At 38.1% G+C, this 140,184-nt stretch overlaps 1 protein-coding gene across 2 annotated transcripts; it reads left to right on the top strand.

Annotated features, from left to right (window-relative positions):
• The first annotated feature begins 21,594 nt into the window (after positions 1 to 21,594).
• On the top strand, positions 21,595 to 100,745 carry SLAIN2 (SLAIN motif family member 2). 2 transcript variants are annotated; one of them, XM_060148218.1, is made up of 9 exons: positions 21,595 to 22,259; positions 56,167 to 56,315; positions 61,778 to 61,942; positions 63,689 to 63,850; positions 66,630 to 66,989; positions 68,733 to 68,870; positions 76,559 to 76,636; positions 98,539 to 98,857; positions 100,230 to 100,745. In XM_060148218.1, the coding sequence occupies exons 1-9, from the start codon at positions 21,871 to 21,873 to the stop codon at positions 100,294 to 100,296; spliced, it is 1,827 nt and encodes a 608-aa protein (XP_060004201.1). In that variant the 5' UTR covers positions 21,595 to 21,870; the 3' UTR covers positions 100,297 to 100,745. The 2 variants fall into 2 exon arrangements, with proteins under 2 accessions (XP_060004201.1, XP_060004202.1); XM_060148219.1 differs by lacking the exon at positions 61,778 to 61,942.
• The last annotated feature ends 39,439 nt before the right edge of the window (positions 100,746 to 140,184 follow it).

Below are 140,184 nucleotides of genomic sequence, written 5' to 3'. Positions count from 1 at the left end.
CTCACAGCTAGAGAATAGGCATGTGACCTAAGGTCAGCCATTTGGAAGCTCTGGACTCAGGACTTTGAGTCTTAATACAAAGAAGCAAGAACAGTATATTATAGTATCATTTATGTTGCTAGTGGCAGCTGCCAGTGTCCAGTGGAGTGACAGCAGTGAGAGTGCAGTCAGGGGTGTAACAGTGAGTGTCCAGTAGTGACAAGATAAGCAGACTGTTCCGGTGGTGTGATCTAGCTGTCTTTCAGACTGCCAAGTCCTCTCATTCCTGCTCATTTTCTGAGCCTGCTTTTCTAGTTTTCCTACCAATTCTTTGATGTACCTAATACCCTTCCAATCAATCCGTTTTCTCCTTAAATTATCCAGAGTTGCTTTTGGTTGTCTGCAATCAAGAAACTTATTCTTGGGCTTCCCTGGTGGCGCAGTGGTTAAGAGTCCGCCTGCCGATGCAGAGGACACGGGTTCGTGCCCCGGTCCGGGAAGATCCCACATGCCGCAGAGCGGCTGGGCCCGTGAGCCATGGCCCCTGAGCCTGCGCGTCTGGAGCCTGCGCGTCTGGAGCGTGTGCTACGCAATGGGAGAGGCCACAACAGTGAGAGGCCCGCGTACACAAAAAAAAAAGAAAAAAAAGAAACTTATTCTTACCAATTCCCAGGGCTCGAAGTGACCTGGTCTCCACATGGAGTCACATTTTCTTTTTCTTTTTTATTAATTTTTGGGTTTTTTTCTTTCTTTTCTGTCTCTTTTTTGAGTCACATTTTAATAGCCCAATCCCGCATCCAAAAAGAACTGTAAAAAGAGTTCCAATCCCTGTCTAATTTCTCTGAAGAACATTAAAAGGGATCTCTTTTATGACCCATATTTACTGATATTCATGCTCTTTCCTCACCCACCTCCACCCTGAGAAATTTCTCACTCAGAGCTCCTCTAGAGCATCACACTCACAAACTTCCCACCTCTCCACACCTGGACTGACCAGCCCTGGGACCTCTTTTCCTCTTACCCTCTCTCTCTGCCTGCTCTTTGTTATCTAGATCCTCTTACCTCATCCAGTTAGGTCCTTATGTATTTTATTTCACCTCCCAGACCTTGGTTCTCTCTACTCATTTTTTCAATTCTGCAAAAGGTCTGGGAATCAAGCTGGCCAAGAGAAAATTCTCCTTAAAGTAGAGGTGGCAAAACGGCAGCCCACAACTTAGTTTAAGTTGTAGAGTGTTGCTGTTGTCTTTATTGAGTTAGTTTCCAACATTTAACAGTGGGTGAATTTCACCTAAAAATCTGGATTTCCAGATCTTCTGGAAAATTAAAAGACCTGGCAACACTGGGATCCCATTTTCTCCATGGTAAGAATCGACGGGAGCTTGATAGCAGCCGTCTCCGTTGGTGGGGCATCACTCCAGTTCTCCATGATCCCTCCCCACTTTTCCTCATTCAGGTTGCTTTTCTACCTCCTGTGGGCATTTGAATTTGCTACCCCTGCTCTGTAAGGCACACCAGGAAGGACAGGAAGCATCTGTGAGATGAAAGAGCATGTCTTCTTTAGGGATGGGGCATCAAGTGAAAGAAAGCATACAGGAGGGTAGCACTTGCATATTGTAAATCCTGTCCTGCCACAATAGGACAAAGGAGGAGAGACTAGTGAAAGAGGAGCATAGAAGAAAGTGAGGCAGTTTCAGAGAGCATGGTGGGTAGGGGGACAAGACAAATGGATTAAGGTGCCTAGCTGGCCTGAAGGATAAAAGTGCAGTGTTTACAATCTTCCATGAGCTTGTGTTTTGGAGGCTTTCTCTCTCTCCTCCCGCCCTGCACTCCTGCTAATCCTCCCCCCTTCTCTATACCTGAAAGGCATCATCCTTGATGTCCCTCCAAGCTGCAGAGGAAGCAGTATAGTGCTCTTAATTTAGAAGCAGACTGCATTTGATTCTACTTTAATGCATAAGGGAGAAAGCTTTTGAAAGGAATCTTTTCTTAAATCTATCTATCTATTTATTTGTATATTGGCTGCATTGGGTCTTTGTTGCTGCGCACAGGCTTTCTCTAGTTGTGGTGAGCGGGGGCTACTCTACGTTGCTGTGCACGGGCTTCTCATTGCAGTGGCTTCTCTTGTGGCAGAGTGTGGGCTCTAGGCGCACGGGCTTCAGTAGTTGTGATACGTGGGCTCAGTAGTTGTGGCTCGCAGGCTCTAGAGCACAGGCTTAGTAGTTGTGGCACACAGGCTTAGTTGCTCTGCAGCGTGTGGGATCTTCCCGGACCAGGGCTCGAACCCGTGTCCCCTGCATTGGCAGGCAGATTCTTATCCACTGCACCACCAGGGAAGTCCCTGAAAGGAATCTTAAGGTAAAATATTTTGAAAAGAAGAGTTACCTTCCAAAGTTTGCTTATATTTCTTTTATATAAGAATTTTTCTTATGCAGTGTTAAAGTTCATGTAAATTATCAAACAATTGGACTAAAATTTCTTACAGTAAACATGTTGTTTGCTTACAACTTTACAAGCTCTTCACTGAGAAAACTTACTTGAGACCTATATCTCTATATTATATCTGTATCTGTATGTGAAAGAGAGTTTCAACCCTTTAGTACTACATGATTGTGAGTATAAAATAAAGCAACAAGTTTCAGACTAGTAGAGAGGAAACCTATGGCAATGTTTAAGGAAAAGAGGGGGTCAATGAAACACTGGATTGTGAAGGTGCTCCACTTTAACATTATTCACTCCTTCCTCTGGAAAGAATTCAGGGATTTTAATATTTACAGTAATACATCACATTCATGCTTTTCAGGGAAGATCCAAGTGTTGAATATAGTTGAATTGATAAATGGCAGATTTGGGTTACTATACTATTCTGTTTAACTTCCATTTCTTGTCACCTTTCTTGACATATTATTCCACTTTCTTGTAGTGCTTGGTTATTTTTTATATTGTAACCAGAGACAGCAGAATTTTTTACAAGCTGATAAAGTAAAATGATATCCATTATGGAGAATAATTGGAAATATCTAGTTAGTTTGAAGATGCACATACCATGTGACCCAGAAATCCTTCCCATAGATATATATCCTAGAACTCTTGCATATATGCACAGGGAGACCTGTACAAGAATGTACTTGCAGTATTGTTGGTTATAATCTCTATTAATAGTAGAATAAATAACTGAATTGTGGCCTATTGATTGAACAAAATACTGTGCTGTAATGAAAAGGACTGAACTATGGCTTCATGTATCATTATGGAGGAATCTTGCAAATATAATGTTGATGAAGGGGAAAGCAGGTTGCAAAAGAAACATAGTATAACAATATAACAGTATTTGAAACAGTGTGGCTTAGTCATGCAGATACTCTGGAGTCAGACTCCTGAATTCAAAGCCATCTCCACTATTTACTACATGTGTGACCTTGGCAAGTAACTTAACCCATCTTGGCCTCAGTTTCCTTCTCTGTGAAATGGGGATAATAATTGTTCTACTTAATGTGGTTATTATGAAAAGAAAAATGAGTGAGTACTAAAGTACTGAGAAGAATACATAGTACCATTATTTTTCATACAGTGTATCTTCAGTCTAAAATCATGCAAAAAATACTGGGTATTTTGTAAGAATGTATACATGTAAAAGCACATAGATATGAATGTGAATGAAAATACAAATTAATGATAGCAGTTATCTCCTGGACAAAGAGCTATTTCTTTTTTTTTCTTTTTTTTTTCTTTTTTTTTTTCTGCACTGTGCAGCTTGCGGGATCTTAGTTCCCTGAGCAGGGATTGAATCCAGGCCCCGGCAGTGAAAGCGCCATGTCCTAACCACTGGACCACCAGGGAATTCCCAGAGGAATTTCCCACATCTATTGCTTGAGCTGTGGTAGGTACATGATTTTTTTTATTATAATCCTTATGCCTTTGTGTATGGCTAAACTATTTCATGATAAATTTTAAATCAAATAAATAAAGTTTAGCTTTAAAACTATACACACAGTGTAACCAAATTTCCCCCAAAAATTGGAAAATAGAGGAAAATTCACCCCAAATCATACCCTTAACCCACAATTTTTAAAAATTATGTAATTCTTATTATCCAGCAATCCCACTCCTGGGAATATACCTGGACAAAACTATAATTCAAAAAGATACATGCACCCCTATGTTCATAGCAGCACTATTCACAATAGCTAAAACATGGAAAAAACTAAATGTCCATCAACAGATGAATGGATAAAGAAAGATGTGGCACATATATTCAATGGAATACTACTCAGCCATTAAAAAGAACTAAATAATGCCATTTGCAGCAATATGTATACAACTAGAGATTATCATACTAAGTGAAGTAAGTCAGAAAGAGAAAAACAAATACCATGTGACATCACTTATATGTGGAATCTAAAATATGGCACAAATGAACCTATCTACAAAACAGAAACAGACTCATAGACATAGAGAACAGACTTGTGGTTGCCAGGGACGGCGGGGGAGGGAGACGGATGGACTGGGAGTTTGGGGTTGGTAGACGCAAACAGTTGCATTTAGAATGGATAAACAACAAGGTCCTAATGTATAGCACAGGGAATTATATTCAATATCCTGTGATAAACCATAAGGGAAAAGAATATAAAAAAAGAATGTATATGTGTGTATAACTGAGTCACTTTGCTGTACAGCAGTGATTGCAACAACATTGTAAATCAACTATACTTCAATAAAAAAAATTATGTAATTCTTTCAACAACACAATGAGGTTGGTGAATAAGAACGTTATTTCTGCAGCGTTATTCATAATAGCCAAAATCAACCCAAATGGCCATCAGCAAGCAAATGGATAAACAAAATGTTGTATATCCATACAAAGGAAGGAAATTCAGCAATAAAAAAGCAATGAAATGTTGATATATGTTACAACTCAGATGAAATTCAAAAACATTATGCTCAGTAGAAGGAGCCAGACAGAAATGACCACATATTGTATGATTCCATTTATGTGAAATGTCTAAAAAAAGGCCAAAAAAGTGCCTAAAATAGATTAGTGTTTGCCTGGAGCCATGGGAGAGGAAACAAAGTGCCTGCCAATGGGCACAGAAGATTTTTAGGGGGTGATGGAAATATTCTACAACTGGACGGTGATGATGGTTGCACAACTTTGTATATTACTTTGTGAGTTATTAAAATTCATTGAATTATAAACCTAAAATGGGTGAATGTTAGAGTACGTAACTTATATGTCCAAAAAAACCCCCACTGTTTGTTTTTTTTTTTTAACATCTTCATTGGGGTATAATTGCTTTACAATGGTGTGTCAGCCTCTGCTCTAAAACAAAGTGAATCAGTCATACATAAACACATGTTCCCATATGTCTTCCCTCTTGCGTCTACCCCCACTGTTTTTAAAAAGTCTTTAAAGAATAAACACTTATGCATGGGGGAGAGGGAGGGAATGTTATTTTATTTTATTTTATTTTATTTTTTGCGGTACGCGGGCCTCTCACTGTTGTGGCCTCTCCCGTTGCGGAGCATAGGCTCCAGAAGCGCAGGCTCAGCGGCCATGGCTCACGCTCCGCCGCATGTGGGATCTTCCCGGACTGGGGCATGAACCCGTGTCCCCCGCTTCGTCAGGCGGACTCTCAACCACTGCGCCACCAGGGAAGCCTGGGAATGTTATTTTAGATTACAGACATGAACATGGATAGATATAATTCTGAGAAAGGACCCAGAACTCTACCCCATTAAACTATGTCAGTAAAAACCCTCCAGGTAGGTTGAGGTAGAGGCTGAAATCAAAGGCACCTTTCTGTCAGGGTCTCTGGGAGGAGGCCACCTTACAGGAAGACCCTCACCAACCTGGAATAGCCATAATAGAAAAAAAAAATAGTAATGGTGGCGCCATTAGGCAGAGAGAAATCTGGAGATGGTGCTCCCAGCGCTTCATGTTCTGTGGGTGGTTTGCAGGAGATTCAGAAGTTCCTGCATGCCCCAATTTGGGGAGAGTAGGCACCAAATCCTGGAAATTATGATCCTGGGACCATATACCATGTATCTGTTGATGACCCTCAAATTTATATCTCACATCTAACTCTAGGCTCCAATTTCCAATGGCCAACCTGATATCTTCCCTTGGGCATTGCACAGAAATATACAACTAAACATAGCCCCAAATGGCAATCTTGATCTCTACAGCCCCAAACCTCCCCACCCACCATTCCCCCAGGTTGCCACCCCCATCCACATCCACTGTCCCAGTCTCCCCAGTACACAGAATCCACTTTCTCTATCTCCACTGCTACCACTTGTTCTCGGCCACCATAATTTCTCTCCTGGACAAAGCAACAAACTCTTAACTGGCCTCTCTGCTTCCACTTTTGCTTTCCTCCAGCCTATCCCACACACAACAGCAAAACTTGTTTTCTTAAATGTAAACTGGGTCCTATCACTTAAATGCCTAAGACTCTCCAATAGCTTCCTATTGTACACAGAGTAAATCCCTGAATCTGGCCTAAGTCCCCACCTGGCATTCTTTCCATTCCTCACTACATTTATTCACATTTGTTCTTCTCTCAATTTTCACATTTCCTAAGCGCTTCCCATCTCAAGGCTTTGGCACTTACTGTTCCTTCAATTTGTACCTATCTTTTGCCTTCTCATTCTTCACATTTCAGCTTAAATATGCCTCTCACAAAGTCACCTTCTCCAATCACTTTTTGTAAAGCAGCCTCCCTTTTTTTTCCCTTCCTTCATCTCCTTTTCATTTTCTTCACAACACTTCTCACAATTTGCAACTATTATGTGTTGCTTTACTTATACTTTAGGCTGTTTCTCTTATGAGAATTAAACCTCTATGAACCACACGCTACTTACTATTGTAGCCCCAGCATACAGCAAAATACCTGGAATGGCTCAATAAAGATTTGTTGAATGAGAGCACTTAGAAAACCACTTGAATATTTCCCCCTATTGTTCAATTTTCAAAAAGAAACAGATTTTCTTGGTCGTATCAGGACTATTTTATTTACAAGTAAAGGAAGCCCATTTAAGATGCAGATACAGAGACGGAAATAAAGATGCAGACCTACTAGAGAATGGACTTGAGGATATGGGGAGGGGGAAGGGTAAGCTGGGACAAAGTGAGAGAGTGGCATGGACATATATACACTACCAAACGTAAAATAGATAGCTAGTGGGAAGCAGCCGCATAGCACAGGGAGATCAGCTCGGTGCTTTGTGACCACCTAGAGGGGTGGGATAGGGAGGGTGGGAGGGAGGGAGACGCAAGAGGGAAGAGATATGAGGACCTATGTATATGTATAACTGATTCACTTTGTTATAAAGCAGAAAGTAACACACCATTGTAAAGCAATTATACTCCAATTAAGATGTAAAAAAAAAAAAAAAAGATGCAGATACAGGATTCTCTCAGGAAGCTGAAGGGCAAAGGTACAGATGTGTCTTAGGAAAGAACTCAACACAGGAGTTCGGGTACTGTAGGGAACCTGGGGATTTTACCCTACATGCAAGCTAACAAGTTAGCCTGCCACCGTTACATTCTGGCAGAAGACAGAAGGTTCCTGAGTCAGAGACAAAGAACAATATATCATTCATACCCATAGCAGTAGCCAGAGTATCAGCATTTGCACTGGTTCTGAGCTCCAGTTCCCACAGGGCGACATGAAGAGAGCCAGGTGGTGCTTACACACCCAGTGTGTTGTGTTGCAGGTGAGAAACTCCAAGTTTAGGGAACCCAAATCTTTTATAATGGGCAGGATGCATGCCTGACCTTGACCCTGGGAGGAAACATTATTTTTATTGTATTGGATCATAAACAAACCTGCTTTTTTGCTACAGAGAGACATTATCTTTATATTCCAAGGTTGTTTGTTGTATAAACGTCCTTGAAAAGATAATCCAGAACAAGGGTGGCAGTGCCTCACTCACAAGATATGCAGAAATGCAAGAGATCCAGGGAGAAATGGCTCCCACCAGGCAGGTGAGGGGGACAGGATGCCCTAAGCCCAAAAACATAACAGACGTCCACCAAAATCTCTGGACCGTGGTAGCTTTTAGAATGGTTGTGGGAATAAGTTTAGCACTTTTTACAAATGAATTCAGGGAATATTTACTAGTTTTTATCTTATAGAACCTTACCATTAGAAACTATTTTTCTTTTTTCTTTTTTGGCTGTGTTGGGTCTTCGTTGCTGCGCCCGGGCTTTCTCTGGTTGTGGCGAGCGGGGGGCTACTCTTCGTTGCAGTGCAAGACTTCTCATTGTGGTGGATTCTCTTGTTGCAGAGAATGGGCTCTAGGCGCGCAGGCTTCAGTAGTTGCAGCACGCGTGCTCAGTAGTTGCAGCACGCAGGCCCTAGAGTGCAGGCTCAGTAGCTGTGGTGCACGGGCTTAGTTGCTCTGCCGCATGTGGAATCTCCCTGGACCAGGGATTGAACCCGTGTTCCCTGCATTGGCAGGCAGATTATTAACCACTGCGCCACCAGGGAAGTCCCGTAGAACCTGTTTTTCTTAAAAAAAAAAAAAAAAAACTCTTCCCAAAAGGTATAGAATATTTTGAAAACAATATTAATGTGTTTTCACAACAATTGGTATGGAGGAGAACAATTTAAATTCCTGGCAATGATGCATTTGAAATAATTCTTTAAAACTAATTTCACTTTTTAAATTTTCTTTTTCCAAAGAGTGTACTGTGGGGACTTACCTGGTGGTTCAGTGGCTAAAGACTCCGCACTCCCAATGCAGGGGCCCTCGGTTCAATTCCTGGTCCACATGCCACAACTAAGAGTTTGCATGCTGCAACTAAAGATACCACTTCCACAACTAAGAGTTCGCATGCAACAACTAAAGATCCCACATGCCGCAACGAAGATCTTGCACGTGGCAACGAGGATCCCGTGTGTCGCAACTAAGACCCAGTGCAGCCAAATAAATAAATATTTTTAAAATAAATAAATAAAGAGCAGATTGTGGCAAAGGGTCAAGAAGGGTATGGTTTTATGTTTTTCCTGCTTAAGGAAATCTGAACTACTCTGATTCTGTATGAATAAAAACAAAACTTGGAACATTTATAGCTGTCTTTAAAAGAAATTCAAGGCAGTACTAAGGGACTTAAATGCCCTCATTTAATCCCTCATGACCATTTCAGATTTTTAAAATTATGTTTGTACATGAATTTGAAATTCTGGTTACCCAGAACTCTGTAGATGAAGAAAGTCATATAGCCTTAGGAAATAAACCAGCTATCAGAGTAACCTTATTCTATGATTTATCTCCAATCAGTGATTATGGAATGGTAGTTTGTAAACAAATCAATGATTTATTTACTGTTTCTTCAGTTACACTTATTGATACGTATGTCTTAGATGATGAAACCATAAAATACTGAATTAACCAGTTTAATTCACTTTACAGAGAACTTAGCATAGCAATTGAGTGCTTAAATATTAGCTAAATTAGAAAATGGTCCACAAATCAATAATAGAACCAATATTTTCAATCTTAATGAAAGACGAATACTTAGAAGCACCATTTCCTCTAACTTAGTGTTAGTACTTTTTTGTTGTCTAGCTCTGAAATTTAAGAAAATATATTTTCTTTTTCCCCTGTTGGTCCCATTTCTAACCCAAGAGAAACTAGAATTTATTTCAGCTATATTTAGCAGTAGAGTTAATCTGTAATAGAAAATTTAAATAGAACAAATTACATATTATCTTTTATAAAACTGAATATATTCTTTTTTTTTTAATTTACTTATTTTATTTTCTTTCTTTTTGGCTGCGTTGGGTCTTCGTTGTTGCGCACAGGCTTTCTCCAGTTGCGGTGAGCGGGGGCCACTCCTCCTTGCGGCGTGCTTCTTACCGTGGTGGCCTCTCTTGTTGCGGAGCACGGGATCCAGGCACGCAGGCCTCAGTAGTTGTGGCACGCGGGCTGTAGAGCACAGGCTCAGCAGTTGTGGCGCATGGGTTTAGTTGCTCCATGGCATGTGGGATCTTCCCGGACCAGGGCTCAAACCCGTGTCTCCTGTGTTTGCAGGCGAATTCTTAACCACTGAGCCACCAGGGAAGCCCTGTTATGTATTCCTTGAAAACCCAAAATATTTGAGGTACCTGATGAAGTTGATGTGCTAACTATTGCCTTTCTGCCCATAATCCCTTCCTGGACATGCTATAGGATTCTGTTCACCTCTGCCCCCACCCCCACCTCATCTTGTTCTCCCACAGTGGACTAATCTTAGCCTAATAATACGTGAGTCTAATATTATGTCACCCAAGAATCTGGAACTGAGACACTGAGAGACTGAGTGATTAGGTCACAGTAGGCACACAAATGTCAACAGTTGTTACAACACCAAACAAAAACCCACATGTAAACTGATGTTGTGAAGGGAACTCACAAGCCATGAGTAGGCAGAAGTTTTGAGAGAGAATTAGGGGAATGGAGCAACTGGCAAACACGCAAGAAGCAGAGAAGAGAGGGCTCTTGCTAAAATGTAAATCAGGTCATGTCACTCTTCAGCTCAAAATCTTCCCTTTTCTTCTCATTTTAGCTGGAGTAAAAGCCAAAGTCTTTACAAGAGCCTAGTAGGTCCTATAGACTCTTTCTTTCATCCCTCTGACTTTCATCTTCCAAGACTCTCCCCATCACTCACTCCAGTTTAGCCACATAGGTGTTGTTCTTCCTTGAAGCCAGGCACATTATTGCCTCAGGGCCTTTGCACTTGCTATTCTGTTGGCATGCTCTTCCTAAGTTACCTGCATGTCTTGCTCTCTCACCTCCTTCAGACCTTTGCTCAAATGTCATCTTCTCTGCAATGCTTTCTCTAACCACACTATTTAAAAATTCAATACCACCCCTGCCCACATTCCTTATTCTCTTCTCTGATTTATTTTTCTCAATAGCACCATCATCATATGGCATACTCTACATTTTAATTATGTGTTTATTGTCTGTCACCCATCAGTAAAATGTAAGCTCCATGAAGTCAGGTCTTTTTCCTCTGATTTTTTTGCTCTATGCCCATTGCCTAGAATAATTCCTGGTACATAGTACGTGCTCAATAAATACGTTGGATAAATAAATGAATGACTCATTAAAGGAGATGGAGGACATTTCCTTGGTTTCTTACTTTATAGTTCTGTTCCTCAAGTGGCCTGGCCACACTGTATTACCTACTCTCCGATGTTATAATACAACATTTTTTTTTTTACTCATTAGATTTTTTAATAGTTGACATATACCACTAGCATTATAATATCCAGAAAAATCTTTTTTGTTTTTTCAAAATAAATGAGCACACATGATGCACAACTGTAATGCTTATTTCTCTTACATGTTTTGGCTTCATCATCTCTGACTGCTTCTTAATAGGATAGCAATTTTTTAATATTAATATCTCAAGTGATAACTGGAAGATAATTTGGTTTTATAGGTAATACAATTTATCTTTTTGCTGTTATTATTATTAAAAAAATTTTAACATCTTTATTGGAGTATAATTGCTTTTCATTGTGTTAGTTTCTGCTGTATAACAAAGTGAATCAGCTATATGTATACGTATATCCCCATACCCCCTCCCTCTTGTGTCTCCCTCCCACCCTCCCTATCCCACCCCTCTAGGTGGTCACAAAGCACAGAGCTGATCTCCCTGTGCTATGGGACTGCTTCTCACTAGCTATCTATTTTACATTTGGTAGTGTATATATGTCAATGCCACTCTCTCACTTCTTCCCAGCTTACCCTTCTCCCTCCCCGTATCCTCAAGTCCATTCTCTACGTCTGCATCTTTATTCCTGTCCTGCCCCTAGGTTCTTCAGAGCCATTTTTTTTTTTAGATTCCATATATATGTGTTAGCATACAGTATTTGTTTTTCTCTTTCTGACTTACTTCACTCTGTATGACAGACTCTAGATCCATCCACCCCACTACAAATAACTCAATTTCATTTCTTTTTATGGCTGAGTAATATTCCATTGTATTTATGTGCCACATCTTCTTTATCCATTCATCTGTTGATGTACACTTAGGTTGCTTCCATGTCCTGGCTAATAGAAATAGTGCTGCAATGAACATTGTGGTACATGACTCTTTTTGAATTATGGTTTTCTCAGGGTATATGCCCAGTAGTGAGATTGCTGAGTCATATGATATTTCTATTTTTAGTTTTTTAAGGAACCTCCATACTGTTCTCCATAGTGGCTGCATCAATTTACATTCCCACCAACAGTGCAGGAGGGTTCTTTTTTCTCCACACCCTCTCCAGCATTTATTGTTTGTAGAGTTTTTGATGATGGCCATTCTGACTGGTGTGAGGTGATACCTCATTGTGGTTTTGATTTGCATTTCTCTAATGATTAGTGATGTTGAGCATCCTTTCATGTGTTTGTTGGCAATCTGTATATCTTCTTTGGAGAAATGTCTAGTTAGGTCTTCTGCCCATTTTTGGATTGGGTTGTTTGTTTTTTTGATATTGAGCTGTATGAGTTGCTTGTAAATTTTGAAGATTAATCCTTTGTCAGTTGCTTCATTTGAAAATATTTTCTCCCATTCTGAGGGTTGTCTTCTCATCTTGTTTGAAGTTTCCTTTGCTTTGCAAAATCTTTTAAGTTTCTTTAGGTCCCATTTGTTTATTTTTGTTTTTATTTCCATTTCTCTAGGAGGTGGATCAAAAAAGATCTTGCTGTGATTTATGTCAAAGAGTGTTCTTCCTATGTTTTCCTCTAAGAGTTTTATAGGGTCCAGTTTTACACTTAGGTCTCTAATCCATTTTGAGTTTATTTTTGTATGATACAACTTTTGAATATCTCCCCTTTTTTACTTTTAATTTTTTTCTTAAGCATGTCAATATTTACATGGTTCCAAAGTCAAAAGCATGTTACAAGATAAACTCAAGATAAATTATATTTTGTTGATGAAAAATTAATCAATCAATCTAATAAAGAAATGGAAATTTTTATTTGAGCCAAATTGAGGATTATAACCTGGGAACGGCTCCTCAGAAAGCTCTGAGAACTGTTCCATCTATTAGAAGTCAAAGTACAGTTATGAAAATTTTTTGAGACAGAAGGCTATACATTGAATGATGTATTATCGACAGTTTACACAATCCAGATCTTCAAGTACACAGTGGTGGATCATTGAGACCCCTTTGAAAGATCAACGAGGAATGTAATCTTTAAAGGAGTTGTCTAGCTGGTGCTAGGAGAATGTTGCTCTTTATGGTTGAGCAGGTATTTCTGCTGATGGGGAGCTGTGGTTGAGGCACCATGCAGATACACCGCACACAGTGAGGGGAGAGAGGAGGCCAAAGGGCAGAGGAAATTCTTTTCATGTTTAAATTTTTCTTGTCTCGCCATAAAATATGAAGTTTATTTCACAATTTCTTTGCCCTTCACTCTGTTTCCTCCTTCCTCATTGGGTCACCATTTTTTTAAATCGATTTTTGGTTTAGGCTTCCATTGTTTATTTTTTATTTATATGTATATTTTTGTACATATATAAGCATATATGTATATATTTTATATCCCTCCTGCTGTTGACACTAAGCACCATTCTGAACCAGTTATCTTGGAGACATATGGATATCTTTCTCTTTCCTTTTTATTGAGGCTTAGTCCTCCATTGTGTGGATGCTTCATGATTTTCTCAACTAGTCCCATATTGATAACATCGGGGTTGCTCTCAGTCTTTTGATATTACAGATAATGGCATAAAAATAGTAAACTGCCTTGTGCATATTTCTGTTCATATTTTTTTCCAGTTTCCTTTTGGAATCAATTCTTACAAGTGAGATGAGATTAAATGGAGATTATTCAAGTGGTTTTCTATTCTTTGCAACCAACAAGTCAAGATTAAAATAGCTACCTATCCCTGAAGGCCCATCTGAAATCACACTTCTTCTGGGAAAGCTCTTATTATCTCAAGCAGAAAGACTCCACTTCTATTCCCTTAATACTCTCAAAAAAAGAAAAAATCAGAGGAAAAACAAACACACCAAAAAAGCCCTTATATTCTCTCTTGTCCATATGGCTCACATGGTTCTTTGTATGTATTGTTATCTTGTGTACATTTCATCCCCTTAACTGGACAATAAGCTGCTCCAGAGCAAGGAGCACAGTCCTTATGACCTTTATCATCTCTGGCCTTTAACAGTGTACCTTGAACTAGTAACAGTGACCAAATAAATACATAGAGTATAATCCAGCATATGACAATGCCCCATATAAGACTGTCCATTTAGAGATATGCCTCACACAACCCACCAGAATAAATCCCATGTCAACTGAAGAGTTGAATGGAAGAATTCTAAGAAACTATAAGAAAAACAGGTGTGATATTTAGCATTTGTTTAGAGGTCAGGGAAAGGACTGTCTGAACTTTGTGGCTTTAAGCTAAACTGACCCAGTAAAAATGAGCCTGGAGCCCTCTAGCCCATCATTAGGGATCTTCTCACATAGCTCCTGCCCATATTCTCTGCTCATGGTACTAATCCTGGCTGGTTAATGGCTGGGCTGACCCTTCAAGGGATGACTGAAGGTTCTTGCCCAAATATAAGGCTCCAGAGCCAAGCCCATTACTACAGTCATGTGGAAGATCTGGCAACTACATTACTGTGCTCAGGGAGCACATCCGCTTCTGTGTGGAGGTGGTGGCCTTTATCAGCCTTTTGACTTAAGTGCAGGAGGAGTTGTTTTATCTGCCTGGAGTCTAATAGGCTACGCCCACTCTTGGAGGGGACCTTGTGCAACATTATGATGTAGCTCTGAATGCATCTGTGGTGGAGAAGTAGAAGAGCATCTCTTTTATCCTGCCGGGTGGAGAGGTTGAGAAATTTATCGCCTTCCACGCACCCTGCAATCCCATCTTTGAAAGCAATACACATTGCCCTGCTATCCCATAGAATACATACCCTCTCCCTGCCAGTATCATTGCCAGCAGCACCATGATCTGTCCTGCTGCCAATGCACAGCAGAATTTTGGTGGTTTTCTCAAGAGTTGTTTACAAAGATATCACATCATAATTTGGGTCCAGTATTGAAGGACCAGAGGATGCTGAAGCAGAACTGCGAACTGGCAGCTGTGTGTGACTGAAGGTTGCCTGAATACCTGGCCACACCTCCTGATCAACTGATGGGGGCTGCAAAAACCGGCAATAGTGAAAGTGCCATCGATTTGGGAGAATGGTGATGGTAGAAAAGAGGAAACAAGTCTTCCATAATGCTGGGGTAGACAACCGTGCCGACAGACAGAGCAGCTCTGTTTGAACTGAGCCACCTCTTCATGTGCAGGTGCCCTATCTGAAGGAAACCATACCCACTGATAACAGGGGAACCACCTGTGCCATGCCCTACTACTCATCTCTTCCCTGCCCGACACCCTACCCTCGTTTCTCTAGACTAGAGTGCAGATGTGAGATGAGAGCTATCTGGTTTCCAGGAACTTTGGGGAGATGGAATCTGTTTACAGATCGACACAATGGTGGACTCCTGTGCATCAGGGAGCTCTGAAGAGCAGGCCCTAGTCCAACATATCTGGTTACCAGTGTGTCCCAAGACTAGAAACTCACAACCCAGACAGGCAGCAGCATCACTGGACCTTTAAATGCAACTCTTCCGCCCACACAACCTGCTAAAAAGCCTGCAACCACTTAGCTTTAGCAGAGAATCACCCCTCTCATCTACTGTTGAGACCATTCCTCCTATTCTCATCTGTTTCCCTGGCTCTACACTTTGTCTTTTGATATCTGCGTTTGTCTCGCTTGTTTCAGGGCCAGTTCAGTTTTTCCTTCTCTCATGTATAAGCCTAGAACTCCTGCCATTAAATTCTGACCTTTAAATCTTCCTGCTTTATTGATTGTGGGGTAATATTACTGCCCTAGGTAAAAGACTCCCTCTGCTAGCTTCTTCCCCATAAAACTCCTACAAGCTGGACTAGTCTATCAGCCTTTCCAGTAAGAAGCTCAGATGCTGAAGCTTCATCTTAGTAAACTGCTGACAGGGGGTGGGAGGGACATGGTCTTCAGGACTCTTCCACCCACCTCTCCGGAATATCTGGAGTACTATCGGAGTAAATGGCCTACTAGGAAGTCTTTTGAGCAAGAGATAAAGGAATTGCTTCCCTCTCTAAGGAACAGATTGTTTCAATTTGTTGAGTCGCAGAGGTGCTGAGACTTCAAAACTGGCAAACTTGCTCTTAGAGCAAGAGGATCAAGTTGTTGGGTATCATAAAAGCAATAACCCTGGGCTTCCCTGGTGGCGCAGTGGTTGAGAGTCCGCCTGCCGATGCAGGGGACACGGGTTCTTGCCCCGGTCCGGGAAGATCCCACATGCCGCGGAGTGGCTGTGCCCGTGAGCCATGGCCACTGAGCCTGCGCGTCCGGAGCCTGTGCTCTGCGGCGGGAGAGGCCACAACAGTGAGAGGACCGTGTACCGCAAAAAAAAAAAAAAAAAAAAAGCAATAACCCTTGCTCCCAATTCCCACTCCAGATGGTAGCTGACTGAAGTATCAATATTCTTGTAAGGAGAACAATGGAGAACTCATCTTGGTCATGAACTATTGGAGATTATGAGTGCAGATTCTGAAGTCCGACCACCTGTATTCAAAACCAGCTCTACTACTTCCTGGCTATGGGATTCTGGGAAATTATTTAACATTTCTGTCTCAGTTTCCTCATTTGTAAAATGGAGATGATGATACTAATAGCTGCTGCCTCAAAGGACAATTGTGAGTTTTAAATGCATTATTACATATCATAAAAGTGGTCAATAATTGTTAGCTACTATTATTATTGGGCTAATTCAAAAAGACCTAGATATTTACAGAATTACACTTCCAGGGTACATATAACTTTGTTTACATAAGGATGATGATGAATAAGAAAGGAAATTTCTAGATGTGCTTTAGCAAATTGAATAGTTGATTATGTCTTTCTGTCTGTGTGATGATGAATAAGAAAGGAAATTTCTAGATGTGCTTCAGCAAATTGAATAGTTGATTATGTCTTTCTGTCTGTGTAATATTCCAGGAGTATCCCAAAGACTCAGGAATGGAATTCTCTACAACTTCTTAGATAGAAGAGTAACTGTATAAATATCTCTATGACACCTTAATTTACTTTAGCCTAATACAAGCCTCTGTTCATAACCTATTATCTCTCTAGCATCTCTAAGTCAATACTCAGAATAATATATTTAAAATCTTAGATTACTGTGACTTGTATCAACTTGGAGATTTAGATGATTCTTAAGTTTTCTCCTATCCTTGAACGGTAGGTTCTCTAGAACATCATGGATATCCAGAAGTGGTTCATATTCTACTTTTCCAACTTCACTATCTGATATACTACTTAAAGAAAGGAGGAAATAATAAATTTTATTTAACAATCTTACCCTCCCTCTTGCTACCACAAAAAGGTGGGAGACTAGGTATTGTTCCATTTGGGGTTAAGACGGCAGCCTTCTAAGAGTCTGAGAGCCTGTTTACCTCTGCCCTTATCGTGGACCTTCCCATTTTACATCAATATAATACATACCCCCAACAGTGTGATAGGGGGCCACCCTTGGCCGGAGGACTTTCTTAAGGAAGTGATGCCTGCCATTATGGTCACTTTTGAGGCATCCCATAACTTTAAGATTTGATCGATGCTGACTGGAAAAATTCTAGGTTCAAATCCTGTGCCCCTCTTCTTTTTGTCCCCAAGATTTCAATTCAGAATTTCTTATACACATAGCCTTTAAAGTTCTTGAGATTCCTCCTTAAAGTTGCATGTGCCAAGACAGTAAAGAAGAGCCCTCTTGATAGACCAGAGGGAGGTAGATCTCTGGGAAGAATGCTGGTGAGGAATAGGTGAGAAAGAACATGTAGGAAATGACTGGTGCAGTGTGTGCCTGTGAAGACAAAATAAATGTACTGGATAGTAAAGCTTTCTTCAAAGAATTGGAGCATTTTTTAAACAAATGCAAATACTTCTGTAAGTGCCTAGCAATTTCTAAATTCCTTTTGGGCATGTGCTCATATGAGCGCACCCGTACACACACACACACACACACACACACACACACACATCTTTGTTTAGGATTGCTAAATACCTTTAAGCCATTGAGTAATTGTTTATTTACTTAAATAATTTTAGTGGTTGTAATATTTTCCACTTTGTCAGGAGCTTCACCAAGAGGTAACATACAAGTAGAAACAAGTTATGGAAAGGGACACACCTGCTTAGAAAAAAAGCAACTCCTTCGTCCAGGAACAAAGCAAGCTTATCAAAAAAGACAACACCTGAAGAGCCAGTTGGGATAATTGTGCATACTGCAGACACCTCCTAGCTTTACTCCTCATGTCTACCTGAGAGTCACTTTTAGAGTGACTTTTAAAAAACATGCTGTAAAAACAAAACAAAACAAAACAAAACAAAAACATGCTGTAACACTTCTGAGTCACCAGAGAATTGTAGTTAACCCGAAAGAGAAAGACAGGTTTAGGATGGAATGGAAGTATTCTTGTCCTTATACGTCTCAGTGAGAACCTAAGACTTTCTCTCCTCAGCAATTCTTAAGGGCTGTTGGCATTCAGGATGTGAAGAATGACCTAGTTTTGAAGATGACATATGTAGTGTGACATATTGCTCTTTGGAAAGAGGAAAATATAATTAAGAAAATCAACCATTCAACATTATTAGGAATCTCCACTTTAATGATTTGAGACATAATAAATGCATTTATCTGAAATTCACTCGACCTAAATCCATCCATTCATTCAACATTTACTGAACACCTACCACACAGTAGGCACTATTCTAAGCACCAAGGATACATCAGTGAATCCTGTTTTCACACAGTTTACATTCTACTGGGGAGAGATAGGCAATAAACAAAGGAAGAAATAGATGATGTGTCTGAGGAAAAACGAAACAGGCTAAGAGGATGGGGAATGATAGGGATGCTATTTTATGAGGGTCATAATAATGAGGATAGTGAACTTAGGTGGTGATATTTGAGTTGAGATCTGAATGAAGGGAGAGAGTTAGTAATGTGACAGTGTGGAGGAAGAATTGACCCTAGATAGTGGGAATAGCAAGTGCAAAGTTCCTAAAGTAGAAACATGCTTGCAGGTTTGAAGAACATCAGAAAGGCCAGTGTGGCTGGAGTAGAGTGACGGAGGGGAAGAATAGGGTAGTCAAGGAGATACCTGCAGAAGTTGCCAAGCATCAAATCTTTTAGGCCAAGGAGAGGATTTGGGATTTTTAAGTATGTTGGAAATCAAGTAGAGGATCCCTAGCAAAGGAGTGACCTGATCTGACTTACACAAAGGACCATCTGGTTGCTCTGTGCATCACAGATTGTAAGCAGCAAAGTAGAACAGCCCATTAAGAGAATACCACAATAAGCTACACAAGAAAAGATGGCAACTTGAACTACAGCTGTACCAGTGGTGGTACTAGGAAGTATTCAGGCATATTTTGAATATAGAGCCAGAATGACCTGTGTAAGGATCAGAGATTAAAGTTAAGTACCAGATTTGTGGTATAGCTAGGATCTGCCATCCAGTGTTCTGATGCTCCATTCATTTTTCCACATTACACCAACCTCTCCTTGCCCCCGTGAACTTCATAATGTTATATGAACTATTCTTTTCAAGGAATATATTTGAAATGTTCTTGTTACAGAACCTGGCTAGTTGGGATCTATTTCACAAACTATTAAATGCAAGTGAAAGTGCTATACATGAAGCAGCCGTGTTGTTTAACCCTCTGGTGACTAGTTCAGATGTGCCAGAGACAGCAATAATATTTAGATGTGCATTATATAGATTATACAATTATTGTGATGCAAAGATATCTTTTGACTAGGTGTGCATAGCTAGGAATATATTCTACTTATTTATTTAGGCAGCTCCGGGTCTTAGTTGCAGCACTCAGGATCTTCACTGTGGCATGCGGACTTCTTAGTTGGGGCATGCGGACCCCTAGTTGCTGAATGTATGCAGGATCTAGTTTCCTGATCAGGGATGGAAACTGGGCCCCCTGCGTTGGGAGCGTGGAGTCTTAACGCACTGGACCACCAGGGAAGTCCCGATATCCTACTTATTTATAATTGGTCAGCAAACGTCAAAAATACTCAATGCATTTTTTTGCTATGAATAACCATCTATCCGGTCCTTGACCTATCAGAATTTACATTCCTCATAACTTTCAACAAACCAGATATTCAATGTCCACTGTGTCAGACACTCTACTAGACATGAAAAACTAAAATAAATGGTCCCTTTTCATCAGGTACACAAAAACAACTGAAAGTGACTTAGAAAAAGAAGCAAAATTTTTAAAAGTGCAGACACCTGTTGCAAACTATTGATCAGGCAATGCTAGAGTAAACAGAACCACTAGATCGTTGTGGAATTGTCAGGAAAAATTTTCCTAGATGGGTGAGCATGAGTTTTTTTTTTTTTTTGAGCATGAGTTTTAAGAAAAGGAATCGGATTTAGCAGTTTTATGAAAAGGAATCAGATTTCGTAGAACATTCTAAGTAAGGAAAATATAGCACAGGAAGGCTAAAGGGTAGAAGCAAGTGACATGGCATGCGAGTCCACACCCAGGTGTATGTAATAGGACTGGATCATTATTAGCAAAGGGTGGAGGAGGCAATTAGAGGAAAGCTGCAAACATAAACCAGTAGTTCACAACTGACAACTCAAGAGCAGTTAATGTGATCACAACAAAGAATTTAGGTGTTTTTTGTTTGCTGTCAGTAGTACGAATTATAAACGGGTGCGACTGAAGGCAGATTCTTAGTCATACTTCTCTCAGCATTCATCAGTATTTGTCAACACGTTTATTAAGTACTTTCAATGCACAACTGTTTTCAAGACTATGAAAAAGATTTTCAGAAGAAAACGATACAAAGAGCAGATTCTGCATCAATTAACAGACAGTTGAGAGAGGAGCAGTTTTCTATCGCCGCTTCCGTGCCGGTGTGCAGTAAACTGCAGTGAAGTCGGGAAAACTATTCTAGATAATGCCTTCAAAGTGCACAGTGTCTCCCCGTAGTAAGCACTTAACAATTTATGGTTATTATTTTGACCTTAGACCTCTCTTAACCATTGCGATTCTGCTTTCTCATTTTCAGAGGAATAAATGGGTCACAGATGGTCTGAGGATCCTGCCGGCCCCGACAATTTCCTATTTCAAGGAGGCATCGAATAAATATTTGCTGAACAAACAGACGAAGTAAACTGTCTCTCCACGGAGCCGGGCTGAGCGCCCACCAGGGAACCAGCCGGGAGGGAGGACAGGCTCGGATGCTGGACCCAGAAGCGGGTGCTCATCCAAGGCCAACAGGCGGGGTTGAGGGAGAGTCTCGATTTGCAATCTTAGCGCCACCCGCCGCCAAGTCCACACTCCCCTCGGGCCCCGCCTGCGGCCGTAATCGCTCTTCTCAGCCACCAGAGCAGCGACCCGCCTCCGCCGACGCTCCGGGCCGCCCCTTCCGGTTTAAGCCCCGCCCCACCGGCCTCGCCCGTGGCCCCACCCCTCCGCGAGATCGCCGCCGGGTCCTCTCAGCGCCCGCCGCCGGCCGGTCCATCCCCCGACGCTCTGAGGTCACCGACGGGGCCGGGCTGAGGTGGGCGGAGGGACAGAGGGAAGATGGCGGCCGAGGCCGGATATTGGCGCCGCCTCCCCCAATACTGGAGCCGGCGCAGATGAGGCGGCTCGGCTGGGGCCAGCGGCGCGTCGGAACCGGAGCAGGGGGGGACCCTGGCAGTGGGGCCTGGCCCTGATATATGCCGGCGCCTCGGCTACAGTGAGTGGCGGCGGCGCCTCTTTCCTCCGGCTCTTTCCCTGTCGCTGTGAGTCTGAGCGGGTGGCGGGCGGCCGAGGCGGCGGGGCCGGGATGGAGGACATTAACTCCAATGTGAACGCGGACCAGGAGGTGCGGAAGCTGCAGGAGCTGGTGAAGAAGCTGGAGAAGCAGAACGAACAGCTGAGGAGCCGTTCCGGGGCCGTGCAGGGCGCCGGCTCCCTTGGGCCTGGCAGCCCGGTTCGGGCCGGCGCGTCCACTCCCTCCTCCGGAGCGGCGTCCCCTAGGGGCTTCCCCTTGGGCCTCAGCGCCAAGTCGGGCTGCGGGGCCGGGTCGGGCCCGAGGCGGACGAGTAGCGAGGAGCTGCGGGACACCACCTCCTTGCTGGCAGCGGGCGAGGGCGGCTTGCTGGACGAGGTGGAGCCGCTGCGGCCCGAGGAGCTGGAGCGCCTGTCAGGCTGGGAGGAGGAGGAGGAGAGCTGGTGAGCGCGGGGCTCCGGGCCGGAGCTGGGCGGGGACGGGCCCGGGGGGCGGAGAGCGTCTTCCGAGGGCCCCCTGGTAAGACACCTCGCTTTGTGTAGCGGGGTCCGCTCTCTGATTCATGGTTTTCTTGCTTTGGCTGCGGAACGGTCAGCGAGAGTTGGGGGTTCGAGGCTTGGAAGAGGAATAGGCTTTGTAGCTAGTTCTCCTCTGGATTGGGGACCCTCTGAGCTTTGGACCCCGTTGGGGTCTGGGGTCTGGCACAGCCTAGGAAGGGCTGCTCGCCGTGGGAGGAGTCGGAGATGGGAAACTGCTTTGTAGGAAGGGATCCAGCTTTGTGTGAAATACTGGCTTTCGGATGGCGGCCTGGGCATTTTGGGTGTGATGAGGTGTCACCCGGTGCGCGGAGCAGACCAGGGTAATCTAAGTCCGGGCAGCGGTCAGTGTTTTGGACCCGTGGGAGATGGGTACATTTCTGGCGGCGATGGGGAAACCGTGTGGATCAGCAGCACTCCCCCTTGGGTAGTAGGGTGACGCTTGCTTTGTGTGAAGAGGGCAGAGGATGGTGCTGCTTTGTGTGACGAGTCAAGGGTGGAACAAGAGCCCTGGCTCTCATTTTTTAAACAAGAATTGGGTCTGGCATTTTTCGAAGCTGTGAAGTGACAGTTATCTATCTTTCATTTCCATGTCATCCTAGGGGCAGAGAAAAACAGCCGTATTTAAAAATCTAAACCGAACTGTATTGTCATAAGCTACTTCTTGATAAAATTATGACCCACACCGTAATATCATTTCCATATATAGAAAGGACATGAGAGGCAGTTTCCCTCATGTTTTATTGTAATTGCATAAAGATGTCAACGGGAAATTCTTAATTTGTCTTAATTTATCCTTTTTTAAAGTTTTAATTTTTAGCTAAAGTATCTCTGCTCTTTGTTGAAACTGAAACTTCTAACTTAGTAAGGTTGAAATCCTTCATAGACTCCGGTTTCGCAGGGCTGCAACCCTTACAGAGTGTACTGAGGTAGTTAAGAGCTTTGCCTGGATTCAGGTCCTGGCTCTGCTACTTAGTAGCTGTACAGCTTTGGGCAAGTTAATCAGAGCCTCATTTTCTTCCTCTGTTTGATGGAGAAGATAATAGTTCTTACCTCTGTAGAGTTGTGAAGATTATGTGAGCTAATCCATGTATGCTTTTAGCATGGGTCTGGTATATGAGCTCTGTGAGACTAGCCACTATTACTCTTAAACCTAGTTGTTTAAATCAAGAAATATTTAGTGAGTGCTTTCAGGATCTTGAGGGAGGTTCTTAAATGTTGATCCCTGTTCATTAAGGAAGTTATGGTCTTGTTGGGAGCCAAGTTTTATGGAGGAATAAAGAAATAAGCTAGGAAATACACAGTGAATTGCTTAAAAGAGTGATAGGGACAAAAAGTACTGAGAGTGCTCAGAAATTGAGAAGAAAATAATAGTCTAGTTGGGGCAGACTTTGAGGAGAGGTGGTTTTGGAGCCTGAGAGTGGAGAAAGAGTGGGAAGGGCATTTTATGCTCTGACAACTGCTAGAGCAGAGTGAGAGATATTTGTAACTCAATTAGAAAGGTTTGAGTTACAGAGATGCTCTTGAATATATGATGTCAAGCCTTTATTTTATTGCCAAGTGATACCAAATATTATTAGAACTGACTGTGGTAGTGACAATTTTCATATTAGTGTGAAATCACGTCCTTACAAAGGAATCCTAGGTATGTATACACTTTAAAAGAAGTCGGAATCATCTAATATCACATGCCTCTTCCAAGTGATGATGATAATGATGCCCATAATAATAATGAAGATTAGCTGCACTCATTAGCCCATTTTAGACTATGTATTCTTAGAACACATTGACTCCCCTTGGAGAAGCTGATTAAGTCTTTTGCTGCTTTGGTTTCTGATCACAGTGTTTTTGTTCAGGTAAAGCAAGTCTTTTAAAATACTATGCCAGAAGTTTCTTTTGGCCAATTGATTCCTGCTTACTACTTTGATCCTGGTTACATATCTTGATGTTATAGATGTCCTGTGCTTTTTCTGAAAAGATTTGTGTGAATTGAAAGTTTGAAAATCATATTTAAAGTGCTTTGGAGTATGTGTATGGAGTATAAGTTATAAGGGGTAGTGGGTGTTAGTAGCAGTGAGGGAAAGATTTAAAGAGTCAAGAGTTTTTCTTAGCAAGCTAAAAGTCTACTTTCTATAACTTATACCCATTTCCTTCCTTTTCATCTAGAGGAATGTTTTTTCCCAAATGTATACCACAAAATGTCAGTCCTGAAGGTGTTAGTAGATATTGTGTGAAAAAAATAATTGTGGGTCTGAGATCAAATATATCTGGGAAAAACGAGGTTCAACAACAACAACCAAAAAAACCCACCAGATTTCTTTAATGCTGGGCTTTTTAAATATGCTAATATGTATTGAATATAGTAAGTCTCTAAGTGGTACGGTTTGTTTCCTAAACTTATTTGCTCTCCCAAGGAACTAGTATCTTTAGAACACACTTAGAAAACAGTATTGTATTTACAGCAGTGGCTTTCACGGTTTTGTTTTGTTTTTTTCTCAATCCCAGCTTCATGATAAGAAATACATTTTATACCATAGCCTAGTACACACATATTTATGAATAATTGAAACAAAAGTTTCACAAAACTATACTTCGTATATGTGGTAAAGCGCTAATGTTTTCTGTTCTGTTTCTTTAGGAAAAAATGCTGGTTACAGCCCACTGAGCTGATGTGGTGACCCATTAATGGCTAATTATCAGTTTGAAAAATGCTCTTATAGAACAACTCAGAAAAGTCTAGAGAAGGGAACTAACATTATTGTGTATCACAGTGTGTCAGTCTATGCCAGGCAACTTATAAACATTTTTACACTTAATTGCATTTAATTTTTATCCATTTATGAGGTAGGTATCATTTTTTAGGTAACGACACTTATCTCTCCAAGCATCAAATAACAGATGGTAAATGATGGAGTCAGGATTTGAATCTAGGTCTTTATGACATCATAGCTTATGCTGTTTCCATTATATTTTGCTTTCTCCAAGTCTGATTCCTTTTCCACATGAATGGCCCCTTACGATATTTGAATACTACCATCATGACCCTGCTGACTCCTCCCCACCACACACTCTGAGCATTCTCATCTCTTCTTCAGAGTAATACAATCCCAGTTTACTTAATCATTCCTTAGATAATGTAATTCTCTGATCTTTCAACTGTGGTCATTTTTCTCTTAATGAATTCGGGTTGCTCCTTGTCATTAAACGTGGTACCCAGAACTGTACTCAGCATTTTAGATGGTATTTGACCAGACAGTGAGTGGTGGATATGTCTTGCTGAGCTAAATGCTATTATTTTGAAACCAAATATTTCATTAACTGTTTTAATTTCTGTTATTTATGCTTAAAATGAGTGAGTGGTTTCAGTTACACCCCATATGTTTTATACATAGGCTGTTACACTAAGTCTTCCTAACGCTGGTTTTCTGTAATGAATTTTTTTAGCTTGAATATTAGGCTTTTATATTTCATTTTGTCAGTCTTGATTTAGGCATTTAATATCTGTTCCTTCCAAATTTTTTTGTCATTTTCATATTTCATAAGCATACCTACTGGGTCTTCATTTAAGTTGTTGATAAAAATATTAAAATGACAGAATAAAGGGCTCTGAAGTATGCAGCTTGACTAGACTCCCTCCAGATTAATAAACATCATTAATCAACTCACACAGTGGTTGTTCAGTAACTGTTAGTACTACTTATTATTATCAAGCCCATATGCCATTTTGCCTGTATGGATATTATGAAAGATTTTGCCAAGTGGCTTGCTACAATTAAGCTATATGATGCCTTAAAGAGTTCTTACCTTCAATGAAGTAAACTTATTAGCATAGACATTGCAGTTAATTTGGTTTGACTTGTTCATGATGAATCTTCTGGGTTTTTCCTATTCTAACTTTACAAACATTTTGTTTAACCTAGTTTTGAATTTTGCAAGGAATCAGTCTGGTCTGGAATTTCTAAACATTGCTTGTTTTTCTCTTTAGAAATTATCCTATTTTGTCTTATCCAGGCTTTTGAGCTTGCCATAATATTGATATTTCAGAACAACAAATTTCAGGTCAACAATAATTTGGTGATAAAATTTCAGTTATCTTCCATTATTTGGAAGAGTTGACTTAAACCTGTTCCAAGCTACCTTTTGGCTTACTGTGTATCACCTTGCCTCATTTGAACTACAATTTCCCTCAATTTAGCCTCCCCAAAATTCCAAGTTTATAGTTCAGTACTGTCAACTACATGTACATTGTTGTGCAACAGATCCCTAGAACCCTCCCATCCTGCATGACTGAAACTCTACACTCACAGAAGAGTAACTCCCCTTCCCCCTGCTCCTGGAAAGCACTGTTCTACTGTGTTTCTATGAGTTTAACCCCTTTAGATACCTATAGGTAGATCATGTAGAATTTGTCTTTTTGTGACTAGCTTATTTCATTTAGTATAATGTCTTAAGGTTCATCCATGTTGTAGCATATGACATGGTTTACCCCTTTTTGAAGGCTGAATAATATTCCGTTATAGTATATAACACATTTTCTTTATCCTTTCATCTGTTGGTGGACACTTGGATTGCCTCCATTTCTTGGCTGTTGTGAATAATGCTGCTGTGAATGGGAACCTACAAATAACCTGTGCAAATCCATGCTTTCACTTCTTGTGGGTATATACCCAGAAGTGGAATTTATGGATCAAATGGTAATTCTATGTTTAATTTTTTGAGGAGCCACCATACTGTTTTCCACAGCAGCTGTACCATTGTACATTCCAACCAGCATTATACAAGAGTTCCAGTTTTTCCATATCCTTGCCAACACTTGCTTTGATTCATTCTGAGTTTTTATGTGGTGTGAGGTAGGAGTCCAACATCATTTATTTTGCATGTGGATATCCAGTTGTCCCTGTACCATTTGTTGAGAAGACTTTTCTGTTCCGTTAAATTGTCTTGGTACCCTTGTCAAAAATCAGTTGCTCAGAGATTGGTTCAGATGGTGGAGTAGAAGGACGTGCTCCCACTCCCTCTTGCTAGAACACTGAATCACAACTACCTGCTGAACAACCATTGACAGGAAGACACTGGAACTCACCAAAAAAAGATACCCCACATCCAAAGACAATGGAGAAGCCACAATGAGACGGTAGGAGGGGCGCAATCACAATAAAATCAAATCCCATAACTGCTGGGTGGGTGACTCACAAACTGGAGAACACTTATACCACAGAAGTCCACCCACTGGAGTGAAGGTTCTGAGCCCCACGTCAGGCATCCCAACCTGGGGGTCCAGCAACGGGAGGAGGACTTCCTAGAGAATCAGACTTTGAAGGCTAGCAGGATTTGACTGCGGGACTTTGACAGGACTGGGGGAAACAGAGACTCCATGCTTGGAGGGCATACACAAGTAGTGTGCACATTGGGACGCAGGGGAAGGAGCAGTGACCCCAAAGGACACTGAACGAGACCTACCTGCTAGTGTTGGAGGGTCTCCTGCAGAGGTGGGGGGTGGCTGTGTCTCAACGTGAGGACAAGGACACTGGCAGTAGAAGTCCTGGGAAGTACTCCTTGGCGTTAGCCCTCCCAGAGTCCGCCATTAGCCCCACCAAAGAGCCCAGGTACACTCCAGTGTTGGGTCACCTCAGGCCAAAAAACCAACAGGGAGGGAACCCAGCCCCACCCATCAGCAGACAAGCGGATTAAAGTTTTACTGAGCGCCGCCCACCAGAGCAACACCCAGCTCTTCCCACCACCAGTCCCTCCCATCAGGAAACAAGCCTCTTAGATAGCCTCATCCACCAGAGAGCAGACAGCAGAAGCAAGAAGAGCTACAATTCTGCAGCCTGTGGAAGGAAAACCACATTCACAGAAAGACAGACAAAATGAAAAGGCAGAGGGCTATGTACCAGATGAAGGAACAAGATAAAACCCCAGAAAAGTAGCTAAATGAAGTGGAGATAGGCAACCTTCCCGAAAAAGAATTCAGAATAATGGTAGTGAAGATGATCCAAGACCTCGGAAAAAGAATGGAGGGAAAGATTGAGAAGATGCAAGAAATGTTTAACAAAGACCTAGAAGAATTAAAGAAGAAACAAACAGATGAACAATACAATAACTGAAATGAAATATATACTAGAAGGAATCAATAGCAGAATATCTGAGGCAGAAGAACAGATAAGTGACCTGGAATACAGAATGGTGGAATTCACTGCTGCAGAACAGAATACAGAAAAAAGAATGAAAAGAAATGAAGACAGCCTAACAGACCTCTGGGATAACATTAAACGCAACAACATTCGCATTATAGGGGTCCCAGAAGGAGAAGAGAGAAAGGACCCGAAAAAATATTTGAAGAGATTATAGTCAAAAACTTCCCCAAAATGGGAAAAGAAATAGCCACCCAAGTCCAGGAAGCGCAGAGACTCCCATACAGGATAAACACAAGGAGAAACACACCGAGACACATAGTAATCAAATTGGCAAAAATTAAAGACAAAGAAAAATTTTTGAAAGCAGCAAGGAAAAAACGACAGGTAACGTACAAGGGAACTCCCATAAGGTTAACAGCTGATCTCAGCAGAAACTCTACAAGCCAGAAGGGAGTGGCATGGTAAAGTGATGAAAGGGAAGAACCTACAACCAAGATTAGTCTACCCGGCAAGGATCTCATTCAGATTCGATGGAGAAATCAAAAGCTTTACAGACAAGCAAAAGCTAAGAGAAATCAGCACCACCAAACCAGCTGTACAACAAATGCTAAAGGAACTTCTCTAAGTGGGAAACACAAGAGAAGAAAAGGACCTACAAAAACAAACCCAAAAAATTGAGAAAATGGTAATAGGAACAGACATATCATTAATTACCTTAAACGTGAATGGATTAAAAGCTCCAAGCAAAAGGCACAGGATTGCTGAATGGATACAAACACAAGACCCATATATATGCTGTCTAAAAGACATCCACTTCAGACCTAGGGACACATTCAGACTGAAAGTGAGGGATGGAAAAAGATATTCTATGCAAATGGATATCAAAAGAAAGCTGGAGTAGCAATCCTCATATCATATAAAAGACTTTAAAATAAAGAATGATACAAGAGATAGGGAAGGACACTACATAATGATCAAGGGATCAATCCAAGAAGAAGATATAACAATTATAAATATATATGCACCCAACATAGGATCACCTCAATACATAAGGCAACTGCTAACAGCTGTAAAAGAGGAAATCAACAGTAACACAATAATACGAGGGGGGAGGGGCTTTAACACCTCACTTACACAAATGAACAGATCATTCAAACAAAATTAATAAGGAACCACAAGCTTTAAGTGACACAATAGAACAGATAGATTTAATTGATATTTATGAGACATTCCATCCAAAAACAGCAGATTACACTGCCTTCTCAAGTTCCCATGGAACATTCTCCAGGATAGATCACATCTTGGGTCACAAATCAAGCCTCAGTAAATTTAAGAAAATTGAAATCATATCAAGCATCTCTTCTGATCACAATGCTATGAGATTAGAAATCAATTACAGGGAAAAAACATAAAAAACATAAACACATGGAGGCTAAACAGTCTTTCCTAAATAACCAAGAGATCACTGAAGAAATCAAAGAGGAAATAGAAAAATACCTAGAGACAAATGACAAAGAAAATACAACAATCCAAAACGTATGGGATGCAGCAAAAGCAATTCTAAGAGGGAAGTTTATAGCAATACAAGCCTACCTCAAGAAACAAGAAAAAATCTCAAACAATCTAACCTTACACGTAAAGGAACTAGAGAAAGAAGAACAAACAGCACCAGGAGTTAGCAGAAGGAAAGAAATCATAAAGATCAGAGCAGAAATAAATGAAATAGAAACAAAGAAAACAATAGCGAAGATAAAAAAACTAAAAGCTGGTTCTTTGAGAAGGTAAACAAAATTGATAAACTGTTAGCCAGCCTCATCAAGAAAAAGAGGGAGAGAACTCAAATCAATAAAATTAGAAATGAAAAAGGAGAAGGTACAACAGTCACTGCAGAAATATAAAGCATCCTAAGAGACTACTACAAGCAACTCTATGCCAATAAAATGGACAACCTGGAAGAAATGGACAAATTCTTAGGAAGGTATAACTTTCCAAGACTGAACCAGGATGAAATAGAAAATATGAGCAGACCAATCACAAGTAATGAAATTGAAACTGTGATTGAAAATCTTCCAGCAAATGAAAGTCCAGGACCAGATGGCTTCACAGGTGAATCCTATCAAATATTTAGAGAAGAGCTAACACCCATCCTTCTAAACTCTTCCGAAAAATTGCACAGGAAGGAATACTCCCAAACTCATTGTATGAGGCCACCATCACCCTGATAACAAAACCAGACAAAGATACTACAAAAAAAAGAAAATTACAGATCAGTATCACTGATGAATATAGATGCAAAAATCCTCAACAAAATACTAGCAAACAGAATCCAACAACACATTAAAAGGATCATACACCATGATCAAGTGGTATTTATTACAGGGATGCAAGGATTCTTCAATATACGCAAATCAATCCATATGATACACCATATTAACAAATTGAAGAAGAAAAACCATATGATCATCTCAGTAGATGCAGAAAATGCTTTTGACAAAATTCAACACCCATTATGATAAAAACTCTCCAGAAAGTGGGCATAGAGGGAACCTACCTCAACATAATAAAGGCCATATACGACAAACCCACAGCAAACATCATTCTCAATGGTGAAAAACTGAAAGCATTTCCTCTAAAATCAGGAACAAGGCAAGGATGTCCACTCTCACCACTATTTTTCAACACTGTTTTGGAAGTCCTAGCCACAGTAGTCAGAGAAGAAAAAGAAATAAAGGGAATACAAATTGGAAAAGAAGAAGTGAAACTGTCACTGTTTGCAGATGACATGATACTATACATAGAGAATCCTAAAGATGCCACCAGAAAACTACTAGAGCTAATCAATGAATTTGGTAAAGTTGCAGGATACAAAATTAATGCACAGAAATCTCTTGCATTCCTATACACTAATGATGAAAAATCTGAAAGTGAAATTAAGGAAACACTCCCATTTACCACTGCAACAAAAAGAATAAAATGCCTAGGAATAAACCTACCTAGGGAGACAAAAGACCTTTATGCAGAAAACTATAAGACATTGTTGAAAGAAATTAAAGATGATAGCAACAGATGGAGAGATATACCATGTTCTTGGATTGGAAGAATCAATATTGTGAAAATGACTATACTACCCAGAGCAATCTACAGATTCAATGCAATCCCTGTCAAATTACCAATGGCACTTTTTACAGAACTAGAACAAAAAAATCTAAAGATGTGTATGGAGACACAAAAGACTCCGAATAGCCAAAGCAGTCTTGAGGGAAAAAAAACGGAGCTGGAGGAATCAGGCTCCCTGACCTCAGACTATACTACAAAGTTACAGTAATCAAGACAATATGGTACTGGCACAAAAACAGAAGTATAGATCAATGGAGTAGGATAGAAAGCCCAGAGATAAACCCACACACCTATGGTCAACTAATCTATGACAAAGGAGGCAAGGATATACAATGGAGAAAAGACAATCTATTCAATAAGTGGTCCTGGGAAAACTGGGCAGCTATGTGTAAAAGAATGAAATTAGAACACTCCCTAACACCATACACAAAAATAAACTTAAAATAGATTAGAGACCTAAATGTAAGACCTGACACTATAAAATTCTTAGAGGAAAACATAGGAAGAACACTCTTTGACATAAATCACCGCAAGATCTTTTTTGATCCACCTCCTAGAGCAATGGAAATAAAAACAAAAGTAAACAAATGGGACCTAATGAAACTTAAAAGCTGTTGCAAAGCAAAGGAAACTACAAACAAGATGAAAAGAGAGTCCTCAGAATGGGAGAAAATCTTTGCAAACAAATCAACAGACAAAGGATTAATCTCCAAAATATATAAACAGCTCATGCAGCTCAATATTTAAAAAAGCAAACTACCCAATCCAAAAATGGGAAGAAGACCTAAATAGATATTTCTCCAAAGAAGACATACACATGGCCAAGAAGCACATGAAAAGCTGCTCAGCATCACTAATTATTAGAGAAATGCATATCAAAGCTACAGTGAGGTATCACCTCACACCAGTTAGAATGGGCATCATCAGAAAATCTACAAACAACAGATGCTGGAGAGGGTGTGGAGAAAAGGGAACCCTTTTTGCACTGTTGGTGGGAATGTAAATTGATACAGCCACTATGGAGAACAGTATGGAGGTTCCTTAATAACTAAAAATAGAATTACCATATGACCCAGCAATCCCACTACTGGGCATATACCCATAGAAAACCATAATTCAAAAAGACACATGCACCCCAATGTTTATTGCAGCACTATTTACAATAGCCAGGTTGTGGAAGGAACCTAAATGCCCATCCACTGCCGAATGGATAAAGAAGAAGTGGTACGTATATACAATGGAATATTACTCAGCCATAAAAAGGAACGAAATTGGGTCATTTGTAGAGACGTGGATGAATCTAGAGACTGTCTTACAAGGTGAAGTAAGTCAGAGAGAGAAAAACAAATATATATTAACACATATATGTGGAACCTAGAAAAATGGTACAGATGAACCAGTTTGCAGGGCAGAAATTGAAACACAGATGTAGAGAACAAGTGTACGGACAGCGAGCAGGGAAAGCAGCGGCAGGTGGGGGTGGGGGTGTGATGAATTGGGAGGTTGGGATTGACTTGTATACACTGATGTGTATAAAATGGATGAGTAATAAGAACCTGCTGTATAAAAAACAAAGGAAAATTCAAAAATTCAAAAAAATAATCAGTTCCTCATAAAATGTATGGGTTTATTTATGGACTCACAATTCTATTCCCTTGATCTATGACTATCTTTTATGCCACTACTGCCCAGCGTGATTACTGTAGTTTTGAAACTGGAATGAGTGAGTCCTCCAGTTTTGTTTTTTTCAAGATTGTTTTAGCTATTCAGTGACCCTTGTATTTCCATGTGAATTTTAGGATCAGCTTGTAAATTTCAGCAAAAAATAAAAGGCAACTGGAATTTTGATAGGGATTGTATTGAATCTGTAGATCAATTGGGGATCTTAACTTTTGAGATCTTAACAGTATTGAGTTTTTTCAATCCATGAACATTGGATGTCTTTCTATTCATTTAGGTCTTTAATTTCTTTCAACTGTGTTTTGTAATTTTCAGTGTGTAAGTGTTACATTTCTTTTTTTAATTCTATTTTCAGTCATTTTATTATTTTTTTAATGCCACTGTAAATGGAATTGTTTTTCTCAATTTCATTTTTGGATTTTTCATTGCTACTGTATAGAAATATGGTTGATTTTTGTATATTGATGTCATTGTCTCCTGCAGCCTTCCCCAAGTCATTTATCAGCTGTAATAGTTTTTTTATTTTTTTTTGGTGTGGATTCCTTTGGATTTTTTTTTCTTTGCGGTACGCGGGCCTCTCACTGCCGTGGCCTCTCCCGCTGCGGAGCACAGGCTCCGGACGCACAGGCCCAGCAGCCATGGCTTACGGGCCCAGCCGCTCCTTGGCACGTGGGATCCTCCCGGATCGGGGCACGAACCCATGTCCCCTGCATCGGCAGGCGGACTCCCAACCACTGCGCCACCAGGGCAGCCCCCTTTGGATTTTTTATATAAAAGATCATGTCGGGCTTCCCTGGTGGCGCAGTGGTTGAGAATCCGCCCGCCAATGCAGGGCACACGGGTTCGTGTCCCGGTCTGGGAAGATCCCACACGCCGCAGAGCGGCTAGGCCGTGAGCCATGGCCGCTGAGCCTGCGCGTCCGGAGCCTGTGCTCCGCAACGGGAGAGGCCATGGCAGTGAGAGGCCCGCGTACCGCAAAAAAAAAAAAAAAGAAAAAATATCATGTCATCTGCTAATAGAGATAATTTTACTTCTTTTTTCCAATCTGGATGCCTTTTATTTCATCTTCCCGTCTAATTGCCCTGAGTAGAACATCCAGTATCATGTTAGGTCCAAGTGTTGAAAGTGGACATCCTTCAATGTGATTTTTATTGCTCTTTTATTTTAAATAATTGCTAACAATTATTATTATTATTATTTTGTGGTACGCGGGCCTCTCACTGTTGTTGTCTCTCCCGTTGTGGAGCACAGCATCCAGACGCGCAGGCTCAGCGGCCATGGCTCATGGGCCTAGCCGCTCTGCAGCATGTGGGATCTTCCCAGACCGGGGCACGAACCCGTGTCCCCTGCATTGGCAGGCGGACTCTCAACCACTGTGCCACCAGGGAAGCCCTGCTAACAATTATTTATTGCACTAACACATGACAGATACATGCTAAGCACTTTATATACAGTATTTCATCTTCTTAATAACCCAGTATGGTCAGTCTATTATTAATCTCCATTTTAAAGATGATGAAATTAAAGCTTAGGTTAAATAATTTGCTTTTAGTCTCTCAAGTATGTGGATGAGCTAGGATTGGAACACAGTTAGCCTGACTATGTTTAAACATTTTCAGCTCTTACCTAATTTTAATTATCTGTATTTTTCATGTTATTCTTTGTACATTTGTACTGTTATTCACCTTTGGCTATTTTATATTCCCTAATTCTGTTTTTTGATCATTTGTCTTTAACGACCGGAGCCCTATGTACATTTTTATGAATTTCTTTATCTGATGACCTCTTTTTGTACTCACTATTCTTGTGCTGAATTGGCCTTTGGAGCCCCTGGGAGTCAGATTGTAGCTAAGAGCCATGACTCTGGAACTAGGTTGCCTGAGTTGAAATCCCTGCTCCCACCTTTGTCAACTGCATGACCTTGTTAACCACTTACTCTCTGTGCTTGAGAGTTTTCATTATCTGTAAAGTAGAGTTAATTATTGTATCAACCATATAGAATTAAATGTAATATAGGTAAAGGGTTTAGAACAGTTGTTGACACAAATTAAATATATAAGTGTTAGCTTTGTCTTTATCATCTCCATTTTATTTTAGTTCTAGACTGATCTGTCTTTGCAGTGAACTTAAAAAAAAAACTTTTTGAAAAATTTCAAACATATACAAAAATAGAGTGAACAGTAAAATGAACCTCCACTTAACTTACAACCCATCTTTAACACTTACCAACTCATGCCATTCTTGTTTCATCTATACCATTCAAACCTCAACCCTCTGGACTATTTCGAAGCAAATTTCATCTCAAACATCATATCATTTAATTACTAAATATTGTAGTAGAAGATAAGGACTCTTTTTAAACATAACTACACTACCAGTTTACCCTCCCCATTAAAAATAATTCTTTAATATCATCAAATGTGATCTGAATGTTTTTAGATCAAATTTTCTAAAAAATCGTTTGCACTTCTTTGTTTAGAATTTTTTTTCTATTTTGCTATAAACTCCAAAATGAAATGGCCTCTTTCTTCCAGTATTTTGATCATTTTGTTATCCCCAGTTAATTTGTTGTTGGTGATGGTCAGAACAGGTCCAGTTCTCATTTCTTCCTAAGCCTTTTGAGAAGTTAATTGTTGGGTAAATCAAGAATTTCTTAGGTGTTCTCCGTGCAGGGTGAGGTTTTCGGCAGATGTCTAAAGACTTGAAGTGATCCTATGTCATTATTACATACTTTCTTTGTACTAGAACTGAAATTTGAATTAGGTGAGTAACATCATTCATATCTTCCTTTGGCCTCTTGGCCTGTAATCAGCTCCTGTAATATCATCCTTATTTTTACAGTTATATAACATTTTTAGTTAAATTTAGTTTTAGTGTCTCTGTGCTTTCATCCATGTACTTGTACTTTTAGGCTCCCAGGTTTCTGTAAAACAAAATAATTTTAGTCTAATTTTCCATAAATCCTCATGTTCTTCATTAAATTTACCTAAAACAGGTATACTTTTACTGAGGAAAGAAACAGTAGTGGGTCTCAAAGAAAGGACCCTTTTTAAATGGTTTTTATTAGAATTTCTCAAGAGCCTCATATAAAAGAATAAACAAATACATATAATACATAAAACATCTTTATGTTACTATTTAAAATATTCATTGTTGAGGGGGAGGATTAGGAACTGACTTCTCCACCTCTCCAAGTCTCCAGATTCTTTTCTCCATTCCTAGTGTGAATTGTGCTAATTGAAAAGGAATTTACATGTGGGCAAAAGGGGGATGTATGTGTGAAATACTTTCTAAATGAGTTTTAGATTGTTTATTCATCCACTCTGCTGCATTTTTGTAGATGAGAGTTTAGTATTGTGTATATATGCATAAAGACTGTATTATCTAATCAGTATTTGTTAATTAAAATTATTTGTCAGTATCTAGAAGTTTGTTGCTTTATTTTTTTTTTTTTACTTTGAGAGATTCATTATTGCTGACATACACTCTCTATATCTGTAGAGAAGACTACAGATTGAGAATAATGATTTTAGGGAAAATAGACATGAGCTGTCTGACTCTTTGTGGGGCCCTTAGGAACTTTTGCAGAACATAAAATCATAGAAAATAAAATTAGAAATGGACTTTGAGACCAGGCGGTCATGCCTCTTGTTTTTAAGCTGATTTAATATTCAAGCTGGTCAGGACAGATGATTATTTCTTCTTTTCTTAAAGGTTTTTGAGATTGGAAATCTAATAAGTTCCTCATATCCCGTTAAATCCATTTTACTTTAAATCAGTTTTCTTTTAAGTTTATGAAGACACTTTGAACTCATGCTGACTTCTCATCAATAAATTTTATGGATAAACTTCCCTAACTCAGAGGTAGATATGTTGGTGGTTTTTTCTTACTGTATTTTTTTCTCTCATAGCCCTTCACTTCTGATAATGGACTTTTATTACTTGACCTTTTTGTTTTATGTATGCTTTTTGTAGGGGACCATTGGTAGAATTTGCCTGTGATTTAATATGATGAGCCTAGGTCTATAAAACAATTTAATTTGTATAATTGCCACCACTTATAATTTGGCAGTCATTCGCTGATTAACATCTTGAAGTTTTGTTTTCTAGACTCTTCTAGACCAGGGAGATGTTACTTTAAAGTAACATGGTTCGTGTGTGTGTGTGTGTGTGTGTGTGTGTGTGTGTGTGTGTGTGTGTGTTTAAATGAATCAGAAGTTATACATCTAGATGATCATTTTATTCCCTTCTTAGCAGTGGTTTTCCAGTGATTCTAACATGGGTTTACATTTTTTTTTTTCTTTAATGGAAAAAATACTTAGACCCCCTATGTGTGAGCATTGCACTGCTGGGAACACTTAGAGACATGATAATGCATTTTCTTGCTTTCTTAAAAAATTGAATTTGGCCTAGAAGGGCCACATGATTGGTAAAATATATTACAATCATTATTGTTTAAGCATGTTCTATATACCAAGTATTGTATAAGGCATTTTATGCATGTTAAATAATTTAATCTGCACAATTTTGAGTTGTAGTTATTGTTATCCCCATTTTTTTCAATTGGGGTAAAATATACAAGACAAAAATTACCATTTTAATCACTTTTAAGTGTACAGTTCAGTGGCATATAAATACATTTACATTGTTGTGCAGTCATCACCACTGTCCATCTCTAGAACTTTACAAACTGAAACTCTGTATAAATAGTAATTCTCCATTCCCCTATTCTCCCTGCCCCCAGCCCCTGGCAACCACCATTCTACATTCTGTGTCTATGAATTTGACTATTCTAGGTACCTCATATAAGTGGAATCATAAGTATTTATCTTTTAGTGTCTGGCTTATTTCATTTATCATTGTCTCTTCAAAATTCATCTGTGTTGTAGCAGGTGTCATGTTATCTATATCTTACAGGTAAGGAAACTTAAACTCGAAGTCACATAGCTAATATAGTGCGTTGAGATTCGTACCAATCCTGAAAACCGTGCCTGATAAAACATTTGATCTTGATTTATTTAACCTGTAGATAGATTTTTTAGACTTATTCTGTATAACTCTGGAGATCATTACTAGAGCAATAGGTATACGTTAGAGGTAAGCAAATATTGATTTAATATAAGGAAGAATTTTCTAGTAGAGCTGTTCCTAGATAGTATAGACAGCCTTTAAAAAGCGTGAGTAACCTTTAGCAGTAAAGACTGCTTAATGGTCCTGTGACAAGGGATGTTTCAAAGAGGTAAAAGTTAAATTTGGTTATTTCTAAGTGTTCTTTTAATCTGTGTTTCTGTGATTAAAATATTGTCATCTATTTTGGAACATAAGATACCCTAACACAAATTGCTAAGCTTAAATGTGGGAGAGATCTTTAGCAATGTAAGCATCATGGATTTTTCTTTTCCTAAATCTATGGCACATTTCTCTGAATATCCATAGTAATAGCAGATTCTTTTCCTCTTGAGGGTAGGTTTGAATTTTGAAAACTGTTAAAGTCATTATTATGCCTCGTGAATAAAAATGGGTTAGCAAGATGTTTGAAGTCCTCAGCAGTCCAACTCCAATTCACCTTTTTCCTGGATTTTCTTGCTGTTGTCAGAAAACTTCATAAACATTCATGCCTGTTACCTTTTAATTTTCATTCTGTATAGAGTACCTTTTTTCTTTCCTTTCTGAAGTTCTAAATTTCCCACTTGGTTTGCTTCCTCTTCAGTGTTGCCTATCACTGTTTATATATCTTTTTAGAGTATATGTAACACCACAACCTCGTGCTTTGTCTTGTCTAGATGGTGAGCATTTTAAGCAGAGGAAGCAGTATCATATTCATCTTTGTGTGTCAAAACAGGCTCTCAGAATCTTGTGTGTAGTAAGAGTTCAGTTATATTAAATTGAATCAATCTGATTGTCAATATGTTAAGTTGAAACGAGGTGAACGAGGTAAAATAATGAGACCAGATTTCTTGCATGACTTGCATGACCCCTATGCCAGTTACAAATGAGGAATTTCATACATACTCTGCATAATGGCAATATTTAAACTGTACTCTCCCATGAATGAATTAAAGAAAATTCTGTCCAGATACAGTATCTGATGTTTAAAATCAGTTTTAAAATTCTCTCTTTTGTAGGATAACTGTTACACCTTGTTTTATACTTCTTTGTACTTTTTGTAATTTCTCAATTTTCTGTTACGGACACAAATTGCTTTTTCCTTTCTTTTTTTTTTTTTGTGGTACGCGGGCCTCTCACTGCTGTGACCTCTCCCCTTGCAGAGCACAGGCTCCAGTCGCACAGGCTCAGCGGCCATGGCTCACAGGCCCAGCCGCTCCAAAGCACGTGGGATCCTCCCGAACCGGGGCACGAACCCGCGCCCCCTGCATCGGCAGGCGGACTCTCAACCACCGCGCCACCAGGGAATCCCACAAATTACTTTTATAATTTTAAAAAATCCTGATAAATCTTACTGATTTAAGTCAGTTTCATTACTCTGTAGTCACATAGGGTAAGGATCATAATACAGCATGATACATTAAAAAGCCATTGATGTTTTCCTTGTTACTTAGAATCAGTAAGATTATATTTCACAGATGAACAAATTTTGGTTCCAGTAAGTTTAGACATGTGTTTTTGATAGAACTGGAGCCCAAGTCAGCTGATGTGTATGATCTTATCCGTTATTCTTGTTTTTAACTTTGCATTTTAAAAATGAGATTCCACAAGTGCAAATATTAACAAGTTTATCAGATTTACCTAAAGTATGTAGTCTTTTTTTTAAAATTTTTATTGGAGTGTAGTTGATTTGCAATGTTGTGTTAGTTTCAGGTGTACAGCAAAGTGAATCAGTTATACATAGACATACACTTACTCTTTTTTAGATTCTTTTCCCATATAGGTCATTATAGAATATTGAGTAGAGTTCTTTGTGCTATATAGTAGGTCCTTACTAGTTATCTGTTTTATATATAGTAGTGTGTATACGTCAATCCCAATCTCCCCTTATCCCTCCTCCCCCTTTCCCCCCTGGTAACCATAAGTTTGTTTTCTACATCTGTGACTCCATTTCTGTTTTGTAAATAAGTTCATTTGTCCCATTTTTTTTTTTAGATTCCACATATAAGCGATATCATATGATATCTGTCTTTGTCTGACTTCACCCAGTACGACAATCTCTAGATCCCTCCATGTTGCTGCAAATGGCACTGTTTCATTCTTTTTTTATGGCTGACTAACATTCCATTGTATATATCTACCACATCTTCTTTGCCCACTCCTCTGTCGATGGACGTTGATTGAGGTTGCTTCCATGTCTTGGCCATGGTGAATAGTGCTGCAGTGAACATTGGAGTGCATGTATCTTCTTGAATTATGGTTTTCTCCAGATGTATGCCCAGGAGTGGGATTGCTGTATGATATGGTAGATTTGGGTTTTTTTTTAAAGTATTTATTTATTTGGTTGCGCTGGGTTGTGGCAGGCGGCTCCTTAGTTGTGGCATGCGAACTCTTAGTTGCAGCACACATGTGGCATCTAGTTCTCTGACCAGGGATCGAACCCGGGCCCCCTGCATTGGGAGTGCATAGTCTTAACCACTGTGCCACCAGCGAAGTCTCCCGTATGGTAGTTCTGTATTTAGTTTTTCAAGGAACCTCCATACTGTTCTCCATAATGGTTGTACCAATTTACATTCCTGTCAACAGTATAGGAGGGTTCCCTTTTCTCCACACCCTCTCCAGCATTTATTGTTTATATATTTTTTGATGATGGCCATTCTGACCGGTGTGAGGTGATACCTCATTGTAGTTTTGATGTGCTTTTCTCCAGTAATTAGTGACGTTGAGCATCTTTTCATGTGCTTTTTGGCCATCTGTATGTCTTCTTTGGAGAAATGCCTATTTAGATCTTCCACCCATTTTTGGGTTGGGTTTTTTGTTTTTTTGATGCTGGGCTGCATGAGCTGTTTGTATATTTTGGAGATTAATCCCATGTCGGTCACTTCATTTGCAAATATTTTTCCCATTCTGTGGGTTGTCTTTTTGTTTATGGTTTCCTTTACTGTGCAGAAGCTTGGAAGCTTAATTAGGTCCCATTTGTTTATTTTTGTTTTTATTTTCATTACTCTAGGAGGTGGATCAGATAAGATATTGCTGTGATTTGTAGTCTGTTTTTGTTGAGGGGGAAAACCCCCAAACTTCCTTACTTTCCAGGAATATCAGATAAGGAATTTCAGAGCTCACATTTTGTGAGTCTTCGGGGTTACTGATGTTGCTGCTCTCCTCAGTCTCATTTTTGGGACTACTCTGCATGCAAATCCCTATGCCAAACTTTCCAGGGTCCCTGGTGGTGCCGATGCCCTGGTAGCTCATTCCCTTCTCTTTTATTTACCCAGATCCCTGCCTCCTTGCCTTTCTGCTAGGACCATATCTATAAGTATATCTGTAAATCAGTTTAATTTCGACATGATTTAAAATAAAATAATTTGGGTAGTAAATAGCATTAAATAGTGTCTCAATGTAAATGAATTGAGTTACAATAATGTTCTGTTCCTTATAGTAATGACTTGTACTAGCCAGAGCACACTGCATGTTGACTCCTGTTGTGATAGTTTAGTAGCAAAAATGAACTTGTAGAAGCATTTAGGTTTTAAGGCTTTCAGTAATATAAGTTCTTATTTTGCCTGTTCTATTTACGTAAAATCACATCCTCTGTACTCTTTCATTTGGGAATCTAAATTATGGAGGAAATGGATACCTTTAGGAACAAATTAGCTTATTTAAGAGGAAGGCTCAATAAATGCAAAACATACAATTTGCTTTGATCTTGGAAAGGGTTCAAATTCTGGAGTAAAATTGAGACTTCTTGAGGGTATTAAGGAACTATAGGGAGGAAAAGAAAAAAGTGATTATAACTTCTTGAAATGTGGGAAATAATAGAAGCAAGATAATGCAGTACCATGAAGTTTATGAAAATATTTGGAGAGAGACAGTGTTTAGTTAAAAATTAGAGGTTTAGAATTCATGAGGATGAATCAAACCATGTCCCACTTCTACAGTTACTAGAAGGAAATCTCTCCCACACACAGCCCTCCACTGCTCCATTCATGAACTTCTGCTCATCTGCCTGTGAGAGAATTAGAAAGTACCCAACCATGTGTGGCTGTTAAGCGTTGTTTTGTTTGAAAAGCGTGAATAAGAAGCAGGGGGTGGGGCTTCCTTGGTGGCACAGTGGTTAAGAATCTGCCTGCCGATGCAAGGGACACAGGTTCAAGCCCTAGTCCGGGAAGATCCCACATGCCGTGGAGCAACTAAGCCTATGCACCACAACTACTGAGCCTGCGCTCTAGAGCCTGCGAGCCACAACTACTGAAGCCCACACGCCTAGAGCCCATGCTCTGCAAAAAGAGAAGCCACCGTAGTGAGAAGCCCGCTCTCTGCAACTAGAGAAAGCCCACTCGCAGCAACAAAGACCCAACACAGCCAAAAATAAAATAAATAAAATAAGTAAATTTATATATACAAAAAAAAGAAGCAGGTGTGGGCCAGGCTAAGTCCACAAATGACCTATGAGTCTGATAAATTTGAGGAATGGAATTTAATAGATGCTGTTAAGTTAGTGAGGAGGTTTTTAAGTATAATGCGTTTAGTGCCTAATTCGTACTGCATTTTATAATTATAGAGATTATATTTTATGTCTTTATTAATAACTAGTAGATATGGAGAGAGTACTTTAGTAATTTTAGGATGTGACTATCTTTTGAGTGAGCCTGCTAATTTCCCCCCTTGGAGGGAGATAATGGGTCTTGGGTTGACTTCTCATAGTGAAACTCTTGTTTGCCATTGGTTATTTTTAGCTGGGGCTGATCTGGAGAGAATTAAAAAATAAAATCCAAAAAAACAGATAAGTCCTAGAAACCTGAATCTAGAGGTTTGGAACTTGTTGAGCAGGCGCTATAGGTTTCTATGGTAGTACCCCCTATGACTGAGAGAGCTGACAACCAGCACGATGAGAAATATAATCATTTAATTTTGTCTTAATTCGTTTTTTTTGTTTGTTTGTTTGTTTTTTGCGGTACGCAGGCCTCTCACTATTGTGGCCTCTCCCGTTGCGGAGCGCAGGCTCAGCGGCCATGGCTCACGGGCCTAGCTGCTCCGCGGTATGTGGGATCTTCCCGGACCGGGGCACGAACCCGTGTCCCCTGCATCGGCAGGAGGACTGTCACCCACTGCGCCACCAGGGAAACCCCTTAATTCATTTTTGAATTCCTGTTGAGCACCATGCCTGGCCAGTGGTAGCTGCCACATAAACATTTGTTTAAATGACTGATTGTGGCTTGATACTAAGCCTTCAAGTGCTTAGAGTTTAGCTTGGAGACAGAATGAACACAGAATTCGGTCCTCTCTGAAATCAGCAATGAGAGTTCACAGCAGAAAGGTTTATATGGATTTGAATGTGAGAGCTGAGACTTAGGATTTAGGTACAGATAGGCGGAAGGGTATTTCTTGCTGCTCTGTCAGAATCAAAAAGTGCAGGGAAAAGAATGAGTGCTTCATTTGAGTAGGGTAAAGCGAAGTCTGTGAAGATACAAATTTGTTGGGGAACAAGTAAGAAATTTGAATCATTGGGTTGGAGACCATACTGTGGATTGCTTGTGAAATCTAGGAGGAGATTTTTGAGTGTCGGAATATCCTTAACAAAATCGTGTTTTGGAAAGATTAGTGTGGCAATAGTATGTAGGTGGGAAGAGAAGACGTAGGTACTTTTGTGGGCTAGAAAACTGAACCTCTGATCTTTACCAACCTCTTGGGCCCAGACGCACATAGCAAAACTGAAATTCAAACCAAAGTATTGAGTCCATAATGATAGTCTTTCCATTTCATCCCAACCACTTACAATTGATTGCATGAAAACAATCATCTCAAGCTAAATGAATAAAGATCAGATTTGTTTAGTTCCTCTTATAAAACATCTACATTGTTTAAAAATATCATTTTGATCTTGCTTTCTTTTTTTTTTTTAACATCTTTATTGGAGTATAATTGCTTTACAATGGTATGTTAGCTTCAGCTTCACAACAAAATGAATCAGTTATATACATACATATATTCCCATATCTCTTCCCGCTTGCGTCTCCCTCCCTCCCACCCTCCCTATCCCACCCCTCCAGGCGGTCACAAAGCACCGAGCTGATCTCCCTGTGCTATGCGGCTGCTTCCCACTAGCTATTTACCTTACGTTTGGTAGTGTATATATGTCCATGCCTCTTTATCGCTTTGTCACCGTTTACCCTTCCCCCTCCCCATAACCTCAAGTCCATTCTCTAGTAAGTCTGTGTCTTTATTCCTGTTTCACCCCTAGGTTTTTCATGACATTTTTTTTAAAAATTCCATATATATGTGTTAGCATACGGTATTTGTCTCTCTCTTTCTGACTTACCTCACTCTGTATGACAGACTCTAGGTCTATCCACCTCATTACAAATAGCTCAATTTCGTCTCTTTTTATGGCTGAGTAATATTCCATTGTATATATGTGCCACATCTTCTTTATCCATTCATCCGATGATGGACACTTAGGTTGTTTCCATCTCCGGGCTATTGTAAATAGAGCTGCAATGAACATTTTGGTACAGATCTTGCTTTCTTATATAAGGGTATCGACGTTAAATAACGTCGATATCGACGTTAAATAACGATGATAAATTCTTTGTTGTGAGGGCTGTGCTGTGTGTGGTATGATGTCTAGCAACATCCCTGGCCAAGCAAAAATGTCAGACATTGCCAGATGTTTCCTGGGGGCAAAATCACCCCAAGTATTGCCTTAAAGCATACTTACGGTGTCTACTTGACCAGAAATATTTAGTGCTGTATTGCAGGAATAAGTATCTTATTCTAGTAACTTTCCTCCATTTACATTTCTAAGTCATAAAATAATGTTCTGAAAATTAGGAAAAATTAAAATGATTGTGTGATTTATTGTACAAACTATTTGAGAGTCAAGGGAGTGCTGAGATGCCAAAACAACAGGTTTAAATGAGGACTTACACCTGGGCAAACTGGGATGAACAGTCACCATGGGAGTAATCATAAAACATTTATTGAGTACCTACTATGAGTAGAGCACTGTGTTAAGATGATAAGGAGTAGTCAGAAGAACTGTGGCAGTTGGAAAGCCTCATGAAAATTGGAGTCTTGAATTGGTCTAGAGGTAAGGCTTGGGTTAGACAAGGAAAATGGAAAGGAAATTATTTTTGCCCCTGTAGTAAAAAGAGCTATAAGCAAAGACACATCTGTGGTTTAACAGATGTGTGAAGTGAACATTTATTTGGCCATTTTGGCTGGACAAGAGGGTTTTTTATTGGAGTACTTGAGAGAGAAGATCAAGGATGTGGTTTTGCATCGAAAACACAGGATCTTGAAAATTAAGTTGGGGAGTACATCCAGTGAGAAAGTTTTTGAGCTGTGAAACAATGTTTATCCTGACCTGTGTTTTGGAGAGCTAAGTGGTAGTAGAGGATGGATTGGAAGGTTGAAAGTCTGGTAGGTGTGGGGAAGCCAGTTTAATGAATCGATAGAATGTGTTGATTGAATGTATGGAGTGAGAAAACAGTCAAGGTCATTATAAAAATTTTCATTTGTTGACTGGAAAAAATAATGGTGTCATTTTAGGTTTGTTTGGGGATATTTGATTTTGAGACAATGTTTATAGTAAGCACTTACAGCTCTGTGACTGACACCCAGGAGAAAAATTAGTACTAAAACTATTGGAACATATTGTATGTCCAGAAAATGATGATTGGTTATGATGAAACAAACAAAAGATTTCTTCAAATTAAAAGAGTTTCTGGGGGCTTCCCTGGTGGCGCAGTGGTTGAGAGTCCGCCTGCCGATGCAAGGGATGCGGGTTCGTGCCCCGGTCCGGGAAGATCCCACATGCCGCGGAGCGGCTGGGCCCGTGAGCCGTGGCCACTGAGCCTGCGCGTCCGGAGCCTGTGCTCCGCAGTGGGAGAGGCCACAACAGTGAGAGGCCCGCGTACTGCAAAAAAAAAAAAAAAAAAAAGTTTCTGGGAATTCCCTGGCTGTCCAGTGGTTAGGACTCAGCACTTTCACTGCCAACGTGGCAAGGCCAAAAAAAACCCAATAATAAAAAAAAAAGTTTCTGGTAAACATAAAATAGTAGGAATAAATATATGGTTATATCTTATGAGGCAGCAGTTGATAAAATAACAAAAATAATGTGATGTAGGAAGTGTGTGAGGAGCTCAGGTTTTACACTTATAATGTGTATTTTCAGATCCTCATGTCATCACTTCTACCTTTGGTAATTAATAAATGATCTTGAGAAAACTAGTAGGAAAGGGAAGAAAGTTAAGGGACTGGAGAATAGGTTAAATTTAGCCTCTTAAAGACACTGGGATGATTTGATTACTGTCACTTGAGAGAGATCCTGGTCAGTGGTTATGGGTATTTTGAAAGGAATGAGGAGGGTAGAAATGGATATGAATTAAAACAGGAAGAATTTAGTTCTGCTGATCTTACAACTGGGGTCCCCAACTGGTACATCAAGTATAACTATAGAATTTCCATGATTATAATTTTTCAGGAAAAAGGCAGTGCTCTATTATGAATTTTTGTATAATTATTTCCTTCATTCATTCTGCAATATGGTGTTCCGTTTCTATAATACTGTGTGCTAGGCAGTTTTCTTTGGGGGTGAGGGTGAGGCATAAGGAATGATGTGAAATATTCCTGTCCCTGAGATGCTTGGAGTGCTATATGAGAGAGAGTTAAACAATTATATATAGCTTATATATATACACACAACTACTTTCCCCCATCCCTCCAAATGTATTTTATGCATTTTAACCATCTTGGTATCCCGTACACTTTAATAATAAGGAATCCTCACATACCCATTCTTATCTTTCTATGTAACTCAAAAGAAAAAGAGAAGAGATGGGACTTCCCTTGTGGTCCAGTGATTAAGACACCACACTCCCACTGCAAGGTGTGCGGGGTTCGATCCCTGGTTGGGGGAACTAAGATCCCACATGCCATTCAGGATGGCCAAAAACTTAAAAAAAAAAAAAAAAAAAAAAAAGAGAGAAAAGAGAATGTCTGGGCTGCCTTTTTTTTTTTTCTTTAAAGGTTTTTTTTTTTTAAATAAATTTATTTATTTATTTTTGGCTGCGTTGGGTCTTCATTGCTGTGTGCGGACTTTCTCTAGTTGCGGAGAACAGGAGCTACTCTTCGTTGCAGTGCACGGGCTTCTCATTGTGGTGGCTTCTCTTGTTGCAGAGCACGGGCTCTAGGCACGCGGGTTTCAGTAGTTGTGGCACACGGGCTCAGTAGTTGTGGCACATGGGCTTAGTTGCTCCGCGGCATGTGGGATCTTCCCGGACCAGGGCTCAAACCCATGTCCCCTGCATTAGCAGGTGGATTCTTAACCACTACGCCACCAGGGAAGTCCCTGGGCTGGTCTTAATATTAACTTTAGTTCTATAAGCAGAGTATAGTGTATTCTCTCTTCCTACTGTGGCGTAGTGTAAAGATATTGCCAAATTTTCTTTAGCACTTTAATTACCTGATATTTTATTTAATTATTTATTTTTTTGTAATTGCTATCTATGGATGCAATTGTAGCTAAGCAGATATGTATTATGTATTAGTCAATACACATTAAAACTGTCTCTTTCTTTGCAGCTGTTGCCACAATTTGCAGTCTGGTATAGTTTGAGACTTCCAGTCTTCCTGATGTCTTTTCTCAAAACAAAACAACTCATTTTCTGATTGCCACACTCCCGGTTGGTCTCCCAGCAGTACACAATTATGCCTCAACACTAGATGTTTGTCTCTTTTAAAGAAGTAATTTCCAACCTCAGTTTTGTGGCATCCCAAGGAATATCAAAATTGTTTTGATACTCTTAAAATTAAAAAACCCATGCCATACCAGAATGAGAATCAAGAGAATCATGAAATGAAAATGGAAGCATAGAGTGTCACTGTCTAAAAGTTTGGGATTTACTACTTTAAAACTTTTCTTCAGTCTGTTCTGCTTGCTCTGCCCTGTTTGTTGATTCACCATGTTGTGTTCTGCTGTCATACCAGCAGTTTATGTCTGTATCCTGCCCTGCAGCCATTGTCACTTCAGGGCTTGTAAACTGTTCTAAGACTTTATTAATGAATTTGCCTTGTAAATAATTACCACTATTATTTATTACTAAAATTTCAAAAAGACTCTTACTACATATGAACTGAAGATATTTTTCTTCAATTGAGTTGTGATTTTTTTAATTGTATTTAATCGTGGGATCTATTACAACTTTATATTTTGTGGTTCATAAGGCTTAGAAGAGAGCAGGGAACAGCAGGAGGCCATTAGAATGATTACTATATTGAAGCCTTTAAGTCAAGGATCTTGTACATTCTTTTAGAAAATGTATTAGTTGGTAAAGTATGTAAAGTATTAGTTGGTAAAGTTAAGAGCTTAGGTTCTGAAGCAATCCTGGTTTTGCCACTTAACAGCTATGTCACCTTGGACAAGTCATTTAGCTCACTGTGCCTCTTGACCTCATCTGTAAACCAGGGATTATATTAGTACCTATCTCATAAGCTTATTGGGAAGATTGAAAGGGTTAGTATATTTTAAATACTGAGGAACTTCCCTGGTGGTCCAGTGGGCAAGACTCTGAACTCCCAATGCTGGGGGGCTGGGTTCGATCCCTTGTTGGGGAACTAAAATCTGGTGCAGCCAAAATAAATAAATAAATAAAATACTGAAACCATGCCTGCCATGTAATAAGCCCTTGATTAATAATAACATTAATTATTATTTCACATTGTCTCAGGAAGGTTGTTAAATCATTATAAAGCAATGTATCCTAATAGTTTATTAAATTATATTTAGGTGTGGGTACGGCCAAAGATACTTTTATTAATGAAAGTTTAAAAAAACCATATACAATGGAATATTACTCAGCCATAAAAAGGAATGAAATAGTGCCATTTGTAGAGACGTGGATAGACCTAGAGACTGTCATATAAAGTGAAATAAGTCAGAAAGAGAAAAACAAATAGCATATAATATCTCTTATATGTGGAATCTAGAAAATGGTACAGATGAACTTATTTGCAAAGCAGAAATAGAGACACAGATGTAGAGAACAAACTTATGTATACCAAGGCGGGAAGGGGGGTGTGGAATGAATTGGGAGATTGGGATTGACTTATATACACTACTATGTGTAAAATAGATAACTAATGAGAACATACTGTATAGCACTGGGAACTCTACTCAATGCTCTGTGGTGACCTAAATGGGAAGGAAATCTAAAAAAAGAGAGGATATATGTGTACGTATAACTGATTAACTTTGCTGTATAGCAGAAACTAACACAACATTATAAAGCAGCTATACTCCAATAAAAATTAACTTAAAAAAAACAGTAAATGAGTTCAACATACATCTGTTTCTTGTTCCTCTGCTCCCTTGTGTAGCTGACCAACTTTAGCCTTCTGCAATACCCCTTTGACATATCTGTCCGTCTTTACTCAACCCTTGGTCTTGTTCCCAGTGCCTTTTCTGAAGAAGTTACTCCACAGACCACCAACTCTGATCCATTGATTCCACACTCTGGGCAGACCTTTAAGCCTTTCCATCACCCTGATTTAAATATAAGCCTTTCCTTGACCTACTGTATAGTACAGGGAATGCTACTCAATGCTCTGTAATGACCTATATGGGAAAAGAATCTAAAAAAGAGCGGATATATGTATATGTATAACTGATTCACTTTGCTGTACACTAACATAACGTTGTAAATCAACTACACTTGAATAAAAAATTTAAAAAAAAATTCAAGCCTTTCCGGATGGACCTAGAGATTATCATACTAAGTGAAGTAAGTTGGGCAGAGAAAGACAAATATATGATATCACTTATATGTGGAATCTAAAAAAAAAGTGATAAAAATGAACTTATTTACAAAACAGAAGCAGACTCACAGACTTCGAAAACAAACCTGTGGTTACCAAAGGGGAAATGTCGGGGGAAGGGATAAATTAGGAGTTTGGGATTAACATATACACTCTACTATGTATAAAATAGGTAATCAAGGACCTACTGTATAGCACAGGGAACTCTACTCAATATTCTGTAATAACCTATATGGGAAAAGAATATGAAAATAATGGATATATGTATATGTATAACTGAATCACTTAGCTGTATACCTGAAACTAACACAACATTGTAAATCAACTATACTCTAATATAAAATAAAAATTAAAAATAAATAAATAATAAAAATAAAATCAAATTTCCAATCTGAAAAAAAACCCCATAAAATTATAAGAATAGAAACAAAATTACAATCTCAATATGGCCACTTTGAACTTACTTTGTTATGTTTCCTTTATCTTTTTTCATATGCACTTAAAAAACATTGTAATCATTGGTGTTTTGTTCAGGGTTCATTCAGATGCAAATATATAAGTCTGTAAATGTCATTACTATTGCAGGGAATATACATTGAACTTTGTGAAGACAGAGGCTCTTTTCTTTTGCGTTGAATACACCTTACTCAGTAAATAGAGAAGTATGATTTTGAGGTATTAAAATCTGATGATTTTCCTTAGCCTGTAAAAAGTTTCCATACCAATCTACAGAAATTTATTTCAATAACAGTTTTGATATAATTTTTATTTTTACTTTAAATAAAGTTAAATCTTTGTTGTTCTTAGCTTTATTAGCCTACTTTCAGCTGACTGCAACATGAAAAGTGATTACTGTGGTTACTATAAATTCAGTAAAATGTCTCCAATTTCCCATCCTATCTCTGTCTTTTAATAATGTCTGCTATGTGTATGCATAAAAAAGTCCCAAGAGACATACTGCAAACTGTAAATAACTTGGGAGGATAGAATTGGTAGGGGGAGGGAGGTTATTATCACTCCTTACATTTATACATTTCTATATTATTAAAGTTTTTTTGTTTTGTTTTATTTTTTAATTTTTGGCTGCGTTGGGTCCTCAGTGCTGCACGCGGGCTTTCTCTAGTTGTGGTGAGCGGGGGCTACTCTTCGTTGCGGTGCGCAGGCTTCTCATTTCTCATTGCGGTGGCTTCTCTTGTTGCTGAGCACGGGCTCTAGGCACGCGAGCCTCAGTAGCTGCGGCACACAGGTTCAGTAGCTGTGGCTCAGGCTCTAGAGCACAGGCTCAGTAGTTGTGGCTCACGAGCTTAGTTGCTCCACGGCATGTGGAATCCTCCTGGACCAGGGATCAAACCTGTGTCTCCTGCATTGGCAGGCAGATTCTTAACCACTGCGCCACCAGGGAAGTCCCTAAAGTTGTTACTTTTACAAAATAGTTATATTCTTAGTTGTTTTTATCACCAGTCATGTTATACAGGTATGTGTGACATATCGGACAAAATATGATTTGTTATGATCAGTTTCATAACATTCATATTCTTAATTACATCTTTACTAGTTCTCTCACTATTAACAATAGACATAAATTATATTTAATGGTGTTTAATTCCTTTGTAATAATTGTCCTAAGGGAAAAAGCAACATCTTGAGAGACCAATTATTTCTAACACATTTTTTAACAGCTTTATTAAGATAGAATTTACATACATAAAATTCACCTGTTTTTAGTATTGAGTGATTTCTATATTTACAGAATAGTACAACCATGACCATAATCTTGGTTTAGAATATTTTCAATATCCCAGAAAGGATCTTTGTACCCATTAGCAGTCATTTCCCATTTCTCTCTCCCCATCCCCTCTCCCATCCCTGGGCAACCACCAATCTGTTTTGTCTCATAGATTTGCCTATTCTAGACATTCCATATGAATGGTATCATGCAGTATGTGGTCTTTTGTGGCTGACTTCTTTTACTTAGTTTAATGTTTTTGTGGTTTATCCATATTGTAGCATTTTTATTGCCCCGTAACACATTTTAAAATTTTTATTTATTTATTTATTTTTGGCTGCATTGGTTCTTTGTTGCTGAGCGCAGGCTTTCTCTAGTTGCAGCAAGCGGGGGCTACTCTTTGTGTTGGTGCGCATGCTTCTTATTGCAGTGGCTTCTCTTTTCGCGGAGCATGGGCTCTAGGCACGCGGGCTTCAGTAGTTGTGGCACGAGGGCTCAGTAGTTTTGGTGCACGGGCTTAGTTGCTCCGCAGCATGTGGGATCTTCCCGGACCAGGGCTCAAACCCGTGTCCCCTGCATTGGCAGGTGGATTCTTAACCACTGCGCCACCAGGGAAACCCCTAATATAGTCTTATGACAGGTACTTAAGGAAGGTTTCCTTGAAGAAGGGACATTTAAGTTGAGACTTCGTAGAAAGTACGAATGGGCTGGCCGAAGTTGGGCAAGGGAGGGTGAGGTAACCAAGAAGTGGAATTGAGTTTGTTTAAGGCAAGGGGAACAGCATGCACAAAATGACCTAGAAGCAAAAGTGTTGGGCTTTTCAGGAGTAGAAATTAGTACCATATGGCTATTATTTAGATTTGAGTGGTGGAGAAGGGTGAGAAATGTAGCTAAAAAAAAAAAGGTACTGCAACAGTTAGATCATTGCTGTGTTTCAAGGGCCACGGGGGCTGTGTTTTGGAAAAAAACTATCATAAGGGCAAAAGGAAACTGGCATAGAATTTTTAGCAGAGGAATATTAATAGTCAGATTCATATTTCAGAAAACAATTTGGCTGCAATATATAGAATGGATTGGAAGGGAGCAAGACCAGAGATTTTAAAATTTTTAAAAGATTGTTCATTTTCAGAATTCTTCTGGCCATTCTTTGTCTTTACATTTTCATGTAACTTCTAGAATTAGGTTGTCCATTTCTATAAAAATGCCTGCTGACATTTTTGTAGGGATTGTATTCTGTTGATCAGTTTGGAAGAATTGACATCTTGACAACATTGAGTCTTCAGATCTAGGAACATGGTACATCTCTCCATTTATTTAAGTCTTTCATTTCTCTCAGCAATGTTTTATTGTTTTCGGTGTACAACTCTTGCACTTCATTTGTTAAATTTATTCCTAAGTATTCTTTTTGATGCTGTTGTGAATGTAATTGTTATATTTATTTCATATTTGAGTTCACTGATACATAGAAATAAGTTGATTTTCTTTTTTTTTTGGCCTGTTGATCTCATATCCTGTGACCTTGCTAAACACATTAATTAAGTCTAGTTGATTTCGTTTGCTTTCAGTAGATTCCTACAAAGGATTTTCTATGTACAGGATCATACTGTCTGTGAATAAAGACAATTTTACTTTTTTCTTTCCCACATGGATGCCTTAATTTCTTGTTCTTGCCTTTCTGCACTGGCTAGACACTGTAGTACCACATTGAATAGAGATGTTGATAGTGTGCATCCTTAACTTTGTTCCCAGTCTTAGGAGAAGCATTCAGTCTTTTACCATTAGATCTATTTTCTGAAAGAGTTTGTATAGGATTGGCATTACTTTTCCTTAGTATTGATAAAATTAATAAGTGAAGGCATCTGGAACTGGGCTTTTCTTTACAGGAAGATTTCTCATTACTAATTCAATTTATTTTTATAAATCTCTTCAGAGTCTCTATTTCTTCTTGAGTCCCATTTGATAACGTGTATCTTTCTAGGAATTTGTGTATCCAGTCTTCCAGTCTATCTGTTTTGTTGGCGTAAAGTTCTTCAAAATATTCCTTACAATTCTTTTAATATTGGTAGTGTTTGTAGCAATGCTTACTCCTTTTTTTTTTTAGTTTTATTGCGATATAATTGAGATACAGTACTGTATAAGTTTAAGGTGTACAGCGTAATGACATTACTTACGTATTTTGCAAGATGATTACCACAATAAGTTTATTTAACATTCATCATCTCATACAGATACAAAAGGAGGGGGGAAGAAGAAGAAAATTGTTTTCCTTGTGTTGAGAACTTTCAGGAAATGGGCTTTTTGGTTTTTTTTTTTTTTTAATTGGAGTATAGTTGATTTACAGTATTGTTTCAGGTGTACAGCAAAGTGAATCAGTTATACATACATGTATGTCCATTTATATTCTTTTCCCATAAATGCCATTACAAAACATTGTCTCTACTATAGTCTGTACTATACAGTAGGTCCTTATTAGTTATATATAGTAGTGTGTATCACTTTTTCTTTCACACTTTGGCAATTCATGTGAAAGAAGCCAGACACACAAAACACACATTGTATGATTCTGTTTATATGAAATGTTTAGAAAGGAACATGGAGCAGAAAGCAGATTTGTTATTGCCTAGGGCTGGAGGTAGAAACGGAAAGGGGGTTTCTTTTTAGGGTGATAAAAATGTTCTAAAATTACATGGTGGTGATGGTTTGGGTAACTAAATACTAAATTCATCAAATTATACAATGAATTTTATGGTGCAGAAATTACACAGGCAAATTTTATGGTATGTAAATTACATCTTGAAAAGGCTGTTTTTAAAAAAAGTTGTAAGGTACTTTTAGCATCTTTAAAAATACAGAAACTACTATAAACTAAATGAATAAAACATCAATAATTCAAAATCAGTTTAAAACATCATAATCTCGCCTATACCAGGTGAATGGTAGCTTTCCTGTTTTTGTCAATGGCACTATAATTCTTTCAGTTACAACAGCTAAAAATTTAAGAGTAATTTTGTATTCTTCCATCTTTTTTTATTTCCTACCCTTATCAATTTGCCTACTAAAAACATTTTTTTTCACTGATGCTTTTGAATTTCTTAAATAATAATATACAGTTCAGTCAAGAGGGCCTGTTTTCTGATGGACACAGCCAATTTATTGATGGCTAATGTAACTTATAAGTTGAGATTGTCAAGATTTTACTTGTCAAGAAAACTTGAAAAATATTGCTTTATTCGCCTATTTCTGCTAAAATTAAGTCATAGAGGCCCAGTGGGAGAGCTGAACCTCCACCTCTATGCAGCATCAACAAGACAGGAGGAGGCAATGTCAGATGGGGCACTTTTTCTCCCTTTTCCCCATCCTCCATGAGTTAGTCAGGTGCAGTAAAGGAGCTGATTTTACATCCCATCCATCTGGAAGTGCAGTAATTTTGTTTACATCATAGATTTCACTTAAGTGTCTTAATTTGGAAACCACTCTGGTTAGAATTCAAGTAACTTCACATTTTTCATATAGAGTAACATTTGAAATAAATTAACATCAATTGATGTAATCTGAACTAATCTGAGGAAAAACAAATGAAGTAGGAAGTATCTTCCCACCTTTTTGTTTTTATATGCCTTCCCCAGGAGCTTATAAAATACTTTTCCTTTCTTCTTTACTGAAACTGAAGTAATTTCATAAATTGATTCATATTGTTATTAAGGATTTTTTAATGTATTGCTTTTCTCTGACGTATCATTTGAAAAAAGGGCTACAGAGTGGGTACTGCTTAAGTAAAAGGAATGCATTACTAATGGTGAATGTGTGGTTTGTGGTAGGAAGGGAACTGGGAGTTGGAAAGCAAGGTATTTATCTGCCTTCTAGACAGGACTTAATGATATGGTTATATTAGGGAGTTAAGAACTATTGAAAACAGAATAAAATATTGTAAAGACATGTTTCTTCATAGTTTTTGAAATGAGAGTAAAAGAGAAAAATAAAGACACATTTTAGGACTGGACAGTTGGCCTCATTTGGGTTCATTTAATAGTTGAGATTTGGGCTTATATTGATGATTGTAGTGTCATTTTCTTCCTGTGCAGAAAGTAAATGTGGGTGATTTTAAACATACTCCATCATTTTTACTCCCCATCCCCCAATTTAAATCTGTTCCAAAGGATCCCTATTTTATAACCTTGTGCTTAATAATTAACATTACCCTTTTTTGTTTTTGTTTTTTGTTTTCTTCTAGGCTGTATTCATCACCAAAGAAAAAACTTACACCAATGCAGAAATCAGTTAGTCCTTTAGTTTGGTGCAGGCAAGTTTTGGATTACCCAAGTCCTGATGTTGAATGTGCTAAAAAGTCTCTTATCCACAAACTTGATCAAACTATGTCAGGTATGTCTATAATTTTACTTGTAAATTCATCTCTTTGCTTTCTTTAATCAAAAAACAGATAAATGTTGACTGGTATGTTTTTAGGAAGGCAGTTCTTTGCTTGAGGGGTGTTTTCCAAATCACATTGTGCATGCCATCGTGAGTTTTTGCCATATGCACATAACCCTGTTCTGTTATTTTCTTAATAGCCTTTAAAAAAAATCTCCGTATTTTTATTTAGCTTCATCCTAAAAAATATCCATGAAATAATGGATTTTATGTAATAAGGTTTTTTCTGGTGCAAGCTAAAATAAATAATTATTTTAAAAAAATGTTTTGTCTGATATCATCTAAAATCATCTCACCAGCCTCAGGGAAATTCTGATGTGGTAGAAAGATACAGGTTGAGAACCAAAGAGCCCTCATTCTCACTCTGTCGCTTTGTTGCTATGTGACTCCGCGAATTATTTAACTCCTATAAGCTCAGTTTTCTTATAAGCATGATGAACCCTGTAAGTGTTATTTAAGGATTAAATGATAATGTTGAAAGAGCCTAGCATGTTTTTCTGGCTCATGGTAGTGCTTAGTAAATGTATTCATTTCCCCTCTTTTTTTTTTTTTAACTTGACATTTTAAGTTAAACTGCTTTTATGTTCTATTGTTTAATAGCATTCACAAAGCTGACAAAATGTGTCACTCTAATGGCATTTAAATGTAGCATGCCAGTGTGTTAGAAATGTAGGAAAAATATTATTGACTCTTTCTTGGAATTACTCTCAATCTTTTAAAAATATGTTTCAAAAAAAATTAAAAAATTAAAAAAAAGAATATCAGTTTCTGGGAATTCCCTGGGGGTCCGGTGGATAGTACTCAACGCTTTCAGTGCTGGGGCCCTGGTTCAGTCCCTGGTCAGGGAACTAAGATCCTGCAAGCCTCGCAGCGAGGCAAAAAAAAAAAAAAGAATATCAGTTTCCTGGAATGCTCATGTAGTAAAAGATTGATGCATGATTACTAATCCTAAGTAGAGTTTTGTTTTTTGCTTTGTGTTTACTTGGCAGCCATGTCCTTAAAATTGCTTTTTTTTGGCTTTATTATTGAGGTACGTCCTCTTTTTTAGAGTGTAAGCTGCAAATGGTCAGGGGAAGCAGGGGGGAGCCTACACAGTTAAACTGTCATATAGTAAAGTGTAGTTTGTTGTGGCAGGAACAGTGGTTATTATAAGAAAATAACGTATGGGATGGACATAGGGGAGAAAACCAAAGCTGTTGCACTTCAAAAGTAGCAATTGGAGTGAGTAGCTTTTTGCTTTATTATAACAAAGGCATTAAAGATAGTAGGAGCATGTAAGAAAAGCTGTTACTCTTGAACCAAAACTAGGTGTAATCAAGTACTGGATCTGCTTAACAGTGTTTAGATTTTATAGCTGTATGCACAGAGCAATAGCTATAGCTGTATATATTCAAAGAAAAACAATTTGGCTGTTGCAAGTTTGAACCTTGTAGTCCTAAACCTCTCTTTTCCCAAGTTAAAGGGAAGATTGTTTTTTAAATGTGTATTTTTGATAAGGCAAAGCTTCCTAGGAACTTAGCTATTATATTCTAGCACAGCCGTTTTCTACTCCATCATACTCAGCTTCTCTTTAGTGTACCAGCACCTGTTCCTAAGATATTCTTCTCTTGTTTTTTTGATAGCACATTATCTTTTTTACCCTTATTCTCCCTCCGGTTTTCTTTTCAGTCTTCTTTAAAGTTTCTCCCTTCTCTGCCCATCTTTTTGTGTGTGTTTTGGGGGGGGAGATAATATTTATATAGCACAAATTTCCCACTTTCACCATTTTTAAATATACAGTTCATACAGTTCAGTGGCATTAAGTACATTCACATTGCCATCACCACTCTCTATCTCCAGAACTTTTTTGTTATCCCATACTAAAATTCTGTACCCATTAAACTTCCCATTCTTCCTGCCTTCCCCCCACCCCCGCCCCATCTGCCCAGGTCTCTCTTTTGCCCCATTTCTCTCTGTTTTGATGATTTCATCCATTCATACTATATCCAGTATCATCTTTATTCAAACTAATCTCCTTTATTTATGCATATTCAATATTTTTTGAGAACCTGTTATGTATCAGGCGTTGGGCAAAGGGTAGCGGATACATGATGAAGAAAGACTAACACTATACCTGCACTCACGGAGTTTGGCATCTAGTAGGGGAAACATGTTAATAAAATAATTTTTATAACTGGTGATATGTAATAAAAGAATGATCTACAGTACTTTGAGCTTGGAGAAATCAGAATTTTACTTCCGGAAGTAATGCTTGGCCTGAGTCCTAAAGATTCAGGAAAATTTAAGTGGGCTAAAGGGGAAGGCGACAGAGGGAGTAGAGTGTTCCAGGTGGTGAGAACAGCTTGTGCAAAGGCTCTGTGGGAGGCCTTTGGGAGCATATGGAAGGGAGCCTAGTGTACATGAGGAACTGGACATGAGGTCAGAACAATATGTAGGAGCCAGACTCTGCAAGGCCTTAGAGACCATGTTAAAGGTTTTGGACTTTATTCTAATATTCTAAAAGCAATGGGAAGATACTGAAGGGTTTTTTTCAAGGGTATGGTATGTGTTGGCAGGAAGAAGAAATGATAGGATTTGCACGTTGATGAGGACATGCTTAGCTGTAGTATGGAGAGTAGATTGGAGAGGGCCAAAAGTGAACCGTAGGATGCTTTTGAGGGGGGTTGATGATGATAGCTGCGTAGTGTGTGTTGGGGGGAAAGGGTTGTAGTGGAGATGAAAAGGTGTGAAAGGAAAAAGGAATGAACCAAATATGAGGAAATGAGGGAGAAGAAAGTATCAGCAGTGATTTCTAGCTTTCCAGCTTGTGTAATAGGATGAATGTTGTTATCATTCTGAGATAGAGACCCCAGGAAGAGAATTTGTTTTAGTTCGAAAATAATGAGTTTGGATTTGGACTTGTTGGCTCTGGGGTGCATTTGCCATACCCTCAGGGGAGACATTAAATGGGCAGCATATATGGGACTGAAGCTCATGGAAACTTAGGCCTGGAGATATAAATAATGGATATTTGGGGGAATAGAGATAATAACTAATGTTGTGAGTATGAATGAGATTTCTCAAGAAAAAGAATATGGTTTAGAGTGAGAAGATAAAAGAGTTGAGAACTTGAAATGCTAGTGATTAAATAACCAAATAAAGAGAGACTGCGCTTCAAAGGAAATAGAACAGTAAAGAGATAGGAAGGAATGAACACCCGTATTTCGCTCAGGTTGATATATTGAGATCATGCTACATATTAAATATGTTTCGTGGTGTCTTGTCTCATGGTGAGTATGTAGAAAAATATGTAGAAAACTATACTGACCAACTTACCACACTATCCAACTAAACAGAAAAACTAAACAGAAAGCATGTGTTCCTCCTCCCAAAACCAGTGCTCTGCTTATAGGCAAACCAGAAACTTCAGAAACATCTTATTGTTTTTTCCCTTTAGAAATCCTTACCGGGTTTTTTTTTTTGTTGTTTTTTTTTTTGTTTTTTGCGGTACGCAGGCCTCCCACTGTTGTGGCCTCTCCTGTTGCGGAGCACAGGCTCCAGACGTGCAGGCTCAGCGGCCATGGCTCAACGGGCCCAGCCGCTCCAAGGCATGTGGGATCTTCCCGGACCGGGGCACGAACCCGTGTCCCCTGCATCGGCAGGCGGACTCCCAACAACTGCGCCACCAGGGAAGCCCCGGTTTTTAATATTTATCCTTTCCTTCCTTTTTTTTTTTTTTTTTGGCCACTTTTATTGCCTAGTTCAGTCTAATCTATTTAACATTAGAATTTTCATCAGTTTTTTTTCCTTAAGCTGATTGGATCATATTACTCTTGCTCAAAAGTCCCCGATGGTGTTATCACTGCTACTGAACAAATTTCAGACTCCTGAGCATAGTATTCCAGGCCTCCTGTGACCTGGCCCCAGCTGGTTGTTCCTGTTTTGTCGCTCACCATGAACTTTACCTTTCTAGATTACTCACTGTTATTCCCTGGACACTCTATGCATTTTCAAGACATGGTTTTAGTTTATGTTATAAACACAGATGAAAACATATACTTTCCCCACTTCCAGTGTCCTACCAAATTATCCTCTCAAGACTGCTCCAGTGCCTCTCCTTCCAAAAAGCCTTACTACCTACTTTCTCTCAGTTGTAATGAATTACTCCTATCTCATCATTTCCATTAGCCTCTTTGCGCCTTTATGATAGTACTCATTTCATTTTGCCTTGAAATCACTGTTTTTTCTGCCTGCACTACTTGGCTTTAGGCCTCTTGAGAAGAAGTACCATGTCACATTTGTGTATTTATTCTGCATAGTACTTTGGTGATGGTCATAAATATGAATAAGCTGTAGATTTTAGAATAGGGTGAAGAAAAGAAAAAATATTTTAAGTATTAATTTTTCTTGTATATAATTGATATCTTAGCCCTACTTTCATACTATTTTTATAATTTTATATGCATAGCACAAATTTTTCCCCTTTTTTGGCAGAAGTATTCTCCTTGGTCCAGAAAATGGGGTGGGGGGGGCTCTTTTTAAAAAAAGAATTCTTGTATGTTTGACCTTAATCTGGCCTAAATAGTCAGTATTGCTTTATTTTTTCAAAAATCCAAACTTTGGAACGACTATCTTTAAAACTCATTATTTCATAGTTTTTTGTTGTTATTAGCAGTGTGTGTTTGTTATAGAAAAATGAGACAACACAAATATGCTTTTATATTCATTTTATTTTTAAAGGCCATTCAAGGTTGACACAGTTGGAATAAACTTTCCAACAAGATAGAAGTAACTTAATTTAGTAGCTAATAATTTGTTGAGGAGATATTCTTCCTATAGTATTATTTCTGTTTGGTGTGGCTCCTGTTTTATTTGCATAACAAAATTTAAGATAGTGGAAGTATTTTGTTGGGATTATTAATGTGATATATTTCTCTCCACTACTATAGAAATGTTTCTGTGTTTAAACTGAGATAATGACTTACTGAATTTCCTAATTGGAAAAATTTTTTTTTATAAATTTATTTATATTTTTAATTTTTGTCTGTGTTGGGTCTTCGTTGCTGCGCACGGGCTTTCTCTAGTTGGAGCGAGTGGGGCCTACTCTTCATTGCGGTGCGCGGGCTTCTCATTGCAGTGGCTTCTCTTGTTGCAGAGCATGGGCTCTAGGTGCATGGGCTTCAGTAGTTGTGGCACATGGGCTCAGTAGTTGTGGCTCGCAAGCTCTAGAGCACAGGCTCAGTAGTTGTGGCGCACGGGCTTGGTTGCTCCGCAGCATGTGGAATCTTCCCGGACCAGGGCTCGAACCCTTGTCCCCTGCATTGGCAGGCGGATTCTTAACCGCTCTGCCACCAGGGAAGTCCCCCAGTAGGAAAACTTTTGCGATGTTATTAGCCTTTTCTTCAATTTGATTTTTCCCCTTGTCATTAATGCAGCTCTCAAGAGGCAGAATTTGTATAATAATCCTTTCAACTCCATCAGTTACACAAGTCCTTACAGTCCAAATGCCAGTAGCCCATACAGCAGTGGTTTCAATTCTCCGTCCTCAACCCCAGTGCGACCTCCTATAGTCAAACAGCTAATACTTCCTGGAAATTCAGGTAAGGAGAGACGAAATGGAGTAATTAAGAAATGGTTTTTAACTTACTGCCCTGCCTCAGAAAATAACTTACTCATCAGTAGTTCAAGTTCCTTTATTTATGAAACCTCCAACTGGTTAGAGAAGATATCATTGAGGTGCTACTTAGCACCAGGTAGTATGGTACTAGGCACCAGTGATACAGATAAGCCAAGTTACATTCATAAAGTTTTCTTTAGCATGTGTGTAAAAGTTTTTTAATGTGGCTTGAGAAAAATAGCGTCACAGGCTTTATTTTTTTAACCAGTAGATGCTTACTGAGTAGCTTGCTTAGGTTGTAAAAGCTACAGAGTTAAACTCTTCTAATAGGAGTTTTAATAAGCTTTGATATTGTAGTTAAATAATAGTACAAGGCTGTATATGAATGTGCCAAGAGAGTGTTTAGAGCTCTAAATGATATGGGAGAGGGATAGATTGCTATAATTGGGGGAAGAATGTTCTGCTGTGGTTCTGTGACTGAGACTGTTATTCTGTAGCTTACTGTTCTTTAGATTTCACCATTCAGTTACTCTTATTACTGCTATTGGTATGATTAATTATCATAGCTTCCTTAAAAATTAAAGTATTATTAACCACCTCAAACTTTTGACTTGTATACTCCCTAGTCTCATCACTTATTGACCCTGAAGTTTGTTCTGTACGTAGGTTGTTACTTGCTACTTATTTCACCCATGACTGTTGTACTAAAAAGGTTGTATTTGTTTAATATAGAGAATTTTATTCAGGCACTATTTGAGACTGACCTTATAGTACTTTTCCTATTATGTGCACTATGCTCTTCTTGACAACATAAACTGTTTCGTATTCTTCTTGCTCTTTTTATGTGCCATTCGTGTTGGAGCTGGCTCTTATGGTGAAGAATTCTGGAAAACAAGTTTCAAATAAATCTGTATTAGAAATATTAGTGACAGTCCTGGGATTTTTAAAATTCTTCATTAGAAGTTGATGATCTGATGAAAGCATTTCCTTAGGAACAAATTAGAGTCTTTTGGATATGTATATGCTTTATTCCTCTGACCTGTCTTCTATCCCCCTTTTGGTTTAGTGATAAAATGAGTTTTTTCATCCAGTCATTTTCTTCATCCCATCTTTGTGCTTCACTAGTTAACTTCAGAGAACTCCTTGGATCCCCATTACTAGTTTAGGGAAGGAATTTTGTAAACATGGCATAATGTAGGAGAAATGAGTGTAGTGTTCTTTTTTTGGTTTGTTCCTAAGTCTCTAAGGAGTCCTGATTTTCCTCAAATTATAGCTTTCTTGTTTAGGAAAAGTAGGTGCTTTATTCAAGGGAAACGATGGTGGTATTTGCTAGCGACTGAATTTGGGAGGAGAAAACACATCTTAAATTCATCTATTTATAGAGTAGTTTCATTGGCTACCTTGTAAAAGTTGAAATCCTATAGCATGTATTATTGAACATTAATTACTTGCCAGGTACTGTTTTGAAAACTTAATTGTTTCATAAGAATATAGATAAGTTATAGCTATAAGAAAATGTGTTTTGTATTTGTCATTATCTATGAAGGAGTCTCTGTAGCCCTCTTTATACTTAATCAGGACAATTTTTAATTTTAACATTTGGGAATTTTATAAACAGAAAAGGCAGAATAACAATGAACTGAATCCAAAGATATAATATCAAGTTAATTGCAACAGATGTTTATTCAACTTTTGTTTCACTGAAGTTTGAATCATTTTCTTTTTTAAGGTAATTTGAAAAGTTCGTCAGACAGAAATCCTCCACTCAGTCCTCAATCCTCTATAGACAGTGAATTAAGTGCTTCAGAATTAGATGAAGATTCAATTGGATCCAATTATAAGCTAAATGATGTAACTGATGTGCAGATTCTAGCTCGGATGCAGGAAGAAAGTAAGTATTTTAATTGTTAAAGTTGTGGTCTTTCATTACTGTACAATTTTGTTGTTGTTATTAAATATGTCAAAGTGTTGTGGAATAATAACGTATTAAGAATAGAAATGTTGAAATTTCAGAGGCTTTTTCAACAAGTGGACTGGTTTGTTCATTAACTTGTTTTTAGAATCCATAGTATGTAGAGCAGTTTGCTGTGTGAGGAGCAAAGAAAAACAGGCTATGCTCTGCTTCTGTGACTGGTAATCATACCCTGCATGTTACTCTACACTGTAACTCTGTAGTTATTACTCGGCTGCTCTGTGTTTTCTTAGTGTAGACCAGAGTTTCTCAACTGTTCTTTCATTATTGCCTCCCCAAGGAGCCGATTTAGACATTTTCCCCCTTTTTACCCACCCCCACTCCCGTTAAATTTTAATACCGTTGATATACTGTATATCTCTTTTTGTACTGTAAGGGCCACAAACTATTATGATATCGAAGATTTTTTTTCACATCCCCCAAATCATTTTTTTTCTCCTTGGGGGCAAATTTTCTTTCTTAGAATGTTTGGTGTAGTCTGTAAAAAAGACCTTCATGGGAAAATCGGGATTGTGACATTAAGTTAAATGTGATGTTGCTTTGCAAAGTGGTCCTTGCAACTTTTTAGGTCACATATACCTTTGAGAATCTGATAAAAGTGTTGTCCCCTGTCATTCCCAAAATATGCATACGCACAAAATTTTTCATACTATTTCAAGGGCTCATTAGTGCCCTCTCATCTGAATGTAAGATGTTGGTGATAGTATTATTCTTGCCTGTATATTTTATTGTATGATGCCATAGGCTTAACTGTGAAGGAAGCAGTCTCTCTAATCTTCATAATGAAAAGATCCTTGAAACACAGATTTCAGAGTCTTGACAGTTGGCTGAGGTAATGGAGCAATGCTATAGTTTAGTTCAAAATTTTTCTGTTTAGGTCCTTTCTTTTATGTAAATATGTAGTAAGTTTTATCAAGCTATAACATTTATTAAGAAACTGCAATGTTTCTCACTCTGCTAATTCTTGTCTCATTTTCACACATCTTCCCTTAGAAAGATAGAAAGCTTTGGTGCTTGTTTTATCTATCTTTAGCCCTAGAAACTAATAACATTTTACCCTTTTCTTCTGTAACTTTGTGTATGTAACTCCTCACTGGGAGTATGGTATTGTCAGCTAGTGAGGGGTTACTTATTATCATGGATGTGAAAAAAGAATAAAGAATGCTGTGTAACTACCAGTTAGAATAAACTCACTCATTTCTTCTTTGAATCCTGACTTTTTAGACTGCAGTATTTTGTTAGAAATTCAACCAGCTATTTGCTGTAGTTTTCATATTGTGTGTTGGTAATGCATAATAGAAATTTTAGTCTTACTTGAAAAATCCTTTCTAAGCTATTCACACGCACAAATATTTCTTTTCCTGGTGAATTTTTTAAAAAATAAAACCAAAAATGCTGAAAATGTGTATGATTCCTCCTTGAAAACACCAGCTTTTTTTTTTTTTTTTTTTTTTTTTTTAAGAGAGAATGATTTTCCTTTTTACAACATTGTTTCTCCCATTCTTTGGTAACAAAAATGAAGAGTAACAGATTTGGGCGTTTGCCTGGTTAAGCTCCCTCATTTTTAAAATGAGAAACACACAATCCCATAGTGGTTGTGACTTCCCTAAGACCCCCTTGTTAATGGAGAACCTGCATTGGGATCTGGATTTTTCTTTTTTAAAACACCGCTCTTCTCACTGGTCTGTCATCTTTTGCTAGGTGACTTTAGTGCCATGTTTGCTATAACATGACACTAAGTAATTTGTTGGTTACTACAGTGGTCCCCAAACCTGACCAAAGGGCTAGACGGGCCCTAGGAATCTAGTTTTACAGGTACCTTGGTGTGATTCTCATCCACTACTTTGGGGAACCATGTTGATATCACTTTCTGTGAATGAATATATAACTTAAAAGTTTGATAATTCTCTAGAACAGATCTTTTGGGCTAAACTGCCAATAATTAGCAGGACTTCCTCAAAATGTTATCTAAATTCCATACATTTTTTCAATTGTAATTTTTTTTCTCGTTGAATATCTATCAGCATTTGTTTTTATTCTAGAAGGTTTTATACTATTTGAAGGGCTCCTAAGGTTGCTTGGGTATTTCTGGAGGTATCAATATAATTAAGGGACTCCTTTGAAAATTCTTACTTGATGGCTTAGAATTTATCTTGTTTTATTGAAGTCTCTTAGGTTATGAAACAACTGAAATTATGTTTGTGTCCAAGTATTGAATTCCTAAGAGTGGGATAGAAGTTTCCTTCATCATCTTCTTGAGTAAGATTAATGCAAGGATTCAGTATCCAGGGAGTATATTTACTCACTGATGTATTCTTTACACTGGTTGGGCAGTAATTGTTTTCCTTCAGTATTCCTTTAACGTTAATCTCAAATTTGGATTACTGTCTTTTGGAGTAGAAATATTTTTAAATTTATTGTTCTATTTTTAATATAGATTTCAGATTCAAGAAGAAATGTTGAAATTGGGCAAAAATTTATGAATTTCATTTAATTTAAAAATAGCCTTTTAGATGTGGTATATGCATCCTTATGTGTGGGAAAGTCTAAGGTGAATCAAGTGAAAGGGAGTTTTCCTTTACACGTTATACCCTATTTGAATTTCTCAATGATAATCTTTTGCTTTTAAACCTTAAAAAATATTTAAATGTTTAAAAATAAAACTAAAGAAATAAAATAACACATTCATTATTGTCAGGTCTCCGGCAAGAATATGCAGCCACCGCGTCTCGGCGCAGTTCCGGTTCATCTTGCAATTCTACAAGACGGGGTACTTTTAGTGATCAGGAACTTGATGCACAAAGTTTAGATGATGAAGATGACAATATGCATCATGCAGTATACCCTGCTGTTAACAGGTTTTCACCATCACCACGCAATTCACCTCGACCATCACCTAAGCAGTCACCCCGAAATTCACCTCGTTCTCGATCTCCTGCTCGGGGAATAGAATATAGTAGAGTGTCCCCACAGCCTATGATTAGCCGCTTACAGCAACCTCGCCTTTCCCTTCAAGGCCATCCCACAGATTTACAGACAACCAGTGTTAAAAATGAAGGTAACTATAATGTCTGGAAAAACTTTGTCCTTCAGGGCTTCCCTGGTGGCCCAGTGGTTGAGAGTCCGCCTGCCGATGCTGCTGATGCAGGGGACGTGGGTTCGTGCCGCGGTCTGGAAAGATCCCACGTGCCGCGGAGCGGCTGGGCCCGTTGAGCCATGGCCGCTGAGCCTGCGCGTCCGGAGCCTGTGCTCCGCAACGGGAGAGGCCACAACAGTGAGAGACCCGCGTACCGCAAAAAAAAAAAAAAAAAAAAATTTGTCCTTCATATTCCAGTATGAAAGTAACAGTTTTTACCAAGGTTCTGTATTTTAGAAAGTAGATCAACAATTTAGACAGTTTATTGTTTTATTAATACTGAGTCAGGGACTTCCCTGGTGGCACAGTGGTTAAGAATCCGCCTGCCAATGGAGGGGACGTGGGTTTGCGCCCTGGTCTGGGAAGATCCCACATGCCATGGAGCAACTAAGCCCGTGCGCCACAACTACTGAGCCTGTGCTCTAGAGTCCCCGAGCCACAACTACTGAGCCTGCGAGCCACAGCTACTGAAGCCCACGAGCCTAGGGCCCATGCTCCATCACAGGAGGAGCCACCACAATGAGAAGCCTGTGCACCGCAAGGAAGAGTAGCCCCCACTTGCCGCAACTAGAAAAAGCCCACGCGCAGCAGCAAAGACCCAACGCAGCCAAAAATAAATGTAATAAAATAAATTTATTTAAAAAATACTGAGTCAATGCAAAAATAAAGGAAGAAGTGAATTTAATTTTGCTTGATTATGTTAGTTTTGCTTTGTTATACTCATGAAGTGATCTGTGTATAGATTTTTTTTTTTAATTTATTTTTGGCTGCATTGGATCTTTGTTGCTCCGCGCAGGCTTTCTCTAGTTGTGGCGAGCGGGGGCTGCTCTTCATTGCAGTGTGCGTGCTCCTCATTGTGGTGGCTTCTCTTGTTGCGGAGCATGGGATCTAGGCACGCGGGCCTCAGTACTTGCAGCATATGGGCTCAGTAGTTGTGGCTTGAGGGCTCTAGAGCACAGACTCAGTAGTTGTGGCGCACGGGCTTAGTTGCTCTGTGGCATGTGGTATCTTCCCGGAACAGGGAATCAAACCCATGTCTCCTGCATTGGCAGGAGGATTCTTAACCACTGAGCCACCAAGGAAGTCCCTGTGTATAGATTTTGATTTAAGTAATTTATGGTTCTTTTTAACAGTTCTACCCATTTATAGAAACTGTATTGTTTATTTTTATAAGATGTGTACTTCCTGTTAGCTCTTCTAAAATATGCATAACACTTAAATAAAGAATTTTATTTTTTTTTAATTTATTTATTTTATTTAATTTTTATTTTTGGCTGTGTTGGGTCTTTGTTGCTGTAGGCGGGCTTTCTCTAGTTGCGGCAAGCAGGGGCTACTCTTCGTTGCGCTACTCAGGCTTCTCATTGCGGTGGCTTCTCTTGTTGCAGAGCACGGGCTCTAGGTGCATGGGCTCAGTAGTTGTGTCTTGCAGGCTCTAGAGCACAGGCTCAGTAGTTGTGGGGCACAGGCTTAGTTGCTCCATGGCATGTGGGATCTTCCCAGACCAGGGCTCAAACCTGTGTTCCCTGCATTGGCAGGTGAATTCTTAACCACTGCACTACAGAGAGGCCCAAGAATTTGATTTTTGAATGTTAATTAACATTTTAATTTTCTTCATCGGAAAGAATGTTTTGATTTTTTCTTTTAATTAAATTTCTGTTGTCATAGAAAAACTAAGACGCAGTCTTCCAAACCTATCCCGAACATCCAGTACACAAGTTGACTCAGTGAAAAGCAGCAGAAGTGACTCAAATTTTCAAGTGCCAAATGGAGGAATACCTCGCATGCAACCTCAGGCTTCAGCCAGTAAGTATCTTTTATGTATCAGTTATTTAAAGATAAATGAAAATTGTAGATTTTAATTTTGTGCTGAATAGCTGTATTAAACTATAGTAAAATGTAGTGATTATCAATTGCTATAAGATGATCATAGCTATATTAAAATTTAAAATTTGTCCCTATGAAATACCAAATTGTATCAATACTTAAATCTGTATGAAACTGTGGTCTCTCTAGAATTCTAAAATAAGCATGTTCTAGCTGTTTAATGTATAAATATATATGCCTTAAAAATCTTATATTCTGCAATACTGCACATTAAAAATGACAGGATTTTGGGGGGAAATAGTCCTGAAGCAGACCACTTAAAACCCAAGGAGCTTTCTTACTAGAACATTAATAAAAACAATAATGATCCCATGAAAATAATAGCACAATTAAAGGCATGTTAAATTCTTAATAAATAAAATAAATACTCCAGCAAATGTAGAATTTCATTTTTAAAAAAAGTTGAAGGTAACCTGATGGAAAGGAACGTTGAGACCGTTGAATTAAGGAGACATATGCACCATAAACAAAGATCAGATAATCATGCAGAAGGAACTTCTAAGACAAAGTGGCCAAACTGAGCTAAGAAGTGATGTGGGAGTAGATGGCACTCTGTACTTTACAGAGAGACTAAAACAGAATTGAATACTTTCCAAAAAGTATTGCGTATTAAGTAGGGTAGATATGAGCATGCAGTCAAACCAGTTTTAAACAACTATCAGAGTTATTTCTACAATCTTAGAAATGCTCAATATGCATGCCTTCAATCCCACAGTTCACATCAGTTTTGTAGTTTGATTCATTCAGTTCCTTTGTAGCATGTTTACTGTCAGTGGTTGAAGTGGTCACTGTGATGTGTTCCTTCATTTCCTCAAAGCTGTGACAAAGAAGTGATACAGACATGAGGTTATTGACTGTCCATTTATAACTTGTGTATTGAGTAACACAACTTTGAAAGCATTCAACTCTTTTTAAATCCCCTTGCACTCTTCCTTGGCTCTATTGTGTTTAGCTGACTTTGTGTAGTTTGTATTAAGCTGCTGTTACTTGGTGGCTCAAAAATCCAGTCCAGAAAAAAATACATTTGAACCAAAATGACTTTTGTGATATATTGATAAATTTTCCCTATTTACAAATTGCATATAATATTATTTTTATTATAGAACTCACATTGTACGGTACCAAACATTCATAATTCTGTTTAATCCTCTGAACAATTCTATGAAGTAGGTTCAATTACTAACACATTTTACATATTAGGAAATTGAAGCTTTGAAAGGTTACATAAGTTATCTATGATCATACCATACAGCTTATAAGTAGCAAGTTAGGATTCAGACCCATGTTGATCCTGATTGAAAGCCAAAGCCCATTTAGAGAGATTTGTCACATCAGTGGTTTAGTACTAAGACATAAAAATTATCCAGAAATATTATTTCTTTTTTTTTCTAAGATAAACTCTAAAATTTAAGGCGTTGTAGAAAACTGATACCTAGAGATTTGGGTACCTCATTGTTTTAGATGGAGGTGTGCAAAAACATGTTTTTATATCACATTAAATTTTAAACACACAGACCATGTGAACTGTGTGTTTAAGAGTGCCGTTATGGTACTCATGTGGTACTCATAAATGGTGTAGAAAATAGAGATTCACAAAATTTAAAAAATGAAAGTAAAGATACAGTTTGAACTCTAAGTTATTGCTGAAGTGGTGAGTGATAGGTTTTGCGCCTTTAAACCTGCAAATTAAGTTAATTTGATTTAATAATATCCTGTTTCTGGGGTTTTCTTCCCTCTTGGGAAGAGCAATCCACAGTGTTAATAAAACAGGAAAGAAACTTTTATATCGTTAAGAATATTAAGTAACAAAACTCATGTATATTGTAAGCTACACTTTTACAGTCTATGCACAGATAATCCAAAACACCATTTTCACTTGGCTTTCAGAGGTGCTTTAATACTTAGTTTGAAATTGTTAAATTCTGAATTTCTCAAATCTTTCCATGACATATTTTCAGACATCTTCCCAGCTCTTTGATGAAACCAGCTATATCTATATCCTTTTTACCTCATTCCATTATTGTCAGTACCAAATCTTTACTCAGATTTGTTCCCTCATGCCCTCATACATGCTGTTTGTTTATTTAAACTATTCTAGCATCTTAAAGCTGTATGGAAATGAAAAATAACTCTTTACAAAAAGAGAAGGAACAATAAAAGATTGAGAACCTAGGATAAAAATGTTAATAAAAAAAGAATATATTGACCATATCTTAAACTTTATGATAACTACTCACCTTCTCTAGTGGTAGAATTACCATTGTATAATCAACTGCTGATTCCCTAGAATTTTTTTTTCCTGTAGGTAAATTATTTTTTTCTTTTTCCCCAGAAGTGGATTATTAAGGAAAATACATAAAGAAACATAATGAGATTCTAATCACTAATTTACTTTTAAGTGGGATATATGTATACTGTTTCATAGTCGTATTTCAATATTTGAATAATGTATAGGCAGAAGAAAAAGTAAGGTACCATCCTATTTTAAAAATTGCATATACTTGTTTATTTTTATATATGTAGCTGTAGTGAAGTTTATTTATGATGAAAATGTCACAAATATTTATTTTAGTATAGAATCACACTACTCACAAAAACGTATTTGGAAAGTAGTAAATCCAGAATATTGGCAGGTTAAAATTAATAAAGTTTATTTTATAAAAATATTTAAAACTTGAGAGTTCCTTGGAGGTCCAGTAATTAGGACTTGGGCTTTCACTGCCGTGGCCCCAGGTTCAGTCCCTGCTTGGGGAACTAAGATAACAGAAGCCGTGCGGCACGGCCCAAAAAAAAGAAAAAAAAATTTAAAACGTTTTGTTTAAAGTTAATATATTATAAAGCAAAATAAAGTGTTACCTATTTTTCTGAAAATTTTACATATATCTTTGATACATAATATATATGTGTGTTTTAACTAGTGTGTGTATATAGGTGTACTGTTTTCATAATAGCCTTTTTATTTTGATATATAATTATGTACAGATATTACAATGGCAAGTTTTATATATGAATTAGCATTTTAAATATTTTATATAAACCAAGTTTATATATTTGCTGCATTTTATTTTCTTACAAGTATTTTTCCAGCTCTTAAGTGGTAAAGCTTTGGTTCTTACTTGCTGGTCTGCATGAACCTAACTTTGCAAGGTTGCTTTATTTCCACCTAAGGGACCACTTCTTTTGCCTTGTTACTATGCCAATCACTATTTTTATATGCTTATTTGCTATGGCTGCATTATTGTGGATGTTGGCATTCAAATATGAATATTATGAGAGTTCTAATATATTTTCATTTTGATAGCTATTACCAATTCTTGACTTTTATATTTGGAAAATATGAGTAACTTAAAAAGTTTAAGAAAACCAGAGCATTGCAGAGGTCATGGATACATGTAATTTTCTCAGATTCTCCAGTTAAAGGAAGGAATGTTTCTCATCGACAGTTTTTCAAAAGACTAGTGCTTGCTTTCTAAGACCACTGGAGCACAGGTTTAATAGAAAGTTTAATTTTCAGAAAAATATAGGAATTACTGGTTCAGAAATAAGAGAAGAGAGAAAAACCCAAGGCAATCTGCTGGTTTTATAAAAAGTAGTATGAGTTTACTTTCACATGTATTGTCCCATTTGAACCTCACAACATCTCATTCTTCATTTTTATAGAGAGGGAGAAAGATCCATATAAATTATATGTACAATGTCAAGTAACTAGAAAAGTGGCAAAACCAAGCCAAATTACTCCCTCTTCTCAACTCCTCCATGAGTCTCCTGATTTCCTCCCAATCATTGTTTGGATTACATCATGCTGACCTAATTTCAAATGAGGAGGCATCTTGGAAAATATTCTTGGATGACTACTGGAGCATGATTTGAGACTGAACTATAAATACTTTGTGAATTACCACAAGAGTAAAATAAGTCATTGTAATATTTATCCACTTGCTTGCTTACATTTAACTAAATGGAAGAATATATTTGAATAGGATACAGAGTATACTCCCAAAGAAGAGATGTATAGGATCAGTATTGTACTCTGGACCTCTCACTGAAGAGGAAGTGTCCAGGGCAGTTGTCAGCTTATACATAGGCCAGACTGCACTTAGGCTCATGGGGAAGGAATTCTCATCCAGATTTCACTTGTGACCAAAACACTAAAAGATTACACTCAAATTTTATATAATTATGAAATATAAATTGAAATAAATAAGTCATGATAAATCTGTGTAATTGGCTAATGTACAAATGAGTGAGATACTTGTAGAACTCCTGTTTAAGGATAAGTAGTGTAATGATGTTGTCAGTTATCACGAAGAGATTTTATAAATGTAGTTTTTCTGACCTTTACTTCTGGAAATGTTGATTGAATACATCTGGGATGGGGACCCAGAATCTATTTTTTAGAAGTGTCTTAGCTGACTCTGGCATATTTAAGTTTGAGAACCACTCAATTGGACCTCAGCTGTGGAGGATCTCGAATATTTAGTTTGAATCTCTGGATTTTATCCAGTACTCAGTCACTTATGTGTTTCTTAATTTTTCAACAGATATTTATTGGGTGTATATGTTCCAAGCACTGGGAATATAAATGTGAAAGAGACAGCTCATGCCCTCCAAAAGAGGAAGTGATAGGCAGGAAGTGATGTGGGAACAGGAGAGGCATTACACAGCAGGTATGAAGAGGTTTTCAGGAAAGGTATTGAAAGATGTCTCAGCCAACTCTGGAGGAGTTGTCACACGAGGAAAGGAAGTATAAGTTTTCCAAACAGTGGGACCAGTAATGAAGTCTTAAGAATGGCACCCTGATTATAGTGGTTTTGTTTGACTAAAGTGTGGGTCACAGGATGGTTAGTTGGTGCAGTGACCAAGGACGAGAGATGTAGGTAGGGGTTAGATTGTGGGAGCTTTTAAATATCATGTTGGGAATTCCCCGGCGGTCCAGTGGTTAAGACTGCACGCTTTCATTGCCGAGGGTGAGGGTTCGATCCCTGGTCAGGGAACTAAGATCCCACGAGCCGCGCGGTGCAGCCAAAAAAATAAATGAATCAAATAAATTTCATATTAAGGAGTTTAGATTTCATCTTATAAGCATGGCGAGCCATCATAGGCTTTTAATCAGGGTTACTTCTTAAGAAACTCAGTCTGGTAGCAATGTGGAGAATGGATTAAAGTTCTAGAAGGATTTGGAGACTTTCAGTTTAACTACTATAATTTATCTTTAAAAAGTGATTTTGGGGACTTCTCTGGCGGTCCAGTGGTTAGGACTTGACACTTTCACTGCCTGGGCATGGGTTTGATCCCGGTTGGGGAACTAAGATCCCGCAAGCTGTGCGGACAAAATAAATAAAAAGTGGTTTCGTCATTAGAAAACAGATCAAATTACGATTGATAATTCAGATTAAAATTTAGTTTTTGTTCTTATTTGAGTAACATTATGTGACTTTGTGGTATCTCATGAAGATCATTCATTTCATTCCATCTGTATCAGGCAAATTTAGAGTATACTGCCTGATCCTATTTGCTATAAACAGGATCCTATCTGATTCTTTGACTTATTGTTGGACAGTTTTCACTTGTCTGTAGATGCTGTTCTTGTGGCATCACCCATGAAACTTGAGGGATAAATAAGGTCCATTGGAGTTATTGTAGCTATTAATTTAAATAAGATCTTTCCAGGACAGTTGATTAGAGGTGATATGTTAAACCCTCGTTTAAAAAATTATAATAGTTAATAGATACTGTGGATTGCCAGTGTATGTACAGTTGGTTACCTTTTGCCCTCATTTACTCCACTCCAATCACCATGGCCTACTTCTGTTCTTCAAATATAGCAGGCACACTCCTACCTCAGGTCCTTACTGCTGCTTTTCCTTCCATATCGAATGCATTCCCCTGATATCTGTATGGCTCACTTCCTCTCTTCCTTCAGATCTTTGGGCAAATGTCATCTCAGGGAGATATTTCCTGATGACTCTATTTGTAATTGCAACTTAAATTTCCTACTTCTTGTCCCCCTTTCCTACTTAATATTCTCCTTAGCAGCTATCACCATCTTGCAGGCCATATATTTTACTCTTTGTTTATTGTTTCCCCTTCCCTAAAATCTTAGTTACATGAAAGTAGGAACTTTGTCTATCTAGCTGGATACTGAATCCATTGTTCCTAAAACAGTGCCTCTAATAAAGTAGATAATTACTTGAAAGAATGAAAGAAAGCAGGAATGAATGAATGAGTGAATGAATGAAAATATGAATGGTTGAAAGCATGTATGAATAAATATGTAAATGAAGAATATTCAATGACGATAGCATCCTATATTTCTGTGGGATAGATATGAGGTAATGCATTATAAAATTGGTGTTTTTTAGGTTTGGAGAATTTTTTGCTTGTCTGCCTGGCAATATATTTAACTTAAACTGGCATACAATATTGTTTAGCAGCAGTAATGTGTTGTAGTAAGTGTTACAGAAATTGAAATCAAATGCATTTGGTACTTTTTAAAAATGTTTACTATTAGTGAGAAAATCCTATCAGCATTGATACGGTTAAGCAATAGAGGGAAAGAAAAATTCTCCTTAATTCTTTTTGGTGATATATCAAGTAATCCATTTATCAACCCAATGATTGTTTAAACTCTGGCCAGATTTATGGTTTGAGATCTCTTTTTGGGGGCGGGTTGGGGGCGTTGCATATAAATCCTAGAGGTATATGAAGTCTGACTTTCAAATGGGTAGAATGACATTTTAGAGCCACTTAAATAGGTGACTGCACTGGTACATGTGGGAATCATCAGTTCATTGGAGCCAAAGAGATTTAACTCCAGATGGCTCTGAACTGCTGCTTAATTGCCGGTTATGAGAGTTTCGCTGCAGTTAATAGATTAGGAGTTCCAAAGAAAGCTTAGAACTCCTCATTGATAACTTTAAAAACCAGATGCTCTGACTCTTCCAAATCCCTCAACCCCAACACATACACACCCCTGCCCACCCCGTATGCATGTGTGCATAGTCCAGATATGTTGCTACCCAAAGTCTAAAGTGCTATTAGTTGAATTCTACGGCAAGATGATGTTGAACATATTAAAGCAACTAGATTGTTTACTCCCTTGAGGACCTGCCTGGTTCTGAGTTTTCTTCTCCTTTTTGAGTATGGGGATTACTATTTCATGTTAGGACAGTTCATCTAACAATAACTGCTTTGCCAAAGTCTGCTTTTTGCGCTGAACAAGTACTACGTTTATTTTTTTTTCTGTACTGTGTGCTTGCGTTCATCACTTATTAGCTTTGTATTCTTTGCATCCTGTAGCATGTTTGCTGGTGGTTTGTTTTCTCTTTGATATTTTGATTGGTTTACATATTATAGATTTTCTCATCTATAAGAAATAATTTTGGAAAGTATGCACTTTGCACTAAGGTTTCCATTCCCTTTCTTTTCCAACTTAATGCACTAAACATCACTTTAAGATTCCTCTGCTTCTAGGATTCTAACATAGTTTCACCTTATCTGTTCCTTGATAAATTTTCAAGTTTGTATTAAAATATTCAAGTTTACAGAAGCTATAGTCTTTACCTTGTCCTTCCAGGCAAATATTACAGTTCCTTATTTTTCAACAGCTTCGCAAAGGCTGAAAAATTTGCCTCGTACTTCCCTCAAAGCCAAACAGTTGCTTCAAACTTCATCTACAAAAAGAGGTAACTACAGCCTCTTACTAAGTTTTAAATTTCAGCAAATGGTCAAGTTAGTTAAATCTTTTACCTTTTGGCATACTGAGTCAGTGATGTCTAAAAGGCACATTTTAGTCTTTTTTTTTTAATACTAAAATAATGTGTATTCATTCTCTGTTACTTGGATAAATCCAGAAGAAACTCATTTTCTACAGAGGTAGGTATTGGGTTGCAATTCTAAAAGGAATAAGTGATATATAGCATTTAATATTAGAGAATTTATCATTTTTCTTACCTAAAACTGAAGGTTATTGTTTTAACTTTGTTAGGTAAACTAATAAATGCTTTAAAATGAACCAAATGCCAGACATTCTGTATGTTATGTTTTTTCTTCTGTCTTTGGTTTTTGGATTTACTTATCTGTAGGATGAAACAAGCATGTTTTCATATTAGAAATTGATTGACGTTAAAGCAGAGTTGTTAACTGATGATGTTTGGAATATTCATGGAATGGTAGCTTTTGTAAGAACTGACAGCTGAAGAAATATATGAAGGTTGACATCAAAGTTATCATGTTGGTTTCAAGAGATTGGATGTATGGACAGCTAGGAAGAAGTAGAATTGGGAGAAACACTGTGGGATTAGATAGACCAGCAGTAATAAGAATGAATAGAAGCCTCAGAGGAAATGGTACAGAACAAATATAGGCAAGGAGGAAAAATATTTCCCCTATCCAGGACATGTAGATTTCCTGGTAGCTTCAGAACTCAATAAATAACAAAGATATATATAAGAAGGATAAAACACTAACAGGACATTATATGGAAAGAGGAGGCTTGGGATTTGATTTGTTGAAAAAATGATTTAGTTAATATGGTTATAAAAGTACTGAAATAGGTACTTTAGCAAGTTCACTAATGCAGATGTTTTAGCAATGATTTGGTGGATTAAGTATAATTTAAGGAAATAGTTTTAGATATTAGAATCCAAAGAAAAGAGAATAGTCAAATAGAAAAGTAGAATGTTGGAATGTTTGTGTTTTGGATGTCAGGGGCTGGTTATAGGCCTCCAGTAGGGGTCTGTTTTGGTGCCACTGTCAGAAATAATAACAGACTGAATAGATTACGCTCTTTTGAAGGTGATTTATTAAGGATCATTTTAGAAACGGTTCTTAAATTATTTGAGGACCTTAAACCTCTTTTTTGAGATTTCCAGATACTTTTGAGTACTTCTAGGTGTAGAAGGTAGGTGAAAACAGATGATTATAAAAGGATTGTAGTATCTATACCAGGGCAAGAGCGGATTTTAAGTTTATATAAATTTTATTTTTTGTATGCCTCTATAAGCTGCTTCATAATGTTTTTTGGCATTAGGTACGCTTATATAATTTAAAAATTTTACTTGAAGATTTTACGTTGCTATTTATTAGATCGAGAAGATCATAACTTCTGGCTGATTTTTTTTGTGGGGGTGGGGGACGCCTGTGGAGGTTACATTATTTTTGTGATTCTGAACTACCAAACTGCCTGCCCTCTGTGATAAGATAACAGGAAAACCCAGTCTCATAATTCCTGGTACCTCTAGCTGTCTAGATGACATGGTAAAGAAAGAGAAGTTTGTGCGTGTGCATGTTTGATTTTTTTGTTCCTTTTTGTTTCATTTTGTTTAATCTCTCATTTATCTTAATCCAGACTCCCTTATTTTCTGGTCAGTACTGTGGCTTGGTGATGATCATTTTACACTATAAGTTCTAAACCAATTGAAAAAGGAACAATATATGATAGGATTAAAAATACTAGTTTAATTACTGGTAAAGCTGAGCTGGAGAATATCTCTCGGATCCAAGGTCAAAATGGATTTTCTAATTTACCCTCATGTCTAGACTTTGAGAGAGAGGAGTCTGCATTGGACTGTGGGATTCTCTGCTCTTGTAGGGATGTGAAGCAGACAGGATTCAGACACCACGTTTTCATAGGTACCTTTGCACATTAATCCCATCCAGTAGAGAAACATGGACTAGATAGTAAATTGCCACATAAATAAGTTGTTCCTCTTCCTGGGGATGAGCCTATAACATTTTCTAGAAAGCTGATTTACTTATTTTAAGGGCTCACAGAATCATGGGAAGAGGAAGAAGATGGTTTCCTTAACTATTGAAAAAATGGTCACTTTGATTTTAATTGCATTTAGTAGTAGCTGGAGTTTGAATATGGGAAGGGAAGTAAAACTGTGTTGCCTGGCACAAAGAAACACTTCATAAACATTTCTTGATGAACACAGTCATGCCACTAACTCAGGAAGGGCTGGACACATCCCTCTTTGCGTTTTCTTCTTGCAAAGCTTTTGTGTTTCTTCAGCCCACTTTTCTCTTTGAGGGAAAGAACGCATTGTGTTTTTTTAAGACTTCGTAGAAGTGACTGCTTAAACTGCTTTGATAAAGATATATTTTATTTATCTCCAGTTGCTGGGAACTCAGTCAAGTAGAGATAAACAGGGTAGAAACCTCAACAAGTCAGGGGAAGAAAATGAAGACTAATTAGAGAAGTGAATGTAGAGATAAGGACAAATTTGAATGTACAAACATACTTTTATTTAGAAGGAAAGAAACAACTAAGGAGGAGTTCATGATGGTAGTTGTCTAATACTGCTTTAATTTTCTAATTCACTATATTTTGAGATATTTAAGGTGACATAAGCAATATTTATAAGAGGCCTTATTGATATGAACCCAGGAATTTTGTCATTACCCTGGATCCGAAATTTTAAATTTCGTGTTCCCTTTTCTATCAACTAACACATATTGAATCTGAAGCATGAACAAGATACATGCATTACATTCTTTTCACTTTTTTTCCTCTGTTCTAGCCCCTCTTTACTTTTTCTTCTGTTAAAAGTTGTGATCAAAGCCAGCCTCTGCCATAAACAGTTTTTAGATACAGTTAAAATTGAAGGAGTTGCTCTCCCTCCCATGACTGTTACATACAATTGGGAGAAGGAAAGGAGAGAGCATGGGGGCTGTTCTTGGGGCTCCCTCCAAACACACAAATTTCTGTTAGATCATTTCATGCTGTCTTTGTAATGATACTTGAATAGATTTTACTTATATTTAGACTTGCTAAGGCTTTTATGATTTTCTAAGATTCTTTTTTCCTCTTTAGTTAAATCTTGACTACATCTATCAATTTCCTTTGCTGAGAAAGTCTTAGATCAAAATTTCCACCTCTCTGAAATTTGTGCCTTGATTTTCCTGATTAAATAGGACTGCATTTTAAAATATTAAAAGCCTTTAACATTCTGTGGTTTTAAAAGATCACCTGATTCCAATTAACCCTCATTATATTTTTATTCCTCCCTAACTCCCAAGTTTATAGACAAGGCAAAATGCTGCTACCATTAGAGGAGGAAACATTTTTTACAATAGTAAAACTACAGCTTAGTGCACCTCTTCATATACTGTAGTTTTCCTCAGTTTATACTTTAACCTTATTAAAGCATTTCTCTCCATATCTGGAGATTGTAGAACTTTTTGACTTGTCCTTTCATAAACTGTAGTACATTTATCTAAGAATATAAGGATTAATAAATTTAAAAGGATTTCTAATTTATAAATCTATTTTTTAATCTTTGTTATTTTAAAATATAGCACAAATTCAGAAAACCATATAATACATAGAGAGCTTAATGAATTCCTATAAGGTGACCCCCTTGTAACTACCATTCATATCAGGAGACTAGAACTTACTACCTCAGATACTCTATACCCATCTGCTTCCAAACACAATCCTCTCTTGACCCCCTCTCCCAAGAATAGCCATTCTTCCAGATTTTTACAGCGATCACTTCCTTACTTTTCTGTATAATTTTTATCATCCAAGTAATGAAATTACAGTTTTGCCTCTTTAATATATGTCTTTTTTAAGTTTCTCTTAATTTATAGTTTTCCTCCAACTCTTTACTCCCCCTTGTTGTTTGAAGAAACCACCAAATCACTTGTCCTATAGATGTTCACACAGACTGGATTTTCCATGGTGTCATTTATCAGGTTCCTCTGTATTTCCTATAAATTGTTAGTTATCCACATGCTTAATTAGATTCAGTTGTTATTTTTGGCAAGACTGCTATATAGGTGGTGGTACTTCTTGGCGTTGCCTGTTTCATATGATATTAGCAGGCATTGATGCATAATGCCTATATCCTTACTTTATTAGGAATTGCAGAATTGGGTTATTTCAATTCTAACATTCCTAAGAGAAACTTTACCTTATTCTTTGGTTAACCAGCACTGAGGTTTTATTTCAATACTTGTTCTTTCCCTTTATTTACCAGTTTACAAAATAAAAAATTGGCAATCTAGGATCCTCCAAAGGTGACCAATATTTTTCATATATATACATACACACACACATACATATATATATATATATATGTATATATATATCATTATAAACTTACAGATTTAAACATTTTTTAATGTGTTTCGATCTGAGTATTTTCCCAACTTTGGTAGAAGCATCTTCAAGTTGGTGTTCAGGTCTTTTTGACACAACCCTGGTAGTCTTTGATAACGTCTTGATAACTGGTATGACAAGATAGGCTCATCTTATACACTTCCTGCCACAGACCTGAATTTAGTTATTTCTCAAAAAAAAAATCCTGATTTCTTTTGGTAGGAAATGGAATTTCAAAACCAAAGTCTGAGTTTTTAGTTGTGCTGTTTACTATCCAGTTGGTCATTATTTCTAGTTCTTTTCAATTACTAGAAATATATATGTGTAGATTTGTGTTTGTATATTTTTTAAGATTGAATGCCTTAATGAGTTCATGCTGATACTTCCTAATCAAATTTAGGGCTTGAGGATAATTACTTAACCTCTTTTAACTTAAAGCTTGCTTTCTTTTATTCTGCTCCGAGAAGTCTGTCTCTCAGAAACACATAGAAATAGACTATCATTTAATAATTTGTTTTCTCCCACATTTTACACAGAATCTTCTGGGGATAACATTAGTGTAATACCATACAATATGGTTACTAAAAGCAGTTTATAAAACTTTTTCCATAAATAGGTTACTAGGGGATAAGGGGGGGAAGGGATAAATTGGGAGATTGACATATATTCACTACTATATATAAAATAGATGACTAATAAGAACCTGCTGTATAGCACAGGGAACTCTACTCAATACTCTGTAATGCCTATATCGGAAAAGAATCTAAAAAAAGAGTGGTTATATGTGTATGTATAGCTGATTCACTTTGCTGTACACCTGAAATTAACACAACATTGTAAATCAACTATACTCCAATAAAAATAAAAAAACTTTTTCCATAAATAACTGTTATATACTCTTCTTTATATGCCTCATTTAGTCTCAGCCCTACATTTAAATAATATTTGATGCTTGCTACCTGTCTGTTGATATTGTCTCACCAGTCAGTTTTCTTGTTTAAAGCTTATCCTCAGTTAGATTCCTTAAGGAGTTATGGGAACAATATCCATTCCCTCAATTTTTGCATGTTGATGACAGCTTGTCTGCTCTTTTTATATTTGAAAGTCATTAGCTAGATACGAAATCTTTGGCTCACATTTTCTTTCCTTGAGTATCTTAAATATATGACTCCATTTTTGTCAGGAATAAAGAATTGTTTCCATTCCAATCGTTTGGTCTTTTTATCTGGATGTCCAAAGGTTGTTTTTTTCTCCTTTAAAGTTCAATAGTTTATTAGAATATGTCTTAGTGTTTGTCATTCTGAGTTGATTTCCCCAGATATGTGGTGTGTTATTTCAATTTGAAATTGCAGAGTTTTAAAAATTTTAGGCAAGTTCTTTAGAATTATAGTTTTTTTTTTATTGTGTTCTTTTGCTTTTGCTTTCTTTTTTTGTGGGGACTCTTCTTGTACACATGTTGGGTGTTCTTTGCCTTTCTTCTGTGTTTCTTGCCTTCTCTTGAATCCTTTTCATCTTTCTTCATTTCTTCTTGTTCTGTAAGTTTATTTTCATTGTTTATTTCTTTTAAAGCATAAGGTCCTGTGTATGGTGACTCTTGTATTCCTTCTGTCTTAGACTTCATTTTGAAATGATTTATTTTATGTCTGATTCTTTTCTGTGTTCCACCACCTCCCTTTTGAGTGTTCATTCATTCTGATTTATGTTCTTTCATATCTCGTAATTTTCATCTTTTTGTGTGTGTGCATGGTGGACATATTTGGCAAGGTTTCACCATTAGTAGGAATGTTATTCTATTCCTTATTCTCTCTATTTTTTATTTAATAACTTTATATGGGATTTTGCCTTACTCTTTTTCTATTGCTCATTTTTCTGTGAAATTGGTTTTTCTAAACGTTTAGAAAGGGAGTTTAAGATTTTCTAATTTATGGCTCTAGTGCTCCCTCTTCTTTTGTTTTAGGAAACTGTTCAAAAATATGGCTGTTGGCGGAGTGGCTGGGCCCGTGAGCCATGGCCGCTGAGCCTGCGTGTCCGGAGCCTGTGCTCCGCAACGGGAGAGGCCACAACAGTGAGAGGCCCGCGTACCGCAAAAAATATATATATATGGCTGTTTATTTTCTGAGATTTCTTGCTTTTACTCCCCTCCCCTGTTTTAAAATTCATCCTTTTAAAGTGTATAAATCAGTGTTTTTTAGTACAGTTGACCCTTGAACAACACGGGTTTGAACTGTATGGGTTCATTTATACACGAATTTTTTTCACTAAGTGTGTGCTACAATACTACACAATCTGTAGTTGGTTGAATCCACAGGTGCAGAACCATGCATGTAGAGGGCCAACTGCAAAGTTATATGTGGATTTTCCAGTGTGCAGAGGGTCAGCACCCCTAACCCCCTGAATTGCTCAAAGGTCAACTGTATATTCACAGAGTTGAGCACCTGTTAACCACTGTCTGATTTTAGAGATTATCATCACCCCATAAGAAACACCATGCCCATTAACAGTCACTCCCATTCCCCACTCCTTCCAGTCACTGGCAACCACTAATCTTTCTGATTCTGGATTTGCCTGTTCTGAACATTTCATATCAGTGGAATCATACAATATGTGATCTTTGCAACTGGCTTCTTTCAAACAAATTTTGTCTATCCATTCATCAGTTGGTGGACATTTGAGTTGTTTTCACTTTGTACCTGTTGTAAATAATGCTGCTAATGCTGCAGATGTTTGCTGGTAGCTTATTTATTCTTATCTGTCAGTCTTTTTGTATGTATGGAAGAAAAGCTAGCAAAACCTGTTCCCAGGGGTTTCTTCTGCCTCTTATGTATAATAAATATTCTCTTGATAAATATATGCTTATAAAAATAATGGTAAGTACCGTACCCTAATGAAAGAAGAAATCAAGGGATTCTATGTCTTGTTTTTTTATGATTACTTGTCAGCCATTACAAACTTAATATGCCTTGGTGTTGTATATTATAAAACCTGCATAGGATAGTAGCCCCACAAATAAACTTTCTGAGTCTAGTTGAAAATTAAAATGGCGAAAAAGACACTTTAATGTCTACTCCCAGAGGTGTTTCTCTTTTGGTATTACCGAGAGGTAAAGAACACCAATCTGGGAATCAGGAGACCTGAATTCAAGTCCTGACTTTCCTGTTTATTTGCTCAGTTGATTTCTGTGGTTGTGGCAATTTTCCGTCTCTGTAAAGTGGAAGGGTTGTAGTAGTTACTAGTATCTCTTTTAACAAGGATTTTTAAAAAATTATTTATCTATTTATTTATTTTTGGCTGTGTTGGGTCTTTGTTGCTGCGCGTGGGCTTTCTCTAGTTGTGATGAGTGGGGACTGCTCTTCGTTGTGGTGCTCAAGCTTCTCATTGTGGTGGCTTCTCTTGTTGCAGAGCACAGGCTCTGGGCACACGGGCTTCAGTAGTTGTAGCACATGGGCCCTAGAGCACACCAGTTTCAGCATTTGCGGCTCGTGGGCTCAGTAGTTGTGGCACGCAGGCTCTAGAACATGTGGGCTTCAGTAGTTGTGGTGCTCAGGCTTAGTAGTTGTGGCTCACGGGCTCTAGAGTACATGGGTTTCAGTAGTTGCTGCTCATGGGCTCAGTAGTTGCAGCACGCGGACCCTAGAGCACACGGGTTTCAGTAGTTGCTGCTCATGGGCTCAGTAGTTGCGGCACATGGGCTCTAGAGCACAGGCTCAGTAGTTCTGGCGCACAAGCTTAGCTGCTCCGCAGCATGTGGGATCTTCCTAGATCAGGGCTTGAACCCGTGTCCCGTGCATTGGCAGGTGGATTCTTAACCACTGCGCCACCAGGGAAGTCCTAACAAGGATTCTTTAACTCTGTAATGAGAGAATCATATTTACTTCATCTCTGTGGTCTTTAATAACCAGAAGTTATTTTAAAGTCCTTATTATGTCAGTAACCTGTTGCCATCATTTATGGTGCATAGACCATTGAGTGACTGGAATGATATACCTATAAAGTAAGGGATAGTTGACAAGGAAGTTTTTTTTTTTTTTTTTTTTTTTGCGGTACGCGGGCCTCTCACTGTTGCGGCCTCTCCCATTGCGGAGCACAGGCTCCGGACGCACAGGCTCAGCAGCCATGGCTCATGGGCCCAGCCACTCCACGACACGTGGGATCTTCTCAGACCGGGGCACAAGCCCATGTCCCCTGCATCGGCAGGCGGACTCTCAACCACTGCGCCACCGGGGAAGCCCAACAAGGAAGTATTTTTGTCTTTATTTTTTAAATAATTGAATGGCATATGTACTTTGCTCCCCATCAGTCATGGTAGCCAGTGTTTGGCAATGTGTGTGTTTTTATTGCAAACTGTGCATTTATTGTATATTTACATATTTTTAAAAATTATACAATTAATGTAATTTGTAGTTTGGTTGACACATGACTGTGAAGATAACCACTTGAAGTGTCTAGTTTTTATATTGCAAGATAGTGTTTAATATTGAGATATATTATTTGCAAAACATTTTGTATTCAGTGAGTATCAAGCTAAGAACAGTATACAGTTTACTCAATTTCTCCATTTTAAAGTGCCTGCTGAATTATACAAGCCTTAATTAGAAAATAAACTTACCATTTTTATTAAATGCTTATTGAAAGACAAAAATGAATATTGAAAAATTAAGAATCCTCATATCACCCACCATTCCATTTTAGAGATGACTTAGACACCACAGTTAACATTCTTAGTCATATCTCAGTTTTATAAATAGAATTCTAATTCTTGCTTGGAGCCGATAACATTCCTTCATTTTGTGCCTTGATTCAAGTGTAATTCTCGGTATCCACAATGAGTAAAGAGAAACTATAGCCTGCTGTCATAATTAATTTGGGTAATGGAGCCTAATTTACTTAATCCCTATATTTTAGTTAATTTATAAGGACAGCTTAGGAGACTGTCCTGAGTGACATTGTTGAATATCTTTCCAGATAACTGAGCTGCAGCAGGCTGAAAAGCACCATCTTCCTTAGATAAGGGAGGCATGGATATGATACACCTTACAAATCCTATAATATTTTACATTTTACCAACAGTTTACTTACACATTGCTCATTTGATCTTTGCAGCTAACCTGTGATATTTGCCGAGATTTGTTTTATTAGATTTACATCTGTATATCTATTTTCTCTTTTTTGGGGTGCAGTGCAAATGGTATTGCATTTAAAATTTTTATTTCCGTGCATTTATTGCCAGCGTATAGAAATACAGTCGATTTTTGTATGTTAATCTTCTGCCAGCGTATAGAAATACAATCGATTTTTGTATGTTAATCTTCCATCCTGTGACTTTCCTGAACTCGAAATTTCTGGAAGGTTTTTTTTGTTCTTTTGTTTTTAGATTCCTTGGGATTTTCTTTGTAAACAATCATGGAGAAAGTTTCTTTCTTTCTTTCTAATCTATATGTCCGTTATTTCCTTTTCTTGTTTATTGCACTGGCTAGAACTTCCAGCATGTGTTACATAAGAGTGGTGAGAGCCTATATCCTTGCCTTGTTCCTGATCTTAGAGGGGAAGCGTTCGGTCTTTCATCATTAAATATGTTAGCTGTAGATTTTTTGTAGGTGCTCTTTATCAAGTTAAAGTTCCTATTCCCTGTTTTTCTGAAAATTTTGTCATGAATATGTGTTAAATTTTGTCAGACACTTTTTTTACATCAATAAATAGGCTCATGTGATTTTTCTTCTTTAGCCTGTTATGGTGGTAGATTACATGGATTGATTTTCAAATACTGAACCAACTTTGCATCCTGGAATAAATCCCACTCAATCATGGTATATAATTTTTTTTTATGTATCACTGAGTTCTGTTTGCTAATATTTTGTTAAGGAGGTTTATGTCTATTTTCCTGACAGATATTGGTCCATAGGTTTCTTTTTTGACACTATCTTTTTTGTCACTCTCTAGTGACACAGTAGTTTTTGGTACTACTGGTGATACTACTTCCATAAAATGAATTGTGATGTGTTCCCTCCTCTTCTGTTTTCTGATAGAGAGTGTATAGAATTGGTGTTAATTCTTCTTTAAACCTTTGGTAGAATTTTCCAGCAAAACCATCTGGGCCTGGAGGTTTCTCTTTCAGAGGGTTTTGAATTATGAAATCAGTTTCCTTAATAATTATATGGCCATTCAGTTTATCTGTTATATACAAGATGAGTCGTGCTAGTTTTTTGAAGAATCGGTTCATTTCATCTAAATTGTCAAATTAATGTGTGTAGGATTGTTCTTAGTACTCCCTTATGATCCTTTTGATGTCTTCAGGGTCTGCAGTGATATCCGATTTCATTACTGATATTGGTAATTTGTGTTTTCTCTCCTTTTTATTTTGTCAGGCTTGTCAATTTTATTGTCCTCTTGAAAGAAATCTTTATTTCTTTGATTTCTCTGTTTTTCTTTATTCAGTCTCATTGATTTGTGCTCTTTATTATCTTCTGCTTGCTTTGAGTTTATTTTACTTTCTCTAGCTTTTTGAAGTAGGAACTTAGATTACTGATTTAAGACTTTTCTTTTTCCTAATTATGACCCACAAACTTTGATATTTTGTATTTTAATTTTTATTCCGTTCCATGTATTATAAAATTTCTATTGAGAAGTATATCATTTAGTTTTCAAGTGATTTTTTTCATCTTTTTGTTACCTTTTAGTTATTGATTTCTAGTTTGATTGTATTATGGTCAGAGAAAGTACTCTTTGTAATTTCAGTTTTTAAAAAATTGTTGTAATTTACTTTATGGCCCAGGGCATAGTCTTATTTTGGCTTATATTCTGTGGACACTTGAAAAGAATGTATATTCTGCTGTTGTTTAGTGGATTGTTCTATAAATGTCAGTTAGATTCTGTGGTTGGTGGTGGTGATGTTGAGTTCTTACATGTTCTATCAGTTGTTAAGAGGGGGATGTTTAAGTCTCCAACTATTGTGGATTTGTCTGTTTCTCCTTTCAGTTCTGTAAGTTTATCCTTCACATTTTTACAGCTCTGTTTAGTACATACACATTTAGGATTGTTTTGCCTTCTTGGTAATTTGACCCTGCTTTCATTATGTATTATCCCTCTTTGTCCCTGATAATTTTCTTTTGCGTTATCTGATGTTAATATAACCATCATGCTTTCCTTTTGTATACTTTGCTTGATATATTTTTTCCATCCCTTAACTTTCAACCTCCCTATATTTATATTTTTATATATATATATATATATATATATTTTTTTTTTTTTTTTTGGTACACGGGCCTCTCACTGTTGTGGCCTCTCCCGTTGTGGAGCACAGGCTCTAGACACACAGGCTCAGTGGCCATGGCTCATGGGCCTAGCTGCTCCGCGGCATGTGGGATCTTCCCGGACCAGGGCACGAACCCGTGTCCCCTGCATTGGCAGGTGGACTCTCAACCACTGCGCCACCAGGGAAGCCGTATTTTTATATTTGAAGTGAGTTTCATAAAGACAGCATAAACTTAGGTTATGTTTTAAATGCATTTCTACCAAATCTCTGTCTTAATAATTGGTGTAGATGGACCATTTACATTTCATGTAATTATTGATATGCTTAAGTCTGCCATTTTATTTGTTTATTGTTTTTTCTCTTTTTCATTTCTCTATTTTCTTTTTCCTGCATTCCTGTGGGTTATTTGAACATTCTTTAGAATTCCGTTTTGACTTATATATAGTGTTTTTTAGTCCATATGTTTGCATATGTAGTGGTTGCATTACATTATGTATACATAACATCATATATACATATCATAGTCTGTTGATGTTATTACCATTTTATCAGTTCAAATATGTAAACCTTACCTTTTTTTTTTGCGGTACGCGGGCCTCTCACTGCTGTGGCCTCTCCCGTTGTGGAGCACAGGCTCCAGACGCGCAGGCTCAGCAGCCATGGCTCATGGGCCTAGCCGCTCCGCAGCATGTGGGATCTTCCCGGAACAGAGCACAAACCCATGTCCCCTGCATCGGCAGGCGGACTCTCAACTACTGTGCCACCAGGGAAGCCCAAACCTCACCTTTTTTCATGTACCTTTACCCTCACCCCATTTATAATTGTCTTAAATATTTTCTTTAAATAATATTTCAACAACATCAGTGTTATAATTTTTTCTTCAACCTGCACGTATTATTTTGAAAACTCAAGGAGAGGGAAATCCTATGTGTCTGCCCATATTTTTGCTTACCTTGTTCTTTCTTCTTTTCTGATATTCCAAGTTTCCATGTTTTTATCATTTTCTTTCTGTTTATAGAATTTGTTTAGCTGGGGATTTTGGGGGGGAGGGGAGTCTGCTGGCCACAAATTGTGTTGGTTTTCTTTTGTCTGAGAATGTCTTGATTTTCCCTTAGTTCTTCTGGGATATTTTCTCTGAGTATAGGATTCTGGGTTGACATTTCTTTTAACTCTTGAAAAATATTTGCTACTTTTCTCCTGGCCTCTGAGGGCTATGATGCGAAATCCACTGTTGTTAGAATTCATTTTCCCCTATAGGTTAGGTATTATTTCTTTCTCTGATTTCAAGGTTTTTTCTTGTGTTTCATTTTCAGAAGTTTATAACTATGATGTGTCTTGGCATGGATTGCTTTGGATTTACCTAGTTGGTGTTCTCCTAGTTTTTTGAATCTGCAGGTTTATGTCCTTTGACAAATATGGGAAGTTTTCTTATATGGGAAGTCATTGTTTCTCACAGTACTTTTTGTCCTCTCTTTCTCCTTTCCTCCCAGTACTCCATTGGCAAGAAAATGTGGGTCTTTTCTTGTAGTCCCACAGGTCCCAAAAAATTCTGTTCAGTTTTTTCTTTTTTTATTGAAGTAGTTGATTTACAGTGTTTTGTTAATTTCTACTGTACAGCAGAGTGATTCACTTATATATATATACACACACACATTCTTTTAAAAATTCTTCTTCATTATGGTTTATCACAGGATATTGAATGTAGTTCCTTGTGTTATACAGTAGGACCTTGTTGTTTATACATTCTAGATATAATGGTTTGCATCTGCTAATCCCGAACTCCCAATCCATCCCTCCCCTACTGCCCTCTCCCTTGGCAGCCACAGTCTTTTCTGTATGTCTGTGAGTCTGTTAATGTTTCGTAAATAGGTTCATTTGTGTCATATTTTAGATTCCACATATAAGTAATATCATATGGTATTTGTGTTTCTCTTTCTGATAATCATACTTATCATACTTAGTTATATTATCGTACTTAGTATGATAATCTCTAAGTCCATCCATGTTGCTGAAATGGCATTATTTCATTCTTTTTTACAGCTGAGTAGTATTCCATTGTATATATTTAACACATCTTGTTTATCCATTCATTTGTTGATGAACATTTAGGTTGTTTCCATGTCTTGGCTATTGTGAATAGTGCTGCTATAAATATAGGGGTGCATGTATCTTTTTGAATTGTAGTTTTATCCAGATATATGCCCAGGAGTGGGATTGCTGGATCATATGCTAGATATATTTTTAGTTTTTTGAGGAACTTCCATACTGTTTTCCAAGGTGGCTGCACCAACTTACATTCCCACAAATACTGTAGGAGGGTTCCCTTTTCTCTACACCCTCTCCAGCACTTGTTATTTGTGGACTCTTTAATGATGACCCTGTGACCCTGACCAGTGTGAGGTGGTACCTCATTGTAGTTTTGATTTGCATTTCTCTAATAATTAGCGATGTTGAGTTTCGTTTCATGTGCCTATTGGCCATCTGTATGTCTTCTTTGGAGAAATGTCTATTTAGGTCTTCTGCCCATTTTTCAATTGGGTTGTTTCAATTGTTTTTTGTTGTTGAGCTGTATGAGCTGTTTGTATAGTTTGGAAATTAAGCCCTTGTCAGTCACATCATCTGCAAATATTTTCTCCCATTCTGTAGGCTGTCTTTTTGTTTTGTTGATGGTTTCCTTTGCTGTACAAAAGCTTGTAAAGTTTGATTAGGTCCTATTTGTTTATTTTCACTTGTATTTCTATTTCATTGGGAGGCTTTTTTTTTTTTAAGTCTATTTTTTCTATGTTCAAATTGGGTAATTTCTTTTGTTCTATCTTCCAGTTCACTGGCGTTCCCCCAGCCCCCATTCTGCTACTGAGCTCATCCACTGAATTTTTTATTTTGGTTAATGCATTTTTAAGTTTTAAAATTTACATTTGATTCCCGATTCTCTGTGTCTTCTATTTATTTGTTGAGACTTTGTATTTTTGCATATTTCAAGTGTTAAGAATTACTCATTCAAAAAATTTTATGATAGCTACTTTATTTTTTTTAAATATCTTTATTGGAGTATAATTGCTTTACAATGTTATGTTAGTTTATGCTGTACAACAAAGTGAATCAGCTATATGTATACATGTATCCCCATATCGCCTCCCTCCCACCCTTCCTATCCCACCCCTCTAGGTGGTCACAAAGCACCGAGCTGATCTCCCTGTGCTATGCAGCAGCTTCCCACTAGCCACCTATTTTACATTTGGTAGTGTATATTTGTCAGTGCTACTCTCTCACTTTGTCCCAGCTTCCCCTTCCCTCCCTGTGTTCTCAAGTCTGTTCTCTACATCTGTGTCTTTATTACTGCCCTGCCACTAGGTTCTTCAGTACTGTTGTTTTAGATTCCTTATATGTGATAGCTACTTTAAGATCTTTGTCAAATAATTCTAATGTCTCTGTCATCTTGGTGTTCACATCTCTTGATTGTATTTCTTTATTTAGTTTAAGATCTTCCTGGTTCTTGGTATGATGAATTTTTTTAAAAATTGAAATCTGGACATTTTCAGATTATGAGAGTCTAGATCTTATTTAAACCTACCCTTTTATGAAAGGGTATGTCTTTCTCTGACACCACTCAGGCATTTGGTGGATATGGGGCAGGGGATTTCATTACTGCTATGGGAATAGACGCCCAGGTTCCCCACTCAGTTCCTGTTGACACCCAATGGGGAGGGACCGACTGGGTGGAGGTAGAAATTTTGGCTCCCCATATGGTCTCCACTGAAACTGTGTTGAGGGTGGTCTTACTACCAGTGAGCAATCATGAAAGTCCTGACTCTCCATTAGTCCTCCTCTGACACCAACCCAAGAGGAGGGAAAAGAGCACCTCATTACTTCCTTCTCTCTTACCTCCCTGGATAAGGTGTTTGTAGGCCTTGTTCAGTCTCAAAAGGATAGAAGTCCAGGCTCCCCACTAGCCTTTGTTGGCATTGGTGACAGTAGTGCCACAGTTTTTTCTGTGGTGTTTGGCTGGAGCAGAGCAGTTATCTAAAAGTTTTCTTCCTAGTCCTTTGGCTAGAGAGAGCAGATTTGTTTTTGGTCTGTCATACCCAAAGGTCTTTTTGGGTTGCTGCCTTCTTCAGCTTTAATCTGGGATATATGAGGCAAAAGAAAATCCTGGGAACTCATTACCATGTCATCCCTCAGATCTCAAGGTTCCTGGGTAGTGTTTCTTCTTCTCTCCATGTTTCAGTCTTATGTCTGTTTTATATACAGTGTCCAAGGTCTTAAATTATACTTACTGGGAGAAATAGGGGAAAGTTCATCTATTCCATTTTCCAAGTGGAAGTCTGAGATTCACGTTCTTAAAAAATTTCAGGAGACAACCATTTCCCTGGCATAACTATTAATAGTTAAAATGGTGGTCAGAAGCTTTTCCAGAGGAAAAGGCTTTCACAAAGCCTATTTTCAAGATAAGCTTTGGTGAGACATTCCAAACATTATAGATATATTCCAGTATTTATAAAGCTGTGATGTAGAAATGAAGCACTCTCAGGGACTTCCCTGGTGGCGCAGTGGTTAAGACTCTGTGCTCCCAATGCAGGGGGCCCGGGTTCGATCCTTGGTCAGGGAACTAGATCCCACATGCATGTGGCAACTAAGAGTTCACATGCCACAACTAAGGAGCCCATGAGCCGCAACTAAGGAGCCTGCCTGCTGCAACTAAGACCTGGCGCAAGCAAATAAATACTGTTAAAAAAAAAAAGAAAGAAAGAAATGAAACACTCATCAAGATGATCTGCCTAATTTCACCATACCCTCTACATCAGTCACCATAAGAAAGAAGCCTAGGACTCCTTGGTCGTCTCTCGCCTACTAGATTGTCGTTCACAATGTCTTAGTGAATCTCTTAACCTGACCTCATTTCTGTCTATCCCCAGCTCTCCAGACTTTTCCAAAATACTCCTTGAAACTCAGTGATCCTCCTCTGAACTTTACTGTTCTTGCCTCCTATCTGAAACCTGCATCCCCACCAAAACAAAATCCCAGTCAAAAGGCTGCCAAGTATGGTAAAAAAAACTAGGACTGAAGGTGGCTTTTCTGGAGTTGGTACTGGAAGGAGCAGGTCTAGGCACCACCCTTAGATAATGGCTAGAGGATAACTTAGACATAGAGTCTCAGTTATTCAGTGAGCTTCCAGGAAGACAGTGAAACAACTTGGGCAGAGACAAAAGTGGGACTGTAGGGAATAGAATTGAGAAAACACTTTCATAGACACCTATAGAAAGGGGAAGATGGATTATGTAAGGTAAAAAAAAAAAAACAACTTCTGTGAAGATCATGGAATTTGCAATTCAGGGTACTTGGATCCTGTGGACATCTTGTCTTCAGTTTTCTACCAGAAGAGACTGTAACAGTTTGTTGGATATAATTGATTCAAGATACAATTGGTTCATAATTATTCTCAATTATGGCCTTACTTTAGAGCACCTTATGGAGTTTTGGGGGGTTTTTTGGTTTTTTTTTTTTTTTTTTTGGCTGCACCCTGCAGCATCCAGAACTTCCCCAACCAGGGATTGAACCTGCACCCACTGCAGTGGAAGCATGGGGAAGCACAGAGTCTTAACCACTAGACCACAAGGGAAGTCCTGGAGTTTTGTTTTTTTTAATCAGCTTTACTCAGGTGGAATTTTAAATGCACAAATTTAATTACAAGAGCATACATTCATGCAGCCAGCCCAGTAAAGTTATCGAACATTTACATCATCCCCCAAAGTTTTTTTTGTACTTCCTCCCAGTCAGTTCTCCCAGCCTCAGGCAAATATCTGATTTGTGCTTAGTTACCATAAGTTAGATTTGCCAAATTTTTGAGAATCATCCTTGTTTTATCAGCAGTTTTCTCCTCTTTGTTGCTGAGTGGTATTCTGTTGTATGGATATACCACAATTTGTTTACCTATTCACCTGCTGATGGACATTTGAGCTGTGTCCAATTGAATGGAGTGTTCTATAAATGTCAGGTCAGCTTGATTGATGGTGTTGGTCATGTCTTTGTCCTTTCTGATTTTCTACCTATTTGTTTCATCTATTACTAAGGAGTGTTGAAATATCTAACTAATTCTGGACTTTTTTAGTTCCTTTCAGTTATGTCTGTTTCATGTGTTTTGTATATTTGTTTTGGGGTATACATAGCTAGTATTCTTATGTCCTCTTGCTGAATCGACCCCTTTAACTTTATGAACTCTATCTCTGATGGTAATTGCTTTCTGATATTGTAAGCACTCCATCTTTTTCATAATCGGTTTTGTATAAGGTAACTTTTTCTGTCTTTTTACTTTTAACCTGTGTCTTTATATCTAAAATGTGTTTCTTTTAGATAGCATGTTGCTCTTGCTTTTTTGTCCATACTGGCAATATTTACCTTTTAATTGGAGTGATCACTATTCACGTTTAATGCAGTTATTAATATGGTTGGTTTAAAATCTGTCTCACAACTTGTTTTCTTTGTCTCTTCAGATTTTTGTTCCTCTTCTCCTTTGCTTTCAGTCTTTTGGAATATCTGAGTACTTTTTATATATTACATTTTATTTTCATGGTTGGCTTACTTTCTATCTTTTTTTTTTTCTTTTTATTAAGTGGTTGCTTTAGATTGTGCAGTGTACATATTTAACTTATTACAGTTATCTTCAAGTAATATACCACTTCACTTACAATGTAAGAACCTCAGAACAGTATATTTCCATTCCTTCCTATTTTTTGTGCCACATTTATCATTTACTTTTACTCTCTTTATATATATTAAATCACAGAGAATGTTTTTATTAGTTTTATTTTACAGAGTTATCTTTTAGTGAAATTAAAAATGATTTATTAAAGATCTTTTATGTTTCCCAAAATATTTACCATTCCTGGCACTGTTCATTGCTTTATGCAGATCAGGGTTACCATTTGGTATCATTTTCCTTCTGCCTGAAGAACTTCCTTTAGTATTTCTGTTAGTGAAAGACTTGCTGGCAACAAATATTCTCAGATTTTGTTTGTCTTTAAAAGTCTTTACTTTGATGTTAGTTTTGAATGATAATTTTGCTGGATATAGAACTCTGGATCGAAGTCTGAGTTGTTTTTTTTACATCTTTATTAGAGTATAATTGCTTTACAATGGTGTGTTAGTTTCTGCTTTATAACAAAGTGAATCAGTTATACATATGCATATGTTCCCATATCTCTTCCCTCTTGCGTCTCCCTCCCTCCCACCCTCCCTATCCCACCCCTCCAGGCGGTCACAAAGCACCGAGCTGATCTCCCTGTGCTATGCGGCTGCTTCCCACTAGCTATCTACCTTACGTTTGGTAGTGTATATATGTTCATGCCTCTCTCTCGCTTTGTCGCAGCTTACCCTTCCACCTTCCCATATCCTCAAGTCCATTCTCCAGTAGGTCGGTGTCAGAAAAAAAAAAAAAGTTTGTTTTTTAAACTACTTAGATACTTGAGTTTATAGTTATCATCAAATTTGGAAGATTTTCAGCCATTCTTCAAATCTTTTCTGTCCCACTTATAACCCCTTTCATCTGGGACTCCAGTTGCATGTATTAGACCACATGATTTTGACGTGTAGATCAGTAAGGCTTTATCATTTCTTTTTTGAGTCTTTTTCATTTCTTTTTTGAGTCTTTATTCTCTGTATGCTTTAGTTTAGATAATTCTTATTGTTATGTCTTCAGCTACCTCTTCTTCTGCAACATCTAAATTGTTATTAATTCCCATCCAGTGAACTTAGCACTTGGAATATATTATAAGTTTTTCATCTTTAAAAGTTCTATTGGGAATTCCCTGGCGGTCCAGTGGTTAGAACTCTATGCTTCCACTGCAGGGGGCCCAGGTTCAATCCCTGTTCGGGAACTAAGATCCTGCAAGCTTTAGGGCATGGCTAATAATAATAACAATAATAATAGAAAAAATGTTTTTTTTAAAAGTTCTATCTAGCTCTTTAAAAAATCTTTTATTACCTCATATTTATATATATTTTTTATATCCTTAAGCATATGTGTAATAGTTCTTTTTAAAGTCCTTGCGTGGTAATTCAGTCATTCCTGTGACTTCTTAATCTGTTTCTCTTGACTAATTTTTATCCTAGTTTTGGTTATCATTTTACTATTTCTTTATATGTCTACTAATTTTTTATTGGTTAGTGGACATTGTGAAGTTTTATGTTCTGTGCTGGATTTTGTTACCTTATTTTAAATCGTGTAGACTTTGTTGTGATAAACAGGTAAGTTTTTTATGGGTTAGTTTAATCCTTTATAGCAGGGATCAGCAAACGTTTTCTTAAAGGGCCCAATAGTAAATATTTTAGGATTGTGGGTGATACGGTCTCTGTTGTAAATTTTCAGCTACTCTTGTAGCTGGAAAGCAGCCATAGACAATATAGAAACACATGAGTTTTACCATATTCTAATAAAAATTTTTTAAAAAAAGCATTTTACTTTCCCATGGTGGTAGCTTGCTGACCCCTGTTTTAGTGGCTTGTTTTTAAGTTTTGTTTGAGTGGATTTGGGGTAGCTTTATTCTAGAACTAGTTTATTCCTTTTGGAGTGTCCCCTGATTGCCCTGGGTGTTTGACAAGGATTCTCTGATCTAATTGGTTGAAACTCAGATGTTTCCTAGTCCTGTATGAGCTTTGGAAACTGTTCAGTTTACAGTGCTCCAGGCCTCCTTTGCCCAGTGTCATGGAGCTTCACTTGGTGCATGCACAGCTCAATATTCCAGCAAAGGTTCAAGCAGACCTCTAAGCTGAGTTATATAGGTCTTCTGGAGCACCTCCCTCCTCTAAGGTAATCTTCCCCTCAGATTCCAAGTTTAGTCTTCTCAAGTCAGCAAGATAACTTTGATCTACTCTGGATCCTCCTCCTTACTCTATAATCCAAGCCCCCCCCCAAAAAAAAATAAGCCAGGGTGCCAGTAGAGCTCACCACATTTATTTTCCCTCTCTCAGGGATTACAGTCCCGTACTGCCTGTTGTCCAATATTTGAAAACTGTTCTTATGTATCTTAACTGGGTAAGCCCTGTCCTGTTTTTGTCAACATGGTTGGAAGTGCCTATGGTGGTTTTAAAATAAATATCTTGATTTCCATTCCAGACTAGATTCTCTAGGGGTGGTGCCTGGGCTCCCCCCTCACCCCGCCAACCTTTTTTTAAAGTTTCTACGGATTCTGACACACAGTCAAACTTTCCTCTACTCATATCCTTGGCAAACTAATGGAGGTTGAGAGAGAATATGGTGACTCTGATTCATTTCTCCCCTGCACTCTCCTCCCTTCCTCTCCCCCCCGCCCAATTCACTCTGAACCTCACCCCAGAGTTCTTTGCTAGGTAAAGCATGTTAAGGTAATATTTTTTATTTATATTGTATATAGCCATTCATGGGCATTTGAAGAAACCTTCCAGAGATGATTTATCCAAATAGGATAAACAGGAAAGGATGAATGTCCCCCAGGACATCTGAACTTACAATGCTAAGGGACCACTACAAGAATAAAATTTATTTGAAGTCTTATTTTGACTTAAAAGTTAATGCAAATTGTACATTTAATTCTTTCATATATCATTATTTGTTTCAACATGTATTTTAAATAACCACTTAGTAGAATTGACATTCCAGCAAAATGTACCATCTTTATCCTGTGACTTCATATACCTCTTGATATGCCCCTAACTAGATTTATAACTTCCCTACTTGGTGAAGCACAACAATAGAAGCAGGTTTAGTTTCTAAATTATAAGTTACAGGACTTGGATGTAACTTGTATGTAACTATATGATGCAGGACTTGGAGGTACACTCTCCAGATACTTGATACATGTTTACATGAATGTTTCTTTGAGGGGAAAGTGTGTTTCAAATTCCAGTCAGCTGCCTAGTAGTCAGCATTTTTTTCACCTCTAGAATATGGCTCAGGTTGGTTTCCACAGTAAAACAGAATGCTGCAGTGCCTTTTCTGGTTTTGTAGATTCCTAGCTGATCTAGTTAAAACACGTTGTCAAGGATAGTTGCAATCCTCTGAGTAAGGACTTGGTTATTTAAGAGCTACCAGTGATCGATCTATCTATCTATCTATCTCCCTAGAAATATTCTTTATTCCTTGCATTTCTGTAGAGTGAGTTTTCATGAATACAGATGTACTGGTGCCCAGTCATAAAGCAGTGGTTTCACTTGCACTTGGTTTCCACTGAAAACATTGATTTTTCTTTGCCATTCTACAGTACCTTCTCCAGGCAAATTCCGCTCCCCTGCAGCACCATCTCCTTTGGCTCTCCGGCAACCAGTAAAAGCATTTAGTAACCATGGCTCTGGTTCTCCTGGTAGCCAAGAAACAACACAACTCATGCAAACCACCTCCTCACCTGGGCCTCCCATGGTTCAGAACACAGTCCCAGCAAATCCTCCCAGCAATATCAACAGCACTACTCTAACCAGACCTGCAGGGACAACTGTGATGAGAAGTGGCTTGCCCAGACCCAGTGCCCCTTCTGCTGGGGGTATACCAGTGCCTCGCAGCAAACTTGCACAGCCTGTTCGCAGGTAAGTGGCAAATGCCCTGCTTTGATCTTCTTGAGCATAGGGAAGTGGGTAGACTGGAATTATCCTCATCTCTGCATTTGATAGTGAAGATCAAGAGTCCTAGTGGGTTCCCACTAGCATCTTAGTACAATTTGAATAAAACATTACTTTCCTTACTTAAGAAATTCTCACTTGGGACATTGGGGTATTATATCACTTTGGTACAGGTTAAATTTGCCCAGATGCCTAACATGACTAAGTATCTTGGTGAACTTCTAGAAAAAATTGTTAGAACCACTTCATTTGGATGTGGTATTTGTTCATTTTGAATATATTGATATTCAATAAAGATACTAAAAGCATAATAGAACCTAGAATGAGATTTAAGATAAAACTTCTAGCCATCAGGTCTGAGTATGTAATCCAGGAGGGTGGTTTTCAAACCTCACTACAATTCAGAATCTTCTGTGGAATTTATATAAATATAGAGGCCTAAGTTTTACCCACAGAGAGTAGATCTGGTATGAAGCCCAAAATCTGTAAGTATGCTGTTTTTAAATTTGTTTGTTTAATCTTCAGGTGATTCTGAGCCTAGCCAGGTTTGGAACCATGTATCTGTAGTCTTCATTTACCTTTCAGAAATGTGCTTACCACTATCAGTAAACTTAGGTGTCAAATATAATTAAACTTGAAATATTTATTTGCATGAAAAAAGTGCTTTTGTGCTGTAAGCATTGAAACTGAATTACCCGTACCTCTTTTATTCTAAGATAACATATTACATTTCTGAATTCAATAGAGTATAACAGCTTTTTGCTACGTACTATGCTAAATAACATATCTGTACCTTATTTAGTTTTTACAATAGCTTTAAACATGTAGGTACTGTTATTATGCCTATTTTTCAGAGGAGAATATTAAAATTTAATGAGGTTAAGTAATTTACCTAAGACTTCAGCTAGTAAGACCTTCAGTTCTAAGTATGTCTGACTTCAGAGTCCTTTTAAGCACTGTCCCATTCTGCCTCTCTCATGATGGTGACACTACACCTCTAATATCACATTCATTAATTTGCCCCTCAAATAAATAAGTAAATAATAAGCTTGGTGATCCATTCAGTTGGAAAAGACAAGACAATCTTTTCTCTTACTCAAGTGGCTATGTTAACAAAAAAGAAGTTAGTGCAGTCACCTGATGCCCAGTGAAACTTGAAAGTTGTAGACATGTTGAGTGTGGGATGGTTGCGCTGATAGCTGTTTAGAGCTTTGATCTCAGCAGTGCCCTAGAACATTGGATCGTGATGCCACCTGCAAAGTAATTAATACATATGGAAGATAAAATGGTAATGTTCCATTAAAACTTGCAAATCACTTTATAAATTGCTTTATTTCAGATCCTTGCCAGCTCCTAAAACCTACAGTAGCATGAAAGATGACAGTTGGAAAGATGGCTGTTATTGACCAACAAAGACAAGAATGCAGAGTCCACAGCTTCATGGATACCCCTTCACCAGGCTAAGAGACAACTTTTATATGCAGACTGTTCAGATAAGACTCTTGGGATTTGTAAAATCCCAGCCCTCTCTGTCTTAATTAGCACAAACTGACAGAGATGATCAAGCAGCACTTTAATGACATTTAACATCAGATGTGTTTGGTAATCATACAATCACTCTCCACGGAATCACTTTTAGTTTTGTTTAATAGAAACTAGGTTGATTTTTTAATATTTGACAGAGGCCAATATCTGGGCAAAAAACTAATGGATGCCAAAGAGAAATGCCCATTTGTAAATGAGAGAGTACCTTTGTGCACAAGAAACTGGTGAATTTAAGCTATTCAAAACTTCACATTCAACCTAATTTACTGTATAAATAGTATCAATAAATATTTGTGTTAATGAGAAGTAATATTCTGACTACTTATCTAAAATGTTTCACTAGTGTTTCACTAGTTCTCCAGGAAACTAGATTGAGATGGCGGGGGGGCAGGGTGGGAAGAAACCTGGGCTAGAGATTTAAAACATGATACCTAAATTTGGAAGAATCCTATAAGTTATTTTTGCAGATTCATTAGAAAAATTATTTTGTTTAATCTTAAGTTTTGGGTGTAGCTCACATATCACCACCACAAGTTAGTGTTACACCATGCATCCATCATGTTGCATTGACACATCGGACTTCTGTGTGTTTGTTTTGATTGCCAAAAGGGCTTAATATCAGTTGTACAATCTTTCTAAACTTTATAACTCCTGGCTCAGGAAAGATAGCCTTTGCTATTGAAGCCAACTTCTTCACATGCTGTCATCTGTTACAGAACTAAGAGTTCTTGTTTTTATTAACAGGTTTCCACGATGGGAAAGAGCAAGTAGTATGCGTGTTTATTCTTGATATAAATAACACCACCTCAGTGCTTACAACCTGGAACAAAACCATACAATAAAACCGGGGAGGGAAATCTATGCACTTACCTTACAAAATCTCTGGTAATGACAGTTGTATTGTTACTGTTAATTGACACAGTAGCCTATTATGTGGTGGGAAATTATAGCCTACTGAATCCTACTTAAGTCGATCCACTTTAAACTAACTGTTTCAAAACATCCTTTGAAAATACTGCCCCTTTTAGATTCTGCCTGACATCAATTTTTTGCCTTTTTGGTAACAAATGAAACCTACTGCATATGACTCTAAGCTGTTAAACACTTGCTCTATGATGGCCCTTATGTATATCTTGGAAATCACTTATTTTGGTTTTTATTCGACTATTACCAGACTAAAACTTCTTCAGCAGGCTTCTCATTTTTCATGGTGAAGTCTGTTTTTAAGTATTTAATTTGAACAGCTTTAAAATATTGGCAGCTGGGTCACTAAAGAATTTTAGATATTTGAACATAAGTTCATTTCCTATTAGTCAAACACATTCTGTAAGTTGGCAAAAGAAATTGAGAGAGAAATGGGAAGCTTATATTCAGGATAGCACTGAGGTTGATAGGTTGAGAGAATGATAAAACTTTTAAAACCAAGACCCCTGTTCTGCCATGATGGACCCCATGGTAGTCTTTATTAGCTTGACCAGTAGGGAGTCATTCAGTTAGCACAAACAGCTGGAGATTCAAAATGCCAGTGCTAATGTATTTTGGTGTTTCATGCAAGGAAGAAATTTTATCCATGGATTTGAGGGTGATGGGGATGGGTCAGGAAAGGATGGCGCCAGAATTCCACATGATGATGAACTTAAAAATGTTGCTTTTCAGAGGAAGATAAAGCATCTGTTTCGGGTAGAGGGGTATCGCATGTAAAAATCTAAGTAAGTAAAAGAAAGAACTAGCCACTGTCTCTTTTTGAAACCACATATACACAAAAGAAAATAGGTCTCAGTTTTCAGTGCAACATTGGAAAAAAAAATGCTGCAATCTACTAATTAAAAGGAATTTTAACCCTATTACAAAACACCCATTACATTTTTAAGTTAGATTATCAGTTTCAAAAGGAATATTCAGGTTATTTAACTTTGTTTTTAAACGGCTGCATCAGAAAAAAAATGTCTATTTTTTTTTAATTAAAATATTTCATCACTTGTTAAAAACATATTTGGATCTGAGTTGGGTAAAGTATTATTTTACCTGCTGTTGTACTACCACAGACTATTGGCTTTTAGTTTCCTAAAGAGAAAAATTGCCTATTTACTAGAAAGCCTTTGTGTATTGCCAATTTTTCTGTTTGGGAAAAATCTAAGGATTCACTGTGGTTAGTCTTACAGATGAAGTGTGGATTTGATAAACTAGTGCCTATGATTTTAACTTATGTTTGATACATAGTAGTAAGGGTTTTATGAATGTTGATTATTTTTTGTGCCAACAGCCCAGAATTGTCACTTATATGTAAGCAGAAAGCTGTGAGCTCTGCTTCCAAAGTTATTTAATTTTCTCAGTGTTTGAATGTTATTTTTTGTAAGTGTGTTAATAAAAGTGTAAAGAATTGGAAAAAATATAAATATTCTTAACTCAAGCATTTGCTGGATCATTTTTCTACAAAACTTGTTTGTATAATATAAAACGCTCTCTGAAGGGTTGGCTTTTTTTGGTTTTCATACCCTGGAAATCACATTTTGTAATACTGGGGACCATTCATAATTGTCAGATACTTTTTAAAATTATTATCTCAGTACGTCACTTTTATAAAAAAGTTTTTCTGAAAGGAAATTAGATACATGTGTCCCCAGATGTTTGTATAACTCTAGAATGATCTAGACTATGTATATTTAACTTTTTATTGAATGTACAGGTGTCCATTTTTGACATTATGCATGGTCCTTTTAGATCACATGAAGTTTGATTTGCAAAAACATTTCTATAGCCGAACTTGTACGTGTGGTTGCCTCCTTAATAAACAACCTGACCATAATGTTTATTATTAAATTTATATTTGTTTTTTTAAGTGTTTTATTAATTTCTGGATATGGTAAGATCTGCCCCCCCTTCCCACCAGTTGCCTACAATTGGTAATAATAAGTAGCTCAGTTGATTTTTTAAAAACACAAACCCAAATCATATTGCCCTCCAGACTTGATCTCTGTGAGGTTGGAATATATCATGTATTCTCTCTGCCCTAGTTATTTCATATGTGGATTATTTGGGGGTAAAATTTGTAGTTTACTCAAAATTGCTATTTTCCTGGAACTTTTTAACTTGCTGTGAATTGATATCTAGTTAGAAAAAGGTAGCATACGTAAAACAAGCAAAAAACTATTATATAAGAGTATCCAAGAGGGAAAGTTAATTACTTTTTCAAACCAAATATGAATATTTGTTTAGTTGATCATGTGCATCTTTCTCTTATGGATAAACAGAAAATATCAAGAATCATACACTGTTTTATTAGTTCCCCGCATCCCTTTTGGAAGTTTTTACTGTCCTCCATGTTAAAATTAGTCTCACTAATGAGTCATAAGAAATGACACCTTCCTGCTTGAATTTTCTCCCAAGCCAACCTGAAAACTTTTAAGAACCATTTAAAATAAATGCCATTATACTTGTAAATTAATGAATGAAAAGTTTACTTAAACTTGTTATATACCCTGTGTAACAGGAAAATGTTTATGGTGGTTCTTGTGAATTATTTGCTGTATCAAAGTTTAGCTTTGAATTACAAAATAGAATAAGAATAAATGATAGTGAAACTAACTTGGAGGGAGGTAGTGAACAGCATGTTCACATGAGCATGAAGCCGAAGTTAGCAACCACTAACATATTTGAATGATCTAAATAAAAGTCTGAGTAGACTAAATGGCCCTCTGGTTACTAGTATGAAAATGGAACGGATTTCACTCATGGACCTTAGCTAATACAACTCAGTTAAAACTATTAATTGCATGCTAATTTCACAGCAATTCTTTACACTGGATAACTTTAATGTTTTCTCTTTAAAAAGAAGGGGAAAAGAGCTTATTTCTTCTGATTTTAAAAATAATAGACCCATTACTTTTTTACTTAACTGAAAATACTAAGAAATATAAAAGGGGAAATGATCACACATTTCACCTTGGGATCCTGCAATCCCACCTTCCAGAAGTAAATATTTAAGTGCTGACCTTAACATGGTTATAAAATGCAGGTATCTCCCATATTTCAAAGGTTCATTGTATGCCACTTTGCTTTTATGAAAGACGTATTAGTAGCTGTTTTCACTAATCAAAAGAAATCTGAAGAGTATTTTTGCTTTTATGGAAAAAGGGGAAAGCAAAAATAGCATTCAGTGTTTATTTTGCAGGGAGCAGTTTGCCCCCCACTGCGAAGTCCTTCATCAGGAACTACTCAGCATCTCAGCATCAAGCCACCATAGCTTGGAACTATGTGAGCATCTGTGCTTTATCTTGATTTATTTTGTGTATCTGTTAGTAAGATGTGTCCTCAGATAATTACTTCTTCACTTTATGCCATTTCAGCTTAGGAAAGGTTTCATAGAAATGCTTCTACTTTCAGTAGCAGGAGAAAACTGTATTAAGTGGAAGGGTAAGAAGTCTTATGTTTAAGATGAGAAAATACTTTTCACTTACAATGCTGACATGAGTTTGCTTTTGAACAGAGGTGTACTGAAAGCATGACACATTTCTCAATTCCTGATTGTAGATATTCCTTGATTTAAAAAAATATATTGTTTGTATCTTTATAACATCAGTTGGTTTCTGTTATGAAAAATTATTTTAGGAAAGTAGAGAAACAGTAAATTACAAAGAAGAAAAAGCACTAATTCCATAGGTAATCACTCACTTAAATTTAAGGATATTGTCTTTTTTCCCCCTAATGAAATTGGGATTATATTCATGATTGACATTGTAACTTTTTCTTAATTCTGAGGTCACTGAGGACTGCCATCATTTAGATTGGTTCTGCTCGGGGAGAAATAAGTTCCAGAAAGAGTATACAAATATTCCAAAACTTTACCAAATTTATATTCTCATATTCTTTATATAGTATCTTTTATTGACACTTGAGCTTCCACCCTACCCCACCCCAGTCTACCAAGCCATGAATTGACAGTATTGGTTGAGTACAGCTCCCGTTTCAAAATAAAATACCTCTGAAGAAATAGGCACAACCAAATAAAGAATCAAGATAGTCTAGATTAGAGTTCTCAGACTTTAGAATCACCTGACAGACTGCTAAAATGCAGATTTCTGCACCCTACCCCAAGCATTCCTGTTTAAAAATAGAACGCTGGTCCCAAGAACAAAACTTCTAGGAATAGGATTCCCCAGCACAGGTCAGGTGCCCATTACTGGGCTAATTGACTATGGCAGGTGATTGGGGTTAAGTAAAAACCACGTAGCAAAAACCAGGTAGCTCTTGTGAAAACCATATGGAGAGAATGAGGGAAGACTGTTTTCCCTGAAAGTGGTGCTATCCCCAGTAAGTAGGCCTAGTCTTGAGCAAACAAAACAGTAGGTACTTACACAAATGTCTCAGTGTATATCGTATAGAATGGTTATTTCATGTCAATGGTCATGTTTTCCTGGAGAAAACATTTGTAGTGAGAGGGAAGGTTCCGATAGTATTTTTGAGCCCTTGGCTCAAATTGTTCATGCAGCCTAGTATCATTCCTGTCTTGAATTCCACAAAGCACCTCAGTATCCTTATTATAAGTTCCCGTTAATACAAAGGTTGATTTAAGCTAAGATTTTGGCATCTGCCACCAGAAGGAAGTTAATTTTTTGAACTTTTTAAGTGTTTTTTAAATTGATATATAAAATATGTACAGAAAAATGTACAAAACAAATGTTCAGCTGAATGAATTAGTGAGTAACTATAATACATGTGTAACCACCATGTAGGCAAGAATTAGACTATTAAGAGCACCCCAAAAATACTCCCCTAATGCCATCTGCCAATCACTACTTCCTTCCTCCCCTTCAAAGATAGCAGGTATCCTGACTTCCAACATTATAATTTAGTTTTGCCTATTTTTGAACTTTATCTAAATGTAACCAGATACTTTGTAATTTTTTTCTGCCTATCATTTTGATTAAAGGCTAAAAGTGCTGTTTCTGTCAGACTTGGCAGTAAACAACAAAGATAATGTGAGATTCACCTATGTTTCTGATGTCACTGTAGTGTGTTCATTCTCCTTGCCATATTATATGCCATTTTATAAATATATTACAATTTATCCATTCTAATGTTGAAGGACAATTAGGTTGTTTCCAGTTTAGGTCTCTTGAAAATAATGCAGATTTTGACTTCAGGGATAACCAAGATGGAGTAAGCCCTCAAAAGCCCTTCTCTCCCACTTACAACTAAAAATTTTGGACAAAATGCAAAAGACACCTACCTGAGGACACTGAAAAGTAAACAAAAGCAGGTGGATTGGGAGGAGAGTCAACCCTGGAGAAGAGACCCATACAGGGATGAGTTTTCCATTTTTTTCCTCTTTTATCTTAGCCCTGAGCTCAGAGAGGGCACCCAACAGAGCTGTCATAAGGACTCCTCTGGTAGTTTGAACCAGAGGAAATTCTGAGGGAAAACCTATGAAAGGAAAATCCCAAAAAATGAGAAAAAAAAATAGCTCTTGGAAGCTAGGGCATGTTGGGGGCTTTTATTGTTGCTTTTCTTTCATGATTTGTCACTGGTGAGCACCCCAGTTAAGCCCTGGTAGCAAACAGTGCCAACAGTTAAAATTGATGGGAAGCCTGGTTTTCTGACAGAGGAAATGGGAAAAGAACCTCTGCAGTTTGAAGAATGTGAAGATAATCCCCATTTTTCTCTACTCTCTTTGTCCTGAAGTTGTAAACTGAGTTGTGGCAACTGCACAGTAATAGTGATGGAGCTAAAATTCTGAGAGAACCCTTATATCTGGTCAGAGGACAGGGCAGAGGTGCCCTTTGGGGCAAGGGGGGAACTGATGAGAGAGCTGGAGAAAGCGGTCCTTTATGTTTTGATTAGTGCAAGCACCAGGCTTACGCCTGAGCTACACATACTCAGACCCAAAGCAGCACAGCAAAGCCTTTGAGAACTGAACTAATTTAAACCACTGAACATGACACAGCCTAACTGTGTCTGTCATGCACTGAGCAGTGCATGTGTGAGGTAGATCCAACATAGAATAACAAAGCCTTTGTAAACTAAACTGACATTGGAACCACAGCCCACAGAAGATGGAACAGAAGTTGTATTCTGAACCTATCTAGGTTGACTGTTTAAACAAACAAAAATCAACATTGTCCAGAACATTTTAATGGGACCTAGAGTCTAAAGTATAATATTCAAAATGTCTAGCATATAATCTGAAATTACTCAGCCTGTAAAGAACCAAGGAAATGAGATCATTCCTCAAGAAGTACGACAACAAATGTCGACACCAATATGGTCCAGATGTTAGAATTATCAAACTTTAAGGCAGCCATTATAACTATAACATGAGACAAATGAAAACACTCTTGAGATGAATGGAACTATAGAAGTTCTCAACAAAGTAGAAATTTTTTTTTCAAAAAAATTTTAGAACTGAAAAGGTATCTGAAATTTAAAAAATTTGCTAGATGGATCCAATAGCTAACTGAAGATGACAGAAGAGTCAGTGATATTGAAGGGAGATCAATAGAATTTATTAAACCTAGATAACAGAGTAACAAAAGATTGAAAAAATGAGCAGAGCCTCAGGAACCAGAGGACCAATATCAAAAGGCGTAACATTGGTTTCACTGGAGTCTAGTAGTAAACTAGCTCTCCAAAAAAGTCATTTGTAGGGGCTTCCCTGGTGGCGCAGTGGTTGGGAGTCCGCCTGCCGATGCAGGGGACACGGGTTTGTGCCCCGGTCTGGGAGGATCCCGCATGCCGCGGAGCGGCTGGGCCCGTGAGCCAGGGCCCGTGAGCCATGGCCGCTGAGCCTGCGCGTCCAGAGCCTGTGCTCCACAACGGGAGAGGCCACAACAGTGAGAGGCCCGCGTACCGCAAAAAAAAAAAAAAAAAAAAAAAGTCATTTGTAATGCTTTCCAATGTCCAGGTAAATATTCCCACCATGGCCATTTTCAAGCTATCAACATGATGTCATTGAACATAGTATTGGGAAGAGTTGTGCAAAATCAGCTTGTGAGTTGGTACAAGCTGGCTCTAGCACAGCAATGTTGGGATCCCAGAAAAGGAGGAGAAAGAGCTAGGTATGGGACAATTATTTGAAGAAGTAATGGATAAAACTTGCCAAATTTGATGAAAGACATAAATTTACAGATTCAGAAATCTCAGCGAACTGAACCTACCTGGGTTGATAACAGGATAAACTGAAAGAAAACCACACCAAGACACATCATAATTAAACTGCTTAACTCAAAAAGGAAAAACTCAAAAGAAATACACACAGACACACATCATAATTAAAGTGCAGACAACCAGAGATAAAGAAAAAAAAATCTTGAAAGCAGCTAGATTAAAACACTTTATGGGGACTTCCCTGGTGGGGCAGTGGTTAAGAATCTGCCTGCCAATGCAAGGGACACAGGTTCGATCCCTGGTCCGGGAAGATCCCACATGCTGCAGAGCAACTAAACCCATGCACCGCAACTACTGAGCCTGTGCTCTAGAGCCCGTGTGCCACAACTGCTGAGCCCATGCACCGCAACTACCGAAGCCTGTGTGCTTTAGGGCCTGCATGCTGCAACTGGTGAGCCTGCGTGCTGCAACTACTGAAGCCCCTGTGCCTAGAGCCCGTGCTTCACAACAAGAGAAGCCACCACAATGAGAAACCCGCACACCACAATGAAGAGTAGCCCCCGCTCGCCTCAACTAGAGAAAGCCCGCATACAGCAACAGAGACCCAACACAGCGCAAAGAAAAAACCACTTTATGTATCGTGGGACAACTTTTTTTTTTTTTTTTTTTTTTGCCGTACACAGGCCTCTCACCACCGCGGCCTCTCCCGTTGCGGAGCGCAGGCTCTGGACGCGCAGGCTCAGCGACCATGGCTCACGGGCCCAGCCGCTCTGCGGCATGTGGGATCCTCCCGGACCGGGGCACGAACCCACGTCCCCTGCATTGGCAGGTGGACTCCCAACCACTGCACCACCAGGGAAGCCCGTGGAACAACAATTTAAATGATCACAGATTTCTCGTCAGAAACTCTGAAGGCCAGAAAATACTGAAAAAGATCTTTAAAGTGCTGAAAAAAAGAATAATCCACTCAATTTTCTATCCATTGAAAATTTTCTTCAGTAATCAAAGCAAAGTAAAGACATTTTCAGGTGAGGGAAAACTAAGAATTTATTGTCTGCAGACTTAAAGAAAATGATGGCATATGAGGGAAACCTAGAACTGCAAGAATGAAGGAAAACCAGCATAAATGTTAATTATGTGGTTAAAAATAAAAGAAAAATTTTCTGAGTTCTTTAAAATATGTATGACTGTTGAAAGCAAAAACTATAACTTTGTCAAAAGAAATTTTCAGTGCATTTAGCAATAATGCATATGACAACTATAAGAATAGTAAAGAAACCTGTATAGTTGTAAGGCTTCTATATTATACCTGAAATGACAAAATACTAACTCTAAATAGACTGTGAAAGGTCAGGTGTATATATCGTAATCTCTAGAATATGTATATTGCAATTGCAATTAAGAGAGAGAAAATAGATGTTATAATTTAAGTTTACATAATCTAAAAGAAGGCAGGAAAGGTGGAATAGAAGAACAAAAACAGGACAAACAGAAAACATATTAAAATGGAAGACTTAAATCCATCCATACCAATAATTACGTTAACTGTAAATAATTTAAGCACACCAAATTAGATTGTCAGATTGCATAAAAAGACTCAGCTATATGCTTCATAACTATATGTTTTATATAAATATGAATGTGTAGGTTAAAAATACAAAGATGAAGAATGACGTACCATGCAAACATCAATCAAAAGAAAGCTAGAGTGACTCCATTTGTCGAAGTAGACTTCTGAACAGGGAAGATTAGCCAGGAATAAAAAAGGGAAATTACATAATGATAAAAGGTCAATTCACCAAGAAGCTGTAACAGTCCTAAAAATGTACGCACCTAAAAATCTTCAAATTCATGAGGCAAAAACTGATGGAGCTGAAAGAGGAAATAGACAATATTAGAATTTGGAAGACTTGAACAACACTATCAAGCAACTTGGTTGAATTGACATTTAAAGAATACTCAATCCAATAACAGCATAATACATATTTTTTTAAGTACAAATGGAATAGTAACCAAAATATATGCTGGATTATAGAAAACAAAAAGAACAACTTTTTAACACATTTTATTCTCTGAATAAAACAGAAATAGGGGCTTCCCTGGTGGCGCAGTGGTTAAGAATCCGCCTGCCAATGCAGGGGACATGGGTTCAAGCCCTGGTCCGGGAAGATCCCACATGCCGCGGAGCAACTAGGCCCGTGGGCCACAACTACTGAGCCTGCGCGTCTGGAGCCCGTGCTCCACAACAAGAGAGGCCGCAATAATGAGAGGACTGCGCACCGCGATGAAGAGTGGCCCCCATTTGCCGCAATTAGAGAAAGCCCTCGCACAGAAACGAAGACCCAACACAGTCATAAATAAATAAATAAATAATTAATTAAAAAAAAATATGTATGACTGTTGAAAGCAAAAACTATAACTTTGTCAAAAGAAATTTTCAGTGCATTTAGCAATAATGCATATGACAACTATAAGAATAGTAAAGAAACCTGTATAGTTGTAAGGCTTCTATATTATACCTGAAATGACAAAATACTAACTCTAAATAGACTGTGAAAGGTCAGGTGTATATATCGTAATCTCTAGAATATGTATATTGCAATTGCAATTAAGAGAGAGAAAATAGATGTTATAATTTAAGTTTACATAATCTAAAAGAAGGCAGGAAAGGTGGAATAGAAGAACAAAAACAGGACAAACAGAAAACATATTAAAATGGAAGACTTAAATCCATCCATACCAATAATTACGTTAACTGTAAATAATTTAAGCACACCAAATTAGATTGTCAGATTGCATAAAAAAACTCAGCTATATGCTTCATAACTATATGTTTTATATAAATATGAACGTGTAGGTTAAAAATACAAAGATGAAGAATGACGTACCATGCAAACATCAATCAAAAGAAAGCTAGAGTGACTCCATTTGTCGAAGTAGACTTCTGAACAGGGAAGATTAGCCAGGAATAAAAAAGGGAAATTACATAATGATAAAAGGTCAATTCACCAAGAAGCTGTAACAGTCCTAAAAATGTACGCACCTAAAAATCTTCAAATTCATGAGGCAAAAACTGATGGAGCTGAAAGAGGAAATAGACAATATTAGGATTTGGAAGACTTGAACAACACTATCAAGCAACTTGGTTGAATTGACATTTAAAGAATACTCAATCCAATAACAGCATAATACATATTTTTTTAAGTACAAATGGAATAGTAACCAAAATATATGCTGGATTATAGAAAACAAAAAGAACAACTTTTTAACACATTTTATTCTCTGAATAAAACAGAAATAGGGGCTTCCCTGGTGGCGCAGTGGTTAAGAATCCGCCTGCCAATGCAGGGGACATGGGTTCAAGCCCTGGTCCGGGAAGATCCCACATGCCACGGAGCAACTAAGCCCGTGAACACCACAACTACTGAGCCTGCACGCCAGAGCCTGCGAGCCACAACTCCTGAAGCCTGGCGCCTAGAGCCTGTGCTCTGCAACAAGAGAAGCCACTGCAATGAGAAGCCCACACACCACAACGAAGAGTAAGCCCCTGCTCACAACAACTAGAGAAAGCCCGTGTACAGAATCAAAGACCCAACGCAGCCAAAAATAAATGTGATAATAAAATAAAATTTAAAAATAAAAAACAAATAGATTACAGTAAGATTGATAACTGGAAAATACAACTTTCTGGAAATTTTATATAAAACATATATTTAAATAACCACACATCAAAGACAAAGTCACAAGAGAAATTAGGAAATATTTTGAGTTGAATGAAAATGAAGGTACAAAACATTGATATTTGGGGAAAGCAGCTAAAGTAACTTGAAGGAAATTTACAGTATTAAATGCTTATATTAAGTAAAAATGTGGTTGGCAGAATAATAGCTCGCCAACGATATTCACATCCTAATCCCTAGAACCTATGAGTGTGTTAGATTTCATGGCAAAGGAGCATTGAGTTGTAGATGGAATTCAGGTTAATCTGCTGACTTTGAGATGGGGAGACTGTCCAGGTGTGTTCAGTGCAAGCAGTGTTGTTCCTCAACAATTGAGGAAATCAGTGGAGTCAAAGTACTGCTGCTATGAACTTCCTTGTACATGTGCATGCATTTCTACTAGCTATATGTATATAAGTGGAATTTCTGGATGAAATGATGTGCAGCTGTTTTCCACAGTGGTGTGCCAGCTCCCATTCCTACCTGCAGTGCTCCACATCTTCGCCAATGTTTGGTATTGACAGTCTGTAGTCATTCAGAGTGTGTTGTGATATCTTTGTGGGTTAAATTTTCATTTCTTTGGTAATTTATGTGGTTGAGTACTTTTCCATATGATCATTGATCATTTAGATATCCTCTTGTGAAGTTGGTTCAAATAGCTTGCCTGATTTTCTGAGTTTTCTTTCTCTTACTGATTAGTAGGAGTTCTATATCCTGGATAAGTACATTTAGATAGTTTTCAGTAAAGTTTTTCATGATTCTTTTTAATGAATATATAATCAGAAGTGATGTCCCTTTCATTTCCTGTATTGATATTTGGGGATTCTTGCATTCTCCCTGTCCTTCTCCCACCTCTCCTTCCTTATCAGTTTCACCAAGAGTTTCTCAATTTTTTAATTGCAGCAATTAATTTGATGTATCCCAGGACCCAGTCCTTGGTCAGCTTCTCTCTCTGTACTCACTCAATGGTTCATAGCTTAGAAATCATCTATTATATGTCTGGAATTCAGACCCATCTCCTGCACTCCAGATTTACACACCCATCTGCTGATTCAGTATCTTCACTTGGATATCCAACAGAAGTCTCAGGGTGTACATATGCAAAACAAACTTCTGATCTTGCAAACCTTCTGCATCCATCTTGGCTGATGGCAACAGGCTGAAAACTTTGGAGTCATTCTTGATAACTCCTCTGTCTCTCTGTCTCTGTCTGTCTCTCTCTCACACACACACACACGATATAAGTTTCACAGGAGCAGAGATCGTTGATTTGTTTATCATTGTACCTCAAGTGCCTAGAACAGTGCCTAGCACATTGTAGGCACTTAAATATTGAATGAAAGCATTGTTGGTGAGAATCTCTTGAGAGAGCAATTTGTAACACTTAACAAAATTTACAATGTAGATTAAAATGTAGATCCAGTGATTTCCAAGAATTTATATTACACCTGTATGTGTGCTTGTATAGATGTGAATATAGAACATTTATTATAGTATTATTTGTGGCAAAGGCTGAACTTAAATGACAATCAGTAGGACACTGGATAAATTATGATACATTATTCACTGAAGTATCATGTAGCCATAAGGAAGATCAAGATACAATAATTCTATATAATGCTGTGGAATGATACCAAAGATACAGTGTTAAAAGTGAAAACAAAGTGCCAAACAGTGCCATTTGTGGAGTAAAAAGATTTGTGTGTGATATTTGCTTAACAGCGACTGTCTCTAGAGGAAAGCAAAAGAAACTGGTGACTGACCTGTGGAGAGGGGAACTGGGGACTAGATTAATAGTAGTAAAAATACTTATTTTACCAGCATACTTTTTTGTACTTTTGAATTCTTTACCATGTGCATATGTACACCTACTGGTTTTTCAAAAAGTAAGAGAAATGTAGCTCTCCTTCTAACTTCCCCACCCCTCCTAAAAAAACTAAAATTTTGACTTTAGTTTAACGAGTAGAATTTGGTTTGTGGGAGATGCTCTTCTTTGTCTTAGCCTTCTTATTTATGTCATCTTAAGTTTATATATTTGGGCCACAAAAGGCATTTTCATAAATTTTACTTTAATGTTATGCTTTGGGCTTTATCCAGAATTTTATGAAGAACAGCCACAAAAGCTGCTTCTCTCTGGCGTAAAATTACCAGGAGCATTGCTCATTATATGGCTTAACATCCCCTATATGAGGGCCCATGTGAGAACTTTAGTCTAGAATGCAGTACCTGGAAAATCATAGTCTCTCTTGAGGAACTGAGTGTGCCCCCCCCCCTTGATTACAAGACCTTTGTGCTTTGTCATGTTTGCAGTTTTCTCCCTGTTGCCAGAAAGAGTAGATGTATAAATGATGCTTAATTGTAGTAACTGAATTTATTTATTTATAGCCTACCTTGGTCCAAAAAAATATAAGGTGGTTTACATAAATACAAGAAGTTTTGTTTTGTTTTGTTTTTTGTTTTTTTGCGGTACGTGGGCCTCTCACTGCCATGGCCTCTCCTGTCGCGGAGCACAGGCTCCGGACGCGCAGGCCCAACGGCCACGGCTCACGGGCCCAGCCGCTCCACGGCACGCGGGATCCTCCCAGACAGGGGCACGAACCCACGTCCCCTGCACCGGCAGGTGGACCCCCAACCACCGCACCACCAGGGAAGCCCAAGAAGAAGTTTTTATTAGAAAGGAAAATATCATGAAGCTGAAGAAAATAGGAGAAACCTCATGTGGCATATTTGCTTCCTTTTCCTTTTCAGAGCACTGATTGTATTTTTATTTTATAATACAACTATTCTCTTAGAAGTAAGGTGAACATAAGTGAAGAATCCGTATTTATATTTTTAACCTAAATGTTAAAATTTTCCACCTATTTTCATTCTTCAGCAAGCCAGGAAGTCTTCTGTAGATTTAACTTATTCTGCACAGCCCTAAGCTGTGGACTGAGAAATTATGAAATTATATTCATATAATTATATAATATAATTACATGAAGTTATACTATTGGTTTATAGTAAATAAAGGAGACTCTGACTACTAAATAAGTGTAAGCAAAATCTGTTAAGTCCCTTACAAAAAGTTTTGCTATAGGAGTTTCTTTGTCTTGATTCCTTTAAAATAACATGAAAGTTTTAGTTAGAAAACTTGATTTTCTATGGTAGACATCCTTCTTTTAATATACACTTTTAGAAAGTTGCAGGGGAGAGGGAAAGTTATATTTGACAATTGGTAACTTGGCCAGCAGCTACTTAGAGTGTTTACACTTCATCTTTTAGATAAAAGGAAATACCTATAGGTTATTCCCATGTAGATGATACCAAACCAGGCAGACTTACAAATAACTAGGAAGAGTTCTTTTTAACACTGTCTCTTTTATTTATCTATTTTTTAAATTTAGATATAATTGGCATATAGCATTATATTCATTTTAGGTGTACAACATAATGATTTGTTATTTGTGTATATTGCAAAATGACCACCACAATAACTCTAGTTAATATCCATCACTATACCTAGTTACAAAATTTTTTTTTCTTGTGAAGAAAACTTTTAAGATCTACTCTCTTAGCAACTTTCAAATAGACAATACAGCATTATTAACTGTAGTCCCCATGTTGTACATTATATCCCTATGACTTATTTATTTTATAGCTGGGAGTTTCCACTTTTTAACCCCTTTCAGCCACTTCACCCACTTCCCACACCCCCTCCCAATTCCCCTCTCCACCTCTGGTAACCAGCAGTCTGTTCTCTATCCATGAACTCGGTTGTTTGTATTTTGGATTTGTTTTGTTTTGTTTTAAATTCTATATATAAGTGAGATCATACAATATTTGTTTTTCTCTGGCTGACTTATTTCACTTAGCGTAATGCCCTCAAGGTCCATCCATGCTATTTCAAGTGGAAAGATTGCCTCCCTTTTTTATGGCTGAATAATATTCCAGAGTGAGTGTGTGTGTGTGTGTGTGTGTGTGTGTGTGTGTATGCCATATTTTCTTTATCCATTTATCTGTTGATGGACACTTAGGTAGCTTTCATAGCTTGGCTATTGTAAATAATGCTGCAGTGAACATGGGGGTGCATATATCTTTTCAAGTTAGTGTTTTTGTTTTGTTTCCTTCAGATAAATACCCAGAAGTGGAATTGCTGGATCATATGGTAATTCTATTTTTAATTTTTTGAGGAACCTCTATACTGTTTTCCATAGTGGCTGCACCAATTTATATTCCCATTAACAATGCAAAGTTTCCCTCCACATCCTTGCCAACGCTTATTATTTCTAGTCTTTTTGATAATAGCCATTCTAACAGGTGGGAAGTGATAGGTCATTGTGTATCTGATTTGCATTTCCATATTGATTAGTGATTTTGAGCATCTTTTCATGTGCCTATTGCCTATCTTTAGGAAAATGTCTATTCAGATCCTCTGTCTTTGGAAAAATGTCTTTCAGATCTGCTGCCCATTTTTTAATAGAATTGTTTGGTTTTTTGCTATTGAGTTTTACGAGTTCTTTATATATTTTGGATATTAACCCCTTATCATATATGATTTGCAAATATTTTCTCCCATTTGGTAGGTTAACTTTTCATTTTGTTGATGGTTTCCTTTGCTGTGCAGAAGCTTTTTGGTTTGATGTAGTCTCACTTGTTTATTTTTGCTTCTGTTGCCTTTGCTTTTGGTGTCAAATCCAAAAAAATTCATCACTAAGAGTGATGTCAAGGAACTTGTGGCCTATGTGTTTTTCTTTCTTTTTTTAAAAATTTTATTTATTTATTTGGCTGCATCGGGTCTTAGTTGTGGCATGTGGGATCTTTTGTTGCAGTGTGCGGGCTTCTCTCTAGTTGTGGCACAGCCTCCAGAGCATGCGGGCTCAGTAGTTGCGGCGCACGGGCTCTCTAGTTGTGGCACACGGGCTCCAGAGTGCGAGGGCTCAGTAGTTGTGATGCATGGGCTTAGTTGCCCTGTGGCATGTGGGATCTTAGTTCCCCAACCGGGGATTGAACCTGTGTCCCCTGCACTGGAAGGCAAATTCTTAACCACTGGACCACCAGGGAAGTCCCCTATGTTTTCTTATTATAGGAGTGTTAATTGTTTCAGGTCATGTTCAAATCTTTGACCCATTTTGAGTTAATTTTTATATATGGTGTAAGATAGTGGTCCAGTTTCATTCTTTTGCATGTGACTGTCCAGTTTTTCCAACACCATTTATTGAAGAGACTGTCCTTTCCCCACTGTATATTTTTGGCTCCTTTGTTATAAATTAATTGACCATATATGTGTGGGTTTTTTTCAGGGCTTTCTATTCTGTTCCATTGATTTATGTGCCTGTTTTTGATGCCCATACTATACTCTTTTGATTACTATGGTTTTGTAATATAGTTTGAAACCAGGGAGTATGATGCCTCCAGTTTTTTTCTTCTTTCTCAAGATTGCTGTGGGTACTTGGGGTCTTTTATGGTTCCATACGAATTTTAGGATTGTTCTATTTATGTGAAAAATGCCATTGGAATTTTGATAGGAATTGCATTGAATCTGCAGATTGCTTTTGGTAGTATGGACATTTTAACAATATCAATTCTTCCAAGCCATGAGCATGGAGTATCTTTCCATTTATTTGTGTCTTCTTCAACTTTTTTCATCAATGTTGATGATGTGATGTGATGCTGATTATGATGTGAATATTGCTTAATGATTTAAGCTCATCAGTAAAATCAATGACTATATTCTGTGTTTGGTAGATTTGTTTCTTCTCTGGCTACCAGTTGTCAATCCTACTGCCAGAAAGCCAGTGTTGAAGCCACCCTTACAAAGATGCTGTCTTTCTTCCTGTGGACCCAAATCACATCATCCTAATTATTAGAATTACATATAAGAATAGCCAGTAAGTTCTAAGTCCTTGACTATGTCTATTTCTGCATGGATGCCAAGTTTCTGTTTCTCTTTCTTTGGGACAGTTATTTCACAAGTCTCCCTTGACATGCTTTTTGATTTTTCACTATGTTCAAATGTTTGAATAGCCAGAAATCTGATACCCAGTCATTGGGGGTGGGGAAGGGGAAAAGTGCTGCTAACTGTAATGCTCATCAAGACTAGGGAAGTAGACAGCACAGGAGTTGAATGACTTACCTTTTATATTCATTAATCCTGATTCTATTATATTATAATGAATATAAAAAATGTAAGCCCACAGAAAACTGCTCTTTCAGTCCTTGATTACCTATTAGGAGGCGTGATACTGGGCGCCGCAGAGGATACCTGCCCGCCAACCCTGCTCGCTTTTACATGAACCCCCGACCAGGTCTGCAGCTCCCTCTCTCTTCAAGGACATTTTGTTGTTGAGGTTGTTTGACATTTTTGTTAGTAGTTGACTGTGCCTTCTCTTTCTGTGGGTGATATTTAAACTATGATGTTTATTATTTCCAAAAAAAACTTTTTTAGGACGATTTGTTCTGTATTAGTACTAAGTTGGAAAGTCAAGGTGCTGCTTTCTATTCTAAACACTAGGGGGAGATCTTGTTTTCTCTTGGAGTGGTGGTTTTTTGTTTTTTGTTTTTTGTTTTTTGTTTTTTGTTTTCTTTTCCACTCCCTCTCCACCAGCCCTACCCCCACCCCCCAAAAAAAAAACTCTTGGAGCGTTTTAAATACCAACTCGCAGTCAGCTAGCTCTGAATTCAGTTTATTTTCAGTACAAGTGTATGTGTGCGATTTTCATCTGTATAAAAATAAAATGAAGATACATGATGACTAAATGCAATGTGTTATCTTGGGTGAGATCCTGGAAGAGAAAAGGACATAATGCAAAAACTAAGGAAATCTGAATAAAGTATTGACTTTAGTTATTAATAATGTATCAATATTGGTTCATTAATTGTGACAAATATACCATACTAATGTAAGATGTTAACAATAGAAGAAAATGGGCATAAGGTATGTGGGAACTTAGTATTTTTATAACTGTTCTGTAAGTCTAAACTGTTCCAAAATAAGTTTATTTTTAAAATACATTTTAAAAAGTGAGACAAGAACCTAATTTCCCTTCTTTTTCTTTTTGGAACCATGGAAAATATTTTAAAAACAATATATTTGCAGAACAAGTTGAATATGGGAAAGAGGGACTTTGTTAAATGAGCCATAAATATATGAAGATGTAATTAAATGGGATTAGATACATTTAAAGAAACCTAACGAAAGTCTGCTAAGTTTTCTTGAGGAGCTATCAGAGGGTTCCTCTCTGATATGTGTTGTTACATGGCAATCATCTAACAAGAATTCCTGTCAACCCTAGTCAGAGCTCTCTCATGTTCTCTAAGTTTCTACTTCTCATAGGAAATCATACATTTCTCTTCTCTCTCTCAAACTCCAAACCTGTGTCCCTGGACTCACGGCTCCTTGCCCTCCCTCCGGCCTTCTCCTTATTCCCTCCCCAAGGACCCATTTGTTCCTCCGTTGAGATGGTGCACTTCTTATATAAAGTTTCAGATTCCTTTCCTGTGGTGGGAGGGCTTGGGGGTCTGTGGCGGTCAGTAGTGTCTTTCAGCATTCTCGTCCTTCTCTTCCACCTGGACATAAGGTAGAGTTGCCTGTCCCTGCCTGTTCCTTGCTTTAGCCAATGGAACATGAGCAGAAATGACATGTTATTTTTGGACAGAAGTCTTTCAGAGCTGGTATGTAACTCCCACTTTGCTTTCCCCTACCACAGAAAACACTGTCATTCCAGGTGATGGAGACTCCCTCCACTTGCATGCTTAAGTGTGGACCCCCAGCCAACCCGCGGGACATACAGCATGAGAAAGAAAAATATCTTTGTCGTTATAAGTCATTGAGATGTCAGGGTTGTTAAGAAACACAACCTAGCTCATCCTGTCCATCCACCAGCCCTCCCAACAAAACATAGTGTAATCTTCCTAGTTTTGCATGTGAAGAAACAGAAGACTGGGAGATTAATATTACTCAGCTACGAAGGAGTAAAGCCAGGATTTAAACCCCAGAGGTATGGCTCCAGCGTCTGTGCCCTTAGTAACCATCCCACAGAGACTCTCTGAGAAAAAATACAGGAATACATCAGAGAGTCCATCTTCCATTTACTTCCCCTGAACAGCGCCATCCTGCTGCTCCTGTCTGCCCAGGTTGCTTCCTCTGCCTCCTGCATTGCTATTGCCCTGAGACTAGCCTGTGAGAACCTTTTCCTGTATCTGTGGCTTTTCTTTCTTAGTTTACTCTCTTGTTTTCTGAAGCTTTCTAAGGGCCTCATAGGAAAGGATACATGGGAGGTTAACTTTTGGAGGCCTTGAATTTTTAAAAATATTTTTTTCTTCCCTCATTGTGATGGTTAATTTTATATGTCAGCTTGGTTGGGCCACAGTGCCCAGATATGTGTCCAACAGGTTTTTGGATGTTTCTCTGAGAGTGGATGAGATTTGGATGAGATCAATGTTTACGTAGGTAGATGTTCTGTCAGTCTCTGCCTGTTGATAGTGATGCTGTCAGCTAGGGATGCCTTGAGGCACTTGCCTGGTCCGTACTACTTGTGGTGAGGCCCCCACTGACATTTCCTTGACTGGAGCCAGTGTTGTGGCTGGACTGGCCCTTGTGATTCTTACTATGATCAGAAGACACACCTAAGCAAACACCATGAGGGAACTTTGAAGAACAAAATGTATTACAGGTCCTGAAGGGTACATGGCACACCCAATGGCCACACATTGAGGTCAAAGGTAGAAAAAGAGGGAGGGGGGCGCAGACCTGGGGTTCTGCCTTAATTGGGGTCTGAGGGTGAGGTGCCTAGGGTTCGCTTTTTATTGGCGAATTTAAAATGTAAGAGTAGCAATTAGGGCCCAGGAAGGGAAAAGTGGAACCATTCAAGTGGTCAGTCATCTAGGTTACCCAAGGGTTTCTGAAAAGGGAACTTCATAGGTAGGGTGGCCTGGGTTCTTATCTAGTTGTTTGACTAGTAGCTGTGTCATAGAGCTGGCAACATGCTTATTCGGCATGGAGGTCTTTGAAATGGATGTCTTGGTAATCAAAGCTTAATGTCAGGCAATACATTACAATAAAAAAAAAGCTTAATGTCAGACACACTACAGTGGGCTTGGAGTAAAGCAGAATGCACTCCATAACATGGTGAGCCTAATCTAATCAGTTGAAGGGCTGAATGACACCAAAGACTGATCTCCTGAGCAAGAGGGAATTCTGCCAGCAGATGGCTTTCTGACTTGAATTGGCTCTTCCCTGGTCCCCAGCCTTCAGGTGCACCCTAAAGATTTTGGACTTGCCAGAATCCATAATCAGATGGGCCAATTCCTTAAAATAAATCTTTTTATATGTAAATACACAAACTGTTGTCTCTGTTTCTCTGAAGAAGCTGACTAATACACTCATACATAATTGCTGGTTTGAAAGACATATTAATCTCCCTGGAAAATAACAATTCTTCAGAATGTTGACATTCTGTGGTCTTCAAATTTTACAGTTGGTACTAATAGTCTTATTGTCATTCTAGTCCAGTTTCTTTGAATGTATGTGAAAAAAAATCTCTGAAAAAAAATACTTTCTTTGTTCCAAGTCTTTTGGTATTTTATGATCTTCTTCTTGGTCAGTCTTAAAATTTTATTGTTCTGGGCCCTTGGTGGGTCTTTTTAACCTGGAGATTCATGTTCTTCAGTTCTGAGAAGTTTTCTTCTTTTCTTATGAATATACTTCACTGAACTAGAAGCTTGATGAAGGCAGGGACCATATATATCTTGCTCATTATTCATCTTACGGTGGCTCGTGTAATGTAGTACCTGGAGCCCAATAGCTATTTGAATGAGTGGATGAAGGAATGAATGAATGCAGGAGAAGAACATGTATGCTTTGGGAAGAGCAGATTGTGCTGAGTTTTAGACCTGTAAAGCTTGAGGTGTAAGAGCCTGGAGCCTCAGAAAGATACCAGGGCTATAAATGTTAATTGGAGAGTTAACTGCATATATTTGGTAACTGAAGCCCTGGTCTTGAAATGATCCCCTGGAAAAGTGTATGGAGAAAGCTAAGAAAAGAAGGTGGGTAGTAGAAGACTATAAAGTAAATGATTCCTTTGAATAAAGAAATAATTTTGGGGACTTCCCTGGTGGTCCAGTTGTTAGGACTCCGCTTCCAATGCTGGGGGTGTGGGTTCGATCCCTGGTCGGGGAGCTGGGATTCCACATGCCCCACGGCCAAAGAACCAAAACATGAAACAGAAGCAGTATTGTAATAAATTCAATAAAGACTTAAAAAAAAAAAGTCAACATCAAAAAATGTCTTTAAAAAAAAAGAAAGAATTTTGTTCCCCAAATCTTCCAAACAGAAAACTTGAAGATGTTCCCTTGTCCTATAGTTTTCTGTACCTCCCAGCAGAACTTTGCATATTCTTTGAGAAGCATGATACTAGAGCACACTAATTCGTAGGATCTGCCATCAGAACTCACCTCTATTTATATCCATAGTTGAAGTAAGCAGAGAAAAGGAGACCTACATGGGCAGGAAACAGAAATGGCAGAGAGGAAAAGCTGTTGGTAGACAAGATAAGTTGCCAGAAGAGAGGTACAGGGGAACAGTTCTAGCCCACCAAGCCCTTGGTCTCCTCTAGGCTATTCAGACTCTCATTCCCAAGCCTTCTGCGCCTGAAAACACTGCTGCTAAACACTCCTCCGACCCCCAGATAACTCCCATTGCTCCACCCCTGACAAAAGCAAATAGCTCCTGCAGACCCAGCTCTGTTCTCTTAACCACACCACACCATGCTTGCCACCAAGTCTTATTCCTTCTCTAAGAAGGTTCAAGCCTCTTTCTTGTTAAGCCTAGCTTCAAGTGAAACCAATCTCCCCAGTTCCAGGTGAAGTTAGCTACCTTTTCTAATCACTGGATATTGAGGGTCCCCTCTAACTGCCTGTATCACCAGCAAGATCACCTGCCAGGAACTGACTCTTAGTCCAGGTTCTATCTCTGTCTCACCCTCCATATGTCTCTGCAAGCTCCACACTCTCAGAAAGAAGCTCTCAGGGAAACCATCCCACCCGACCCTGCATAGTACCTTCGTGCTAGAACGTGCCTGTAGATGAGCTCACAATTGAATTTGTTTATTTTAATGGTTGGGGTTTGGGTACCTGGAAGCCAGTTTTAGAAAAGGTATTACCTGTTGGATGAAATGATGATGAAGTACAGATCTAGCATGCAGTTCTAAGATTCTTCACTCCCAGGCTAGCTGACTGGGGAGTGTTAAAAGGAAGTCGAAAGTTAGTTTGTGTGTTGTAACATCCTATACAAACAATAATTCAGTTTCCATCATGATGGGCTAGATAATCATTTTCTCTAAAATGAAAAATGTTGGATAAAATATATTTAAAATCACATTAAAAACAATAAAGAATTGAAAAAAGAGTGGGACCTGCCATGCTAAATTTTGGGGGAAAGCCTGAACCTAAAAGTCAAGGGAAAGTACCTGAGCACCGAAACCTCTTTGTGCTCAGGTGTCTCCTAATGCTGAACACTCAGTCTTCAGTTCCCCGGTCTCCTGTGGCAAAGGAGACAGTCAACGTTCAGGGTCCACCCAAGAAGAGGAAACTAAGAGGGGACATTACCTACATCATAGGGACCCAAAAAGGCTACTGTGATATTGTCATTTATAATAAAAACATATATTCTGTCTTTGTCCCCATTTCCAGCAAAGAGATCCTAAAACCCTTGGAATTTCCTAAGCAAAGAGAGCAACATAGGTGTCTTTTGTTATGTTAATGAGGTGACATTTGGATCCACCTAAGTATGAGGACTGGTTGCCAGGAGAACAAACTATAAACAGAGGGTTGGAACTTTCAGTCCCACCCGCCCCACCCCCCGATTTCTGGGGATGAAAGAGGGGTTATAGATGGAATCATTCACCAATACCAATAATTTAATCAACCATGCCTACATAATGAAGCCTCTATAAAAATCCAAAAGGATGTGGTTTGGAGAGCTTCCAAGTTAGTGAACATGTGGAGAATTGGAGAGAGTGGCACATTTGGAGAGGGCATGGAAGCTCTGAGCCCTTTGCCCATACCTTGCCCTATGCATCTCTTCATCTGGCTGTTGATTCATACCCTTTATAATAAACCAATTATCTAGTGAGTAAACTGGTTTCCTGAATTCTGAGAGCCACTCTAGTAAATTAGTCAAACCCAAGGAGGGGGTCATGGGAACCTTTGGTTTACCCCCCATTATTCAGAAGCACAGATAACAACTTTGACTTGTGTTTGACATCTAACATGGGGACAGTCTTGTGGGAATAAACCCTTAACCCATGGGATCTGATGCTATCTCTAGGTAGCTGGTGTCAGTATTGAGTTGAATTGTAGGACGCTAAGCTGGTGTCAGAGAGCTGCTTGGTATGGGGGGTGTGCAGGGGTGTGTGAAGGGGAGCCCCACACATTGTAATTGGAGACAATATTAGTTACATAATTAAAGAAATGGTAAATCAGAACAAAGCTCCCACCTCCCTGAAGTAACAGAAAGGAAAAAAAACAAGCAAGCAAAAAAAACAAAAAGTAACAAGGAAAGAGTCCCTAAGAAGTTATAGTGGACTTCCCTGGTGGTGCAGTGGTTAAGAATCCACCTGCCAATGCAGGGGACATGGGTTCGATCCCTGGTCTGGGAAGATCCCACATGCCGCGGAGCAACTAAGCCCGTGTGCCACAACTACTGACCCTGCACTGTAGAGTCCATAAGCCACAACTCCTGAGCCCACGTACCAGAACTACTGAAGCCCATGTGCCTAGAGCCTGTGGTCCACAACAAGAGAAGCCACCACGATGAGAAGCCCGAGCACTGCAACAAAGAGTAGCCCCCCGCTCACCGCAACTAGAGAAAAGCCCACGCACAGCAATGAAGACCCAATACAGCCAAAAATAAATAAATAAATTTATTTTTTAAAAAAAAGTTGTAGTCATAGACTGGTCCTTAAAAGAATTTGTATCCTGCATAAGCATAGCCTGGGTGAACCAGAGAATCTCAAGGTGAGATGGTCCACGTCTGGGGTGCCTGAGCACTTGGCAGAAAACCTCTATGAAATAAGGTTCATTTAGCCTAGAAACCAGAGAACCCACCAAGTTTTTCTTAAAGGTGATGATCAACAAGCAAACATACACAAGAAAGCAAGGTAACATGAATGAAAACCAGTAGAAAAACGTGACAGCAGAAACAGACTCAACTAAATCTAAGATGTCAGAATTATCAGGCACAAATTATATAAATGACAAGCTTGAAAATATCTGAAGGAAATCATTAAAAGTGACAGCAGATTTGGGAAATGAAATTCTAGAAATGAATGCTACAGCAATACAAATGAAAACTCAAAGACATGTTTGGTAACAGAAGAATTCATGAGCTGAAAGATGGATCAAAATAGATTACTCAGGGGACTTCCCTGGTGGCACAGTGGTTAAGAATCCACCTGCCAATGCAGGGGACATGGGTTTGAGCCCTGGTCTGGGAAGATCCCACATGCTGTGGAGCAACTAAGCCCATGTGCCACAACTACTGAGCCTGTGCTCTAGAGCCCGTGAGCCACAACTCCTGAGCCCATGTGCCACAACTCCTGAAGCCCATGTGCCTAGAGCCCATGCTCCTCAACAAGAGAAGCCACCACAATGAGAAGCCCACGCACTTCAACAAAGAGTATCCCCCACTCACCACAACTAGAGAAAGCCCGCGCACAGCAATGAAGACCCAACGCAGCCAAAAAAAAAAAAAAAAAGAGATTACTCAGAATGTGTAACAAATGAAAGGATGAAAAATACTGTGGAGAAGTAAGAGACATGAAAGACAGGGTGGGAAATTCTTACCTGTTTGTGATTGGAATCCCAGAAGGAGACAGAGACTGGGAAGAGGCAATATCTGAAGAGATAATATATAGCAGAGCATTTCTCAGAAAGATACCAATCCACAGATTCCAGAGACTCAGAATATCTTTTTATTTTTGCCGCTTGGGATTTTCACACTGAAATACATCATAATTGTAAAAGAAGCCAGAGGGTGAAGGAAAGAGAGTATATCTTCAAAGCAATAGCAGTTAAACTGACAACTGAGTTCTTGACAGAAAAAATGAAAGCCAGAAAACAATGCCATAATGTCTCAAAGAAAATTAGCTGAAAGAAAATAACTGCTGCATTAGAGTTCAAGCAGAGAAGCAGAACGAGCAGGAGATACATATGAAGGTACTTGTTGCAAGGGATCTGCTTACACAATTGTGGGGCCTGGCTAGGTAAGTCTGAAATCTGTATGGCAGGCCCTCAGAAGCATGGACCGGAACTCATTGAAACAGGCTGAAACAGCAGTCCATTGGCAGAATTTCTTCTTCAATCTGGGAAGCCTCAGCTCTGTTTTTAAGGCCTTTCCATTATTGAATCAGGCCCACTCAGATTATCTAGGATAATCTTCCTAACTTAAAGTCAACTGATTCTGGACTTTACACATCTACAAAACACCTTCAGAGCAACCCCCCTTTTTTAAAAAATTAATTTTTATTGGAGTGTAGTTGCTTTACAATGTTGTGTTAGTTTCTACTGTACAGCAAACTGAATCAGCTTTTTATATATATATATATAATACCCCTATATCCCCTCTTTTTCGGATTTCCTTCCCATTTAGGTCACCACAGAGCATTGAGTAGAGTTCCCTGAGGTATACAGTAGGTTTTCATTAGTTAGCTATTTTATATATAGTATCAACAGTGTACATATGTCAATCCCAATCTCCCAATTAATCCCACCCTCCCTTCCCCCCTTGGTGTCCATACATTTGTTCTCTACGTCTGTGTCCCTATTTCTGCTTTGTAAATAAGAACATATATACCAGTATTTTTTAGGTTCCACATATATGTGTTAATATGCGATATTTGTTTTTCTCTTTCTGTCTGACTTCACTCTGTATGACAGTTTCTATGTCCATCCACGTCTCTACAAATGACCCAGTTTTGTTCCTTTTTATGGCTGAGTAATATTCCATTGTATATATGTACCACATCTTTTTTATCCATTCCTCTGTTGATGGACATTTAGGTTACTTCCATGTCCTGGCTATTGTAAATAGTGCTGCAATGAACACTGGGGGTCACGTGTCTGTTTGAATTATGGTTTTCTCTGGGTATATGCCCTGGAGTGAGATTACTGGGTCATATGGTAGTTATATTGTTAGCCTTAAGGAATTTCCATACTGTTTCCCATAGTGGCTGTATCAATTTACATTCCCACCAACAGTTCAAGAGGGTTCCCTTTTCTCCACACCCTCTCCAGCATTTATTGTTTGTAGATTTTTAAATGATGGCCATTCTGACTGGTGTGAGGTGATACTTCACTGCAGTTTTGATTTTCATTTCTCTAATAATTAATGATGTTGTGAGGTGATACTTCACTGCAGTTTTGATTTTCATTTCTCTAATAATTAATGATGTTGAGCATCTTTTCATGTGTTTGTTGGCCATCTGTATATCTCCTTTGGAGTAATGTCTATTTAGGTCTTCTGCCCATTTTTTGATTGGGTTGTTTGTTTTTTTGATATTGAGCTGCATGAGCTGTTTGTATATTTTGGAGATTAATCCTTTGTCAGTTGCTTCGTTTGCAAATATTTTCTCCCATTCTGAGGGTTGTCTTTTCGTCTTGTCTATGGTTTCATTTGCTGTGCAAAAGCTTTTAATTTTAATTAGGTCCTATTTGTTAGTTTTGTTTTTTTTTTTATCCTATTTGTTAGTTTTGTTTTTATTTTCATTAGTAGGAGGTGGGTCAACAAATATCTTGCAGTGATTTATATCAAAGAGTGTTCTGCCTATGTTTTCCTCTAAGAGTCTTATAGTGGAATGAGAGCCAAACAAAGATGTTTTTAGATAAACAAAATCAGAATTCATCACCTGCATTCTATCACCAAAGGAAACACTAAAGGATGTATTTCAGGCAAAAGGAAAATGATCCTGGATAGAAGGTGTGAGTTACAATAAGAAAACCAGGGACTTCCCTGGTGGCGCAGTGGTTAAGAATCCACCTGCCAATTTAGGAGACATGGGTTTGAGCCCTGGTCTGGGAAGATCCCATATGCCATGGAGCAACTAAGCCCATGTGCCACAACTACTGAGCCTGTGCTCTAGAGCCCGTAAGCCACGACTACTGAGCCCACATGCTGCAACTACTGAAGCCCACGTGCCTACAGCCCATGCTCCGCAACAAGAGAAGCCACCACAATGAGAAGCCCACACACCACAATGAAGAGTAGCCCCTGCTCGCTACAACTAGAGAAAGCCCACGCACAGCAACAAGGACCCAACGCAGCAAAAAAATAATTAATTGATTAATTTTTTAAAAAAAGAGATCCAAAGAGTAAAATAACTAAATAAAGTAACAAAAGAAAAGAAACAGAGTATATTGTTCTAAACTATTGGGGAGTAGGGATTTGAATTATAAAAAAGTTCATTCAAAAGAAGCCAAGAAAAGCATGCTGGCCTCTGCCGCTGCAGGCTCGCCCTGCACTCCGTACCCCTCCCTCCCCCAGGCCTGAGTGAACCAGAGCCCCTGAAGCAGCTGCTCCTTTAACCCCGTCCTGTCTGAGTGAAGAACAGATGCCCTCAGGCAACCTACACGCAGAGGCAGGGCCAAATCAAAAGCTGAATCCCAGGAGCTGTGAGAAAAAAGAAGAGAAAGAGAAATCTCTCCCAGCAGCCTCAGGAGCAGTGGATTAAATCTCCACAGTCAACGTGAATCTGTGGAATACCTGAATAGACAACGAATCATCCCAAATTGAGGAGGCGGACTTTGGGAGCAATGATATATATATATTTTTTCCCCTTTTTCTCTTTTTGTGAGTGGTATGCGTATGCTTCTGTGTGCAATTTTGTCTGTATAGCTTTGCTTTTACCATTTGCCCTAGGGTTCTGTCTGACCTTTTTTTTTTTTTTAATATAGTTTTCAATGCTTGTTATCATTGGTGAATTTGTTTTTGGTTTGGTTGTTCTTTCTTTTTTTAAATTACTTAAAATAAATTTTTTAATACTTATTTTTTGATTTTTATAACTCTTTTTAAAATTTAATTTAATTTTATCTTTTTCTTTCTTTTTTTCTCCCTTTTATTCTAAGCCGTGTAGATGACAGGCTCTTGGTGTTCCAGCCAGGTGTCAGGGCTGTGCCTCTGAGGTGGGAGAGCCAAGTTCAGGACATTGGTTCACCAGAGACCTCCCAGCTCCACGTAATATCAAATGGCAAAAATCTCCCAGAGATCTCCATCTCAATGCCATGACCCAGCTCCACTCAACGACCAGCAAGCTACAGTGCTGGACACCCTATGCCAAACAACTAGCAAGACAGGGACACAACCCCACCTATTAGTAGAGAGGCTGCCTAAAATCATAATAAGGTCACAGACACCCCAAAACACACCACCAGACGTGGACCTGCCCACCAGAAGGACAAGATCCAGCCTCATCCACCAGAACACTGGCACCAGTCCCCTCCAGGAAGCCTACACAACCCACTGAACCAACCTTACTCACTGGGGACAGACACAAGAAACAATGGGAACTACGAACCTACAGCCTGTGAAAAGGAGACCCTGAACACAGTAAGTTAAGCAAAATGAGAAGACAAAGAAACACACAGCAGATGAAGGAGCAAGGTAAAAACCCACCAGACCTCACAAATGAATAGGCAGTCTACCTGAAAAAGAATTCAGAATAATGATAGTAAAGATGATCCAAAATCTTGGAAATAGAATGGAGATAATACAAGAAACGTTTAACAAGGACCTAGAAGAACTAAAGAGCAAACAAACAATCATGAACAACACAATAAATGAAATTAAAAATTCTATAGAAGGGATCAATAGCAGAATAACTGAGGCAGAAGAACGGAGAAGTGACCTGGAAAATAAAATAGTGGAAATAACTACTGCAGAGCAGAATAAAGGAAAAAGAATGAAAAGAATTGAGGACAGTCTCAGAGACCTCTGGGACAATATTAAACGCACCAACATTCAACTTATAGGGATCCCAGAAGAAGAAGAGAAAAAGAAAGGGACTGAGAGAATATTTGAAGAGATTATAGCTGAAAACTTCCCTAATATGGGAAAGGAAGTAGTTAATCAAGTGCAGGAAGGACAGAGAGTACCATACAGGATAAATCCAAGGAGAAACATGCCACGACACATATTAATCAAACTATCAAAAATTAAATACACAGAAAAAATATTAAAAGCAAGGGAAAAACAACAAATAACACGTAAGGGAATCCCCATAAGGTTCACAGCTGATCTTTCAGCAGAAAGTCTGCAAACCAGAAGGGATTGGCAGGACACATTTAAAGTGATGACAGGGAAAAACCTACAACCAAGATTACTCTACCCAGCAAGGATCTCATTCAGATTTGATGGAGAAATTAAAATCTTTACAGACAAGCAAAAGCTAAGAGAATTCAGCACCACCAAACCAGCTTTACAGCAAATCCTAAAGGAACTTCTCTAGGCTGGAAACACAAGAGAAGGAAAAGACCTACAATAACAAACCCAAAACAATTAAGAAAATGGGAATACGAACATACATATCGATAATTACCTTAAATGTAAATGAATTAAATGCTCCAACCAAAAGACAGAGACTGGCTGAATGGATACAAAAACAAGACCCATATATATGCTGTCTACAAGAGACCCACTTCAGACCTAAGAACATTCAGACTGAAAGTGAGGGGATGGAACAAGATATTCCATGCAAATGGAAATCAAAAGAAAGCTGGAGTAGCAATTCTCATATCAGACAACATAGACTTTAAAACAAAGACTATTACAAGAGACAAAGAAGGACAATACATAATGATCAAGGGATCAATCCAAGAAGAAGATATAACAATTGTAAATATTTATGCAGCCAACATAGGAGCACCTCAATACATAAGGCAGATGCTAACAGCCATAAAAGGGGAAATAGACAGTAACACAATCATAGCAGGGGACTTTAACACCCCACTTTCTCCAATGAACAGATCATCCAAAATGAAACTAAATAAGGAAACACAAGCTTTAAATAATACATTAAACAAGATGGACTTAATTGATATCTATAGGACATTCCAACCATAAAACAACAGAATACACATTCTTCTCAAGTGCTCATGGAACATTCTCCAGGATGGATCATATCTTGGGTCACAAGTCAAGCCTTGGTAAATTTAAGAAAATTGAAATCATATCAAGTATCTTTTCTGACCACAACGCTATGAGGCTAGATATCAATTATTGGAAAAAATCTGTAAAAAATAGAAACACATGCAGGCTAAAGAATACACTACTTAATAACCAAGGGATCACTGAAGAAATCAAAGAGGAAATCAAAAAATACCTAGAAACAAATGACAATGAAAACACGACGACCCAAAACCTATGGGATGCAGCAAAAGCAGTTCTAAGAGGGAATTTTATAGCAATACAATCCTACCTTAAGAAACAAGAAACATCTCAAATAAACAGCCTAACCTTACACCTAAAGCAATTAGAAAAAAAGAACAAAAAAACACCAAAGTTAGCAGACGGAAAGAAATCATAAAGATCAGATCAGAAATAAATAAAAAAGAAACGAAGGAAACGGTAGCAAAGATCAATAAAACTACAAGTTTGTTCTTTGAGAAGATAAACAAAATTGATAAACCATTAGCCAGACTCATCAAGAAAAAAAGGGAGAAGACTCAAATCAATAGAATTAGAAATGAAAAAGAGGAAGTAACAGCTGACACTTCAGAAATACAGAGAATCATGGGAGATTACTACAAGCAACTCTATGCCAATAAAATGGACAACCCAGAAGAAATGGACACATTCTTAGAAAAGCACAACCTTCCAAGACTGAGCCAGGAAGAAATAGAAAATATAAACAGACCAATCACAAGCACTGAAATTGAAACTGTGATTAAAATCTTCCAACAAACAAAAGTCCAGGACCAGATGGCTTCACAGATGAATTCTATCAAACATTTAGAGAAGAGCTAACACCTATCCTTCTCAAACTCTTCCAAAATATAGCAGAGGGAGGAACACTCCCAAACTCATTCTACGAGGCCACCATCACCCTGATACCAAAACCAGACAAAGATGTCCAAAAAAAGGAAAACTACAGACCAATATCACTGATGAACTTAGATGCAAAAATCCTCAACAAAATACTAGCAAACAGAATCCAACAGCACATTAAAAGGATCATACACCATGATCAAGTGGGGTTTATCCCAGGAATGCAAGGATTCTTCAATATATGCAAATCAATCAATGTGATACACCATATTAACAAATTGAGGAAGAAAAACCATATGATCATCTCAGTAGATGCAGGAAAAGCTTTTGACAAAATTCAACACCAATTTATGATAAAAAAAAAAAGACCCTCCAGAAAGTAGGCATAGAGGGAACTTACCTCAACATAATAAAGGCCATATATGACATACCCACAGCCAACATCATTCTCAATGGTGAAAAACTGAAACCATTTCCACTAAGATCAGGAACAAGACAAGTTTGCCCACTCTCACCAGTCTTATTCAACATAGTTTTGGAAGTTTTAGCCACAGCAGTCAGAGAAGAAAAAGAAAGAAAAGGAATCCAAATCGGAAAAGAATTAAAGCTGTCACTGTTTGCAGATGACATGATACTATAGATAGAGAATCCTAAAGATGCTACCAGAAAACTACTAGAGCTAATCAATCAATTTTGTAAAGTAGCAGGATACAAAATTAATGCACAAAAATCTCTTGCATTCCTATACACTAATGATGAAAAATCTGAAAGTGAAATTAAGGAAACACTCCCATTTACCATTACAACAAAAAGAATAAAATACCTAGGCATAAACCTACCTAAGGAGACAAAAGACCTGTATGCAGAAAATTATAAGACACTGATGAAAGAAATTAAAGATGATACAAATAGATGGAGAGATATACCATGTTCTTGGATTGGAAGAATCAACATTGTGAAAATAACTATACTACCCAAATCAATCTACAGATTCAATGCAATCCCTATCAAACTACCACTGGCATTTTTCACAGAACTAGAACAAAAAATTTCACAATTTGTATGGAAACACAAAAGACCCCGAATAGCCAAAGCAATCTTGAGAACGAAAAATGCAGCTGGAGTAATCAGGTTCCCAGACTTCAGACTATACTACAAAGCTACAGTAATCAAGACAGTATGGTACTGGCACAAAAACAGAAATATAGATCAAGGGAACAGGATAGAAAGCCCAGAGATAAACCCATGCACATATGGTCACCTTATCTTTGATAAGGGAGGCAAGAATATACAGTGGAGAAAAGACAGCCTCTTCAATAAGTGGTGCTGGGAAAACTGGACTATATGTAAAAGAATGAAATTAGAACACTCCCTAACACCACAGACAAAAATAAACTCAAAATGGATTAAAGACCTAAATGGAAGGCCAGACACTATAAAACGCTTAGAGGAAAACATAGGCAGAACACTCTATGATATAAATCACAGCAAGATCCTTTTTGACGCACTTCCTAGAGAAATGGAAGTAAAAACAAAAATAAACAAATGGGACCTAATGAAACTTCATAGCTTTTGCACAGCAAAGGAAACCATAAAGAAGACAAAAAGATAACCCTCAGAATGGGAGAAAATATTTGCAAATGAAGCAACTGACAAAGGATTAATCTCCAAAATTTACAAGCAGCTCATGCAGCTCAATATCAAAGAAACAAACAACCCAATCCAAAAATGGGCAGAATACCTAAATAGACATTTCTCCAAAGAAGATATACAGACTGCCAACAAATACAGGAAAGAATGCTCAACATCATTAATCATTAGAGAAATGCAAATCAAAACTACAATGAGATACCATGTCACACCGGTCAGAATGGCCATCATCAAAAACTCTACAAACAATAAAGGCTGGAGAGGGTGTGGAGAAAAGGGAACCCTCATACACTGTTGGTGGGAATGTAAATTGATACAGCCACTGTGGAGAACAGTATGGAGGTTCCTTAAAGAAGTAAAAAAAGAACTACCATACGACTCAGCAATCCCACTACTGGGCATATACCCTGAGAAAACCATAATTCAGAAAGAGTCATGTACCACAATGTTCATTGCAGCTCTATTTACAATAGTCAGGACTTGGAAGCAACCTAGTGTCTATCAACAGATGAATGGATAAAGAAGATGTGGCACATATATACAATGGAATATTACTCAGCCATAAAAAGAAATGAAATTGAGTTATTTATAGTGAGGTGGGTGGACCTAGAGTCTGTCATACAGAGTGAAGTAAGTCAGAAAGAGGAAAACAAATACCGTATGCTAACACATATATATGGAATCTAAAGGAAAAAAATGGTCATGGAGAACCTAGGGGCAAGATGGGAATAAAGACACAGACCTAGTAGAGAATGGACCTGAGGACACGGGGAGGGGAAAGGGTAAGCTGGGACAAAGTATGAGAGTGCTAGTGTATATATGGATATATATACACTACCAAACGTAAAATAGATAGCTAGTGGGAAGCAGTTGCATAGCACAGGGAGATCAGCTCAGCTTTGTGACCAGCTAGAAGGGTGGGATAGAGAGGGTGGGTGGGAGGGAGATGCAAGAGGGAAGAGATATGGGGATATATGTATATGTGTGACTGATTCACTTTGTTATAAAGCAGCAAGTAACACACCATTTTAAAGCAATTATACTCCAATAAAAATAAAAAACAAAACCCAGCACAGCCAAAATAAATAAATTTATTTTTTTTAAAAAATGGAAGGCAAGAAAAGGGAAAAGAAAAATAACAGAACAGATTGGACACAAAATAAGATAGATTTAAATACAAATATACTAATAATCATACTTAGAACAGAAACTGCATACTCCAATAAAAAGGCAAAAGAAATATTGTGACTGGGAAAATAAGTATGTTCTTTGCAAGAGACATATCTTACATACCAAAATATTGAAAGGTTGAAGGCAAAGGGGTAGGAAAAAAAGCAATATTAATCAAAAGAATGCTGCAGTAGCTATATTGATATCAGACAAAAGCAATAGAAGAGAGAAGAATCACTTCATTCTGACTGAAAAAAAATGAATATTTTAAAATGTTAATTTTTTATTATGCATTTAAAAACATAGCTTCAGGGCTTCCCTGGTGGCGCAGTGGTTGAGGGTCTGCCTGCCGATGCAGGGGACACGGGTTCGTGCCCCGGTCCGGGAAGATCCCACATGCCGCGGAGCGGCTAGGCCCATGAGCCATGGCCGCTGAGCCTGCGTGTCCGGAGCCTGTGCTCCGCAACGGGAGAGGCCACAACAGTGAGAGGCCCTCGTACTGCAAAAAAAAAAAAAAAAAAAAAAAAAAAACCATAGCTTAAAAATATGTAAAACAAACTTGGACACATTGCAAGGAGAAATAGACAAATGGTCCATCATGGTGGGAGATTTTGATCACAGATTCAAAGTTTGTCAAAAGTTTCAAAGAAGAAACAAATGAGCCCTCGTGTTTATATGATTAGAAAATGATGATGACATCCTAGTAATTGTTTTGAAGTCAGGGAATAAAGAGTATATTTCATGAGAGAAATAATTCATATGAGGGAAATAAATTTTGATAATATAGAAAGGAAAATCTGAGAATTTTTAACCTAATTCTCACATAGAGAATTACATTACATTACTAGAAATAAAAAGTGGCAAGGGAAAACAAAGCACCTGGAATACAGAAAAACGGTGACGTGCTTCTCAAATGTGTTTTGCCCAGATGTGTTTTGGATAAAGATAAGGACCTAAATGTAGTATCAAACAGTGGCAAATGAAGAGTACAGTAACGCTGTCTTAGCATTTACACTAGATGAGGCAAAGCCCAGTAAGGGAATGCACCCTATCTTGAAATTAGAAGCCCTTGGACTTGGGTTCAAGTCCTCTCTTCCTTACCCCCAATCACCACTTATCAGCTCTAACTAGATATGGGGCCTTGGGAAAAGCCCAAATTTTCTGACGGCCCATTTCAGCACTTTAAGGGGTTACTACTTACCCTATTTACCTCCCTCACAAAATTATTGTGATATCAAAGAAAATAACTAACAGGACAGTGACCTGTATAAATATCACAATGGACCTCAATCATTTCTCAAGTCCAAACAACAAAGAGGTGCAGAGGACAAAATGTCACATTATTATCACTAGTATTTTGAAGAACAATGATGTGTATAAGGCATATTTAAAAATTCCCTGGAGACAGACCAATTGGTGTCCTGGGTAAAATTTGAAGTGGGTGTATACATATCTTCCTACCTACCCTACAATCCCATTTTGTATCTGAGAGCTTACGAACTCTAGAATGTCAGATGGGAGAGCTGGCAGAAGGTGAATGAGAAGACTTGAATGATGGAGAAGTGAAAGGCACAGAAAGTGGGGACAGGCAAACAGAAGGAGAAAGGCAGCCCCGGGGTAAGCATGAGTCAAGATCTGTTTGTGTTCATGCTTGGATCACTCCCATACCAGACCAGGTGACAGTCTGAACCCCCTCTGGGGTATCCTGTTCAACTTCTTCCTAGCCCCAGTGCCACCACCCTGAACAAGCAGAGACAACTGTGCATCTTCTCTTGCTATCTCTCTGGGAAGGGGTTGGATAAGGATAAAACTTCCCATCATCTTGGGGGATGGGATGACTGCGTATCATGTAAGCCTAGGGGATGTTGCCTGAAGCCAGCGGGGAGGAGAGAGATGGGGAGAGGCTCAGTCTGGGGGAGACAAACAGCCTATGTTCTTCTGGCTTCCCAGCAGGGTCTGTACCCTTTTGGTTCTTGATACATAACCTACTCCTTGCAACCAACCATGACAGTGAATAATGATTCTTATATATTGCTTTGCAAAAAGTCCCAGTACAGTTCTCAAGAATTCTACAAGTTCCAAAAAGTAGACAAAAGTAGAGAGAGTCATAGAAAAGCAGCCTTGTGGACTCCAGGAGAAAACAGTACTATGTGTGGCCAGACACCTTTGTGGCAAAAATGGGGTCTCTGTCCCTCAAAAAAGAGCAAGGGCATCATCATGGGGATTTTACAGAGACTATGAAGCCAGTCCCCTTGGAAGTTTCAAAGAGTTATAGAGGTTTGAATTGTGAAGGAAGGATAACAAATTTTTAACTTCTGGTCATTTATATTGCTAATAAGGAGTCCTGGAAGGTAATCCAATAAACTTTATCAAACAAATCAAAAGATGATAGGAAATTCCGATGGGACTTGAAAACAGAAACTATGCTTAGTATAGGTTGAGCCATACGAAATTGCTGATATTTGATCATTTATTACCTGCAAAAACAGTAATTGTGCATGGGTCACTTTATTTTTTAAAAATCAGAAAAAAATGCTCATAAATATTTTTTTTTTTGCAGTACGCGGGCCTCTCACTGTTGTGGCCTCTTCCGTTGCAGAGCACAGGCTCCGGACGCACAGGCTCAGCGGCCATGGCTCACGGGCCCAGCCGCTCCGCGGCATGTGGGATCTTCCCGGACTGGGGCACGAACCTGTGTCCCCTGCATCGGCAGGCGGACTCTCAACCACTGCACCACCAGGGAAGCCCGCTCATAAATATTTTTAAGGGATTGTATGAGGTATGTAGTATTTTGAGTGGGGAAGAGAAGACCAAAAACATCAAATAAAAGAGAAAGGAACTTGCCCTGAAGAAAATCCCACATACAGGATGGCATCTCACTTACCTAACAGCAATATATTTTCAGTTAGGTAATTCATAAACAATTTCCCTGAGTTTAGGGTATATAAATGACACAGAGACACGATAATAAAAAGCCAAAAACAGAGTAATGTTCCTTTTTAAAGAATAGTTACAAGAGATCATTTCCAAAGTCAAATGAAATTATTTATCCTTTTCTCATTTGTTTCACGTGACAGAGAGAGGCTAGATATTCACCAAACCTGTTCATCCCTCTCAGATGCACAACTAAACACCTCTCCAGGACCCTTTGCCTCTAGCTGGGTGGAACTGTGTGCTGTGCTGGTAAATGTTTTAACACCTGGCTTTCCGGATAGGAAAAGGCTTCATCTGCAGTATTTGCCTATTTCCCTTGTGTAAATCTTCCACAAAGGCCTGTTTCAAGCCAGCAACATGATGTCATTGAATGTGGAATTGGGGAAAAAAGGCACATAAGCAACTTTCGGAAGCTGGGACCAGCTGGTTACAGCACACCATTGAGATTGTGACTAGTTCTTACCAAGATGTGTCACTTAACAGGGAAGGAACTGTGTGCAGGTGACCTTCTTTCTCCACTCTCACTCTCTCAGAACTTGGTGGCCTCATGAGGAAGATGGTTAGAGCTGCAAGATGGAAGGATGCTAAATTCTCAAGTCTCTTCCTTGAAAAGGTAACTTCCTTAAGTCCTCAGGAACATCTGCCCTGGACTTTGCATGAGTGAGAAATAAACTTCTGCTATATTAAACCATTGATATTTTGGGGCTGTCAGTTAAAGCAATTAGCCTATCCTGACTAATATATTGCCTTTAGAGAAACTGCAACAATCCAAAATATTTGATTTTTATCATTTGTATGTCTTCCTTCAGCTCAAACTCTGACCAAGCATATAATCATTTAAGTTATATGCCTTATGTGATATTGTGATCTGTCATAAGAATATCCCTGTTTCTGGCACCAAGCTTCTAAAACCCTTGGATTTCTTAAGTAATGAGAGCCAGAAAGGTGTCTTTTGTTATATTAATGGGGTGACTTTGGACCCACTTAAAGTTAGGGGCTAGTTACCAGGAGAACCAACCATGTGATTAGAGGGTTGTAACTTTTAGTCCCATCCCCCCTGGGAGGGGAGGGAGAGACTCTAGAGGTTGTCGAATCAATCACCACTGGCCGATGATTTACTCAGTTATGCCCATGTAATAAAGCCTCCAAAAAAACCCAAAAAGAGAGCGTTTGGAGAACTTCCAGGTTGGTGAACACACGGAGATTCAGGGAGAGTGGCACACCCGGAGGGCATGGAAGCTCTGAGCCCTTTCTCCATACCTCGCCCTATGTATCTCTTCCATCTTGCTGTTCCTGAGTTACATCTTTTCATAATAACCAGTGATCAGGTAAGTAAGATGTTTCTGCGAGTTCTGTGAGCTGCTCTTGCAAAGTAATTGAACCGGACCAGGGGGCTCACTGAAACTACTGATCCACCCATGGGTCAGAAGCCCAGGTGACCACCACTACTACTGATTGGCATCTGAAGTGTGGGATATTCTTGTAGGACTGCGCCCATAACCTGTGGAATCTGATGTTGTCTTCAGGTACATAGTGTCAGAATTAAATTAAATTGTATGACACCCAGGTGGTGTCGGAGAATTGCTTGGTGGTGTGGGAGAGCAGCGGTCCCAGACACGCCCATCACCCTCCTCTCCCCCCACGCCCAGCTGCCCACTGACACTCCCCACCGTTGGAATTGGCAGTCAGAATCGTTACCTTACAACTTCTCATCCTGCTTTTTAAAAATAAACCATTAATTTTAAAATAAACCATTTAAAACAAACCATTTAAAATAAACCATTATCATCATCAGGCATTTATTAAACAGCAAAGTGAATGTTTCCTAATTTTAATGAAAGACTTTAAGGAAAACGTCAATGAGACATTTTACTTTCAAATTTAAAAGCTTGAAAAAGTAAAAGAAAAAAAAAAAAGTAAAAGTAACCCAATTATTTAAACCATTAAAAATAGCTTGCTTTCAATTAGCAAATCATGATTCAACTCAGTTATGTAATCACTTTAACCCTTGAAATATAGACAGATGCACCCGGGACTTTATTTTCTCGGCAAACTTCCAACCTGAAGCATAACAATTGTTTAAAAATTGTGTCAGGGTCATATTAATTCATTTAAGACTGGGAGAATTTCTTGGCAGAATTTCTTCTAATGGTGTG

Source organism: Lagenorhynchus albirostris, chromosome 4 (assembly GCF_949774975.1).
Source record: "Lagenorhynchus albirostris chromosome 4, mLagAlb1.1, whole genome shotgun sequence".
NCBI lineage: Eukaryota > Metazoa > Chordata > Mammalia > Artiodactyla > Delphinidae > Lagenorhynchus > Lagenorhynchus albirostris.
This window is presented reverse-complemented; position numbering and strand designations above follow the sequence as displayed.

Coding starts and splice junctions, on each gene's coding strand:
- SLAIN2 (XM_060148218.1), top strand. CDS start 21,871: ATGGAGGACATTAACTCCAATGTGAACGCGGACCAGGAGGTGCGGAAG. Junction 68,871..76,558: donor GCAACCTCAGGCTTCAGCCA/GTAAGTATCTTT, acceptor ATTTTTCAACAG/CTTCGCAAAGGCTGAAAAAT. Junction 98,858..100,229: donor CTTGCACAGCCTGTTCGCAG/GTAAGTGGCAAA, acceptor GCTTTATTTCAG/ATCCTTGCCAGCTCCTAAAA.